The 112,113-nt window shown below is 51.3% G+C and overlaps 3 protein-coding genes across 4 annotated transcripts; all 3 read right to left on the bottom strand.

The window, feature by feature from the left end:
* Positions 1-3,275: 3,275 nt before the first annotated feature.
* On the bottom strand, positions 3,276-32,528 carry MX1 (MX dynamin like GTPase 1). Of its 2 annotated transcripts, none has more exons than XM_059686502.1 (15): positions 32,450-32,528; positions 30,966-31,048; positions 29,880-30,005; positions 23,714-23,906; positions 22,522-22,659; positions 21,633-21,787; positions 20,811-20,949; positions 19,915-20,113; positions 17,872-17,950; positions 15,504-15,626; positions 15,004-15,145; positions 12,014-12,172; positions 8,147-8,223; positions 7,006-7,251; positions 3,276-3,911 (listed from the first exon to the last, which is right to left on the bottom strand). In XM_059686502.1, the coding sequence occupies exons 3-15, from the start codon at positions 29,967-29,969 to the stop codon at positions 3,681-3,683; spliced, it is 1,971 nt and encodes a 656-aa protein (XP_059542485.1). In that variant the 5' UTR covers positions 29,970-30,005; positions 30,966-31,048; positions 32,450-32,528; the 3' UTR covers positions 3,276-3,680. The 2 variants fall into 2 exon arrangements, with proteins under 2 accessions (XP_059542485.1, XP_059542484.1); XM_059686501.1 differs by having other exon boundaries at positions 30,970-31,048; positions 32,450-32,527.
* A 7,585-nt stretch (positions 32,529-40,113) lies between these two features.
* On the bottom strand, positions 40,114-77,793 carry MX2 (MX dynamin like GTPase 2). The gene is made up of 14 exons (XM_059686500.1): positions 77,709-77,793; positions 74,778-75,081; positions 74,074-74,266; positions 67,038-67,178; positions 61,871-62,025; positions 60,329-60,467; positions 57,502-57,700; positions 51,575-51,653; positions 49,353-49,475; positions 48,948-49,089; positions 47,134-47,292; positions 46,652-46,728; positions 44,217-44,471; positions 40,114-42,297 (listed from the first exon to the last, which is right to left on the bottom strand). Exons 2-14 carry the CDS (start codon positions 75,036-75,038, stop codon positions 42,067-42,069), a joined length of 2,154 nt encoding a protein of 717 aa, XP_059542483.1. The 5' UTR covers positions 75,039-75,081; positions 77,709-77,793; the 3' UTR covers positions 40,114-42,066.
* A 7,218-nt stretch (positions 77,794-85,011) lies between these two features.
* FAM3B (FAM3 metabolism regulating signaling molecule B) lies at positions 85,012-100,915 on the bottom strand. Its single transcript, XM_059686499.1, has 8 exons — positions 100,773-100,915; positions 95,471-95,614; positions 94,245-94,368; positions 90,990-91,048; positions 90,099-90,149; positions 88,526-88,613; positions 88,167-88,299; positions 85,012-85,147 (listed from the first exon to the last, which is right to left on the bottom strand). The coding sequence occupies exons 1-8, from the start codon at positions 100,789-100,791 to the stop codon at positions 85,058-85,060; spliced, it is 708 nt and encodes a 235-aa protein (XP_059542482.1). The 5' UTR covers positions 100,792-100,915; the 3' UTR covers positions 85,012-85,057.
* Positions 100,916-112,113: the final 11,198 nt, after the last annotated feature.

Raw genomic sequence — 112,113 nt, 5'->3', positions numbered from 1 at the left:
CAAATAAATTATACTCTTTTTCCAAATACGTATTGAGTCTTGGGCGTCCTATTCCCCCTCGGCTGAGGGCTTCCTGCCACGTTCACAAAAGCGCTGCTAGTTCTGAGTCGGGGTCACCCCAGCTTTTAGCGAGTAGGCCACTTCACAACAAGGGGTCGGGTCTGATGACGGAGTCTACACCCAGAAGTGTCCACGTGGGCAGTGCCAACCTTTTCCGATACAGTTTTCATTTTGGATTCACTTTGTGAACGGTTTTCCTATGGGATGAGGCTGGCTCCACTTCAAGATGTAGCCGGAGTGCTGAGACTAGGGACTTACAGACATGCTTGTATTCATACTTTTATAAAGAGAAGGTAGGCCCTAGGCAGTATGCTCAGTGGTCAGAGCATCGGTCCCAGGTTTGATTCCGGTCAAGGGCATGTACCTCAGTTACAAGCTTGACCCCTGGCCCTGGTCGGGGCGCATGTGGGAGGCAACCAATCAATGTGTCTCTCTCACATCAATGTTTCTCTCTCTGTCTCTCCCTTTCTCTTCCACTCTCTCTTAAAAAACACACACAAAAAAACAGCCCTAACCGGTTTGGCTCAGTGGATAGAGCATTGGCTTGTGGACTGAAAGGTCCCAGGTTTGATTCCAGTCAAGGGCATGTATCTGGGTTGCAGGCACATTCCCAGTAGGAGGTGTGCAGGAGGCAGCTGATCGATGTTTCTCTCTCATCGATGTTTCTAACTCTATCCCTCTCCCTTCCTCTCTGTAAAAAATTAATAAAATATATTTTTAAAAATCAATGGGGAAAAATAGAAAAACAAAGAAGTTAATTTGCTTAATATAAAATGACCCAACATACTTATGAAAACGTAAGTATTAATGACAGTGCATAATTCGTGCCAATCATGTTGCTTCATGCAGCTGGGTCAGCAGGTGAGTTCCCTGCATGGGTTCCCCTCCCGCTGCGTGGCCACAAGGCCAGCCCCGCTTTATGCTTGGGTCTGGTCGGATCCCGGCTCTCTTTGTTTCATGGTCCCCTGGTCCTGCCCATTTCCCAAGGCTGCGTCGGGAGCCCGACTTCGTAAACAGCCACAGATCCCAGCCCCGCAGCCTCGGCTGCTTTGGATGCAGAGCGGGGGATGCGAGCCCTGAGCGCCCTCTCCCAGGCTCCCAGTGTGTTAAGGAGAGGCTGGAATTAATGCTGCTTCTAAAGGAACATGTACGAAACTCACCCACGTGCCAGCGATCTCACTGTAAACGAGTCAGCTCCATAACTAGTGGAGCTCGGGCCGTCGCGTTGCTGGGGCTGAGGAGCCTGATCTTATCCTTTTCCCTGGAAGGAAAAGTGAGGTGGGATCTGACCACTGGAGGCCAAGCCTTCCCCTGGCTTCCCCTTCGCTGCTCCCGCTGCTGCTGGTGGGGGACTTGCCGCTCGGATTGGGTCCTCGGTTCCCAAACGCACACAGACCCTGGGGGACTTGCCAGCCTGCCGGGTGCTTCTGGCTTGGCCTTGCCTGGGAAAGGTAGTGGTAAAGGCAGGTGCCCCGCATGGCATCTTAGAGGACAACCACACACCCAGGACGTCCTCTGGACAAGCGCCCGTGTCTCCCCCGCCGCCCGCCCTCCCACAGCATCATTGAGCATCTGCAGCGGGCCAGACCGTGCGTCCTGTCAGCTCAAGGCTTTTGGTCAGTTCCATTCTCTCCAGCCCTTCATCTTGCTCTGCTCCGAACTCAGCCCCATCCCACGGGACAACCGAGCCCGACGTGCCTGGAGTGAGGGCCCATGAGTGGGCACCATTGATATCTGAGCACATTGTGCACGGCCGATGGGCCTCCAGGCCGGTGCTACCGCGTGGGCAGCAGAATCTGGGGGTGTCCCTCAGGGGTGTGGGGCAGGGCTGGGGGACTTCTGGGCGGTTCAGCCCCTTGCCTGAGCCCTACTGCTCTCTGAAGGAAGCCCCCACATGGACTCCAGCTACTTCTTCCTGTGTTCTGACCACCTGGGAGGGACAGTGCACTCCTCCCCTGCTGAGATCCCTGGACACCTGCTCTTTTTGGCCAAAAGGAAAGAGACTGTGAGTCCTCTTCCGCTTTACCCTCCTCCCCCATCCCACTGGGTACTCTCCCCATCCGGAGCACAGACTATCGGCGTTCTTCCTCCGCCCTCTCTGGGGCTGCCAGAGAAATGATAACAGCAAAGAACCCTGGGCAACACTGCCACCTGTGCCCAGGTGTCTGCTCAGTGGCTGGGACTGGAGCAGTTACTTGTGCCGGCCACAAGGAGGCGCCAGCTCTCCAGCTCCGAGGTGAGAAGCTGGCCCAGTCTCCTAAAGGGACACTGCCTAGAACTGGACTGGGAATGTGTGCCCTGCCCGCTTACCCCCGTTCTTACAAAAGTCTGTGCGAACTGGTATAGTGGTCTCTAAAAAGAGTCACACTGGCTCCTGGGAGCGCTCCATCCTGCATCAGCCTGCAGGTGTTTGGTCCTGAGCGAGGCACGAAGGTGCTGCCCCATCGTCTTGGCATTCCCTCTGGTACATAAATTCCCAAATTGTCCCCAGGCATTGAGGAGCTTGGAGTGGCAGGAATGACGGGAGGAGACAGCGTAACTAGCCCTCTCTCCGGCCCTGACCAGCGGTTGCCCAGCTTGGCCGGAAGCCCCTCCTTTCTGGACACGTTGGGAGAAAGCGCTCCTGCCGCTCAGGCTGGTTGTGCGGAGTGGGTCTCCCTGAAGGGCATTCGCTCACGAGTCCTCCCCTCTGGCAGCTGGCTCACACCTCGTCGCTCTGCCTGTCCCCTGCCTTCCCTCCACCAGGCCTGCGAGGCTTCAGCTCCCTTCAGAGGACATGGTGCGTTCAGTGTCCTGCCCTGAGCTGCCGTGGCGGGGTGTCTGCGAGCGTCCACCCCTGGCGAGACCAGACAGCAGGACTGCGGTGCCCCTCCAGGCGATTCGTGGTCAGCTGTCCTGCCTCTGCTCCCCCGACCACGGCCAGCCAGCGCCTCCGCCTGCTGGGCCACCTCTCCCAACTCGGCCTTTATCTTCAGCTCCAAGCAGGTGCCCAGGGATTGGACAGTCGGACAGCTGACCAGGGCACAGGATAAACAACGAAGGCTGCTAGCTCCCCTGTTTCACTTCCCCGCCACTTCCCCTCAGCCTCTTATAAATAACCTGACCACGCGCTTTTACTCAACTTCCTCATTCCTACACCTGGCCCCGCTCCCCGGGTCCCTGCCTGCTGTCATTTCCAGGCCCTCCCCCCAAATGAAAAGGGTGCCAACGAAACGTCTGTTAGAAAAGAGTTTATTACAAACGGATGAGGTATGACTTCTACAGCATTCATGCAGCGGGCACTCAGGGTCCTAAAACATCGGGCACATGAACGGTCGTGGGAGAAACCGGGCAACAGCCCAGCTATGGTGCTGAGGGGCTTGGGTCCCTGAGGAAGACGGGGGAGAGCCGGGGAAGCAGGGACGACATGATGGGAAGATCAGTTTCCTCACCAGGAAGACGGTGCCAGCCGCCCAACCTAAACCACATCCTGCATGAGGGGGGGGCGGGGGGTCTCGAGTCTCACGCTGGAAACCACATCTGGAAACCACAGCGTCCTCCTGGTCCCTCCCCTCTACGGGGATGAGCAGGGGTGACTAATGAAGGGGACCCCGGGAGGTGAGGCGCAGGGGAGGCAGCCCTTAGCCCGGGAACTGGGCCAGCCGGCGCCGGGCCTTGGTGAGCCGCGCCAGCCGCTCCTTCAGGAACTTCCTCTTGTCGCTGGTGTCGCTGTGCTCCTTGAGGAGCCAGTCGTACCTCTCCTTGTCCTGCAGCAGCTGGAGCATGGCCTTCTGCAGCTGCTGCCCGTACGACCGGAGGATGAAGAACTGGATGACCAGAGGGATGTGGCTGGACAGGCGGTTGCTGGCCTCCTGCAAGGGACGGTTCACAGAGGGCTTGAGGGGACCCTGAAGGACAGTCCCCCCTCGTGACTTTCGCCACGTGAGCTCCCGGCGGGACCGGGCCCAGCAGGTCTCAAACCTCGGTGCCAGGGGCAGCGAGGGACCCCACACGTCCCTGCGGCGCAGAGGGCGCGGCTGGGGGCTGGGGACAGGGGCCAGCTGGGCTCCCACTGGCTTGTCCTGATGGTGAAAGGGTCACTTCTGACGGGAGACGGTCAGAGGTGCCCCAGAAAGGGAAATGGGGGACACATTCACACTATTTACAATTCTGCCCCGAAGATTTTATGCTGTTTTTTGTTTGTTTTTTTAAGTCAACACTAAGATGTGTAGCAGAACAGAGGCTGGGCTATCAAAAGCCACAGAAGGGCCCAGGGAGTTCCAGGCAGATGGACAGGTAGTTCCACCCCTGCTCCCCACCCCCACCCCCACCCCCGTCCCGCCTGTGAGGGAAGAGGGCCATCTCTCCGGCAGCTCAGAGAGACTCGCACTGAGCAAGGGCTGTGACCTCTCGGCGCCTCGGTTCCTTCTCTATAAAATACCAGCACCAGCCTCACGGGATGGTTAGAAGGTGACAGTTTGGAAAGATGCCAAGCGTGGAATGAGTCTAGGGCAGCGGTTCTCAACCCGTGGGTCGCGACCCCTTTGGCGGTCAAACGACCCTTTCACAGGGGTCGCCTAAGACCATCCTGCATATCAAATATTTACATGACGATTCATAACAGTAGCAACATGACAGTTATGAAGTAGCCACGAAAATAATTTTATGGTTGGGTCACAACATGAGGAACTGTATTTAAAGGGCCAGAAGGTTGAGAACCACTGGTCTGGAGTGTCAGTGACGTGGAGATGGCACACAGGCTACGTGTTCTAAGGGGGCGTGAGCCAGGAGGGCGGCCTGTCCCCAGACAGAGACGGAGGACAGAAGAGAAGGGACAGGCTGGCAGGAGGCATGCAGGCGGGATGCTGGGGGGGCCACCGGCACTGAGGTCTGATGCTGGAGAACGGACAGCAGCTGAGGGACGGCTAAGATCTGGAGCGACACAGTCAGGCACCCGAAGCAGCTTCCTGCAGGTAACACGGATCGATCTAAAGCAAGTGCTAGGCCTGCCCCCGGTCTGATGGTCACGCTCATGTGTCGGCTGGGCCAGGCAACAGTCCCCAGGTATTTGGCCAAACACGAATCGAGGTGTCCTGCAGATGTGGCTAGCTGCATCTACAACCAGCTGGCTTTAATGAGGGAGGCTGTCCTCCTCATGTGGGTGGGCCTGTCCAACCAGCTGAAGGCCTTACGAGAAAGACATCCTGCCTGTACACAGCAGTTTCTACTCCTGCCCAGGAACCTCCCACCCGCCTCGCCTGACGGCCTTCCTACGAACCCTGGACTTGCCCCGCCAGCCCCCACAGCCCATCAGCCAGCTCCTAGAGACACATTTCTTTTCCTTTTTTAACTTTTTAGATTCTTTGTTTGTTGTTGTTAATCCTCGCCCGAGGATACTTTTCCATTGATTTTCAGAGAGAGTGGAAGAGAGAGGGAGAGACAGAGAAAAACATCAATTTGAGAGAAACACATTGATTGGCTGCCTCCTGCAGGAGCCCTGACCAGGGCCTAGACTGGGGAGGAGCCTGCAACCAAGGTACATGCCCTTGACCGGAATTGAACCCGGGACTCTTTGGTCCACAGGCTGATGCTCTATCCACTGAGCCAAACCGGCCAGGGCTAGAAACATATTTCTTTACCTGCATCTATCCTATTGGTTCTGTTTCCCTGGTACAACCCTGACTGATACACCAGAAATCCCATTTATCCTCCAGATACATGATGCATGAATAATTCCAAGCACTGCAACATCCCTGTGGTAGCAAAAGACTGGAAACACACTGCACCTGCAGCAGCACACGCCCATAAAATGAGACTCCGCTGCCATGACAAAGAATAGGGCAGCACCCGTGAGCGGGAATGCAACAATCTCCAAGGTGCAGTGAAGGAAGCAAGATGCCAAGCAGCACACACGGCTAACCTTGGTGCAAAAACAATTTGCATATATACATACATCACGCGCGCACACGCACACACACAAACACACACGTGTATGCTGTCCCTTGGAGGACATCGAGAGCCTGGAGGACTGCGTCTGCTGCTGCTGGGGAGGGGATGGCATGGCTCTGGGCGGGGTGGGCGGGAGACCCACTCTCCACTGTCACTCGCTCTGTTTTGGATTTTGTGCGTGTGTGCGCATGGCCTGCTCTAACAGGTTCTGTGAGGCAGGTGAGCAGATACAGGGTAAGTGTCGCTGCAGGAGAGGCCAAGGCGCACAGGCGTCCTTCTGTCTTGCCCTTCACTGGCTTCGCTCACAGGTGTGCACCTCCAGTGTTAGGGGACACAGAGGTTAGAGCCCTGCGGCTGGGGGCGCGGCGCTCCCCCGGGAGCATTAGAAATGCGGCATCTGGGCCCAGCTCAGACCTGCGATCCGCCCCTGCATGTCAACAAGACCCCGGAGGTCAAGTTTGAGAAGCACGGCTTCAAGCACAGGAGCGGTGAAGGATGGAGACACCTGGGAAAGCGAGGGGTGATTATGTGCTCTACGTGTCCAGGTTTCTCGTGTCCCAGCGGTTCTAACTAAGGTGGCTCAGCTGCCGTGTGCAGCCTGCCCAGGATGCATCAGATGCCCCTTCGTGTCACGAAACACAGAGAAGCAATCAAAGCTCGCGTCTCCAGGAGCAGCTTCTGTGTGTGCAGCCGCCATTGCATCCCACGGCCGCGCTAAGGGAGTTACACCCACTCATCCCCCGGGATGGTCACTGGAAACCTACGAGGAGGTGCCATTTTACAGAGAAGAAAGCTGAGGCTCAGAGGGGTTAAGGAACTTGGCCGGGGCCACACAGCCAGTCAACACCGGGTGTGAGTGGCTCTAAGCCACAGCCTCTTCTCGTCATCAGAGGTCGAGTTGCTTCTATGGAGGCGAACGAAGGGCAGAACGATGGAGCTGGCTGGTGGGCAGCTCACGGAGACACTAAGTCAGGAAATGAGACAGAAAGCATCTTTCGGAGACACGCGCAGACTCACCAGGCGGTAGGCCATCAGGTGTTGGAGGATTTCAGCGAGGGAGCAAGTCAAAGGATCCGCCAGAGAGGACGTCTGCTCGAGAGAAATCCCCTTCTTCTCTTCTTTTGATTCCTTCTCTCGGATCTTCTGCAGCGCAGCCCGGTACGCTTGGTCTTGGCAGTAGACAATCTGCTCCATTTGGAAGTGCAGTCGGATGGACTTCTCCGCTTCCTTTTCTTGTTCTGACCTAATGTCTTCAATTTTGGACTAATGCGCAAGAGAAACACAACACCATTTCCCTCCAGAAATCAACCCCTGGGTCAGAGGAAACTGGGTTAGACACAAAGCCCCCAGCTAGAGGCTCTCCAACTGGAATTAAAACAGCACGCTGCTCGGGGCAGCCTTCCGCGCCCCGTCTTGGCTTATCTAAGATGGGGTTCCCGCCCTCCACAGAGGCTCAGAATTCCTGAAGAGCCTGAACCACACACGTGACCAGACCCCTCGTCCCCAGAGCCTGAGGACTCAGCCTCTTTGGTTTCTCTTTTCCTGGCCTTTCAAGTGGTGAGTGTATACCCATCAGAGAGCTCCCGGGGTAAGAGGGATGAATTGAAGTCAGTCAAATAGTCAAATTCATTCTCTCTCTCTCTCTCTCTCTCTGGTTTGTTCCTGGGACTTAGAGAAACTGGCTACCTGGGAGCCCGGGCTCTTCACACAGAAAGCACCGGGACCCCCACCTCACTGAGCGCCAGGAAGTGGGACGCGCCCTGCCAGTGCGGCCTCACGGTATCCTCCTGTGTTCACACCACCTTCTGAGGTGAGGACGCTGCTCTCAGCCGTGCGCTGTGGAGAAGGAGCTGCAGGCCAGGCAGGCTAAGCGGCCGCCGAGCCCTCAGCTCCTGCACAGAGAGCCGGCCTCCCCGTCTGTGCTGGGTGCTCGGGACTGAACGTCTGTGTCCCCCAGATTCACATGTTGACATTCTAACTCCAATGTGCTGGTTCTGGCGGGAGGGCCTTCAGGAGCTCTAGGTCAGGAGAGTGGAGTCCTCAGAATGGGACTGATTCTCCAAATATACAGTAAAGTTGCAACGGTCTTAAATCCAGGAAATCTATTTTCTAGCATCAGGGTTAATTATTTTCTTTTTAAACAAATGGTTGGTTTTACCTTGCAGGTTCTGAAAAGGTTGAAAAACTCCTCATAATTTTTCTTGGACACATCTGTGAAGGCAAGCCGGACCATATCTGATGAAAGAAAAACAAAAAAAGTGCCCAGTATTAGTAGGATCATTCATCATCTTAATAGATTGCAACAAAATAAGAGGATAAGATGACAAGAACAAAAGTGTCCTCCGTCCCACCCTCCTCCCCCATCTCCCTCTCTTCTTTGCACTAAAGGAAGAAGGTGTGCTTTTTGGCTGAAGAGCTCCCTAAAGGAATTTTAAATATTTTTTTTATTGATTTCAGAGAGGAAGGAAGAGAGAGAAACATCAATGATGAGAATCATTGATTGGCTGCCTCCTGCTGCCTCCTGCATGCATGTGCCCTAAGGGGAAATCAAACCCATAACCTCCTGGTTCATTGGTCAATACTCAACCACTGAGCAACACTGGCTGGGTCCTAGAAGATTTATAAACCTAATGTCCCCAGCATACTTATTTAACATTTAAAGTTTTCATCCCAAGTTTAAATAGTTGCAAAGAGTATGATTTCTAGTAAGATATATATATATATCAACATTTAATAGTCAAACCTCACATCATTCTTTTAAATACATCAATGAGATCTAAACATCCACATTATCTATTTGAAAAGAAATACACAAATAAGCTCTTAATCAGAAAATGTACATTATTTTCATTTCTGAAACCTGTATTTCCATTTGACTTCCTCACAGAATTTATCCTAACAGTATCTTTATGCTTGAAAATCTTTTGTTGACTCCACACTTTATCTTTCTAAAACAGAAGTTTATATATACACTAGAGACCCAATGCACGAAAATTCGTGCAAGAGTATGCCTCCCTTCCCCCGGCTGCCAGTACCGGCTTCTCTCTGGCACTCGGGACCCCGGCTGGCTTTGCCTTGGCTCCCAGCTTCCTCAGGAAGGATGTCTGGAATAACATCCAGAAGACGTCTGGTCTAATTAGCATATCACCCTTTTATTAGTATAGACTAGAGGCCCCGTGCATGCAGGAGGTGGGGGGGGGGTCCCCTCAGCCGGCCTGCACCCTCTCTAATCCGGGACTCCTCAGGGGATGTCCAACTGCTGGTTTAGGCCTGATCCCTGTGGAATAGGGGACTGCTGGCTTCTAACCACTCGCCTACCTGCCTGCCTGATTGCCCCTAAACCCTCTGCCTACTGGCCTGATTGCCCCCTACTGGTCCCCTGCCAGCCTAGTCGCCCCCTAACTGCCCCCCTGCCAGCCTGGCTGCCCCATAACTGCTCCCCTGCCAGCCTGGTTGCCCCCTGTCTGGAAGGAAGTTGGACATCCGGTTGACCCAGTCTAATTAGCATATTACCCTTTTATTAGTATAGATACTTCTATAAGTCTCTAAAAACAACGTATTTTCTTCAGGAGTGAATTAAAAGGGCACAACTGGTCAACACAACACAAGAACAGATTTTGACATATAATTATTAAGCCTCAAGTAAAATTTTATTAGAAATATACCCCTTAACGAGATAGTGGAGTAGCCACAGCAGTGGGCGGAGTGGAGGTGTTGGGTCATAAGAAACATGAATTTGGTCTTTGCCCCTGGTTTCTGACACACAGCTCTCCCATTCCTTAGGCCTTCCTGGGGGTAGGAGCATCTTCTGTCCTAATGAGGGGACTCTGGGTGGCCCTGGGTAGCCCAGGATGGAGGCTGGTTGCCAGGAAGCCCAAGGCTTGATTGGAAACCTGGAACTTTCAGCCCAACCTCCCCCAAATTTCCAGCATCAGGGGAGAAGGGCAGGGAAGAGGGATGGAGACTGAGTTAATAATTGTTTATGCCTATATGTACAATAATTGATTATACCTCCATAGAAACTCCTAAATGACAGGGTTCGAAGAGCTTCTAGGTTAGTGACACAAATACCTGCCAAGAGAGCAGTGGCTCCCAACTCTGTGGGACCTGCTCTTGGGGTACCCCCAGACCTGGCCCTATGTATCACTTTCATTTGTTTCCTTTGTAATAATCAGTCCTTTATGCTACATCAGTAAAGGTAAGTGTGTTCCTGAGTTCTGTGAGCTGTTCCAGCAAATTACCTAGCCCAGTGGTCAGCAAACTCATTAGACAACAGAGCCAAATATCAACAGTACGATTGAAATTTCTTTTGAGAGCCAAATTTTTTAAACTTAAACTATATAAGTAGGTACATTGTTATTAACTTAATTAGGGCACTCCTAAGCTGGCCTTTGCTAAAAACGTCCTCAATCTGATTGAGGTATGTTCGCTGAGGTCGACCCCTTTCAACTCTCCCATCCACACTCATCTTGTATGCTTGTTTCAGATAGATGAGTGTGGAAGGGAGAGTTGGAAGGGGTCAACCTCAGCGAACGTACCTCAAAACAATGTACCTCCCCCGCACTGCGCATCCCGTGGCCTGCCTGCACCATGTCTCCCATCGCCCAACCGACCGACACCCCCCACTTCTTCTAACGCCACTTCTTCAAAATAGACTCGCCCAGGCCGAAAACCGACTTCTGCGCATGGGCCACGAAGCTTCAATCACACTGTACGTGTGCGCCCGCACGTGGTATTTTGTGGAAGAGCCACACTCAAGGGGCCAAAGAGCTGCATGTGGCTCGTGAGCCACGGTTTGCCAACCACTGACGTAGCCTGAGGAGGGAGCTGTGGCAACTCTGATGTATAGATAGCTGGCGACTGCACCCGAAGCTGGCGTCTTGTGGCATGGAGCCCTTGAGCTGTGCCACCTAACTCTGGGTAGTTAGAATTGGAACTGAATTGAATTGCTGAACACCCAGTTGATGTCCCGAGAACTAGAGAACTGGTTGGGCTTGTTATAAAAAATGCGTATACACACACACACACACACACACACACACACACACACACTAGAGGCCTGGTGAACAAAATTCGTGCACTGGGGGAAGGGGTGGTGTCCTCAGCTCAGCCTGTGCCCTCTTGCAGTCTGGGACCCCTCAGGGCATGTCTGCTTGCCGGCTTAGGCCCGATCCCCCTGGGCCTAAGCCAGCACTCAGACATCCCTCTTGCAGTCTGGGGCTCTCACAGCCCAGGACCCCTTGCTCCTTACTGCCCACCAGCCGCAGATGTAGGAGAGGCTCCTGCCACAGCTGCTGCGCTCGCTAGCCACGAACCAGCTTCTGGCTGAGTAGGTGGGGGGAGGGAGTGCCGCTCAACCAGAAACTGGCTTGCTGCTACATAGCGCTGGCCCCACCCCCTGCCCACTGGGTGTTCAGGAAAGTCGTTCTTGCCTCAGCCCTTGCAGCCCTGGCTTCGTCCGGAAGGTCATCTGGAAGGATGTCTGGAAGAACATTCGGCTGTCTGGTCTAATTTGCATATTAGCTCTTTATTATACAGGGTAAACAGAGCCACTTTAAAATGGAGAAACTGCCTTGCTCGCCTTATGCCTCAAACTCTTGAGATGTTAGAACAGGCAAAATGGCCTTTGATCTGGGCCGAGGGTAACACTGTCCCACAAAGCACTGACTGTAAGGATCACAAGAAAGCAGATAGGATTTCAACTGGACTGGAAATTAAAAACTGTTTAGAATTAGCGTCGCTGTATCAGCTTATCAGCACCAACAGCAATGCCTTCCTTCTATGGAGGCAACTGTCCCCTGCCCTTTCTCATCGATCCCCCTGGCCTTTCCGTCCTCAGCGGAACACCATTTGGGCTTCTGCCTGAATCAGTGTTTCCTAAGTAGCTCTTCTTATTGATCTCAAAGAACTGCGCTGCCCTACTTTGGCCCTTTATTTCTGGGTGAGCGGGTGGCTGGTGCTGGGACACCCAGGGGAGAGCTCCGCGGCCTGGCACTGGCCTGAAGGCAGACCCGGGATGACTCACCGGTGATCTTATGCAGCATTTCCACCGCCGGCTCCTCCAGGGTCTTCACTTGCTTCTTTATGATGGTCTCAAACGTCTTGTAATTCACGAACCCTGGCAGCTCTCTGCCGCGATACTGATTTTCAAATTTCCTGATCTGTCTAAAAATATCGTCATAACCTACCGTGGGAAGGAAGAGCTCCGAATTATTTTACAAAAATAACACAGCGCCATCCTGGACTCTCTGAAAGCACAGAGTGGCACGAAAAAAAAAATCACATCTGATCTGCAAATCAAAAAACAATCAGGGGTTGCAATCGCGAAAGAGGTCTTAATGTACTTTCCCTTGGTCATCTTGAGAGGGCAAGGATAGAGCCAGGGATAGGATAGAGCCAGGGCACGATGCCAGCGAGCAGTGACTGCAGACCTATTCTTTAAAAGGTACCTGAGTATGAAAGATTGTCCATCACTTGGGTTTTTACCAAAGCAATTGCATCCTAATAGAACATTATGACTTGCAGGTCCTTAAGAAAGTGGGATTGACCATGAACACCACCTGGAATTCCCTAGGCATCCCTTCTTCATGTGCTGTTGCATGAGTAGGAGGACTGTGCAGATCAAGTAGGGTCATACAATACCGGCACATAGGATCGTATTAGTGTGGTATGTTTACTACATAAAAACCACTTGGCTTTTTCTTCATATGTTTGGAATTCTTTGTTAAAAAAAATAGATATATACTAGAGGCCCGGTGCACAAAAATTTGTGCACTCAGGGGGGAGGGGGTCCCTCAGCCCGGCCTGTGCCCTCTTGCAGTCTGGGACCCCTCGGGAGATAATGACCTGCTGGCTTAGGCCTGCTCCTGGGTGGCAGAGGGCAGGCCCAATCCCTAGGTGCAGCCCCTGGTCGGGCTCAGAGCAGGGCAGATTGGGGAGTTTGGGCACCGCCCCCTGTCATGCACAGAGCAGGGCGGATTGGGAGGTGGTGATGCCACCCTCAGTCACACTCAGGGTAGGGCCAATTGGGGGGTTGGGGCACCGCCCCCTGTCACACTCAAGGCAGGGTCGATGGGGAGGTTGCAGCGCCACCCCGTCACGCACAGAGCAGGGCCCATCAGGGGGGTTGGGGCTCCGTACCCTGTCACGCACAGAGCAGGGCCCATCAGGGGGTTGGGGAGCTCCCCCGTCACTCACAGAGCAGGGCCCGTGGGGGGGGGGGTTGGGGCGCCGCCCCCGTCACACACAGAGCAGAGCCTGTGGTGGGGGGGGTTGGGGTGCGGCACCCTGTCACACACAGAGCAAGGCTGATCAGGGGGTTGAGGCGCCTTCCCGTCACGAACAGAGCAGGGTGGATAGGGAGGTTGTGGCCCCGCCCCCTGTCACACAGAGCCGCAGGGCGATCAGAGGTTTTGGGCGCTGCCCCCTGTCACGCTGATCCCGGTGCCAGGAGGCCTCATGGCTCCGCTGATCCTGGTGCTGGGAGGCATATTACTCTTTTACTATATAGGATAGAGGCCTGGTGCATGGGTGGGGCCGTTTGGTTTGCCCTGAAGGGTGTCCTGGATCAGGGTGGGAGTCCCCACTGGGGTGCCTGGCCAGCCTGGGTGAGGGGATGATGGCTGTTTGCAGCTGGACACACACCCTTCAGGGTGGGGGTCCCCACTGGGGTGCCTGGCCAGTCTGGGTGAGGGGCTGAGGGCTGTTTTCAGGCTGGTGGTGACTGAAGCTCCCAACCGCTCCTTTTTTTCTTTTTCTTTTTTTATTCTGGGCCAGCTTTAGCTCTGACTCCAGCTCTGAGGCCTCTGCTGCTGAAAGCAGGTATCTGGTTTGTTTGTGTTCTATAATCGAAACACTGTATCAACTCCAGCTCTGAGATCCTGGCTCGCTGAAAGCAGGTTTCTGGGGTTTTGTTTAGCTTCTATATTTGTAACTATGTTTCAAACTGCAAGCTCAGAGGCTGGCAAGGCAGGCGGGGAACGTTGGTTTCCTCCGTCACTGAAGCAAGCAAGCCTCATGTTAGTTTCAAGCTGCCTGGCTACCGGCCGCCATCTTGGCTAGCAGTTAATTTGCATATTGCCCTGATTAGCCAATGGGAAGGGTAGCGGATGTACGCTAATTGCCATGTTTCTCTTTTATTAGATAGGATATTGATTGATTTCAGAGAGGAAGGGAGAGGTAGAGAGAGAGATAGAAACATCAATGATGAGAGAGAATCACTGATCAACTGCCTCCTACACGCCCCACACTGGGGTCCGAGCCTGCAACCTGGACATGTGCCCTGACCGAGAACTGAACCATGACCTTCAGGTTCACAGGTCAACACTCAACCACTGAGCCATGCTGGCCAGAATTCTTTTTATTCTCAACATACTAGCTGTGAAGGAAAACACGCCAGTGGGGGGCATTCAGCAGGACTCTGGGTCCTCTTTTGGGAGAACTAACCAGGGGTCGTAGCCTGGGTTCCCTTTCTTGGTCAGGAGATACTTTCTCATAGAAATGTTTTAAATGAAGATGCAAGCCGTGTATTGTAAAATTCACCTATTGGAGTGTACAATGTGGCGGTTTTGGGTATATTCACAAAGCTGTGTAGCCATCACTACTATATAACCCTCAAGCATTCCCATCGCCCCCAGGAACCCTGTGCCCATCGGGTCCCTCCCACCCTCCTTCCTCAGCCCCTGGAAACCACAGATCTACCTTCGGCCTCCGTGGATCTGCCCACTGTGGACATATCCTGTGGAAGGAATCACACGGCACGTGGCTTTTTGTGTCTCACTTCTTTCACCGAGCATGAGCCTTCACGCTTCAGCCACGCGGTACCCCATGCCAGCACTCCAGGCCTTGCGATGGCTGAGTAACATTCCATCACTTGATGCTACAGTCTGAATTCTGTCTCCCCCAAATTAACACGTCGAAGCCCTCACCACTAATGCCTCAGAACGTGGCTGTGTTTGGAGCGAGGGCGTTTAAAGAGGTAACGGAGCTGTGTGCATGGTGGTGCCTCAGGCTCACCTCTCTGGAAACTCTTTTCGATCTCAATGCTCCACTTGCCGAACTCCATCCGGATTCTGGTGAACAGCCGGCTGTCGTCGCCAAACACAGACTCCTCCCCCTCTACTAGAGCTTGGATGTCCTGATTAAATGCATTGACTTTCTGTGAAGAGGAAGCACGAGTGGAGCTATGTCAGATGCCAGCGTGGCGGGATCTGAGATGAGACGCTTGCTGAGAGGCAAGGCATTCTTGCTGCCTACGGGCCACTCTGGGGAATGGGCACCAGGCCCCCCCACTCTTCCCTTAAGGCCTTCGGGGTCTTGGGTGAGTCCCATGATGAGGAATCCAGGAGCAATGTGACCCCCCACCCTCCACACCCCACTCTCCCTGCTCCTCGTCCCTCAAACCCGGCCCCTATCTGGTGCTCAGTGGACAGAAAAGAAAGAAGCACATAAGGCACGCGGCCCCTTTCATATATTCAGGGTGTGACACTTCAGCGCGATGCCACGGCGCTACTCACGTCAATCAGAAAGAACATTTTCTCCGTTTCTTCTTCCGGGATGTCCATGCCATACTTCTGCAACTGCTCTGTTATGCTCTGCTGGTTCTCCTTTATTTGATTTTCTAACAGGGGCAGAGATTTCTGGGGAAAGCAGGAAGAAAGTCATGGAAATACAGCAATGTGAACCGGGAATGAAAAGGTGGCCCAGGCCTCCCTCTGCGAGGTGCGGGGCAGCTGAGCAGTGCATCTGACTTCCTGGCTTCCTCTAGAAGGACTCTCCTGCCTAGAGAGAGGGCACTGCTTCCCACCCGGGCCTGCCCACCCTCCCGCTCCCGTCTAAATAGCCTTGCCCATGCCAGGCGACCCTTTGGCATGGCTCCTGGGCCCTGGAAAAGCAACTTGTCTAGTGGGTTTGGAAAAAGTGCAGCTGCAACAATTTGAGATTTAGCTACTTTCATGCTGTTGTGCAAGACGGAAAGTGATTAGGCCCTTGTGTCTCTAATAACAACGATAAGGTGGAGTGCACATGCCGGCTCAGCCTTCCACCGCGAGCATCTAAAGACGCCGACTAACATGTCACACGCAGCCTTTAAACGTGTCAGTGAGCTGGCAGGTGTTCACAGACACCCAGCAGCCAAAGCCGGCTGACAGTGGGTGCCCACGTGCCGGGAGCTGGTCCATCCTTACTGTTTCAAGGGACCTGGCATATATGGCATACAGTTCTTAATATGTTTGCTCACCTTCTTGGCGCTGTTTTTTAACCAAGGTCACCTCTCCGAGAAAGGTTGAATCCCCAGGTAGGGATTTTCCCCTGAAGTTAGGGAGGGAATAAAACCCCTCAACTAAGTGCCAGGCGGGTAATTAATCCCTTTAACTACGAACAATCATGCTTAAACTACATAATCTTTTCTCCCTGGAATGGAGATAAGAAACGCCCTAACCTTTGTAATAGAGATTGATAGGATTGAATCAACTGGTATAAATACAGTTGTAACAAGACAGAAACACTCAGAACTTAGAACAGAATCAAGAAGACAAAACCTACATGGAGCCTAGAGACAGAGCCTAGCGGGAGAACATGGCAAGGGATCCTGGACTGAACCTGACTACAGAGATTGGCAGGAGAACCTGACTGGAACCTGGACACTGAACCTGGCTGGAGAACCTGGACAGAACCTGGCTGAAGAACCTAGCGAGGGAACATGGCTACAGAACCTCTCTGGAGATCGAGACCAGAACTTGGCTAGAGATCCTGGCTAGGCTGCTGATCAACTGAACGCTGTCTCCGTGTCATTCCTTCTTCGCCGACTCCGTCTATGCCTTTGGGAACCCCTGGACCTGCTGGGGTTGGACCCTGGCACCCACGGATGCCAGAGGAGAGCCGAAGTGAGGCTCCATTTGGCCTCAAGGGCATTTGTGAGAGAGAAAGCTTGAACTCGCCTGACGTGATGCTGAGGCGAAGGAGAAATCCCCGGGGACTTGCTCCAGGCTGGAACCTAAGGGACGAGCACCTTCTTTCTAGATAAACCCAGGGTCCTGACAAGATGCCCTCATCACAGCAGGAGGCACAGCCTGCCCGCCAGCCCATTCCTGGGGGACTGCGTGCCACGCCTGGACTCTGTGCCGAGTGGAGAAGAGAAAATCTCCATGGAGAGTCTGTACCCACTGCCAGCACTCAGACAGGTTTGTTCCCCAACTTCACACTTGCTGAGGGCTCCCCAAACCTCCAGCTAAGAAGCTAACATGGTTCAAGCTAGAAGCAAACGCTGCCGCTCCCCGAAGAGCCCCATTGAACTCAGGCTTCTGCAAATCCCCACAGACCAAGTTCCAGGAAACTCAGGCTCCCAGTCCAAATTCCCGCCCAAGGCCCTGTGGGAACGGCCCGCAGAACCCAGCACACCCGGCTTCTGATTCTGGAACCATCGAGTTCAAGGCACAACAGAAATACATGCAAAGGCATCTTTTAAAAGGATCGAAAATGGGAAAGAGCAAGAGACTGTGCGGACAGATTGGAAAAGAAGCAGAGAAATGTTAAGAAATAAAATACGATCATTACAATTACCAAGACAGGCTGACAGTGGCAGGCGGTGAGAAAGGAAGCGTTAGAACAGTGCTCAGAAGGTCTTGATTTTTAATTCGACCAAGTGGACACTGAGAGCATCCCTCTCACTGTGTGGTCCTCTGATAAGCACCATGCATGACCCGGGCCCTCTCTAGAAACGGGGGGTTTCGGGCCACACTCCAGACCCGCTGAGCCTGGTCCTGCGTCTTCACAGACGCCCAGGAGTTCCGTGTGCTCGCTGACAGTTCAGCGTCGCCATGCCACGGTCCAGCTTGCTGTTTGTAGGATTCTACCCAGAGGACATTCAGCCCTCCCTGTGCTTACACTGATGTGTGCGATGAGCTCATTGGTCAGTCTTTCTGCCAGGCAGGGGATTGTGGCCTTTCCCTCCTCCAGGAGATCCCTGCAAGAGAAGACGGCATGCACACCCATCTTAGTGTAGCCACAGGCGGCTTTGTGCGGCTGCCTGCGGAAGTCACGGCAAATCCAGTAACTTCCAACTGGAGGGAGTGCCCTGCTGTTGCTAGGTGCCCCGCCAATGTTCAGAATTGGATCGTATAGAAGGATGACTGCGTTTTAGTCAATTCAGATCATTCAAAAGTAGTATAGAATGACCCCTTCCAGTTGATGTGTGAAATGTGTCTTTACAAAAATACAGCCACCTACAGATACGTTTTCATCACACACACACACACACACACACACTTCTGTGTGTACCACGCATGTAAATATACATAGTGCATATCGGTAGAGGACTTCATAAAATTATATTGACCCGTATTTACATAGGTGTGAGGGTCACCATGGAACCAGGGGACATGGCTTCCCCGAGAGGAGGACTGAAACCATGGCTGCTCGGGCGAAGGAAGCCAAGCCCTCCTCGCAGTCAGTCCAACTCTGAGTTCCCAGGGTGAGCTATGACAGGGCTCTGGCATTGCACAAAGCTGGGCAGGATAAAAGGCAGGAAAGCATGAGTCGACATACCTATTAGTGAGATTACACACAAGCTCAAGTTCTCTTTCCACACCTGTCCATTTGTCTAATTGTCGTAAAATACACATCTCATAAAATTTACCGTTTTAACCATTGCTAAGTGCACAGCTCAGGGGTATTGAGCACATCGACGCTGTTGTGCAAACATCTCCACCATCCAGCTCCTGAACGTTCCATCTTCTCAAACTGAAACCCTGTCCCTGTTGAACACTAACTCCCCATCCCCCAGCTCCAGGCCCTGGCTCCCACCAGCCTACACTCTGTCTCCATGACTACGACCACTCTCGGGGCCTTAGGTAAATCATACAGTGACCAGCTTATTTCACTTAGTATACTGTTCTCAAGGTTCATCCATGTTGTAGGAGGAGTCAGAATGTCCTTCTTTCTTAAGGCTAATATTCCATCGTATGAATAGATCACATTTTGTTGACCCATTCATCCATCGATAGATACTTGAGTTGTTTCATCTTTCAGCCTTTGTGACCAGTGCTGCTGTGCTCAGAGGTGTGTGAATACCTGTTTACACACCTGTCAATTCTGAACAAGACTCTCCACGGGCTTCTGGGAGACTTGATCGTGATGATATCAACATGTGCGTGGGGCTCCACCTGCATACACAGGTGTGCACACAAGGGCCTCAACATCCCATAAGTGCCTTTTCATTGACATCTTTTTGGCCGGGTACCAAAGCGCCCTGCAGAGGCTGTGCCAGAAGGCTCCCTGCCCCGGGGACAGAGCCAGGCTCCTTCCTTCCCGCCACCTCTGCATCTTCTCAGTCTTTTAAATCTGACCAATTTATCTGTCTCTTCCTTTGAAAAAAATTCTTGTCTTTGGCCTTAGAGTTAGACAGATCTCTATCATGGGATTCTAAACCCTCCATCTATAAGCTTCAACCAGTATTTATTTCGGTGTAATGTGAATGTTCAGGGCACAAAGTTTAACTTTTTCCCCCAAACATTAAATGATTTTTTCAGTGCCACTGATTAATCATCAAAATGACATGGCCCATGGATTTGAAAGGCCACATTTATCATATATCCAATACATGTATCTGGGTCTATTTTGGATTTTCTACTTTTTCCCTATTTGTTGTATTTATGCTTTTATTCTGGTTCCAGCACCGTACTATTTAAATTATTGTAGCAAGTTCACTCCTTAATTTGATTTTTTTACAAGTTTGTGGGGGTTTTCTTTTGTTTTGTTTGCCTTGCATGTGAATTCCTCCATCTTTCTTCCAGGGAAATCCCACAGTCACTCTCAGGATCAAACACTCACACATTGGCCCCAATATCCGCTTTTGGAAGAGGTGGTTTTCCCCGGGGAGGACAGAGTCCTTGGTTAGGTTTGACCTTGGGAAAGCGGAGCCGGGTGTACCTGAAATACGGATGGTCCTCAAAGAAAGCCCTCTCCCTCTGCAGGGCCTTGGACAGGCTCATCTGGTACTGGATGTCCTGCTGGCCCCGGCACTTGACAATCATGTAGCCCTTCTTCAGGTGGTAGACGAGGTTTCGCACCACGTCAACGACCTTGTCTTCCGTGCCTCTGTCCACCAGGTCGGGCTTTGTCAGGATCCCTGTGAACCGGAGACTTTCAATTAGGGGACAGTCACAGCTCGGGGACACTCACAGCTCCGTTGGAGCGAGGAGTGGTCAGCTCACCACCTGGGGGAGGAGAGTCTCCTGGCCTCCCGCTTCCTCCCAACCTTGCTGGAGGGCAGACCATAGGGCTTGCAGAGCCCAGGTGCAATGCACGGAACTTTCCATCTTCCCCGTCTGACACTGTCCCCATTAAACACTCACTCCCCATTCCCCCCTCCCAGCCCCTGGCACCCTTCATTCTGCTTTCTATCTATGAGTCTGACTCCTCTAGGGACCCAATCTATGTGTTATTTGGCTTATTTCACCTGGCAAAATATTTTCAAGGTTCATCCCTGTTGTGGCATGTGTCACACGTCCTTCCTTTTTTCCCACCCTCAGATTCACTGTTAATTGACATAACTGCTTTCAGGTTTTGCCCCAATCCCTGAACTCACCAGGCCTTTTGTAAGCAGGCAGACAAGGGTTATGAGCCCACTTGTGGCCAACAAGAATCCACATGACCCGTGCCATCGGGACTCAGTGGGCACCAAACCTGACACCTTAGCAGTCTCATCTGCTGGGTGCAGCCCCCTCCCCACCCTGCATGTGTGCCAACAAACACCCATTAGGATTCAAGGGATGCTTACCCACTATCAGACCCCCTACCATTTGTCGGTTCGTCCCTCTTCTTACCTATGGTCCTGTCTCCATCGGGGTCCACCTCCTGAGCCATGCTCAGCGCCTCTGTGGTGGCGATGTCCACGTTACTGGGCACCACCACCAACATGATGGTCTGTTGCCTCAGGATGTACTTCTTGATGAGTGCTGTAATCTGTAAGAAAATGAGAGGATGTGAGAGTTAAGATATCTTAGGTCCTTGGAGTCCCAGGCGTATCCTCCCCTCAACACAAGCCTAGCAGCTCTTCCCGAGCCAGAGTTTGAGGAACTAAGTTCTCTGTGGCAGAAAGAGCTCTGGGGTCAGGGAAAACCGAGGTTTCTGCTCATTAATCATCTCCTAAAACTCAAATCTGATGGTCACAAAAAAACAAGATGCTACAAGAATTGCTCAAGTCTTGCCTAAGTCATTAATCCACAGGGTGAGAGTCATTGATAGGGAAATATCATTATATTGTTTCTAGTGCTCTCTCTTCCCACGTAAGATCCATCTCTAATACATGCCAGTTTAGATATGCCACAAAATGTGACTATACCTAAAAATGCATCACCATAAAAAACATAAAACATAGAAAACACATTTCCAGACGAGATCAGGCGCGTTCAGGGTGGTATGGCCGTAGACAGAAAACACATTTCCAATTTTGCCTGTTTGCCTCACTCTCTCCAGAGAAGCCTCTACCTGACTTGGTGGAGAAAACTGCAGCCATCATGCGCTCAGAATTCCCTACTCATACCTCCTAATATCCAACCCTCAGCCTCAGCCCTGAATTCTCTATTGCTCTAATGAAGCCTCCCTCCCCGGCAAGACCAAGGTCAAGATGAAGCCTGAAGTTTCACCTGACGTCCGATGTCAGCTGGCTGATTGCCCACAGCCACCCTGGTGATGCCAGGAAGGTCTATCAGGGTCAGATCTGGCACGTGAGGGGAGCTGACCTCCAGATTAATTAGCTCTTGACTGATTCCCACACCTTCCCCAGCAATGACATTCTGGGCTAGAGAAGAAGAAAAAAAGAAAAACCAAATAGCACTTAGGATGAAAGTTACCCATTACAGCGAATCCGCTGAAGGCAACACCTACCAGTCACTTTTGTACCTTCCCCAAATGACTGAAACTTATGTGACATGGTAGGAAGAAATTAAAGTCAATAAGGAAAAGTTATATATTCATCTCAATCACAGTTAGCAGAGACTAACTGTGTTACTCCTTTGTCTTTATCAACTTCAAGTCTGATTTCTCCCTTTGGATGTCTCAAATTGGTCAAATGGTCTCTGTGGTTTACATCTACCGAGACCTTCCATAAATTAGTCTAAACAAGGATTCTGTAAACACATCTATTCTGCTCCTGGAGAAAAAGGCCCACCCAGATTCCTCTTCCATCAGGTCTGCGGAGTGGGGAAGCCCTTAAATAAAAAAGACTCAATATTTGGAGACAAGCTTTCCATTTTAAAATTCACATCATCCTCAGATACTTAACGTGTATACTAAGCAATACATTACTGAGGTCAGAATCTGCTCAAAACACTGTCTTAATGAGGGAAAAGAAGATAAAATATGAGAGAGCTGGGGCCTGATGAGCAGGAGGGAGAGAGGGATGGATGGTTCCCAAAGGTGCCAGGCGGACCCAGAAAGGAGAGAGTGGGAACATGGACAGGCAGACCCCACCCACTTCACCTGGTTTGACCTGACATCCAAATAGGTGAGGATGAATGAATATGGGGTACTTACCTTTCCTGATTTCCTGTTCTACCTCCGAAGCAGTTGAAAGATCAATCTCCAGGTCCCGGTAAGTGACTTTGCCTTTCCACTCATCATCATGCCTAAGTTTTCTCAGTTTCAGCACCAGGGGACATCTTGTAACAATACCTAGGAAGCCAGGTGCATATCAGTTCCATACTCCGCTCTTAAAAGTCCTATATGGTGGCCTTGGATCAATGGCTCTCAAAGTTTCATATAATCTTGGAGACTGTTCACACTGCTAATGTTCTGGTCTCACCCTCTGATACTCTGATGCATGACGTCTGTGATAGCCTCAGAAATATGCACTTAGAATATACATCTGAGGTGGTTTTTGGCTCCATAATGCTTGAAAGCCTCTATTTTAAGTATCTTGCTTCATCCCAGTGTTTTGTCCCCAACTCAGGTGGGATATAACAAACTTATGCAAACATCCTCCATTATCCCCTAATATACACACTACTCCTGTCAGAAAGGCATCTATCCAGAAAGACCAAGACCAAAGATGGTCTATCCAGCTTCCATATCCAGAGCATGTCAAGACCCATTTCAGGTTTGTCTGTGTCCATGAGCCCTCACTGATATCCTTGGTCTTGTAGCTCAAACAGCACCAATGATCAGAGAACCAATCTTTGCCTCTCAGATGGAGGGTCAGCTCTGGGGAAGGAGCTCAGGAAAGACACCCACATGCACAGAATCCTGGGCTGGATATGCACTTACTCAAGACCTTCCACACAGGCAGGTAATGTATAAACCACACAGAATTGTGCAGTGAGTGGGTATTATGGACTAAATGGTGCCCCCCTCAAAATTTACATGTTGAAACCCCAACCTCCAATGTGACTGTATTCGAAGATAGGACCCTCCTTTAAAGAGGTGATTAAGGTTAAATAAGGTCCTAAGGGTGGGTCACTAACCAATATGGCTGGCATCCTTCTAAAAAGAGGAAGAGACACCACACGTGTGTACACACAGAGAAAAGGCCATGTGAGGATTCAAGGAGAAGATGGTCATTTGCACAAGGAGAGAAGCCTTGGGAGAAACCAAGCCTGTTCACACCTTGATTTTGAACTTCTAGAGCCACCAGAACTGTGAGAAACAAATTTCTATTGTTTAAGTCACTCAGCCTATGGTAGTTTGCTATGGCAGCTGCAGCTGACTGATAGAGAGGGTAAGTTCTTACCGCTGCCTCTGGGGAGGGAGACACCAGACAGCGCCTCCAGCACGGAGCTCTTGCCCGAGCTCTGGTCCCCGATGACGGCGATGGCAGGCAGGGCCAGGTCCTGCTCCACACCCAGGGCCCGCAGGGAGTCAATGAGGTCGATGCAGGGGCGCACCTTCTCCTCGTACTGGCTGCACAGGCTATTCTCCAACGTCTAGCAAAAGCAGAATCAGAGAATTTTGTCATGGCTTGCAGGTCATGCTCTATCAAAGATGGACAACTTCAACTTGCCTAATATATAGGTTATTCAAGTTACCAAAAGAGAGTAGGAGAGGAACAGGAAATAAGGAAAAAGAAATGATAGATTAACATTTTCCCAAGCTTGATGAAAACTATTAAACCAAAGATCCAAGAAATTCAATGAACCTCAAGCACAAGAAACTATTGTGAACTACATCAATCTAGTCCAATTGCTCAAACACAGCGATATTGAGAAAATGGTTAGAGCAGTCAGAGAATGACATGTTACGTACAGAGGAACACAAGTGAGATTTCAGCAGACTTCCATCAGAAATCATGCAAGTGAGAAGACAGTGGAACAGCACTTTTAAAATACTGAATATGCCTTTTAAAAATGAAAGTGAAATAAAGACTCTTTCAGATATACCACAGGTGAACAAATTCATCACAAGCAGACTTGCACCACAGGGAATGTTAAATTCCTTCCAGCAGAAGGAAAATGGCACTGGATGGGAATCTTAATCTACACAAAGGAATCTACACTAGAAATGGTAACTACTATACTTTTTTAATTATTGAAATACATTTAAAATAAATTTGACTGAACAAAAATAACAATGTATTGTGGGGTTTATGATATAGATAAAGTTAAAATTCATGGCAAAAATAGCATGAAGGCCAGGAGGGGAGACATGAGAGCATACTATCGTCAGGTTCTTATATTAGACATGAAATAGTATAATATTCCTTGAAGGTAAAGTTAATAACATTTAATAGAGACACTCAGGCAGTTCTATGTAATAAGCCAACAAAGAAGGTAAAATAGAATCATAAAAAAATACTTGATGAACTTAAAAGAAGGAAGAAAAAGAAGAAATGAAGAACCGATAGGGTAAATAGAAAATAAATAGCAAAATGATCTTCTCAAAACCATTAATACTAACAATCACAACAAATATAAATGGTCTAAATACTCATAGAACAGTCAAAATGACTTTGAAAATAAAGAACAAAATTGGAGGGCTAACATTACTATATTTCAATAATTGTTATAAAGTTTCAGTAACCCAAACAATGTAATCTATAATAATAAAATCATAATATGCAAATCAACTGAACCACCGAACAGCAGAACGACCATCTGGACAACCTTCCGGACAACCATGCTATGACACCCCTGGCACCACCAGCTAAGGCGGGTGTGATGCGATTGGGGGGCCAGCCATCACCCCATGATGGCTTTGCAGAGGGAGGCCCAGGCTACCTGGAAGCAGCGCTGTGGCGGGTGGGCAGGGCCTCCCTCTGTGGGGGTGATCTATCATGGAGCCCTGGCTGGGTGGGCAGGGCCTACCTCTTTGGGGTGATCAATCATGGGGTTCCTAGACTGTGAGAGGGCACAGGCCGGGCTGAGGGACTTCCACCTCCCCCCCAGTGCACAAATTTCATGCACTGGGCCTCTAGTACTGGTATAAAAATGGAGAAAGAAATTGATAGAACACATACATTTCCAGAAATAAACTGACATATATATGAATAACTGAGTTTTGACAATAGTGTAAGAACTATGCAGTGGAAAAAGGATAAGCTTTTCAACAAACGGTATTGAGATAATCTAATTACCAACATGCAAAAAAACAACACACACCACCTAATATCTATCACACCATATACAAGCATTAGCTCACAATGGGTCATAAACCTAAATGCAAAACTTAAAACTACAGAAGTTCTAGAAGAAAACATGGAAGAAAATCTCTGTGACTGTGGATTAGGCTATGGTTTCTTAGGTATGGTTCCAAAAGCAGAATCCATAAAGGAAACCAACTGACAAATTCAACTTCATCAAAATGAAAACATTGTATGTTTAAATGAGGCTGTTAAGAGAATGAAAAACAAGCTACAGTCTGGGAGAATATGTTTGCAAAGCATACATCTGACAAAGGACTTGTACCCAGAATTAAAAGAACTCTCAAAACTCAACAATGAGAAAACCACCCAATTAAGAAAAAGAGAAATTAATTTTATCTTTTCCTTTTTTTAAAAAAATATATTCTATTGATTTTTTACAGAGAGGAAGGGAGAGGGATAGAGAGTCAGAAACATCCATGAGAGAGAAACATCGATCAGCTGCCTCCTGCACACCCCCCAGTGGAGATGTGCCCGCAACCAAGGTACATGCTCTTGACCGGAATCGAATCCAGGACCCTTCAGTCTGCAGGCTGACGCTCTATCCACTGAGCCAAACTGGTCAGGGCTTATCTTTTCCTTTTTAATTCCCATTTTTGAGTGTCTTTTATAATATACATAAATTTTACTAGAATATTTCCTTTACATTGTGGTAAGAAGCTACTTATATTTTGGGCCAGACAAGTCTTTGTGGTGGGGGGCTATCCTGCATTCTAGTATTATAAGGAGATTTACCAGAATCCTGGGCCTCTATTCACTATTCTCCATGAGTTGTTTTGTTGTTGTTGTTGTTATTGTTTTTTAATGGTTCAAACATTTTTAAGTATATTTTACTAGAGGCCTGGTGCACGAAATTCATGCACTCATGGCGGGGGGGGGGGGGGGGAACCCTCAGCCCAGCCTGCGCCCTCTAGCAGTCCAGGACCCCTCACTCCTCACCACCCACCTGCTCGCTGCACTCGACTCTCTGCTTCTTAGCTTTGCTGCGGAAATGGGAGAGGCTCCCACCACGACTGCTGCGCTCGCCAGTCGTAAGCCTGGCTTCTGGCTGAGCGGCGCTCCCCCTGTGGGAGCACACTGACCACCAGGGGGCAGCTCCTGCATTGAGCATCTTCCCCCTGGTGGTCAATGTGCATCATAGCAACTGGTCATTCTGCCATAATGGTCTCTTAGGCTTTTATTATATAGACTAGAGGCCCAGTGCTTTTATTATATAGACTAGTGGCCCGGTGCACTAATTCATGCACCAGTGGGGTCCCTTGGCCTGGCCTGAGGGATTGGGCCAAAACCTGCTCTCCGACATCCCCCAAGAGGTCCCGGATTGTGAGAGGGCACGGGCCAGGCTGAGGGACCCTACTGGTACACAATAGGGGCTGGGGAGGGATCGCAGGAGGTTGGCCACCTGGGGAGGGATCGCAGGAGTGCTCCAGGGCATGTCCGGCCCATCTCGCTCAGTCCCGATTGGCCAGACCCCAGCAGCAAGCTAACCTGTCAACTGTCTCCCCCTGGTGGTCAGTGCACATCATAGTGAGCGGTTGAGCGGCCTTAGCATATCATTAGCATATTATGCTTTAATTGGTTAAATGGACAACTGGATGATTGGACACTTAGCATATTAGGCTTTTATTATATAGGATTGATTTTTACAGAAAGGGAGAGGGAGAGTTAGAAACATCAATGAGAAAGAAACATCGATCAGCTGCCTCCTGCATAAACCCCTACTGGGGATTGAGCCCACAACCAAGGTACATTCCCTTGACCAGAATTGAACCTGGGATCCTTTAGTCTGCAGGCCAACGCTCTATCCATAGAGTCAAACCGGTTAGGGCCTCCATGAGTTTTGACAACCAAAATGTCTCCAGACTTTGCAACATGTTCCAAGAGGCAAATTTGCCTCAGGTTGCAAACCACTGCCTTACAGAATATGCATGAGTTCAAAACTTCATATACGGGAATACTGACAAATTCAGTAGAAAAGGGGGTACACACTGGCAAGGACTCCCTCAACTAACCTTGAGTGGGGCTCTATTGAGTCCTCTCCTCAGCCTGCTGCTAAGCCAGTTCATCCAGAATCCCTCACCTTTGATAGCTCATCAAGTCCCTCCCCCTCCCCCACCCCTCAATCTTAGCATTTCTCCCTCCTCTCTCTCACCCTGCCCACTGGCTATAAACTCCAGTTGTACTTATATTCCACACTGAGCTCAATCTCTCTCCTCCGTTGCAATAGTCTTGAATAAAATCTTCTTTGCTATTTTTTTAAGTATCTAGTGCAATTTTTCTCCATAAGAACACTTAAGAAAGCAGAACACCCTGCCACAGGGAAAGCCCATGTGTCCATGAGTAGCCTCAGTATCCAACCCCCTTTTTGGTTTTCTTTTTTTTTTAATCATCCCTTCACAAGAGTGTATAGAAGATGAATCATTAGCAAATGCACATGTGCCAATCACCTGGGTTAAGAAAACACATATTCTCAGGATTTAAGACACTCCGTCCACCCCTCCCCAATCACCGGCCTCCTATTGCCCCTTCACCGCCCAGAAGGTCCTTCTACCCTGAGGTGTGTGATAACCATACTGGCTCTTCTTCATCGCTGTACCACCGAACCATCTTTCCCTGAACAACACACTGCTTACTGTTGCTTGTTTTGGAACTTTACATAAATGAGATCACACTGTTCATTTCTTCTATGACGTGATTCTTTGGCTCACCACTGTTTCTTAGACGCAGCTATCTGGATGCCTGGAAACCTAGCTCATTCATTTCACCGCTATATCCTAGTAGAACTCTGCTGCATATGCATACCACAAGCACACATGGGCACCTGTGTTGGTTCTGGGTTTTGCTATTTATAAACAATGCTGTTTATAAACAGCATTGCTCCCAGGGGGAATGGGCAAGCGTTTGCATAGTGGTTTTCAAACGTAAACCTGAAGCAGAATCATCTGGAGGGCTTGTTAAAGGCCCCCTCCTGGAGTTTTAGTTTTCTAGGTCCAGGGGAGGAGTGTGTGTGGGTGTGAACATGCGCATTTCAAGTATCATCTGCATAGTAGCATCCCAGGCGATGCTGATATCACTGCTTTGGGGGCCACACTTTGAGAACCAAGATCGACGCCTAGAAGTAGAATTGCCAGATCACCAGACACACTGTTCAACTTGCCTGGAAGAGGTTAGGCTACTTCCTAGCAGGTGGGTGTGAGCTGTGCGAATCCTTACTGCCCCCTACACCACCAGTTACAACCAGGCCCAAGACAGTTAGTTACACAGTTGGAGATCCGTTCCTACAGCACAGCCGTAAGTCGGAACCCACCTACGTAAGCACCTACGTCACTCACATGGAGCACATCCACAGCAGTGATGAAGTGAAACAGTAAAAAATTTAAAAAGATAACAATTCCTGACCTTTACTTGTGGTAAATAACAAAAAACATAAAGCACATATGTACATACGTCAACATGACAGAACTTTTTTTTAATAAATAAATGGGAGATGGTGACGTAACCACGAAACAATGTGCATCAAGTCTGACGTAACCCGAGGACTGTCTGTATTAGGGTGGGAAGATGGGCGGGCCTTTTTATTTTCCTATGTCCTTCAACATGGTTTTTAATATTAAGATACTGATAACACTGATCATGAAAATGGAGTCAGCTTGAAAGGAGCTGATCCGTGGCTTGAAAACACGTAATAGCAAGAAAAGGAGCTTTTTCTAAGTGCCCAAGCTTCCTGCATTCACTCCTCTCAACAGCCACCTGAAGTAACTACTATTCTTATGCCCTTTAAAGATGGAAAACCAGGCACATAAAGGGAGGAATAACCGAAGATCACGCAGCTGAAAGTGTCAGTGTTGGGATCAAATGTAGGCCGACTGACTCCAGAAGCTAAATTTGGTTCCCAACAAAACTATGTCTTGATTCTGGGAAAACAGACACCACAAGGCTGCCCTGTGAGGGAATGTCATGATGACACCTCAGAGGGTTGCAGTTTGAGACTGAATCATCACGTGAGCAACCGGAAACACGGGGTTCCTAGCGCCCAGGGCCCAGGCCAAAACTGCACCCTAACCAGCATCAGCTAAGGCAAAAAGTCTACATTCAGTTGCAAGAAGGGCTCAAGCTGTAGGATCCATATCCTTGTTCTGCTCTGAGAGAGACGTGAGGGAGCGAGCCTCTCCGGCCACTGTGGCATCGCCACGCACGGGGCAGCTCTGAAATGGACACGGCTCACATCCACAGGGAGAGTGATTTCCAGGCAGCAACTTACTGTCTCCAGATTTCCCTCCGGCTCAACAGCATCTCCATTTGGTAAGGGATGACTGGATGCAGGGGTGGAATCAGGAGTTGCTGTTTCCATGTTAGAATGAACTGTCTTCTCCCTTTACCGGTTCAGCTTAAAACCAAGCAGATCAGGATGAACAGTCAGAAGCTGGGCACATTCAATCATGCAGCCAAGCCCACCACTCTGCTGACTGAAAAAGAAATGGCAACAGGAGCCGGCGGAAGCAAAGGTCCGATGATGACAAAGGCTGCTTCCCACCCAGCTCAGGGGTCTACAGAATATGCTTCTAGACCCCAAAAGATTTTTTTAAACTAGGTATTTCCTGTCATAATTTTAGGTTGAACATCAAACGTTTTTTTCACCACGCCTGGCTGGTGTGGCTCACTGGTTGAGTGTTGACCTATGCACCAGAGGTCATAGGTTTGATTCCCAGTTAGGGCACATATCAGGGTTTTGGCTCAATCCCCAGCGGGGTGGGGGGTGGGGGGGAGTGCAGGAGTCAGCCTATCAATGATTCTCATCATTGATGGTTCTATCTCTCTCCCTCTCCTTTACTCCTCTCTCTAAAATTTAATAAAAACATATGAAAGATTTTTTTTCTCACCATAAATTTAGATAGTGGCAAAGAATGAAATTTATGATATATTTTTTAAGTTTACATTTAAAAATAAAATTATCGTAGAATTCATTCTAAAAAAAAATAGAACTCATTCTAATGCAGCTGAAGGAATCTAATTATGGTAATTTGATACCCAAACCTATCGTTTAAAAAAATATTAACTCCAAGTCATCTATTCTTGATCCCTGATTTCATATTTTCATTCCATTTCTTCCACATAAGTGTATCTCAATGTTATTCATTTTATTCTTGAAAGTATTTAACTGGCCACTTTATACTTGCCTGCACACTATAAATATATATGCATATATTTGAAATTCACTTGAAAAATTTTCTGAGACCACAAGTCTCCAAACATTAAATTTTACACAACCAATAATCTTGGATAAACGTAAATAAAAATATCCTCCTTTGGTTTAAAATAAATGTGATAAAAAATATAAAGCACCTACTTACGTCCAATGTAACTTCCTTTTCCTTGACGACGTAAAGTTGACGAGTTGGACAGGAAGGCAAAGCTGTTCTCCTACACCGCCTTCAAGTCATGGAAAACACACAAATTAGACCAAAACCCTGCACATAAGTGAGAGAACTCATCTAGGTCCTTTCCCATAGCTGCCCATGGTGCAAACACAGAGGGGACAGAGGGACCCACTTTGAGGCCCATTCGTGGTTCCCGGAATCCTTCTTGTAAATCCTGAATGTTTTAATTCTGAGACAGGTGGATAAGGTACAGAACCTTGCTGCCTGAATCAGTAAATTTATTTTCCTGAATCAAAATTTTTTTCTGATACTCTCTATGCTTCTTCTCTGATCTCCCAAGAGCTATGCAGTCTTTCTCAATATTAAAAGGCAAGATTAAAAAAAAACACACACAAAAGGGAGACTGGGATGAATTCCTTTTATGGAAAAGTGGGAGAAAGGTGACCAGGAAAGGCGATCAATTTTAGAGTACTGCGGGCTTTTGCAATGTGTAAGTGTACCCCTGACCCCATGCCTTTGGAAAGACTTCTGTGCTCAGGAAGCTCTCAGGAATTGTATTTATAAATACATTCCCTTCCTGTGTTTTTGTTTGTTTGTTTTTCTTGTCATGATTCTCTCTGGCTATGTATGTCTTGTCTGGGTGCTAAGGTCCTCTGCGGACAATTGTTCAGTTCAGGAACCACAACTACATTTATTTAGAGCGTTAGAGATGCCAGAAGGTAATACAATTAAAAAAAAAAAATTCGCCCTAGCTGGTTTGGCTCAGTGGATAGTGTCAGTGTCCCGGGTTCGATTCCAGCAAGGGCAGTAGGGGGCGTGCAGGAGGCAGCTGATCAGTAAGGTCTCCTTCATCATTGATGTTTCTCTCTCTCCCTCTCCCTTCCTCTCTGAAATCAATAAAAACATATATTAAAAAAAAATTCCCAGTAAAAGAGCCCCCGCCATTGGGGGTCAGAGCTCCATCCTGCCTCCTCCTCCGCATTTCCCTGCCGAATGCTTGCGGTGCTTTTTTGGCTTCCCTTCCCTCCAGGCTGTTGTTTCCTCTGAGGACCGGACAGCCCTGGACTCCAGAGACACCCTGAAGCCAAGTCCGCTGGGCGAGGCGTGTCTCATTGCCAGCCATGGCGACGCAGCGCAACATGCCAGGACGAGAAATGGAAACTATGTTGTGCAAAGTTTTTGCAGAAAAGCCGCCGGCTGGCGGGGCTGTTTTAGGTCGGTCTCCCGGGAGCCTGGGCAGCCTGAAGGCGACCCGAGTGTGCTCAGGCCCAGCGAACAACGTCATTCCCATCAGGACTGTTATTAGCAGCCCCGCAGCGCCCACACCCAGGACGTCCGCCGCCCGCCGCCCGCCGCCCGCCGCCCGCCGCCCGCCGCCCGCCGCCCAGACGCCCCGCTCCGAGCCCGGCGGGCGGGAGGGCCGCGCACCCGCACCGGGCAGCGCTCCACTCACCTGCCTCCTCGCCGCGATGTGCCTGCGCCCCGGAGGCTCCTCCGCTTTATGAAGCCGGTGCTCCGCCCCTCCCCCCCCCCCCCCCCCCCGCCTCCTCCGTTCCCCCGGGTCTCGCGGAGAAATGAAACTCCAGGCGCTGGAAGGGCCGGCGAGCCCAGAGCCCAGAAACGAAACCGATGCGCCTCCTCTGCGCCCCGCGCTCCGCCGCAGTCCCCGAGGCTCTCCGAGTGCGCACACGCCGGCTGGGCCCAGAAACCGGAGGGGTTTTTGTTGGTTTGTTTTAAGTAAGTTTGTATTGATTTTTTATTTTTTTTAGAGGGGAAGGGAGAAGGAGGAGGAGAGAGAAACAAGGATGGTCTGCACGCATGTACGCACGCACCCCCACTGGGGATGGAACCCTCAACTTGGGTATGTGCCCTGACTGGGAGTCCAACCGGCGACCTTTGGGTGCACGGGAGGATGCTCAGCTCACGGAGCAGCAGGGGCCACGGCACCTCCTGAGTTTCATCAGGCAGCGCAGAGGTTTCTGGGGCGCTGTTTGAGAACTGCTGCTCTAAAAGCCTTGAGAGATAGATAGATAGATAGATAGATAGATAGATAGATAGATAGATAGATAGATGATAGATAGATAATAGATAGATAGATGATAGATAGATAGATAGATAGATAGATAGATAGATAGATAGATAGATAGATAGATAGATGATAGGTGATAGATAGATAGATAGGCCTTGAGTCCTGCAAAGCTGAACTAGCCTTGAACCTAGAGCAGCGGTTCTCAACCTTGGCTGCACATTAGAATCACCTGGGAATGTTTTTAAAATCCTGATTTCTGGACCTCATCCTCCGGAAATTCTGTTTCTTTGTTACTAATGTTGTGGCCCCGCCCCATAACAAAGAAACAGACTTTCCGGAGGATGAGGCCCAGAAATCAGGATTTTAAAAACATTCCCAGGTGATTCTAATGTGCAGCCAAGGTTGAGAACCACTGACCTAGAGGGTCCCTTAAGCCCTGGTCTCAGAACAGAGGCACTGACAATAATTGGGGTCTTCCTGCTGGAGGATCTCGGGGATCCTTCCAGCATCCCCAGGGCTTCTTAAGCATTTTTACCGCAGTGCCAACTTCCCCATCGCCCCCTACCCCTGCAGACCCACATCAGCTTCCTCCTCCCCCACTTCTCCAGGTCCACCTCAAGCCTCCCTGGCAGTCTGATTTCTCTGGGGCAGAAATGGGTGGAAAGTAGGGACTGAGGTCAAGCCAACCCAAGAGTGTCCGGGTCCCCCGTCTCCCCACCCCCCCCCCCACCCCCCATCCCCTGGGACTCTGGGAGTGAGGAGAAACATTCTGTTTGCAAAGGGCATCCACTACCTCCATTCTCCTTAGTTCAGCTCAGAGTCCTGGACAACAACACACACACCCCCAAACACATATACACCCAAATACTCCTGTGACTAGGAGGGGCCCCCACCTCATTCAAAGGCACAAAACCAGGCCTAGTTCCAAGTGTTGGGGTCAGGAAAAGCCTGGATGGAACCACATTCAATATGGCCAGAGAGACTGGGAACAGGCCACAGTGCAGCCTGAGGCCTGCCTTGTTCCGCAGGGGACATTGCTGGTCTGGGCAGTGCCACCCAGGGCAGCTTGTTGGGAGAACACTTGCCCTCCCAGTAATTAACAAGAAAACTTTGTGGGACCACTCACCTGTGGGGGCCACCTTTTATGTTCTAGTTTGGCTAAGACGGATTAACAAGAGAAAAATCGAATCCTAATACATGGGCATGCTGAATTCACATAAGCATGAAAATTCCAGGCAGCCAGGCAAAATTGGGTAATATATGACATTTTGGAAAAAGGAGAAAAGGGGTGGAATAGCGTCTTAGATCTCAGAAGTGAAAATGGGGGATTTACGGGTAGTTGAGGGAGAGCAGGACATGTATGGCCGACAAATTCTTCCTGGGAAACCCAGAAACAACGGGACAGAGTGCCGAGCTAATTCACACCAGAGGTGAACAGAACATCCTAAGATTTCCTTCCGGGAGGTGCCTTCCAGCTGAATCGATTAGGTAGGAAGGGGGAAGGTCAAAGGTTCTTTCTGAGCTTTTTGGTTTTTAATAGCCAGCGTACAGGCAATATCCCCAAAGCCAGCAGCACCAGGGTGGCAACGCATTGGCCCCCTTCACCCCTTCACTTGCTTCCTAGTGACAAAGAAGAGTGACAGCATTTCCTGGCGGGCTGCGAGCAGGAGGCCCTGGGGCTGCTGAAGGGGTGACAGTGCTGCTGAAGTGCAAGGTCAGGAGGGAGCAAGGCAGACGTGGACTGAGGCTTCACTCTGACGAATGACACTGCGTCTTCAAACTACAGGAGGCTCTCCCCAATGCCTCCCGTAAGGGCAGCGGTTCTCAACCTATGGGCCACGACCCCTTTGGGGGTCGAACGACCCTTTCACAGGGGTCGCCTAAGACCATCGGAAAACACATATATAATTACATATTGTGTTTGTGATTAATCACTCTGCTTTATGTTCAATTTGTAACAATGAAAATACATCCTGCATATCAGAGATTTACATGACGATTCATAACAGTAGCAACATTACAGTTATGAAGTAGCCACGAAAATAATTTTGTGGTTGGGGGTCACCACAACATGAGGAACTGTATGAAAGGGTCGCGGCATTAGGAAGGTTGAGAACCACTGCGTTAGGGGGTGAGTTCAGAAGGAGCCACAGCCAGCCCAGAGTCAGGGCTAGGAGAAGGGAGTGAGGTGCCCGTGGCACCACATTTAAGAAGCCACTCACTCTCCGCAGGTGCAAACACCTCCTAAAATCTGGTGCCTCTGCCCCTCCCCAGAGCCGCCCAGGCCTTTGGTACCTCATTGTTTCTGACATGCCCATTACATGGTGTGGGGTGTGATTCAGTAATAATACAGGAATAGGTGTCAGCCAATGGTTGGTGCCCATTCAATGCCAACAGGAAGTTCCCAGTTCCTGTGGTGAAGAAGGAAACTTGGTTCCCTGCAAGCAGAACAGCGGTGCAGCGGCTCCCCGTGGTTTCAGCCCGCCTGTGAAGCTGCCCTGCTGTGGTACAGCGGGCCTGTGAGGAGGCCTGGGTGACATGGCCCGGCGCTAGGCCCCTCTCCGGCCAGACAGCTCTGCCCGGCTCTGCTGTGGCCAGGTCTGCTCCTCAGCCTGCACACTGGCCCCTTCGCAGAACGCAGCCGCTCTCCGCCCTTCTCCACGGGAGCCCATGCTCCCTCCGCATCCCCAACCCAGGAAGCAAGGCCACATCACACAGCCTTGGCCTCTGTGACTCTGAACGTCCATCCTGCCACCAGGCTGTGGCACTTGGGATCCAGTGTAGTTCCTGGCATAGGGATTGCGTCAATGTCTAGAATGAATGAATGAGAGGACTGCCTCTGGTCCTGCAGAAGAGGTTTCCCTAAGCCTCTTGGTTTCCTTCATAGTCTCCGCCCCCCCCTCCCGCCCCTCCTCCACCCCCTGGCGTTTCCTAATTATCTCAGATTCTGTTTCAGTTTCCTCTCTCTTCCTTGGATTCCCAAATCCTGGCGCGGGGAAGCGGGGGAGGGTTGGTGCCTGGGAGGGGGTGGTTTGGAGGAGGGGCGGGGCCCGGGGGAAGCGGTCTGCTCCCGCTGTGGCTCAGGCTTCAGGAGGAGCCTGGACACGGTTCTGCCCAACCGGTGGTGCCGCGCGGAGAAGGGGTGCGGGACTTCGGGGCAGCCCTTAAGCGCCGGAGTAACGCGCCCACGTCGGAGGCCTCGGGCTACCGGCAGAGCAGCGCGCCGCGCCCAGAGCCCCCTCTGTCCCGCCCGGAGCACCAGTCTGGGGTCGGTTGTCATTTGCCCCGTTTCGTTTTTCTCCTCCGTGTTTGCGACCTAGCCCAGAGCTTCTCGAACCAGCAGTATTGGCTTCAGGACCTGCCCCCCCCCCCGCGCCCCCCAACATAGAATCGATCCTCATTTTAAGGGGATCCTCCGGTGTTTCGTTTGCAATTCAAGTGCGAGAAGGCTGGCGCCTGCAAGGCTGCTGCTATTGATCTGGTCCAATTGCAGACTCGGCTTTGCAGCCAGGAGTCAGGGCCAGCTGCTCCTCTGGCTTTCACCTGGCGCTTCGCAGGGGTTTCTGTTTATTGATCTTCACAGTCCTTTTCACACGTCCATGCGGGCCTGTTCCCCCTGTTACCTGCCAGCCATCGCGCATTGCTCCAAAAAAGATCCCTACCGTGTCTGCTGTGTGCCCGGTACCATCATAGAGCCCACTTCTTTTGCACTGAAGAGCCATTGCCGCACCTGCCAGTCATCACGATCACTTGGGCAGCTTTAAGGAAAATTAAATAAAATTCATTTACAAAATGCCATCCGGGTAATTCTATAGGCCTTTCATTTCGGCTGCAGCGTTGTGGCCAAGTCCCAGTCCGCAGCCTGATGATAAGGAACTGATGTCTGCCCCCCAGCCATGAGGGCCTGAGCCCCTCAATAGCCAGGGGAGTGAGCCTGGAGGCCGCGGAGGCGTTAGCCTCCTGTGGCTGCTGTAACAAATGACCACAAACTCAGAGGCTTAAAACAGGTGAAATTTATTCTCTTGAGGTTCTGGAGGCCAGAAGGCCAAGATTGGTTTCTCTGGGCTCAAGACCTGGTGTTGACAGGGCTCACCCCCTCTGGGGCTCTATGCCTTTTCCGGCTTCTGGAGCTGCTTTTCCTGCATCTCTTGGCTTGTGGCCTCTTTTCCCGCCTTCACAGCCAGCAGCTTAGCATCTTCACATCTCCCTCTCTGTTCCATCTTTATGTTTACTTCTCCTCTGTGGCTAGAGTTCCCTCTGCCTCTCTCTTATGAGAACATGTGCTTCCATGGAGGACCCGACCCATCTGGATAATCCAGGATCATCTCCCCACGTCAGGATTTTTAACTTGATCAGATCTGCAAAGACTGGCTCTCCATATAACGTGACATTCACAGGTTCCAGGGAAAAGGACTTGGCTGTGAAAGGCCAGAACGGGCCTGATAGCTGTGTCCCTAACTCCTCTTCCAAGAAAAAGCTGCTGAATGTATCAGTTACTCAGCCTGCCCTCATCTCAGCCAATGGGAAAGCAAGGGAAACTAGCCCAAGGCCAAAAGTATGCTAGCCACCCCCTCCCCCTGTATTTGTGTAACCAGACCCTATCAGGGGTGGGCAAACTTTTTGACTCGAGGGCCACAATGGGTTCTTAAATTGGACTGGAGGGCCGGAACAAAAGTATGGATGGAGTGTTTGTGTGAACTAATATAAATTCAAAGTAAACATCATTACATAAAAGGGCATGGTCTTTTTTTTTTTTTTTTTTTTTTTAGTTTTATTCATTTCAAATGGGCCGCATCCGTAGTTTGCCCAAGGCTGCCTAGCTGCGCCCTGCCCTTAAGTCACTAGCCCCGGGCCCTCACTCAACCAACCGGAATCGGCCAAATCAGGGGTCTGAGTGAGCCCTCACCGCCCCTCCCCCCCCCACCCCCCCGAAGCCCTATAAATTCTTTGTTCTCTTGGTACTCCGGGCTCTCTTGCATCCTACCACTGCGCCGGTAGAAGCAGAAGGACCAAGCTCAGCTTGAATAAAGACTCTATGCTTTTGCATCGGACTCAGCACTCCCTGGTGGTGTCCTTTGGGGGATCTTGAAATCTGGGCTTAACAGCTGTAAGTTACCGCCCCCGCCCCCACCCCCCACCCCCAAATAAGAAATTCCAGGGGCAAGGTTCAGGATCTGAAGGAGGGGCTGATGCACAAATGAAAATGCTATACAAGAAATATGAATTTAGAAGGCTTTGGGGGGCCAGGTGGAACCTCTTTCCTGAAAAGGCACACTGAGACCTGGCCTAGTCCGCTTTTTATTCAGTTTTAGATACACAGCTTGCCCTCAGTCAAACACAGCAAACAAGTAGCAGGCAGACAGTCTCAAAGGTCAGTAAAGATCAGTAAAATCCAGTAAACATTTACTTGGAGGCCATCAGGTCAGGAAATTGCTTCGAGCCACCGCTATCTCAACACAAACAATGGGTGCTTATTGTCAGCCCCGCTAACCCGCTCAAGGTGCATGGCCTCCCATGTTCCTCGATGTACGCTCATGACAGTCTTGGCAAGCAGTGGCTTCCCACAGGAAGCATAGGAAATTCAAACTTGTTTACCCCATCTGTTGATACCTTTTCATGGATACTCTGCGGTTGTATCGCTACACCATTGATTAAAGAAAACACACCTTCCCCCCAAACCCCCACCCCAAAATAGCAACTTCCAGCCCTGTGGGGAATCTCAGGGTGGCCTAATGAGGGGAGTGGAGGGGGGTGTGGGGACACGGATCATGTGCATAGGCAGACTGCCAGATATTGATCCAAGCAGATATTCCTGCAGGAGCAGGTCTGCCGTGTCCCGGGCAGAGGTGAGAGGAAGGTCCCACAGGGTAAGGTCAGCTGTGAGAGCCTGAATATACACACGGACAATGGCCAAACCATATATAAAAACAGAACTCCGAGCCTGCAGCAACCTGCCCAAGAAACCAACCCGTTCTCTGCAGTAACCAGCCCAGGGAGCCAACTGCTGTGAGTCAGACATGTAGGAAGTCAGACTGCTCTCTCTAGTAACCAGTTCAGAAGCCAAATGCTAACCCCCGTAACAACTGGCCCAAAGAATATAGGACTTGATTCATAACGGATAGCTTCTCTAATTTGTGTCCCCACTTTGAACTTAGGACCAACCAGAGAAAGGTAAATATGCACCCTAGCCAATCACACAGGGCACACGTGATGGGGGCTGACTCCTTGCTAGTCAGCTGTGAATAAATAACTTTGTATGTTCACATCCGGGTGGTTTTCCTTTTATTTCCGCACTTGTTAGATACAAAACCCCAGTTCCACAGTAACATTGGAGGAGGAATCAGCTGTGTGTGGGGGGGTGGAGGGGGGGTTGGGGGGGAGCGAGCAAGCCTAGGATGAGAAGGAAGAGCAGGAAACACATCTGTGTTAGAGGGACAGGTGTGGCAATGTGCAAATCCCGTTCCCTCTTTCTCCCATCTGGCTAGCTGGACCACATTTCCCAGCCTGCCTTGCAGTTAGGTGTGGCCACAGGCCCAAGTTCTGCCCAAAGAATGTGAAAGTAATGTATTCAGCTCCCAGGGCTGGCTCCTGGAAACCTCCCTTGCAATTCTCTACTCTCTTGCCTGATACAGAGAGTCTGGTGGAGGCTCCAAGGCCCCCACGACGGTGGGGCCACTAGATGGAGGGAGGCTGGTGCCCTGAGGGCCTGAGTGGCTCAGGACCCTGCCAACCCACCTGCCACTGCATGATGTGAGTGGGGAACACACTGTGTTATGCTGTGGAGATCTTTTTTTTTTTTTAGGAAAGGAGAGAGAGAGAAACATCACAATGATGAGAGAATCATTGATTGGCAGCCTCCTGCACGCCCCCTACTGGGGGTGGAGCCCACAACCCAGGCATGTGCCCTGACCCGGAATTGAACTGTGACCTCCTGGTTCATAGGTTGATGCTCAACCACCGAGTCACGCTGACCAGGCAAGCCACAGAGATCTTAAAGTGTTCCTTGCAGCAGTTAGCTTGTGTGTGTGTGAGTGAGTATACATATGTGTGAACCATATTGAATATATAGGGAAAGATTGAATATACAATTTATGGAGCAAATATTAAGCAGCAGACTTTATTTTCTCAGGCTGTTTTCACAACAGTATTTATAATTTGAGGGGATTTGATTCTTCTCTTCAGCTCTGCCACTGACTCTCGGTACTTGACTAACTCATACAATAAGGGGGAGAAGCCAAATTTTTTTAAAAAGCAAAGAATACCTAAACTAATGTTTTGTCTTTTAAATTCTCTTCATCTTTAGCTTCAATATGACAAAAGTTCTTTAGAACCAGAATAGCTTTACAAGACAAGAATCCCCACTTTTGGCACTTTCATTCCACATAGTGTTGAAAGTTCTAGCCTGAGCAATTAAGCAAAGTAAAGAGATAAAATTCAGATGATATGAACTTGTAGGTAGAAAGCCATAAAGATTACACACACACGCACACACACACACACACGCACACACACACACACACACACAAATAAAACACCAAAAAACTGTTTTAACTAATAAATGAATTTAACAAAGTGGCAAGGTACAAATTGGACACATAAAAATCAGTTGAATTTTTGTAGATTAATAATGAATAATTAGAAAAGAAAATTAAGAAAACAGTTACATTTACAATACCATCAAAAGGAATAAAAAACATAGGAACTAACTTAACCAAGGAAGTGAAAGACTTGTACAATGAAAACTACAAAACATTGCTTCAAGAAATTGAAATAGATATAAATGAGTGGAAAGACATCCTGTGTTTATGGAATGGAAGACTTAATATTTTTAAAATGCAAATACTAACCTAAGTGATCTGCGGGTTTAATGCAATGCCTATAAAATCCCAATAACATTTTCTGCAGAGATAAAAAATAACCCATCCTAAAATTCATATGGAACCCTAAGGGACTACAAATAACCAAAGTAATGCTGAGAACGACGAACAAAGCTGAAAGGCTCACACTCCTTCATTTCGAAACATACTGCAAAGCTACAGTTATCACAGCTGTGGTGCTGGCATGCAGACAGACATACAGACCGACGGAATGGAACAGAGAGCCCAGAAATAAGCCATCGTACATATGGTCAGATTCTTTTTGACGAGGTGCCAGGACAGTGAGGGAAAGGACAGTTTTTTTTCAACCACTGGGGCTGGGAAAACTGAACATCCACATGCGCAAGAATGAAACTGGACTGTTATCTACAGCAATTGGCTCAGAAAGTATCAGAGAACTAACATAAGAGCAGGCGGAAGAGCTTCAGTAGTGAGGGCTGCTCTGTGAACATAGAAATAAGGAAAAAAAGAGGTCTTTGCTGGAGGGAAGAATTGCTGGCATTTCTTAACCCAAGCTCCTGGGACAGGTAGTTTGTAGAAATGGTTTCAGGGAGCTTGTTGTAACTAGGGAAACAATATAATTAATAATAGTATCTGTCGTTCAGGTCCTTCTCTCCCAGGGGGAGCTGGGAAATGTGATCACAGCAGGTGGCATGACCCAATTCATCTGAAAATGACCGGCTAAGGGACATCATCCCCAATAAGCAAAGTCTAATTCCAGCCATGGCCTCAGGTAATCTCCATCATTCCTTTGTGCAATGAGATAGCATTTATTGAGCGGCTACTGTGTGCCAGGTGCCATGCAAGATTCTGGAAATATGGAAGAAGACTATAATGCTGACTTTTCCTCTCGGGGGTGTCCTAATCAGATGGGTGGGGAGAGACAAATGCACAAGGAGTGACAGCAGTAGTTAAGAAAGCTGTAACTGGAGGCAATGGGGTCAGGGACTGGAGAGACATCTGTTCACGCAGGTGCAGGTGACAGCTCTCAGCAAGTGTAGACTTCAGATCTAAACTCTGGGGCAGTTCAGCGAAGATGGACAGACAGCAACGGGAAAGGCGGGCCCCGAACCAGAAGCCACTCCCTGCACCACATCCCCTTCCAATGAATGCACAGAACATAAAACTCCCAAGTATTATTGCCCTCCCATCTATCTGCCCCCTTTAAGAGGAGAATTTATAGAGAGTGCGCCGCGCCTGGGTGAGCCGGTAAATCTTCTCCTTAAGGAATTTCCTCTTGAGGGCGGTCTCGCTCTGCTCCTGGAGCAGCCAGGAATACTGATCCTTTTCCTGCAGCATCTGCATCATGGCTTTCTGCAAGTAATCGCCATTCTCTTGGAGCATAAAATACTGGATTATGAATGGGATCTGGTTGGCGAGCCGCTTGCTGGTCTCCTGGAAGAGGGAAGAGGAAGGGTCAGTTGGAGGGGTCTGGCCCCAAGGCCTGTGGTTGCAGACAGAAGCCTCGGGGTTCAGGATGCACGCATGGTCGCCTTGCTAAGTCCTGGTGATCCCGCCCACCCCATCCAGTGTCCAGTATCAAACCGTGAGGAGCTTCTGTCTGGGATGCCCAGTTTTCCCACCTCGGCATTCCCTTGGCACTAAGAACCCACCGGGCAGGCCAGCAAACCCCAAGCACCTGGTGGGCATCCCAGCCTTCCCAGGAGCCCCTCCCCGCCCCGCTCCACCTCTCAGCAGAGACCTCCTGGCCCCAGTCCTCGCCTCGCGCCCTCTCTCCACAGGCATGGCCAGCTTGTCTGGCAGCTGGACTCCACATCTGGGTAACTCAGCTTCTCATTCTGACTATGAAAAGGCTTCAGTAGTTGGGTTTCTTTGCAGTTTAAAAGCTACCTTCCATTCTGTATGCCCTCATACTTTAGTCCGGTGATTTCAACCTTTCTCATCGCATGGCACACATAAACTAATTACTAAAATTCTGCAGGCCGAAACCGGTTTGGCTCAGTGGATAGAGCGTCGGCTTGCGGACTGAAAGGTCCCAGGTTCGATTCCGGTCAAGGGCATGTACCTGGGTTGCGGGCACATCCCCAGTAGGAGATGTGCAGGAGGCAGCTGATCGATGTTTCTCTCTCATCGATGTTTCTAACTCTCTATCTCTCTCCCTTCCTCTCTGTAAAAAATCAATAATATATATATAAGAGTATTATAAAAAAATAAAATAAATAAAATAAAATTCTGCAGCACACCAAAAAATACATTATATTTTCTGCCGATCTGACCAAAATATAGGTATAATTTTGATTCATTCAACACAACAGCTATGCTGTGTTGGCTGTTGTCACTTTTTTTTAATTGACTACCTAAGGGAAAAGAGGTCAGTGCTCCTGACTAAACGTCAGGTATTGCATGTTTCAAACATTCTTGTGCCACACCAGGCCAGCATGACTCAGTGGTTGAGCATTGACCTATGAACCAGGAGGTCGAAGTCTGATTCCTGGTCAGGGCACATGCCCGAGTTGTGGGCTCGATCCCCAGTGCAGGAGGCACTGGTCAATGATTCTCTCTCATCACTGATGTGTATATATATATATATATATATATAAATATAATATCTATTTCAGAGAGGAAGGGAGAGGGAGAGAGAGAGCAACATCAATGATGAATTGGCTGCCTCCTGCACGCCCCCCACTGGGGATCGAGCCTGCAACCTGGGCATGTGCCCTTGACCGAAATTGAACCCGGGACGCTTCAGTCCGCAGGCCGATGCTCTATCCACTGAGCCAACCTGGCTAGGGCCTCACTGATGTTTCTATCTCTCTCTCTCCCTTCCTCTCTCTGAAATCAATAAAAATACATTTTAAAATATTTTTGTGGCACACCAGTTGAAAATTGCCACTTTAGTCCATGAGTGGGGTTGGGTGGTGGGGGTGGGGGGCCTGCGGTTAGAAACCATGAAGCTGATTGGGCCCCACAATCTCGGGAAAGAAATCTCATTCCTGTTTTGTGAACCTGGTGGGTGTCAAGCACGTCAAGAGCTGAACGCCTTCTAAACATCAAGGAGAGCTAAGCATGACCAGCAAGGCGAGTTGTACTTTGCTGTCCTCTGGGAAACGTATTTCCTGCGCAGCACAGACTATAAAGAACTTCGGGGTTGGAGTTACTTTTGAGTACATGCTGTGCCACATGAAGAACCTGATTTGGGGCAAATTCATTGGAAGTGTCTGATAGGGTTCCCGTAAGATGATAGAGAATAGATGAGTCGTTTATCAGAGCAGAGAGGGCCCCTCCCTTCTTCGCCCAGGTAAGCACCTCGCAATCAGCGTGCCCCCGCACGGGCCACGTGCACCCACGCTCACCAAGAAGTATGCGTTCAGGTGCATCCCGATCTCAGTGATGGAGGAAACAGAAGACGGGTTATTGGAAGCAGACAGTTTCAGGGAAGGAGCCTGCGACATGCTTCCGTCCGTGTTAAAAACCTGCTCCCGAATTCTTTGCAGAATCTCGCTGTAAATCTGGTCTTGGCAGTAAACGAGCTGCTCCATCCTGAACTGCAGGTGGATCATGTTGGCGGCTGCCTCTGCCTGCTTTGTTTTTATGTCTTCAATCTTGCTCTGGTTGGAGAAGAAAGAGAGCCACGTCACTGCTGTTTGGGTCCCGCTCGCTGTTCAAACAACTCAGGGAGCACTGTGACGTTGAACACAGAATTAGAAATGACTTAAGGTTATTCAGTGGTTGAGCGTTGACCCAAGAACCAGGGCTCAGGCTCTTCGATTCCCTGTCACCCAGGTTGAGAGCTTGATCCCCAGTAGGGAGCGTGCGGGAGGCAGCCGATCAATGACTCTCTCTCATCATTGGTGTTTCTATCGCTCTCTCCCTCTCCCTTCCTCTCTCTGAATCAATAAAAACATATTTAAAAAATAAGTTAAGGTCAAAGGAGGCCTGATGCTTTAAATGGTGACTTTCCGAAGGTCCCTCCTCTGTCTTTTGCTGCTGTCCTCACTGATCCCGGTGTGTTCCTCCCCCGCTTGCCCGAGCCAGTCCCACCTATCTCTACCCACTCTTTCTCTGCGCCCGGACCTTCATTTTCCCGCATCACCCCCTTTCTGCTTCCTTGACCGTGGCTCGGTTTACACTTTCATGTCCATCACTCTTGTATCTCTAGTTGGCTTGAATCCAAGCTTTCAAGGATGACCCCAGTGCTGATGAGCACAGTGGGGTAAGCGCTTGATATCTTTGTTTGCCAGAAACCCTGTGACTCCTGCCTCACCCACACAGTCAAAGGCATCCTGGGAAAGGAATGGATGACAGTGGAGAAAAGTCAGTTCTTGGCTTTTGAGTTTGAGACTGTTGTGCACTGAAGGCAGAGGTTAACCTCAGAGGAGAGAAAGAGAGAGAGAGAGAGAGAGAGAGAGAGAGAGAGAGAGAGAGCGCAGGTGGGTTTCACAGGGACTTGGTTCTTCTTTCTATGGGGTGTATGTGGCAAACAAGAATATATGCTTTATACCCCCGTGCAGATTTGGGGCCTGAACATGGAAATGGCCCGTGTATCACTCCCAAGAGGCGTGACCTGGGAGGTGACAAGGCCCCTGGCTCTGAGGAGGCTCCGGGGGAGCGGAAACAGTGGTGGAGGGTGTGTCTGGGATTGTGGCCAGGACAGCCCTGCACGGCACAGACAGCTACAGTGAGACTTCTGAGCTCTCAGAGGACGGCGCTGGAGGTCCCTGGGCCCCAGGGTGGCCTGGGGGTGCAGCAGAGCTCCGGTGCCCAGGCCGGCCTGGAAGAGCTTGGGAGAACCAGCCCTGTACCTGGGAGCACAGGGGACCCGGGGCCAAGCGCCGAGGCCTGGGAAGCGGGGCGCACATCCGGGAAGCCGCCGGCAGGGAGCCGTGACTGCCACAGATCGGGCATGTCAGGGCCCTGGTGAGGCGCCCGGGGCTCGGACAGCCCCTGGGGACGTTGGAGGGCTCAGAAGTGAGGTTTAATTTTCACCGACCGGGTGAAGAGGGGAAAGAGAAATTAAGTTGCACCCCGGGAGAAGGACAGAATCCTTGCCTTGCCCACCTGAATGAGAGTGAGGAACGAGATTCTGGCCACAGCCGAGGCCGGTGCCGGGGCAGAGTTTTATCTAGAGCAGCCGTGGGCAAACTACGGCCTGCGGGCCGGATACGGCCCGTTTGAAATGACTAAAACTAAAAAAAAAGACTGTACCCTTTAATGTAATGATGTTTACTTTGAATTTATATTAGTTCACACAAACACTCCATCCATGCTTTTGTTCCGGCCCTCCGGTCCAGTTTAAGAACCCATTGTGGCCCTCGAGTCAGAAAGTTTGCCCACCCCTGATCTAGAGCCACTCTCTTCCCTGTACTGTGACTGGGATTCAGGCAGAGTGGCTAAGTTGCTAAGTGGAAACCCACCCAGCAGTGGCAATATTTTAAGTCAAACTAATAAAAATGCTGGACAAGGACTAGTAGACCATGCTGTCCTTCTGGTAGGAAAAAGGCCCAAAATACCCGCCAGTCACCAGGGCCAGTCATACATTCGGTTACACCCTGCCAGGCCACAGGGGACCGAGAGAACAAAGTCAGTGCTGTTTCACTTCTCCCAGAAAGGGCCCCCCAGCTCCCGGCAGAAGCAAAACAGCGCTGCTGCTCGCGTCGCCCGCCCAGCACGCCCACAATGCTATCCCCAGCCTCGCACGTCTAACGGGCAGTACACACCCGCCTTCTTTCGAAGGCTGGACCCTAATAAATCCGCACAGGTGCCCAGCAGGCGAACTGGGGGTACTCACCCGGGCTGTTTGGTTAAGGTTGGAAAATTCGCCAAAATGTGTTTTGGCCGTGTCAATGAACGTTTGCCGGACGGTTTCTGACCAAAGGAAAAACCAAACATCAGTGAAGTGCAAGCAGGAATCAAATGGCTCACTGGCACAGGGCGGAGAAATCATGGCACATGCCCCTATTCAGATCTACGGACCGTGAGAGAAGGAAGGGATGGTACCTAGTCCCGGGGAGACACAAAATCCATGGTCACCACCCCCCGTGAGCAGGCGCCCTCAATTTCTTGTCCTTTCTTGGCGTGTGTGATCCTCCCGGGTGAGCATTCCACTCTTCCTCACACAGCTGCGTGGAGGGGTAGGTCTGACTAGGTGTAGCCCACTGCACTGGTGCCCTTCTCCCCAAAATGGGCAAAGGAGATCCGTGACTGATCATTCCATCCCAGTCTCTCCCTCAAGGCGAGGCGACCATGGGCGGTGCTGGGAGCGGTCCTCACCCACAGTCTTCTGGAGCATGCTCAGGGCGGGCTCCACCAGCTGCTGGATGTACTGCTGCACGATGGTCTCGAATGTCTTGTAGTTGACAAACCCAAGAAGTTCTTTGCCCCGGTACTGGTTTTCATATTTTGAGACTTCTTCATGGATAATATTTTTAACTGAAATGTGAAACAAACCACGGGCACTTTAAAGATAAAAGCAGTTTTAAAAGGCTTGCTCATCTACTGTACGTACCCTAAGGCAATGCTTCTAAATGGAGTCCTTTTCATAATGAAAAAAAAAATACAAGATCTGACAGTGATTTTTCAGGAACAAAATCTGACTCTAAAAGAAATGTATTTCAACTGAGAGTCATCAGTCTGAGAGAGACGCTGAGTGTGTATAGTTGATAGAAAGGAAGCGGATGAGTTCAATGAAAATAAAAAGTTAGATGTTGTTTCACTTACAAGTTTCTCAAAAATTCAGCTAAACTAGGGTTGGAGGAGTTCTACCATGGAAATGAGTAGTGCTGTTTCTTGTTTGTAGGGTGAGGCTATGGGGTTAAGCCTGGGACTGACCTGTTGGCAAAGCCACAAACAAGTCCTAGCTCAGAGGGCACAGTCCTCTTAGCATAATTAGCCTTGACCTTATGACACTCCCTAAATCTTATCTGGGAAGCTAATGGGCTGGGGGAGGTGCAGCAAGTGCTGCCAAAACAAGTGAAACTCCCAAGCACACTAGGACTATGGTGACCACTACCTTGTTTACCTCTGGCTATAAAATAAAGGCTCAGCTTGCCTCTGGATCTCTCTCTGTGGCCTCAGCCAGGCACAGGAAGATCCACCTAGACCCAGCTTATTCTCTCTGTCTGTCATTTCTTCATCCTTTCACCACCCTCACTCAGGCTTTCAAACCCTTGGCTGAGCTGGCTCGGCACATTTGTTATTGCTAATTTTTGTTTTTATTTTTTTGAAAGAGGCAGACATTTAAAAAAATTATTTTTATTGCTTTCAGAGAGGAAGGGAGAAGGATATAGGAACATCAACGATGAGAGACAATCATTGATGGCTGCCTCCTGCATGCCACCCACTGGGAATTGAGCCCACATCCCGGGCATGTGCCCTGACCAGGAATTGAACCATGACCTCCTGGTTCATAGGTCGACACTCAACCACTTAGCCACACCGGCTAGGCAATAGTGCTGTTTTTATCAAGTGCCAAAATGGACAAAGACGCAACACACACACACACACACACACACACACACACACACACGCAGCCTACTTCCATCCTGGCTGGAGCAGAATGGAAGTTGGAAGCATGCCAGATAGAGCCAGGAGACTCTTATCAAAGCCTTCACCTCTGGTTTCGGCTTAGGGGTTACTGGCAGGGAGAAATGGGGGAAGTGGGATTGTCTAGCCCAGTGGTGGGCAAACTCATTAGTCGACAGAGCCAAATATCAACAGTACAACGATTGAAATTTCTTTTGAGAGCCAAATTTTTTAACCTTAAACTATATAGGTAGGTTCATTGTTATTAACTTAATTAGGGTACTTCTAAGGCTTAGGAAGAGCCACACTCAAGGGGCCAAAGAGCCGCATGTGGCTCGAGAGCCGCAGTTTGCCGACCACGGGTCTAGCCTCACAACAAAGATGCAAGAGAGAAGAAAGTCCATGATGTGGAGCTACTTTCTGCAGAGTGGGTGAGAGCAGGCTCCCGGGTGGTCATGCATGACCGCACCCCGCAGGCCAGGGTCTCCGGTGTGGGGAGTCAGCTCCGCACACTTTCTGTAAATAAGACACTGCTGGTGGGGAAGCCCTGTCCCAAGACTCACCTTTTTGGGAATTGGCTGCAAGTACGAGGACCCAGTTTTTAAACTCCTCCCTGAGTTTGTTGTATAAGCGGGTCTCTTTTTCCTTCACGACTTCTTCTCCATCTACTAACCTTTCAATGTTCCGATTAAACACTTTAATTTTCTGAAAAAGAGGTAACGTCATTCAACCGTGCTGTGGTTGAGAAGCCGGGCCGGGGCACAGGGTGGCATGGGGGCTGGCAGTACATCACCCCCCCACCCCTCCCCTCCCAGGTGACACCGGAGGGAGGACAGGGCTCCCGCAGGCCCCAGGCAGAGAGGCACAGAGGCCGCCTGGAGAGGCGCTGGGCCACCTGGAAGGGTGTGGCCACCGCAGGGAGCGGCCAGATTCTGGGCCTGTGTCACGTGGAGCCCCCAAGTCCTCACCTCGACCAGAAAGAACATTTTGTCGGCGTCGGTGTTGGGGATGTGCTCCCCGCACTGGCGCAGCTCCTCCGTGGCGCTCAGGTGGCTCTCCCTGATCTGATTTTCCAACAGCGGGAGTGATTTCTGGACAAAATAAGAGCAAACAGTGAACCACCACAGCTTGACGTGAGCTGACAGGTCTCTGGGCAGCAGAATCCCGCTGGGAGGCCAAGGGGGGAGTGTCTGTCCCTGTGTGAGGCGCTAAGGCCCGCTAAGGGGCCCGAGGAGGCTCTGCAGGCAGCCAGGGCGCCACCCAAGGCCTGTAGAATGCGTGGTTCTGTTATCCAGGGAGGAGCACTGTTTGGTGTTTGTTTGGTTTAGATAAGTGTCTTGTATCTCCAGATCAATTACACCTGAACACAGCGTCAGCTTTCACTTGAAGGCCATAAACTGATAAAGGGCACTTTGCTGGAAGGTATGTCATGGGGGTTGGTGTCAGGCTGGGTACAGTCCTAACCAATCACGATGCAGATGATGAGAACCAGGTGAGGAGAACAGAGGCCCTAGAGCGCACCGTGAGGGCTGCTTTGGCCCACGCACTGTCTCAGTGACGTCCCCCCCCCCCCCCCACACTCGGTGCAGGAAAGCACCGGCTTCGTTGCCTTTTACAGGACAGGAACCTGAGGCCCAGAGAGGCCAACAGCTTGAGGTCATGCTGAGCTCGTAAGTGGCAGAGTTCCAGTCTGCACCCTGCTCACCACCCCCAAAGCGCACGCAGGCGGACACTGCAGGTAAAGACGCCTGAGTGAGCCGCTGCCACAGTTCTGCTTCGGTGCCTGAGGTCACTGCAGCCAGCCCGGCAGGAGGCGTTCATTGGGACTGAGAGGCAGTTTGTCACGGCTACACAAAATGGCGATAAAGGTGGGGGACACCAAGAAGTTAATAGGTCTCATGGGCTCTTTAAAACAAAACAAAACCAACAAACAAATATATATATTTCAAAGTATAATTACCATAATTGAATCTTGATATACATTTAAAAATTAATTTAAAGTATTACAAATTTTAAATTCAAATTCTAACAAAAATTTAAATGCTGAGAAATGTGTCAGCAAAATGCAACATCTTTTTGCAAAAACATGTGTTTGTTTGCTTTTTCGATTAGACAGGGTAATATCTTTTGGTGCCTCCTTCTGCAAACTGAGGGGATTCCACTAGAATCAGTCCTTCTCAAAGTGTGTTCCCTAGGTCACCTGGGAACTTACAAGTGCCAATTCGGGGGCCCCAACCTAGACCTGCTAACTCAGAAACTCTGGGTCTGGGGCCCAGCGCTATGAGCTTTAACCAGATTTCAAGGTGATTTTTGTGCGCACTACAATTTCAGGTCCACTGCCTCCTTCTCACCAAATATGTCTTTTTTTACTTAGTTGATTTTTTAGAGAGAGAGGAAGGAGGAAGAGAGAGAAACATTGATGTTGAAACATTGATTAGTTGCTTCTTGTACACGCTCTGACCGGGGATCGAACCCCAAACCTTTTGGTGTATGGGATGACTCGCCAACAAACTGCGCCACCCAGCCAGGGCCCACCAAATATGTTTTGAGTGTGTGTTTTCTGGCTCAAAAGTATTCATTGTCTTGGCCTGACTCCCGGTTGAGCAGTTTAGCATGGACGACACCCAGGCCCGGGGTCATCTCTGCTCTGAGTTAACCTGCAGTCCTGCCCTGTGGTTCAGCCTCATGTGCAAAGGTTCAGGCAAGCTCCATGAGTATGTCTCAAGAAGCACTAAGCCACGCTTGTACCGTCTTGAACAACATCATGAAAAGTTTGTCTGCAGTTGCCCATTTTTGAGAATCCATGGAAACCAAACACGTATTCCTGACAAGCTTGAGGCTGGGAAAATGTTTTATATACTGTGAAGTGTTGAGAGACCATTGAAAAAAGAAAAATCTGCCACCTTGGCGCTCATTGCTTTTGACTGCGCTGAGCTGGTACTGCGGGTTTTCTTTCTGCTTCCCGCACGCTGACCGATTCCCCTTTTTATTTCCAGGTTATGCCCTGTTCCTCCTGTTTTAGACGCTCTCCTGGGAGCCTCTGGCCGGGAGCCATTTAGTTTATTTGGTTTTCAGAATGTGCTTGTTTGCTTATTTGGAGAGTTCAGTGCAGTGTCTTAGCCCTTTCGTGACCGAGAGAGTGACTTACGCAGGCTGCAATTTTTATAACTTGCAGCCACCCCTTACTCACGTTGATGTGCCAGATGAGCTCGGTGGTGAGTCTTTCCGCCAGACGGGGCACCGTGGCCTTGCCTTCCTCCAGGAGGACTCTGAAACAAGACAGCGCACGTGAGTTCGGGAAGGCCACGCGGTCCTTTCCAAGGCCTGGGCTTTGTGAGCGGGTGGGTGAGCTCACTCAGCTCCCGGGGGACACATGGCGTCAGAGAAGCCTGGGGGCGGGTGAGAAAAACAAGTGCTCGTTATGGGGTGAGCCTAACTGAGGCAAGCACGGCGCTTGGAAGGTTACATCCACCTTCTCTTTTTATCATCCCAACAAACCCATGAAGTAGGTGATCTTTTTATCCACAGGAAAACAAAGCCAACCTCACTTCGTAGCAGTGTAGTGACTTGTCCAAACTCGTATTTTATTTCTTGTAACAAATATTCATCCCTGAGTAGCCAAATCAATCTTGAGAAAAAAAGAATAAAGTGGGAGGTACCAGCCCCAGCTGGTTTGGCTCAGTGGACAGAGCGTCGGCCTGCGGAATGAAGGGTCCCAGGTTCCATTCTTGTCAAGGGCACATGCCCGGGTTGCGGGCTCGATCCCCAATAGGGGGCGTGCAGGAGGCAGCTGATAAATGAGTCTCTCTCATCCTTGATGTTTCTATCTCTCTTCCCCTCCCCCTTCTTCTCTGAAATCAATATAAATATGTTAAAAATAAAAAGTGGGAGGCACCACATTTTCTGATTTCAAAATATATTACAAAGCTACAGTTTATTATTACGGAAGAGTACAGTGCTAGCACAAAGACAGACATGTATAGACTAGAGCACCCAGAAATAAATCTGTGCATATACAGCCAACTCAATTTTAATAACGGTGCCAAGATGCACAATGCGGAAAGGATAGTCTCTTCAACAAAGGATGTCGGGAACTGCCGGGAGCCGGTCCATCCTTGCTGTTTCAAGGGACCTGGCATATATGGCATACTGTTCTTAATATGTTTGCTCACCTTCTTGGCGCTGTGTTTTAACCAAAGTCACCTCTCCGAGAAAGGTTGAATCCCCAGGTAGTGATTTTCCCCTGAAGTTAGGGAGGGAATAAAACCCCTCAACTAAGTGCCAGGCGGGTAATTAATCCCTTTAACTACGAACAATCATGCTTAAACTACATAATCTTTTCTCCCTGGAATGGAGATAAGAAATGCCCTAACCTTTGTAATAGAGATTGATAGGATTGAATCAACTGGTATAAATACAGTTGTAACAAGACAGAAACACTCAGAACTTAGAACAGAATCAAGAAGACAGAGCCTACACGGAGCCTAGAGACAGAAGAACTTCGCTGGAGAGAGCATGCCGGAGGATCCTGGAGAGGGACTGGCCTCGGAGCCTAGAGACAGAGCCTAGCGGGAGAACATGGCAAGGGATCCTGGACTGAACCTGACTACAGAGATTGGCAGGAGAACCTGACTGGAACCTGGACACTGAACCTGACTGGAGAGCCTGGACAGAACCTGGCTGGAGAACCTAGCGAGGGAACATGGCTACAGAACCTCGCTGGAGATCCGAAGCAGAACCTCTCTGGAGATCCGGGCTAGAGATCCTGGCTAGGTTGCTGATCAACTGAACACTGTCTCCGTGTCATTCCTTCTTCGCCGACTCCGTCCACACCTTTGGGGACCCCTGGACCTGCTGGGGCTGGACCCCGGCAGGGAACACTCTATGTCTGCATGCAGAAAAATGAAGTTGGATCCTTATCTCATACCATACACAAAAGTCAACCAAAAATTTATTGAAGGCTTAAACGTAAGACATGAACTGTAAAGCTCCTAGAAAAAACAAACAAACAAACAAACACAGGGGAGCCCAGCCAGCATGGCTCAGTGGTTAAGCATCCATCTATGAACCAGGAGGTCACGGTTCAATTCCTGGTCAGGGCACATGCCCGGGCTGTGGGCTCGATCCCCCGTGGGTGGCGCAGGAGGCAGCTGATCGATGAGTCTCTCTCATTATTGATGTTTCTATCTCTCTCTCTTCCTCTCTCTTCTTCTCTGAAATCAATCAAAATATATTTTAAAAAGAAAAGGAAAAAAACACACAGAGGGAAATGATTTCCCCAAAAGCAGAGAGAAGAAAACCAAAAATAGACTAAGGTGGGACTACATCTAACTGAAAGGCTTCTACAGAGCAAAGAAACAATCAACAGAGAACCTACAAAATGGGAGAAAATCTTGCAAACAATATATCTGATAAGGGGTTAATTTTTAAAAAATGTAAGTAACTCCTACAATCAATAGCACCCCCCAGCCCCGCAAACACACACAAAAACCTAGTAACCCAAGTGAAAAATGGGCTAAACAGTTGGATCGTGATTTCTTCAAAGATGACATGCAAATGGTCAACAGGTACGTGGAAAAGATGCTCAACATCACGAATCATCAGGGAAATGCAAATCAAAACCAGAATGGGATCTCAGTCTGTTAGGATGCATGTTACGTATATAAAAAACAAAAACAAAAAAACCCAAGGCAGGTGGTGGCTAGGATGTGGCGCAATTGAAACCCTTGTACAACGTTGGTGTGAATGCAAAATGGTGCAGCCACTAAGAAAAGTAGTATGGAAGCTTCTCGAGAAATTAAAAATAGAACCACCATGTGATCCAGCTCTCCCACTTACACATATCTACCCAAAAGCATTAAAATCAGCATCTCAGAGATAGTAGCCCTCCTCTGCTCACAGCAGCACCAGTCACGCTCATCATTGATGTTTCTAGCTCTCTTTCCCTCTCCCTTCCTCTCTGAAATCAATTACAAATATATTAAAAATAAAAAGTGGGAGGCACCACACTTCCTGATTTCAAAATATATTACAAAGCTACAGTTTATTATTACAAAAGAATAGAGTGCTAGTACATGGACAGACATGGACGGAATAGAGCACAGGATGTGGTAATAAAGACAGATATGTACAGAATATAGCCAGGATGTGGTAATAACCGACATGTCCATGGCAGACGAGTAGGTGGAGAAAATATGGTATGTACATGCTGTCAGACGTTCAGAAAAAAACAGAAGCACAACCAGCAGCTCACCGAGTAGTAACCGGTAAGAGCGTATTGTGCGCACAGCAGCAAGGCAGCTTGCCACCCAGGGGCACTCGGACCCAAACATGGAGTGAGGCTCAGGGACACGTCGCCAAGCAGCGTGGAGTGAGAAAGCAGTGGCAGCTTCTTCTTCATGGTGATTGGTTCTAATATTAGAGTATCCTTAAAGCTAAGGAAATTGGTTAGTGGTTACCTCATGTCAATTTGGGGGAACAACTTAAGTTTCGTTTATGATTTTCAGAAGCAAGAAGAGCACGCCTGTGGGCACTGGCTTGTCTTGTAAACTAAGCTAGGTGAAGCATTGCCTGTGTGACTGATCCGCTTCTGTCTGCTCAGGGGATTCCCACGTCTGGCCCCCATTTGCGTTTGTTTGAACAATGCAATGGGATCTGAGCCAGCCTTTAAAAAGAAGACTATTCTGTCATATGTGACCACAAGCATGAACCTTGAGGACATTATGCTGAGGTGACAGAAGCCAGTCACAGAACAGACACTGCCTGATTCCACCTATGTAAGAAATGGAAAATAGCCAAACTCACACCACCCGAGAGTGGAATGGTGGGTGCCAGGATTGGGGGAGGGGGAACTGGGGAGCTGATAAAGGACATCACATTTCAGGGATGCAGGGGAGTGAGTTCCAGAGACCGCAGAACAACCTGGGGCCCACAGTTGACCTCACTTTTCCCAAACCCGTGAGCAGTGGTTTGCAAAGTGTGGCCCCTGGACCAGCACTATCAGCCTCAACTGGAAACTTGATAGAAACACAAATTCTTGGGTGCCACCCCAGACTCTGAAACCCTGGAGCAGGACACAACCAGGAGGCTTTGCTGCTCAGGACTGAGAACCGTGGGTTCGATTATCACAGAATCTTCTTCCCATTTAGCGAGCAGTTCCCTCTCCCTGCGGGCCCCCAATGCTATCGAAAACAGTCTGTTTCTGGAGTGGCTCAGTGGTTGAGCCTCAACCTATAGACCAGGAGTTTATGGTTCTATTCCAAGTCAGGGCACATGCCTGGGTTAGGGGCTTAATCCCCAATGTGGGGTGAGCAGGGGGCAGCCGATCAATGAATCTCTCTTATCATTGACTAGAGGCCCGGTGCACAAAAATTTGTGCACTCAGGGGGTCCCTCAGCTCGGCCTGTGCCCTCTCGCAGTCTGGGACCCCTTGGGGGATATCCACCTGCTGGCTTAGGCCTGCTCCTCAGGGGATCAGGCCTAAGCTGGCAGTCAGACATCCCTCTGGCAGCCTGGGAGCCCTCAAGGGATGTCCACTTGCCAGCGGGAAGCAGGCATAAACTGCAGTCGGACATCCTTAGCACTGCTGAGGAGGCAGGAGAGGGTCCCGCCACCACTGCTGTGCTGGCAGCCATCAGACTGGCTTGTGGCTGAGCAGAGCTCCCCCTGTGGGAGGACACTAACCACCAGAGGGCAGCTCCTGCATTGAGCGTCTGCCCCCTGGTGGTCAGTGTGTGACATAGTGACCCGTCATTCCCAGTCATTCTGCTGTTAGGGTCAGTTTGCATATTACCCTTTTATTATATAGGATGTTTCTATCTCTCTCTCCCTCTCCCTTCTTCTCTGAAATCAATAAAAATATATTTAAAAGCAACAACAACAAAAAAAAACAAACAACAACAATAACAAAAACGGTCTGTTTCTCCCTCCAAGGCGGGGCAGAGGGGAGGAAAGAAGGAGCCGCGTGGTGTTCAGGGAGTGCTAGCTCTCGGCGCACCGGGACCTTGGCGTGGGTCCTATCATTTAACCCGGAACGCGATCCTGTGGAGCAGCTGTGGAGCGCGCCCCGAGCTGAGGAGAAAGGCCGAGCCGCTGCCCACGGGCACATGGCGAGTAGCAGACCTGGTCTGCGCCCGCATCTCTCCTTCAAGCAGGAGTGGCCGCTGGGGGAGGGGCTCACTGTGCTGCTCCCACCCCGCTCAGGACCAGCAAGGTCCTGCAGAGCACGAAAGGGCAAAGGGCCCAGCTCAGCGGGAAAAGCCTCAGCGTCCTGCAGGGTCATTTGTATTTAATAAAACTGTTAGGGTCGCCGAAGGAAGAAGGCACGAGGCCAAAAGAGGTGAAGAATTAGGAACTGATTAGGTCCTCTGGCAAACCAGATGGGCTGAGCCCCAAAAAGGCGCCAGCCCCCAGGGACAGGGAGTCGGAGGTTAAAAGGACTGTGGCGGGCTTTTTCTGGGCGGAGAACCCTCTGGGTGGTCTGGATCCTGGGAAGGTCCAGAAGGGAGAGATAATGGTCTTAGCAAGCGGAATGTGGTCTAAGCGAAAGGGACTGTCCACTGTGCAGTGGCCTAAAGGTCCGTTCCCAGGGGAGGGGGTATCCATTCAATTATGTGATCAGACCTAACAAAAACCAGTTCCTTTGCAGGCTCTAACGCAGTGGAAGGAGTTCTAAAGCAGGTTTTAATGTGTGCCATTTACGATGATCAACATCGGTTTCTGGAGGCTCGGAGATCTGTTTCCGGTCCTGTCCCCTCCACTATTGCTTTGACCTCATCATCCTGGTCTATAGAAGTGGGAAGACCCTCACTTGCCATGTGCATCTCCTAAGATTTGATGGGATGCTAATGGGAAGGCGGGTGAAAACACGTTGGAAAACCCAAGTGCCCTACGCCCTTGGAACACCAAATTACAATCTTTAATCAGCACCATCATTACAGCCCATGAAAAAATGATTTGTTTCAATAAGCCAATGAATTTCACACTAAAAATAAAGTCGAGAGGTTCCACTACACTCTATAATTTATATGCAATTTGGTTATCATGTTGGCCAGTCGTGGTGGGGGTGGGGGGGCCGGCTCCCATGGAGTCCAGCTCCAGGGTCCTGCAGGCGCTCACCTGAAATACGGGTGCGTCTGGAAGAACATTGTTTCTTTCTTGGTGGCCTCCGCCAGGCTCAGCTTGTCGGTGATCTCCTGCTGGCCCCGGCACTTGACTATCATGTAGCCCTTCTTGAGGCGGTAGGTGAGGTTCTGCGCCACGTTCACCACATTTTTTTCGGCGCCCTTGTCCACCAGGTCCGGTTTGGTCAGGATCCCTGTGAGATGATAAGAAGGGCATGGAAAGGTCAGTTCTCTTCTCAAATACACTTGACCCCTGCGGGGCTATGGGATCCTCTCTTGGCGAAGACCGACAGAGCCTTCTGCAGCCTTGATTGCCCAGTGCCTGCCAGTCATTCATTCATTTCATCATCACCCCTCAGATTTGCTCCCCCACTCACTCAGTTCACCAACTGCCTTGCATAATTGACTTAAACGTTCACTGGGTGCCTGCTGGGTGCCAGCACTGGGCAGCAGCGTCGTCACAGGTGGCCGGCTCCATCACCATGTTCCTAAGAAGCTGCCCTGGTGCTTAAGCAGCTTAATTTCTCTTCTGTTCTATTACCAGAAGGTGTTATGTGGACTCACTACAAGGTTTGTGTGAGCACAGACCTTCAGGTGACTAACAGAGCCAAGTCTTGTCTGAATCTGTGTTTGCACCTTCCATTGGTAAAGGAGAGGGCCTTCCCCTGGGAGGGGAGATAGCAGCCGGGAATGCCCTTCCCTGGAACCAGAACTCATTCATGGAAGCCTGGGTCACTGTACTCTATTCTGAGAAAAGGGTGTAAGATCATGAAAATGGAAGCTTGCAATTCGAACCCCCCTGGCCGGGGAGACAGGGCCTTCTCCTGCGCCTCAGTTTGAAGCGCATGCCTCCAGCTACAGAATCAGCTCCTAGGCATCATGTAAGGACCACACTGTTGGGCCACAGAGAAGGCCACTCTCAGCAATGATTAGATGCTTGAATTTTTCCCCTTTTAAGTGTGCTTATTCCTGAATGCGTTATGCATACATATTAAATTAACAAATGCTTATTAAGCACACTGCTGCGGGTGTTGAGGAATGAGTAATACTGCATAGTTCCTGATTTCATGAATATCCCTCCACCTTCTAGTGGGAAAAAGCCAGATAAATTATCCTAGTAATATATAAGAAATAAACAAAAGTACCTAATATTGATAAGCGTCATGCAGAGAATGAAAAGAAAGGCAAAGAAATGACTACAGGCTGGGCGGCTGGACAAGTGTAGGCTGGCTGGACAACGAGGGCGTCTGAGCAGGCAACGTTTGGGCTGTGACCTGAATGAGAGGAAGGAGCCAGCCCTGTGGGTGGAGAGGGAGCTGGCTGACTGAGCTGCACTGGACAGTGGTGGACGAGGTGGGGAGTGATGGGAGCCGTGGTCCCAGGGGCATGCAGAAGCCAGGTCCCAGATGCGCTGTGGTCCAGGCACAGTGGTCTGGGTTTGACTATGTGAGACCGAAGCATTGGAGAGTAAAAGCAGAGGAGGGCATGGCCTGCTTTACAGGTCTAAGGCCAGGGGAGGGTGGACTGTTGTGGGCAAGGTGAATGCCAGGAGACCTGAGCATGTCAGCGTAGCCCAGGCAGGCGACGATGAAGGCTGGGTCTAGGTAGTGACTGTGGGGATGGAGAGGGGCAGACAGATTTGGTATTAGTTCTAGAAGCAGGGTCGCCAGGACTTCAGAGGAATTAGACACAGAAGCAAGGAGAAGGAGGAATCAAGAGTGACTCTGATTTGGCTTTAGACCCGGGCGGGTGGATGTGGGGCCGTGAAGGGGTGGGGAAGCCTTGGGGAGGAGGAGAATTGGGTTGGGGGAGGGTGATACCAAAATTAGTGCTATGGTCACAGTACCTCGGAGACACTTAATGGACATCCAAGTGGAGACATCAAGTCTAGGGAAAGGTAAGTTACAGATATAGACTTGGGAGTCACTGGCATGTAGAATGAATTCAAAAGCACGGACAGATAAGGTCACTTCAAGAGAGTGTGTTGATAGAGGGAGAGCTCAGAACCAAGTTCTGGTTTCCAATATTTAGAGGTCAGAGAAATGAAGAAGCAGCCAGCCAAGGTGACTAGGAATGTGACTTGCAGGTGGCCAGCGAAGGAGAGGAGAACCCAGGGAGAAACTGTGCGCACGATAATTCTTCATGTAACCCTCCCAACAACCCTAGCAAGTGGTTGTGACTTAGCACCATTTACAGATGAGGACCAGAGGCGAGGAGAGGTTAAATGCATTGCCCAAGGGTATGGAGCCGGTAAGTGGTAGAATGAGGATCCAAACCCAGGCAGTCTGTGCTCTTAAACCAAGTCCCTATAACGCCATGGAGGGTGACATTGAAGAAAGGACATTTAGGAGAACACAGTTTCCCACAGAGTTCTGCTTGAATTTAAATCCTGCAGATGCTGACGCTCCAACATTAGCCTGGAAGTGTGTTCACTGGGGTCTGGGACGGTCTTTTCCCTGTACCCAGGGGTCCTAGACCTGCGCTGTGTTATGGCAGAACTGATGGGCCGGTCACTTCTCCTTTCTGGGCCATTGTGGGTAAAGTAAAGCAGGTCTTGTCCCCATCCAGAATGGCTCATGAATGCAATGGGCGATGAGAAGGAGGGTGAAGAAGCACATTCTGGTGGCTCATCTAACCCTGATTGTGAGTGAAGATGACCAGCAGGGATGGACCCTGAGCCCATGGAGCTTGGGCTGGAACAGCGCTTGGACCTAGCGCAGGATGTGGGCATCTCTAATGGTGGACCTAACTCCAGGCCTTCCACACGGGCGAGGATCTCCCCTCCCTTCCCATCTCCTGGAAGCCTGATTCTTCCTTCTTACCTATGGTCCTGTCTCCTTCGGGGTCCACCTCGTGAGCCATGCTCAGCGCCTCTGTGGTGGCGATGTCCACGTTACAGGGCACCACCACCAAGTTGATGGTCTGCTGCCTCTGGATGTACTTCTTGATGAGTGCCTTGATCTGGGGCCACAGAACCACACAAAGGAAGAGCAGGTCTCTGATGACTCAGCAGCACATCATCATCGTGAAAACCAAAGTCATCCCAGCGCGTGACCCCGTTTTCACACTTCCGAGCCCTAGCTTGGCCTGTCCCCTTCCTTTGGAATGCCCACCCCACCTGCCCTTACAGAGTTCTCTGTTGATTTTTTCTTATTCCTCAGAGCCCATCACTGGTATAGCTTCTCTCCTGAAGACTCAATTCTTATGGCCCGATGCAACCTCTCCTTCCTCTCCAGATCTCTCCTGGAAGCCTTCCGAGATTATCATCCCTCTATTAGCATGATTTTCTATGTGCTGTACGTTCCCCAGAAGCCCAGAGGTACTAGGGAAGTCCACCCATGGCATGGATGAATGAGAACCCTCCTGGCGGGTGAGAAGTGTGGAATCAGTCACTGACTCCATAAGGAAAATGAGCGAATGACACTGCTCCTGGAGACACAGAACGGTGATGTGGATGTTGAGGAAGAAACCAACACTTCACTGCCCAAGATTTTTCCCAGAGCCTGCAGAGACCCCCTCAGGAGGTTCCTGCCACACCCCGAGTTTGGGTTCCTGCCACACCCCGAGTTTGGCTATGGTTGGCTTCCCCACCCTGGCAGTAATCCCCATAAAAGGGGAAAAGGGCAGGCAAGTGACCCTAGTTCCTAGGATAGAAGGGTCTCATCTTCTCCCCCTCACAAACTCTATCCCACCATACCCTGGACCCTACCCTTGCACCTGAGACCATCCTATCTCCCCGGCTCCCATGTGAGCTGGCTTAGCAAAGCTTGACAGAGCTAGTTTGGGGACAGGCCTTGCCCAAAGATCAAGTGTGACTCAAGCATCCCAGTAAGACTTTGCGCTCAGGCAGCCTTAAGTGGGAAGGTCTTTAGGAAAGAAGCATCAGGCTCAGTGGCTCTTGGTTTGTACTGGTCATTGCTGTCCTTGGCTGTCATCCCTCCCATTGTGCTGCCTTCTTGCTCCTGCCCAGAGATCACAGACCATGTTCTGATTACTTTACGTAGCGTTATTTTTTAATTGTTGCTAAAATTGGCAGATTTCATGTGAAAATTTGAATTTCTGGCATCTGTTGACTATCTCAAGACAGCCAACACTGGGCCCACAGTCTTTATTTTAGGTTGGATGGGAGCTGTCCCATGCACCCCCAGTCCCACCAAGTCAATTTCTCTTGTTTCCATGACCTGTCAGGCTCTACTCAGATCCTCAGTATAGGCCCCATTCCCAGGAGGTCTTATTCCAGTCTCCTTCCAGTCACTCAGAGTGAGGGCTGGGGAGGCACACCACAGCCCTTGGGGTGACTGGCAGAGGCCTCAAAGTCTTCCCAACTTCAACTTGGCCCATTCCCAAGTTCCAGAAAGGCTCACCTGCAGTCCGATGTCCTGGGGCTGGTTTCCCACAGCCACCCTGGCGATGCCAGGAAGATCAATGAGGGTCAGATCCGGAACCTCGGGGGAGGTGATCTCCAGATTGATGAGCTCATGGCTGATGCCAACTCCATTCCCGGCTATGGTGTTCTGGGCTATGGAGGCCAAGAGAAGAGAAACCCAGAGTCCAAGTTAATGACCCACCTGAGAAAAAGCAGTTGTTCTTGAAGGTGACTGTTGGTATTCAGAGTATACGAGCTTCAGAGAGTCCCAGGTGCTTGGACACATTTCACAGAAACCTGCGGATTGATCTCAGGCCACTGAGGTGGCCGTCCGTGTATTCAGGGGTAGCATGTACATACACTCAGAAATCCTAGAGGAAAACATCTGATTTATTCCCATTGGCATTGTGGATGGGTTCTGTTCTCTTTATGTTTTTAAATATTTTTCATTGGGTATTCACTGAGTGTGGTGATGGTTATGTCCACAAATCCTTCAACATCCCTCTCACCAAAAGATGGAGCCTTGAGTGGGGTCAGACAGAGGGACTTATGTCTCAAGAATAGATAAGGTGGAAGCGACAGTGTGATGAGGTCATTAAAGGCATCATGGCTTGCTCCTACTTTCTCTTGGATGGTTCACTCTGGGGAAGGCTAGCTGCCCCATCAGAAGGCCACCAGGCAGCAATGGAGAGGTCCACAACAGGGCGGGACCAAGGCACCTTTGCCAGCAGCCAGCAAGAAAGTGTGGCCTCCTGTAATGGCCATGTGAGGGAGAGTTCACCAGCCCCAGTCGAGTCTTCAGATATAATTCAGCCCCAGCCAACATCTGGCTGCGGCCTCACTGAAAACCCTGAGTCAAAACTATCACTGCTGTGTCCAATTCCTGACCTCACACACTGTGTGAGAGAATATCTGTTTGTGTTTTAATCTGCTAAATTTTGGAGTAATTTGTTATGTGGTAATAGAGAACTAATAGAGCTATGTATTACTTCTATAACCAGAAAAAATATATATAAATACAAATCTATACTAATAAAAGGGTAATATGCTAATTAGATGGGACGTCCTTCCGGACAAAGCCACAGTGGCGGGGGCCGAGGCAGAGGCGGTTAGGGGTGATCAGGCCAGCAGGGGAGAGCAGTTAGGGGCAATCAGGCCAGCAGGGGAGAGCAGTTATGGGCGATCAGGCCAGCAGGGGAGAGCAGTTATGGGCGATCAGGCCAGCAGGGGAGAGCAGTTAGGGGTGATCAGGCCAGCAGGGGAGAGCAGTTAGGGGCGATCAGGCCGGCAGGGGAGAGCAGTTAGGGGCGATCAGGCAGGCAGGCAGAGTGGTTAGGTGCGATCAGGCAGGCAGGCAGGTGAGTGGTTAGGAGCCAGCGGTCCCGATTGCAAGAGGGATGTCCGACTGCCTGTTTAGGCCCAACCCCTGAGATCAGGCCTAAACCAGCAGTCAGACATCCCCAGAGGGGTTCTGGATTGGAGAGGGTGCAGGCTGGGCTGAGGGTACCCTTCTCCCCCACATGAATTTTGTGCACCGGGCCTCTAGTACAAATGTAAGTGTGTGTGTTCCAGGGCAATATTACAGTGTCTTCTGTCACTTTATATCTATCTGATTCTTTAACACACACATACATATACATAAACATACACTAACACGTATAAATGCACACACTAACACATAAACATGTGACAAATACCACAATGAAATTCCACTGCTAGGTGTGTTCATGGCAGGGTAGACACATATCCCTCCAATCCAGGACACCTGACACAAAGCCCCTCCGCCTCCTTCTGTCCGTTGGAAACCAGGGCTAATCTGAAGGCCTGTGGTCAATCTGGAGCTAAGCAGACCCCCGAGAAGGGGGATCCTCAACTGCCAGCCACCCAGGCCCCATTGCAGGGACCACAGAGAAGCCCCCGGGGGCAGGACCCCTTGGCTAAACAAGATCATGTAAGCAAATGCGGCACATCAATAATATGTGTTGTTTATCTTTGGTCATAGACTATTTTGCAGCCACCCTATGGTGCTGTCCCTTGCGGGTAAGAGGTATTGTGGGAAGGGAGGAGGAAAAGAAGGAAGTGTTCCTGGGAAGTAGAAGGGAGAAAACATGATTTCTTCTCTTATATTCTATCTGAAAATGGATTATTTCCTATATAATCTCTATAGAACACTTAAAAGATCTCTTTTTGAGAACTATATACAACTTATCATATACTAACACATACCCCAAACTATGCATGTATAATGCACAGTGACTTACGACTATTTTACTCTGATCCCTTTAAATCATGTAGCTGGTCCTGCTCTGGTCAGGGTTTCTCCAAATGTAAGTGCATGTGACCCGTCAGGGGCCTGGTGAGCACCCAGATTCTGACTCAGCAGGTCTGGCTGTGGCCGGAGATTCTGCAGTTTCCAAAAGCCCCAGGTGGCGGCGCTGCTGCAGACCAGGAACCACCCTGAGAAGCCAGCATGTAGCAGACCTGTAAGCATCTTGAAATGAGTCGAAGCCTAGGGTGGCCTAGGTGAGGGGAAGGCACGTAGAATCCCCGCACTCAGGACACAGAGGTCATTGGTCACCAGTTCAGGGGAAGCATGAGGCCTAAGGGGATGCTGCCAGTCCCTCACCTTCTCCGGGAGGGTACCTGTGTTCTCCACACCTCCACCTCCCTTCCCCTCTCAGAACGTGCCTTTGCATCCTCCCTGGGACAGAACCTGAGTCCCGGGACACCATTCTCCCTCCAGCAGCCTCGCCTGGCGGTCACCGCGTCCACACTGGCAACAGGAAACTCACCGGACCAGGCGATTCTTTTGTGGCCAATTCTGCCTGACAACGGCTTTGGGCCTGGGGAGAAGGTCCCTTTTGATGGACCCCAAAGTTTTAGGTAAAGGCCTCCTTGGAAGGTTGGGTGGTTGTGACCTCCAGGGGCACTGGTGCTGTAAGTTAGGACAGAGCCGCCCCAGGGGCACTGCAGGGGTTCTCCAGGAGTGGAGATGAGGAGAGAAACGCTGGCCCCTTTCTGGGGCAGCACCGCAATGAAATCTGTGGGCAATCAGACATTCCACCTGCATCAGGGACAGCCCTCATCTGAGCAACAGGGAAGCAGGGGAGCCACAGCCCCAATTCATTGCCTGATCCCTTAGGGATAGAACCAGGAGCGTGTGAAAAACCAGGGCTGCGCTTCCAGAAATGCTTCCTGCTTTAGTTATCCTTTCACGGAGGATATAAGTCAGTGTAACATCTGTACAGAAAATCACTCCTTATCTAAGTGTGCGGCTTGGTGGGTATCCCGGCTGAAAACACAGGTGTGACCCACACCCGGAGAACACACAGGCCTGGCCAACACCCGGAGAACACACAGGCCTGGCCAACACCCGGAGAACACACAGGCCTGGCCAACACCCGGAGAACACACAGGCCTGGCCAACACCCGGAGAACACACAGGCCTGGCCAACACCCGGAGAACACACAGGCCTGGCCAACACCTGGTGGAGGACAGAGCCTGGCAGCCCCCTGAAGCCCCTCCTGCTCTGGCTGGTCCTTAGCCCCCACCAAGAGTGACTACTATCCTGGCCACAACCTGCATCCATTCCTTTTGCCCATGTTCAAACTCCATATGTGGTTGAGCCACTGAATTTGCTGATAATACGGCATTTTCGATACAAGAACTACAGTTTCACGCGGCCCCGCCCGATTATAAATGGAATCCTAAGTGCCCCCTCGCGTCTGGCTGTTTCACTCAGGTTACGTTGGTGAGTCACCCACATCGGTGCCTGTGGCTGAGGGACCTCGCACTTGGGTCAGGCCCCCGCTGAGGGACATCTGGGCGTCCTCGGTGAGCGGCTCCACAGCAGCGCTGCCATGCACATCCTAGAACCTGTCACTCGGGGCCGTCTGGCAGGGGGGTGCCCAGGGGCGAGCGTCCTGGGTGCACACCTCCAGCCTTGGTGGATATTGCCAGTCTTCAAAGTGGCTGCACCAATGACCCCCACCAGCAGCAGAGGGGAGGCCAGGGGCTCTTCTGCAGATGCCTGGCCTCGAGAGCTGGCTTCTCACACCCTTACCCAGGGCCTTTCCCCAGCGCGCACCCACGGAGCTCAGGACAGTGGCAGCGAGCACTGCGGGGCAGGAGGGCGCCAGGCAGCCCCAGGGCTGGTGCAATTTCAAGCTAGGAAACTTGCCAGTGGAAGGACTCGAGCAGTTTCTGTATTGGGGCGAGCACTAGAATTGGGGCCCGGACCTCTCCATTTTGGAAGGGATCCCTCCGGTGAACCTCCAGGTGCGGGGTTCTCGGGAGCTGAGCCCAGGACGTCCTGTGAGGGCCTCCCCCTCGGATGCCGAGTTCTTCGTTTGCTAATACGAAGAGCCTCTCCTCCTGGACTGAGGTAGTCACTGCAGAGATTCTTACTATCATCAGGGTCACCGTTTCTGCCTGACTGACACCAGAGTGAGAGCAGGCAGGGGAGAAGCCACCGGGGGGGGGGGGGGGGGGGCAGGGCTGGTGTCATGGGCAGCAATGACTGCCAGGGCCCCTCTCAGGGTGTGGAGTGGGCTCAGGAGCCTTGGAGTCTTTTTATCGTTCTGTCATTACCTAACATGAATCGCGGGCTTTGGTAAACGGTGGTCAAAGGCCTGGTAATGGCTGTGCCTCCAGAAATGATGGGGGGCTGGGATCTGTTGGGGAGGCTGCGTGGAGATGTGGCCACCAAGTGGCTGCTGGGGTGAGTTTAGAGCAGCGACCCAAGACAGCGGTGACCAGGACAGCCAGGGGGTAGGGTGGAGTCCTGTGGGGACACTTCCCAGGGTGGGGGAGTTAACTGAGAAGCAAAGAAAGAATAGGAAGGGGGTAGAAGGGACAGTGTGAGAGGCAGGGGCATCAGCAGGAGGAAGCACATGGGAAGAAGAGAGGGCGATCCCTGGGAGGAGGAGAGGGTGCTCCCTGGGAGGAGAGGGCGCTGCCTGGGGGGAGAGGGCGCTCCCTGGATGGAGGAGAGGGTGCTCCCTGAGAGGAGAGGGTGCTCCCTGAGAGGTGGAGAGGGTGCTCCCTGGGAGGAGGAGAGAGCACTCCCTTGAGGAGCTTAAGAAGCCCCAAGCCCAGGAGGAGCTGGAGGAGGCAGGACAGTGAGGGGAGCAGCCCCAGCAGCAACCACAGCCCCAGGCCTCACCTTTGTATATTTCCCTCTCCACCTGGGAGGGGTCCTGGAGCTGGAGCTCTGTGCTCCGGTAGCTGATCTTCCCCGTCCACAGGGACTGTCCCGCCACCTGCTTCTTCAGCTTCAGCACCAGCGGACATCTGGTCACGATTCCTGAAAGACAGGTTCCCGAACCCGGGTTTCCTCTAAAAGAAGTGTCACAAATCCACCTTGGGAGACCGGTCTTGGAGGTGGTGTGTGTGCCCGGAGCCCACCCTGCCCCCGGGCCTGAACCGTGAGCAAGCCTGGGCCTGGGCCATGGACAACGTCCCTGCGCTGAGCCGCCCCACCTGCGACCCCCGCCTCTGGCTCCCGGAGCCTGGCCCCTGGGACTCGGAGGGTCCCAGAGCTGAGACGGGCCAGGAACGTGACCGGGACCGGGCCTCCAGGACCCACAGTCCCCTCGAGGGGAAGCCCAGGGTGCCAGGCTGCACAGCCCTGCAGTTCCTGAACCAGCCAGGAGGCGCCAGCCCCAGAGGGGACGGAGGGACGCGGGCTCCTGGTGCTGCGCTGAGCCCCAGCCGCCCGCACCAGCGCCCAGCACGCAGGCCGCACCCCAGGAAGTGGACAGAAGGCAGCCAACAGCTCGAGGAGCCGCACCCCTGGGGACCCCAAGACTGCCCTGTAGGCAGCCCTGCTGCTCCTTTCCCTCCTGCGGAACGCACAGACTTTCCTGGGACAGATTCCTCCTGAGGGCGGTCCATAACGTGCTAAGCACTGTTTACATGAGCTATCTACGTGCCCAGCAGTAGACAATGGGATAAAGAAGTTGTCGGGCACATTGAATGTTTTTTATAGAAGACTAGAAGCCCGGTGCACAATAATATGTGCACTGGTGGGGGAGGAGGTCCCTCAGCCCAACCTGTGCCCTCTCACAGTCTGGGACCCCTCGGGAGATAACCACCTGCTGGCTTAGGCCCACTCCCCTGGTGGCAGAGGGCAGGCCCAATCCCGCAGTGTCTGCCCCGTCTCCCCCGGTCACAGATGGCAGGTCCGGATCCAGGGCTGGGGTGGGCAGAGGCTCGGGATTACTCTATCGCCCTCCCCACCCCGCACACGGCAGGCCAGGATCTCCCGCTGGGGTGGCCAGCGGCTGGGGATCACGCCCCAGGCGGGGCGGCGCAGCGGGATCTGCCTGCAGTATGCAAATTAGTGGCCATCTTTGTTGGCGGTTAATTTGCATATCATGCTGATTAGCCAATGGGAGGTGTAGCGAAGGTATGGTCAATCACCATGTTTGTCTATTATTAGATAGGATAGGATAACCTTCCAAAGAGCATATCTGACTAATTGTGGTTTGTTTTAAACAAAGAAACAAACTTTAAGGCTCTCAAGCAAGACACCTTAATCCTATCTAGCCCCACCCAGGGTGATCAGATCCCCCTCAATCTCATTATGTACCACCTTCCGCAGCAATTGGCACCACCCAGCTGGACTCACTTCCCATTGGACCCCTAGGAGCCCAGGGGGGTATAAATGTGCAGGGCAGGAGTCACTGGGAACCTTCCTCTCAGCAGTTGAACCATGGAACCCAGCCTTCCTCACTGTGTGCGCTGTGTGCCTGAGGCCTGGGATTCCCTGGAAGAGCCGCAGGAACCATGCCAGACCTTCCAGCACCACGGGCCCTGGGCACTCCCTCTCTACCCAGGGCTGGGCCGCCTCACTTGGGACCAGCAAGACTTCAACCAGGAACTGAATTCTGGTCCCTGTGGGCTTCTGCGCCAGCATGGCCTGCTGCACAGGCCCAGCGCACAGAACACGTGCAGTCTGGGCACAGAACTGCCTACACCACATGGGATGCCCAAATCCCAGGAGCTAGAGATGCCCCCAGCAGTGGAGAACCCCACACCCAGGAGCCAGAGACGCCCCCAGCAATGGAGGACCCGACGCCCAGGAGCCAGGAGCCAGAGACGCCTCCTGGGGTGGTGGCTGTGGCCCAGAAGCCCAGCTGATGCTCGCCCTGCAGACTCCTTCCGCCACAGGCCTCTCAGCGCGAGGGACCTCAGGAACAGACTTCTGAGGGACCCTCCAGCTAGGCTCTCAGGTGCCCCCAGTTCCTCGGGAGGCAGCGACAGCAGATAGGAGGTACAGGGCCCAGGACTCCCAGGGGCTGCCTCCACTGAGACCCGTTAGTGAACCATCCTCTGCCACAAATGTTCCCGCAGTAACACTTCTGAGTGTAAAAGTCCTGTAGGAAATGGGCCTTTGCGTGGGAGGCTGCCCATTGTCTTCACTAGCAAGAAGTGCAAACAAGGATCCCCCTGACTTGGACTTGCCCGCCTGGCCCCCCAATATTTCCAAATTATCTCTTGTCTCTTCTCTTTCATTTGTGTGCGGTTCCTCTTCCAGATCCTGAACCCTAAACCACGCGGGACGTGGGGGTGCACACATACAACATCTGGCGCCTCAACGGGAAATCTGGAAGAGAAGACTTCGCCTAGAGCGAAAAAACGAAGATTCACCGGAAAGCTGGGAAAGAATTCACCGTATAGGTGGGGAGATAGTTCACCGCACACAAAAGCCCACGATCAGCTGCAGAAGTCGCGATCTGTAAGTAGGGTGGGAACGTTTCCTTAGCCAGGCTAATGGGGCAGAATTTGGCTTAAAAAGTAAGAAACTTTATTGTAGATTTTTTATTTGCATGCTTAAGGAATTAAAGTTTCAGAAGGTAATACAGTTTTTGCATGTTATTATAGAACATAACCCTTGGTTTCCTGAAGAAGGTACATCAATCAGGTCTTGAATGTTGGTAAAGAGTGGGTCAAAATTTGAAAAAAAAGCTTAGCAGCAGGGGAAAAACTTGCCTCCAAACTGTTTCTCCTTGTGGAACACGGTATTTCATTTGCCAGAGACTTTTAAAGAGACTAAGGAGGATAAACCTGGCTGAATGCTCAAATAACTTAAGAAATGTTAGCAAGACTGGGACAGTATAATGATGTGCAAAATCAGCTAAAGTATGTGCAGAAAGCTTATGAAGCAAATTAGACTTTGTGGTCAAGCTTTTCAGTGATAATGTGTGGATGATAAAGGGCCAGTCGCTCTTCTCCCTGTAGAAGCGGAGAAGCCAGAGAAGCCTGCGGCGGCAACAGAAACCTTACCTGTTATCGCTAGAGAAAAAAAAAGTGGCGTTTTTAAATCCCCTCCCTTTGCCTTCTCGCCAAAAACATGGTTTTCCAAAGCCTTTGGTAACTTAAGACTTTAGAACATTGCTGAATTAAATAATAAAAAAAATTATTAGATAGCTAGGTATTTTAAAGTGACAAAATTACTGAAATATTAACCTGAGTTTACAAAAAAAATATATCTAGAGGATAGAATTTAATCTATTAATTGAATATGCCTTGTATTTTATTTAAAATATATCCTTAAAAATGTAAAAATATTATTAATTTGAGAAATGCTGAGTATTTAACTGGCCACCTGAAATTTGAAGCTTCTAAGAATTCAAATTAAGTTGGAAGAAATTATATAGTTGTGGTAACTAAATGCCTAAAGTAGAGAAATTTATTTTTGAGAAAATAATTTTTGTGTTTTCTCTGAAATAATTAGAAATTCAAAATATGTTACTTATTGGTCTAATTTTTTTTTTAAAAAAAAGAAGATTAATTCTGTAATCCCAACTGAATTTCTTAATACAAAAACCAGTTTAAATTTAATTGATGTTCTTTAAGATAATTATAAAAAGTATATAATCTTTAAATATATATTCGATGGTCTTTCCATGTTAAATTTCAAAGCTATAACCGAGGGATGATTCTTGGAGAACTCCAAGGGCCCGTAGTGATTCAAAAAAGAATTTGTTCTCTCTTCTTAAAGGAAATATTTAAAATTTAGTCAACCTAATATACTTGAAATCACATGGAAAGCTTTTATCAAATAAAAATGAATAACTATATTTTACTTATATACATGTATTTTATATGTTATGACGGTTTTGGCCTCTAGGAAGGGCAAAATAGAGTGACGGTATATTTCTTAGATACAGCCAGATTTTTCAGCAGCGGAAATTTAAAAGACAAAAAACTCCTAGCCGCCTGCCTTTTAAATAGGCTGGAGGTGGGGGAGCATTTGTGCCTCATGGATCAAACGTATAAATTTACTTGCTTTGCTTTTTAAAGATATCTACTTTAATTACTTTATAAATTAGCTTTTTAAATTATAATCAAGTTTCATATAATTTCAGCTAAATGAAAAGCCAAAATTTTTATAAACAATTAAATTCTAATAAAGCCCTCTGAAAGTTACTGGGACTACCCATGATCCCTCTGTATATACAAATAAGCCTAAGGGAATACTCTTTAAAAATATAATTCTAATATTAATAAAAAGGAGAAATTTAAAATTTTGAAATCTCTTTCGCTAATATTTACAGGGTAAATTAAAGATTATTATTAAAATATTAAATCTGATCCTTACTAGTAGTCGACATAATGTAATGAGAGTCATTGAAATATAGCTATTTGGCTGCATGGCCCATTATTCAAGCAGTAGCTCTCTAAGTTGCTTGGTGTAAAAAAGAAAGAAAATTGTCTTTAAAAAAAAAAAAAAAGGAGAAACCAAGATGGTGGCATAGGTAAACACCGGAGATTGCTGCCTCTCACAACCACTTCAAAAATACAACTAAAAGACGGAATGGACATCATCCAGAACCACAGGAAGGCTGGCTGAATGGAAATTCTACAACCAGAAGGAAAGAGAAAAGCATACCGAGACTCAGAGGAGCTGTGGTGAGGAAGTAAAATACAAAGGTGTGGAGGTGCATGCGGAGAGGGCTGGTGGCTGAGGACACAGTTGTCTTTTTCAATTGGGAGGGAGTCTCAGGCTCTGAGCTCCAGTTCTGGGTGAGTCTCTGGGAACCCAGACTCATACAGGAGAAACGGGGCTGTATGGCATCGGTCAGAACTCGAGGGCAGCTTTCTCTCGGAGGTGCTTGCAGCGATTGCCAGGACACTGAGAAGCGGGGCCTCTGAGGGCAGGACTGAGAGCAGCCATAACTGCTTGCTCCGCCCTGTTGATCCCCTGGGACCCTGCCCCGCCCAAGCCCTGCACGGAGGCTTTTGCATATGAAAGGCCCAGCCCTTTGCAATCTGAAAATTACTTAACAAACTGCAGCTGGCCCAAGGCCCCATGGCAACTTGCATTGCTACACAGCTGGCTTCTGCTGGATAGCCTCAGGCAGAGGCTAGATTAGCACCTCCTGAGAGATCCAGGAGCCAGTGTGCCTGGTGATCAGAGTGGGACCATCCAGATTGCAGCTCTTCCGATCCATAAAGGACACACTCAGGGGGCAGACTCAGTGAGCACCAAAGCCCCACTGAAGCAAGTCTTGTCCTGGAGGGGTGTCTCTAGCACAGAAGTTCTCCCACTGCAGAAAAAGCTGATTCTCACAGACAATTGGCCTGGAGGTCAATCCCTCCCAGTGTTACCTACAACAATCAAGGCTTAACTACAACAAGACTGTGCACAAAGCCCACAGGGGGTGCACCAAGAGTGTCCACCTCAGGTAATTGAGGAGGCTGAGCCACTGGGCCCCATAGGACACCTAGCACGGAAAGCCACTCTATCAACACAGGGAAGCACAAAAAATGTGGAGACAAAGAAACAGGACACAAATGACAGAAATGGAGGAAAGCAAACTACTGGATATAGAGTTCAAAACCACACTTTTAAGGTTTTTCAAGAACTTTCTAGAAACCGCCAATAAATTTAGTAAGGCGCTCACAAAGTCTGGTGAGACTGCCGATAAATGTAGTGAGACCCTCAAGAAATCTAGTGAGACCCTCGAGGTTATGAAAAAGGACCAACTAGAAATTAAGCATACACTGACTGAAATAAAGGATATTATGCAGAGTTCCAACAGCAGACTAGAGGATCACAAGAATCAAGTCAAAGATTTGAAATACGAAGAAGCAAAAAACACCCAACCAGAAAAGCAAATTGAAAAAAGAATCCAAAAATACGAAGATAGTGTAAGGAGCCTCTGGGACAGCTTCAAGCGTACCAACATCTGAATTATAGGGGTGCCAGAAGAAGAGAGAGAGCAAGATATTGAAAACCTATTTGAAGAAATCATGACAGAAAACTTCCCCTACCTGGTGAAAGAAATAGACTTACAAGTCCAGGAAGCGCAGAGAACCCCAAACAAAAGGAATCCAAAGAGGACCACACCAAGACACATCATAATTAAAATGCCAAGAGCAAAAGGCTCCCACCCTGGCACCCCTCTCCCCAGAACGCTGAACCCAGGGCAGACGCATGTGTCCCAGACTCTTGCTCTCAGGCATCAGGTGCCGGCTAATGGGGACCTCAGAGGACCCCCAGGCGCCTAGTGTATAGACTACCGTTGGGGGCTGTGCCGCCCTCTGGTGTCCCTACACCCTCCCCTATGCCGGGGTGGGGGGGGTGTCGGGCAGCCCCAGTGGGGTGCCACTGGTGCCTCCTAGCCCCTGGGTCTGCTGGGGTCTAGCTATGGCAGTGCTGGTGGGAGCCAGGAGCCAGGGAGAGGCCAGGAGGGGCCTCTGTCTACCCACTTTGAGGAGACTGTCTCTTTCCTGCTTTCCCCCTTTGCGATTATTTTATTAAACTGCACAACAGCTTCTTTTTATCTTTTTAAAGGAAAACACATGATCCTGGCTAATAGCTTCTCTAAACATTGAGCAAATTCTTCAAGAGGACTTCGCATGTCACCCGAAACGTACAAATTTACACGATCTAAGAAGAAATGCTCTGCAATCCCTCGACCACAGGAGAGAAACAGCAGGGGCCCGGGACCTGGACTGACAGGGCCAGCGATAGCCATCGCCACGTGACAGTGGACCTGGAAACTAGGGGCAGCTTGGGTGGTCCCTGCCCGCCCCCCTTCCCTCCCGCTCCCCCATCACCCCCAGGCTGTGCACTCCAGACGTAAGTCATCCAGGGCCTGCAGGCGCTGCCCTCCCCGCGGGCCTTCCCAGTGGCCTGTCTGACACCATTGGTACCCAGAGATGCTCTGTGGCCCCTCTGTGCTTACCGCTGCCCCTGGGAAGGGCGACGCCCGACAGCGCCTCCAGCACGGAACTCTTGCCCGAGCTCTGGTCCCCGATGACGGCGATGGCGGGCAGGGCCAGGTCCTGCTCCACGCCCAGGGCCCGCAGGGAGTCAATGAGGTCGATGCAGGGGCGCACCTTCTCCTCGTACTGGTTGTACAGGTTGTTCTCGAGCCCCTGGGAGAGGCAGAGCAGAGTTCACACCCCTGGCCTCTGAGAAGGCTCCCACGGCCGCGGCGAATTTGCTGCGGAATCTGGGCGTCCGCTCATGTTGGCTGCAGACAGGAGGCGAGGCCCCTGCGTTCTGTTGCTATTGAGGCTTTGCTTCTGCAGAAGCGGGGATATTTAGCTGAGGGTGGAGGGGCCTGGCTGAGCAGAGAGAAGGGACCCAGAAGGGCAGGAGGGGAGCTGGGCCCTGGGCCCTGGGGGAGGGTCCCCAATCGTGATGGTGGCAGGAGGAGCTGGAGGAAAAGCTCCCGGAAGGAGACCCCGACACGTGGAACAGCATGGAACAGAAGCCCAGACGCAGGCCAAGGAAGGTCACCGCCGCCCCTGGTGATTGCGGGATGTGTCTGGAGAGCTGGGGACACAGCTGTGACGTTGGTGGCGGCGGTCTCCCCTACAGCCCCATCCTTCCTCCGCTGGTGGCTATAACGCGCCCTTCCAGAACGTTCTCCCTCCCACTCACCTTTGTCCTCTCAGGGCCCCTGGTTTCTCCTGGCATCTGAGGGTTCAATGTCATCAAGTTGAAGTTCTTGGTGAGGAAGCCTTGGTTCTTCTCTCCCAGGTGGGGAGAACCCATCATGTTGGGGGGAAACCTCATTTGTCCTCCTGGGGCGCCGAATGGCGGTGGCTGCTGCGGGAAGAAACTCATTTCTGCCTTTGGAGAGGGCGGGGAGGGAAGCAGGTTGTGCCTCGGCTGCTGCCCAAACTTGTGGCTTTTCGGCATTAGCTGATGGCCAGGGGAGCCGGCAGGTGCTTCTGGGAGAGCTCTGCAAAGACACAGACGGGGTGGCCCCAAGTTGCCCAGGCTGCACCTCACCAGCCCCAGCACAGCCCCTCACTTCCCTCTACACACAGACTCGGGGAGACCAGGACCCCAGTATAGACAGTGGGGTCTCCATGGGCCCTAGGGCTTGGGGATGAGAGGCAGGGGGCTCCACGTTATCCTGGAGTGAATGTCCCCTGCCACTTGGAGACGCCTGTGGCTCAGGAGCAAACAGGGGACCGTTAGGTGTGGGGAGACACGAGGCAGCATCCCCCAGGCCCCTGGAAGCCAGCGCCTGCCCTCCGGCCACTGTTTATCACCCAGGCCTGGTCAGACCGCTGGGGAGCCCGGGAGGGGTGCTGCAGGAGGGGTGCTGAGGCCTGCAGCCAGGTCCAGGCAGCCCTGTTATAGAAACAGCTGGTGCCTGAGGGCCACTCTGAGATGCTCCTTTTGTTTGGACAACAGCTCCTGTGGCGGCTGCTTTTCTGCACTTTCCAAGTCAAGAAACTGAAGTGCAGGAAGGGCCTGAACTGGGTAAGTCAGTGTTACAGAAAAACCAGACCAGTTTGGCTCAGTGGATAGAGCGCCGGCCTGCGGACTCAAGGGTCCCAGGTTCGATTCCGGTCAAGGGCATGTACCTTGGTTGCAGACACATCCCCAGTAGGGGGTGTGCAGGAGGCAGCTGATCGATGTTTCTAACTCTCTATCCCTCTCCCTTCCTCTCTGTAAAAAAATCAATAACATGTATTTTTTTAAAAAATCTGAAGGCATAATCATTTAACACAGAAATCAGTGCCCTTTCCTCAGGAGAGCGAGTTTTCCAGCCCATCTCTGAGGTGGCCCTGCCTCCAGCACCACAGCAGAGGGCGCCTGAACCCCGAGACTGAACCCAGAGACCAGGCTACAGGGCTCCGATCTGACACCAACACCCACATGTGTTCTCCACCCTCCCCCCCCACCCCCATGGCACCAATGCTCTCACGAGACTGCTCCGGCCTGCCCATGCCCCCTCCCATCCACAGGTTGTCACTTGTGTTTCTGACCAACCGGCTCTAGATCAGAGGTGCCGAGGACCCCCTCCTTGGTTCTGAATAATTTGCTACAGCGGCTCACAGAACTCAGAGAGAGAGACGGTGTTTACAGGTCACCGGCTTATCATAAGAGGATGTAACGCAGAAACAGCGCAGGGAAAAGCCACACGGCCCTGCGAGGGGGTGGGGGCACGGGCCTGCCACACCCTCTCCAGATTCGCTGCCCTCCCCAGACCTCCACCAGTTCACCAGCCAGGAGCTCTCCGCTCCTCGAACCCTGTCCTTTGGGGTTTGCACGGAGGCTTCAGCACAGAGGCATGATTGGTGCAATCAGCGACCGCCAGCCAGTGAGCTCCCTGCCCTGGAGGTTGGGGGCGGAGCTGAAAGTTCCGACTCGGTCACAGGGCTTGTTCCAGGCACCAGCCCCACCAGGCGCAGCGTAAACATCACCCATTAACCCCGCGCTCTCAGCTCTTAGGGCAGTGACCGCGAACCTTTTGGGCTCGGCGTGTCAGCATTTTGAAAAACCCTAACTTAACTCTGCTGCCGTGTCACATACAGAAATTTTCTGATATTTGCAACCATAGTAAAACAAAGACTTATGTTTTTGATATTTATTTATGTATTTAAATGCCACTTAACAAAGAAAAATCAACCAAAAAAAATGAGTTCGCGTGTCGCCTCTGACACGCGTGTCATAGGTTCGCCATCACTGTCTTAGGAAGTTCTGTGACAGGAACAGAGACACAGACCATAACATAGACGACTGTATTTCTCCCCCCCCCCCAATATTTCTATCTATTGTGAAATGATCACTAGTAAGTCTAGTTAACATCCATCCCCGTACACAGCTACAACCTTTTCTTTTTTTCTTGTGATGAGGACTTTTAAGATCGTCTCTCTTAGCAACTCTCAAGTCCTCAGTCCAGGATTGTTCAGGGTGGGGATGAAACCTACAGTAAAAATCTGTGACTGCATGGTGACTGCACTCAGACTATTTCTTGTCTATTTCTTATCCTAAATCACAGGATCGCACCGCACAAAGCCCCACCCCAACCCCGGAGTGTGCACTTTACCGAGGCTGAGCCGAGGTGTCCCAAAAGCCACGCCTTCCTGCCCACTGCGCCTTGAGCCGGATTCTGGAAGAGGGGGCCCCCTGGGCTCCCCCAGCAGCCACTCCTTTCCAGCGCCAACTCGGGTCTTAGTGAGTGGCACAAAGGGCAGCAGCAGAAACTTACCTCTATGGCTCCTGCCTAGGACACCGGCCGGTTTACCAGGAAATCCTCCCCCGCCGGCCCTCACCCGCGAGCCTGCAGGACTTCGGGATGGAGACTCCGCAGATCACCCCTCTCTCCTCCACCGCTCCCTTTATTTGCTGTGTGAGTCACGCCTCTCCACGGCTTTCCCCTCAGCAACAGCCAGAGAAACGAAACCACAGAAATGACGCTGAAGGCCACAGAAACGAAACAGAATGGATGGGTTCCGGGAAGGGGGGGCTGCGGGGGCTCTGATGATCCCCCGGGAGCCCGGAGCCTGTGAACTGAGAGGGCCCGGCCCACCCCCACCGGCCGGATGCGGGGCTCCCGGGCGGGTCCATCACCTGCGTGGCTAACAGGTTTTCGGAGACTTAGAGCGGGGCGTCCTGAGACACTCGCTGCGAGGATGGACAGCCCTGCTCTGGGCTGCCCGACTCGCCCTGTGAGGTCAGGAGCACCTGCCCTGCGGCGGGGCGCCGCGGAATGTGTGTGGCTCTGATTTCTTCTAGTGAATTGAGAAGCCACCGGGTGCGGGCTCCGCTCTGGACCTCGCGGGCCGGGACGTTCACTCAAGCACCTGCTTTGACACTTCGGAGCCGTCCTGCTGGCGTCAGGCCGGAACCCCCCCCCCCCCCCCCAGACCAATGTCCCCCGCGGCCGCCTTCTCCCGGCGGTGGGCGGTGCGGGCTCAGTGCCCACACAGGGGGAGCGCGCAGATCGGAACAGCCTCGCGCACTGCGTGGGCTTCAGGCTCCCGGGGTTGGACCGGGAAGGGGCGGGGCCCAGGCTGACCCGGCTGCAGGCCAGGAGCTCCAGCCCGAACCTGATCCTGCTTCTGCCCACAGCCTGCCTGGCCGTCCGGTCTCCAGTTACTTCATCTGCCAGAAGGCAGGGGGTCCCGCCCCCTCGTCCCAAACGCTTCCCTCCGAGCGCGGAATGGGGGGGCCCGGGCTCTCCCTCTGTGCGGGGAGTGAGGGGACCCCGGCTCTCCCTCTGTGCGGGGAGTGAGGGACCCCGGCTCTCCCTCTGTGCGGGGAGTGAGGGGACCCCGGCTCTCCCTCTGTGCGGGGAGTGAGGGGACCCCGGCTCTCCCTCTGTGCGGGGGTGGGGGTGGGAAGACCAGGGCCCTCCCCTCTGTGCGGGGGTGGGGGTGGGAAGACCAGGGCACTCCCCTCTGTGCGGGGGGGGGGTGGGGGGGGGGGAAGACCAGGGCACTCCCCTCTGTGCGGGGGTGGGGGGGGTGGGGGTGGGAAGACCAGGGCACTCCCCTCTGTGCTTGGGGTGGGGGTGGGAAGACCAGGGCCCTCCCCTCTGTGCGGGGGTGGGGGTGGGAAGACCAGGGCACTCCCCTCTGTGCGGGGTGGGGGTTTAGGGGGGTGCGGGGTGGGGGGACCCGGGCCCTCCCCCACTGGAGCCCTTGGTGCAGGAGGGAGGAAGCGGGGCCTCGTCTGGTGTCCACTCCCAGCATTCTTCAGGAAACATTATGAACTAAGAAAAGGTCGCCTTGAGCACCTCTTTGCTCAGGCGTTTACTTCCTTTAGAGAAGAAGGCATTCTGGGACGTAACCCTTGGAGTGCCAACCAGTGTCCCAGGAACTGTGCTAACATTGCCAAGGCATTTTTGCTGATTTTACAGCAGTTTCGGGAAAAAAATTATGAATCGCAAGTAAATGAAGTTACATATTCAAAAACTTAAGGAAACCTTTACTACATTGACACATTTAGCAATATCATCATCACTAATAAAGGCAGACTGAGAACTGGACGCCTTTCGAAGCTTTGATAGCGCTCCCGGCACTTTAGGCAAAAGACAGGAGGAGCGCGATCCCATCGTGCTCCCCAGCACTCTAGGGGTTAACAAAGGTTAAAGCCCAGGCTCTGGGAGGCCACGGGGACTCGCCCATGGTCTGTCCTGCAGGGTCCAGTATGTCCTGGCCTCTCCCGGAGGGACCAGCGTCCCAGGGGCAGCACAGGACGCTCCAGGAAAGAGTGTCACAACCCCCAAACCAGCTGAGGAAATGGGAACATCAAGTTGGCTGGATCTAAGGACTCATGAGTGGGCAGCGCCGGCCTCGCAGGCAGAAAGGAGCCCTCAGTGGCTGCCCAGGATGGAGGGCTCCACAGACAGAAGCGGCGGGGGAAGGGCATGGGGAATCCCCGCGTCTGTCTTTGGGGGACTGCAGGGGTCTGTCAGGCAGATGACCTCACCACTGCTGCCCAGGAACCCCCCTGCCCCCCCCCCCCGCCACTGCAGTTAGGTTAGGGGTGAAGGCTCCATTTGGTGGCCTGGGCTGAGCACTGGTGACCGCTTGGGGCCTGTTGTTTGTTTTCCTAACAGAAGGCACCTTCGAAGCTGGACAGAGTGATGCCAGGGACACCAGAACACCTGGGGACCCTCCCTTCCCCACCCAACAGCCTCCCCTGGGCACCTCCCTCATCCAGCGGCCTCTCCAGGAGGGACGAGTCCCTGGCACGGTCACACTGCACGCGGGGCCCTTGCTGAGGGAGGGTGACAAGTCCGGGGAAGGAACACCACACCACAGGCAGCATCAGCCAGCAGGGCGGGCCTGCCCCGTGTGTTCACAAGCCCCAGCGTCTGAGCCACAGCGCACCCACCTCAAACGGCCTCTCCTTCCCCGTTTGCCTGCTCAGTGCACAAAGGTGACAGGCCAACGCTTGCTGGATGATGAGGCGGAGGGGACCTGGAGTCCTGAGGGCCGGGCGAGAGGTCTTAGCGGTGGGTGTTTGCTCCGGCTGGGCACAGAGCAGAGAGCGCACGTTGGGGTCCAAGCTCACTGAGCCCTCGCTCTCTGTGCCCACCTGCTCCAGTGGGGGTGACCATGGCCATCACAGGCTGGCAAGGTCTTGTCAGCCTTCCTGAATGGTGCCCACCAGAGACTGGCTTGGGGGCTGGCAGTGCCCAGGCCTTTGGCTACAGTGAGACAAGGGCCTGCTCAGGGGTGAGGGTGTCTCAGCTGGTGACACCCTTCCCTCAGTTAAGAACATGCTGTTATCAATGTTGTGGTGTCCAACGTCCAGGAATCTTGGTAACAAAAGCACCGAGAGGGGCCCGGAGATGCCTGTCTTCCCAGCCTTTCCCGAGGGCAGAGAGCCGAGGCCCTGGCTGCTCTCTCTGTGGAAGCGGGTGCTCCCAGCCCCGCCCCGTGCTCTCCCTTGAACCCACCACGGGGAGGGAGGTCTGCAGCCTTCTGCGGGGTGAAGTGGGGGAGCTTCACCAGCTCTGCCTGCCCTGGGGTGGGGGACCCTCCGGGCTTGCTGCCTATCTAAGTCTTGTTCTCCTGGCAGCACTTTTTCTCTTACTAGTAACAGACTTTATTTTTTAGGTCAGTTTAGGTTCACTGCAAAATTGAGCAGAAGGCACAGAGCTTTCCCTGTACAGCCCCTGTCCTCACACAGGCACAGCCTCCCTCTGTCAGCAGCCCTGGGGCAGGGCGCCTGTCACATTCCATGACCCTCAGTGACTCATCACCATTGCCCAGAGTCCCCTGTTTGTGGTGTGAGCATTCTGTGGCTTGGGAGACATGTATAAGAACATGTGGCCACTGCCTGGCTGGTGTGACTCCGTGGTTGAGTGTCGACCCATGCACCAAGAGGTGACTGCTCGGTTCTCCTCAGGGCAATTGCTGGGGTTGCAGGCTCAATTCCCAGTAGGGGGCGTGCGGGAGGCAGCCGATCCATGTTTCTCATCATTGTGCTATCTCTCTATCCCTCTCCTTTTCTCCCTCTCTAAAAACATGTGGCCACCATCACAACATCATCCCTCTCTGAAAACATGTGGCCACCATCACAGCATCATCCGGAGTAGTTTCACTGCCCTGAAGGTCGCTATGGCTTCCTGTCCCCTTCGACCAGCCCCCGCACTGCCGGACGCCAGTCCACCCTTGCTGCTTGACACAGTCGCTGCAGAGAAGAAACATCTGCACAGCTTATGTTTCAAGGGACCTGGCATATATGGCGTACTGTTCTTAATATGTTTGCTCTCCTTCTTAAGGCTATGTGTTTTAACCAAGGTCACCTCTCCGAGAAAGGTTGTTTCCCCAGGTGAGGATTCTTATCAGTAAAACCCCTGAACTAAGTGCCAGGCTACCCGGGTACGAACAATCTTTACTTAGAATAATCTCCTTCAGTTACTTGCTTGTAGCTTAATAGAACAATAGAGCAGTGACCTTGGAATGAAGATAAGAAACGCCCTAACCTTTGGAATAGAATGGATAGGATTAAGATCAAATAGTATAAATACAGACTTAAGAGGACAATAAAAGGAGGAACCTGGCTATGACGATCACCTGAATGATGCCTCCCTGTCATTCCTTCTTCGCGGACTCCGTCCACACCTTGGGGAACCCCCGGACCTGCTGGGGCTGGACCCCAACACCGCACCTGCTCTGTGCAGCTCCAGCCTGTTGCTGGTCCAGGGACGGCCTCAGGCTGTCCAACCAGCTGGGCTCAGGGGGCCGGAGCCCAGAAAGGAGATAGCTTCCCACCCCTGGCTCCTGCCCAACAGGCCCCCCAGGAAGGGGCGCCCCGAGTGGAGCTGGGGGAACACCCTCACCCCACAGTGGTCTCCAGGCTCTGAAGGCAGAGGCCCCAGCAGGGGTGATGCGATGGCCCATGGCTGTGCTCAGGAATGTCAGAGGCAGCTGCTAACAGAAGTAGCGGGAACAGCGTCTAAACCACACGCCAGCAACGCAGCCGGGAACTCTCAAAACCGGTCATGGTGTGGAGCCATCCTCCTGATCACGTGTGTTTAGTGGAACACAGCGAACATTTAGGTAGAAAGCGCAAACCTGGAAAAGGAGGGTCGCCAGGGCCACGACTGAGGGAGGGAGCCGGTTTTGAAAGGGTCTCTGTGGTTCGATGTGTTCCAGGCTGCCCTGAGCAGGTGGCCTGGTGCAGAGCTCCCCCCAGTGCCGGGCCCAGGAATGACAGTCCCAGCGCCCAGGTAGGTGGGAAGCAGGGCCGGGCAACTCGGAGTCCCGTGCCCACACCGGGTCGGGGTCCTAAGGGTCGCACCAGGGAGAGTGGCAGCGGAGGCACAGGAGCCCAGGGCAGTCGCAGGATGGGGCCGGGGTGTCACAGGAGGGCCCAGCGCGGGCAGGAACCTGGGCAGGCTGGCTGGGAGTGCTCCCGCGGCTTCACAGTGAATTAAGACAACATCGCCATGAACGTGTGGTCATTCCAGCCGGAGTAAATAAAAAGATCCAATCCAGCCCCCCCCCCCCTTTTTTTTAAATACAGGAATCCTTTGTGCACGAGAGAGTTTACAACGTAAAGAAAACGATCTTAGTGTCCTGGCTGCTGAGACAGCCAGGGGATATTTATCCTCTTGCTGTTCTAAGGGCAGAGGTCTAAGACACAGGCGTGCGCAGGGCCCTGCTCCCTCTGAAGGCTCCAGGGAGACTCCGGTCCGCCCTCCCCCAGCACCTGCTGGCTGCTGGCCATCTCGGGGTTCCCTGGCTGTCGAAGCATCACCCCATCTCTGCCTTCATCTTCACGGGGCCTTCTCCCGGTATGTGTGTCCAAACTTCCCCTTTTATTAAGGAGGACACTAATTATATTGCCCAGGGCCCACCCTACTCTCACTCATTACAATGCAAGGACCTTATTTCTGAATAAGGTCACATTTGGAGGTGCTGGGGGTTAGAATTTTGGGGCGACAAAATGGGATTCACCTGGAGCCTGAGCCAAGGTCTCAGGCGTTCTTCTGCAGACTGCTCTGCGGGGAGGGACCCCAGCGCCTGAGGGCCCACTGCCCAGGCCGGGCGGCCAGCAGCCCCTTCCTCAGGGCCCCCAGCCCTGTGCTGGGTTCACAGGCCTTGTGTTCCTGCTCTTCCCGAACGGCCAGAGGAGACCTCTACAGGTGGCTCACTCTTCGCTTGACCCAGAAAACCCCACAAACCCCTGCAGATCCGGAGGTTCAAATCTTCATGTTCATTGTGAGGACCCTCGTGAAACTGGCCAGGCCCTCAGGGTAGGCATCTCCGAGAGCCACCAAGTCTCTGAAGGATGTCCCTTTTCAGAAGCAATGGGTGCCATTCTGTTGTGACGATGGTGGAGCTGGTAGGTGTGCCCAGGCCTAACAGCGGGGCCGGACAGGGTCGGTGGCCCAAAAAGGGTGCTGAATTTTTGCTGCACGTGCTTCACAATGCGGAGAGCAATGCTGGACTCGAGGGTTGAGATGTAGATTCTCTGGTCACTGAGAACATCCAGGTGGACAAAGCTCCCAACTTACAGAGCTCATGGGCGGATGCACCCACACAAGCTCCCCCGCCAGCCCCCCCCCCCCCGCCCCCGAGAGGATCCCACTGGAAAGAGCAGGTGGTTCCTGGACTAAGGGTGGTGGCAGAGAAGAAAAAGATGCCCTGGGAGAAATTGAGGAAATAAAAACTATGGCGCGGGAGTAAATTCAGAATCAAATGCATGCTAATATAAGTAAAAAAACACACACCCCACAGTCATTGTAGTCCTGTATCGCGGATATTTACCGCACCCACTGCCACACTGTGGACACGCCCCAGGCTGGGCCTGGCGACAGGTGTGAGGGGATGGGGCTCACAGGGAGCCCTGGGCATGTGCATTCTGCTCTCTGGCTTCTGTGCCTGACAGGGACCCTCCTCTGGCCTGGCTGCGTGCTCAGGGCCCAGTCGCAGCTGCCCGGTGGCCCAGGTGTAACTACTGAGGGAGAAATCAGTGCTGTTGTAAGCCACTGAGGTTGGGTGGTTTGATATGGCCAGGATGCTGAAATCCAGGGTGCCATGTGCTACCATGTTTTTCAAAGGATTCCTGCTGATAAAAATGCTTGGACTCATTCTTCTACCCTAATTCTCCCATCTTACACATGAGGAACTAGAGGCTCAGAGAAGCGATATTACCCTGGCACCAAAGTCCCCTCGCTTTCCTGGTAGCCGGGCTTGGAAAGACGGTTAGAATGAGCGCTTGGCCATGACCCGGTGGTCTTAATCCCAAATCAGATGCATCATGGGACACGCTTCTAAGAGCGTGCGTATCTCCCATATGTGGCTCTCGATGCGCCTTCTGGAAAGCCCGGCGTACACTGTACAGTTGTCCTCCTGAGGCCAGACCCTCCATGCCCTCGGAGCTCTGGCAGTGACACCCCTGCAAGAAGGCAGAGGCTGTGTTCCTGCACCCCCAGCGGCCAAAGGCAAGAGGTGCCCAGGTTTGTCCATGAAAAGGGTAAGCTCACGCACCCACGGGAAGAGTTCAAGGGCTCAACTGGCGCTGACCAGGGCAGTTTTGCCACGCCCTCTGACCATTGCTCCTTCTCCTGGGAGATGACTGTCCCGTAAGAGGGTGTGCTCGATGATCATGGAATCAAGGCTTTCTCTCTTGACTACAGGGTCAAGCTTAGATCTGATCTAAAATAACTCCACACTCACAAGCAGGGGTTACTTTCCCCCATCGCTCTCCGTTCCAGGTTAAACCCCCTCATTGAACAATTTCCATTCATTTTAGTCTTCCTGCTCATTAATATCTTCACTGTATGAATATTGGCATAAAAATACTGTGTGCCAAGATTTCATGCATGTAGCAAATATTGGTTGGTTGACGACAAAACCCATAAAATCAAATATTGACTGTTTGATAAGATTCGTGGGCCATTCCATGATTCATCTGTCTATAAAAATAAACACATTTATTAAGTCTGCACAATGTTAGCTTAGCTCTTTCGGTACACAGCCGTCTATCTGTATTTCTGCAGGCCAGCCCGGGTATCTGTTCTTTGCAGCATCAGAGTGGTTGATCTGTGCAGAGGAAAGAAAAGAATTGTATTTATTTGCTAATCCACAAATATTGAATGTGTCATTTATGAGCAAAGTCCTATAGCTGACAAATTCCCTTCTAGGATTAGTCACTTCCTAGAATGGATTTTGCCCCAACCCACTCTGGGTACTTGATTTTCTCTCAACGTGCTTCCTAATACAATTTGACCCAGGTGTTAACGAAGCTCCGGAACTTTCTGCAATGATGTAAGTGTTCTGTGATCAACACTGTCCAATAGAGTATCCACTAGGCATGCTTGGCTATCAAGTACTTGATATGTGTCCAGTGTGAGTGAGGAACTGAATTTTAAGTTCTATTTAACTTTAATAAATGTAATGCAAATTCAATAAATGTAGTAAGTTTAATAAATGTAAATGCAAATTTGGTTCGTAGCTGCTGTATTGAACAGCATAGCTCTAACATTTAGTTTTCATTCTTTGGGAGTAGGACTACTCGAATATGTTACTGCAGAATTCCTAGCTCAGCAATGTGTGTCCGTATTGATGCGTGGTCAGTCCTTTATATCTTCAGTTCTTTCGCAGATAATGGAGTGCCTTAACTTAATGCTTAGAAGGAATAATATGCATTCCAAATGTTGGAATTCTAGTTGTCTATCTTTTTTATTTAACATCTTTGAGATAGAACTTACATACTATAAAATACACCCAAAGTGTTCACTTCAATGGCTTTTAGTATATTCACAGATATGCAACCATCGCGGTCCATTTTGGAGTATTTTCCTCACCTGGAAAAGAAACCACGGACCCATACGCAGTCAGTCCCCGTCCCCACAGCCCTAGGCGCTCACTAGTCCACTTTCTGTCTCTCCGGGCTTCATCTGTTCCAGAAATTTCATATACTGGGAAATGAAATGAGCAGTATGTGGTCTTTTGTGTTTGGTTTCCTTGGCTTAGCATGTTTTCAAGGTCCATCCATGTTGTAGCATGTATCAGGACTTCATTTCTTTACATGGCTGAATAATATTCCAGGCTATACCCCACTTTAAAAAATATATTTTTATATATTAATAAGACATGTGGGCTGTTCCTACTTTTGTTTTTTATGAATAAGGCTGCTATGCACATTCATGTATAAGATTTTGTGTGAACATGTTTTTGCCCTCTTGGGTATACAGTATATCTAGGAGTGGGATTGTTAGGTCACATGGTAAGTACATGCTTAATTTTTTGAGGAACAGCCAGAATATTTCCCAAAGCAGCAGTATTTTTAGATTTTTTCTCGAAAGTGTCTGAAGGTTCTACATTCGCCACATCCTTGTAAACACTTCTTACGATTTTTAAAAAAATTACAGCCCTCCGCATGAGGCTCTGTTTCTTTAAAAAATGTTTTCATTGATTTCAGAGAGGATGGGAGAGGCAGAGGGGGAGACAGACGGAAGCATCATCAGTTGGCTGCCTCCTGCACGCCCCCTACTGGGGATGGAGCCCGCAACCAGGGCATGTGCCCTGACCGGGAATTGAACCCTGACCTCCTGGTTCATAGGTCAATGCTCAACCACTGAGCCACACCAGCTGGCTTCTATTTGTCTTCTTCCCAGACTCGTCACCATGCAGACAGCGCAAGCAGGGGACTGGGACCAAACGTAAGTGAGAAGCAACCCGTGGACACGCAAATCTCTGCCTCTTTGAATTCCTAGCTCGAGGAAAGGAGCCCCTTTGCCCAGGAAGGGTCAGAGGGCTCACCCCTTGGCAGGCAGCCGGCTCCCACTTCCGAAGCCCCGGTGTTTTGGCCCCGGATCCGGAGAGCAGCACCCTCTGAAACAGGCTGTGCCATCGTCCCCAGAGGCGTCAGCTCATAAACCCCATGACATGTCCCCAACCCTCCGCTGCGATTTTCACAGGCCGTGGAGCTAATGCATGAGAATGCCATTCCTTTGCTATTTACTTTTCTTCGATAAACGACAGGCCTTCAAGTCAAACATGAACAAGTTACAATGAAAGCCTTTATCCGGTGTTTGGTGCCTGCCCTCCCATCTTATTTTGTTAATCCATTGATTTGTTAGAGCGTGAAAGGGAGGGGGCGCGGAGAGAAACATTGATGTGACAGAGACACATCGATTGGTTGCCGCCAGCATAAGCCCCAACCAGGCTGGGGGTGGAGCCTGAAACCAAGGTACTCGAATCGAACCCAGGACCTTTCAGTCCACGGGCGAACGCTCTACCCAGTGAGCCAAACCGGCTAGAGCTGGTGCACAACTATTTTAAATGCTTCGGGCGCACAGGCCAGTGGTCTCTGAGCTGCATTAGCAGTAAGCACTGTTCCCTTCCCCACACAGAGCCAAAGCAGAGAGAGGCCTGTGTTGGCCCCAGCGTGATGCAATCAGTCTCAACAGCCCACTGAGAATTTTCTACTTTTTTGTTTTGTTAATCCTCACCCGGAGGATATTTTTCCATTGACTTTTAGGGAGAGTGGAAGAGAGAGGGAACGAGAGAGAAACATCAATGTGAGAGAAACACATCCATCGGTTGTCTCCCGCCCGAGTCCTGACCAGGGGAGGAGCCTGCAACCAAGGAATCAAACCCGAGGTTCAATGCTGATCTAAGGGGAAGGGTTCCGTTCTCAGCACGGACGGTTTCACCCATGACACACCCAGCACCTACCGAGTGGAAGGTGGGATTTTCCCAGATGTAGGAACGAGGAGCCCTGAGCGGAGGGGCGAGCACTCAGACCAGGTGCCCCACCCCCCACATGGCCCTGGCGGCACACACTCTACGCAGGGACGTAGTTAGAGACGGGGAGTTGTAACCGACTGGCCACCTTTCAAATGACAGCCCCTGCTACCCTAACCACCTGTGGGAAGGGACATTTAAAAACCACTCACCCTGTGTACGTTGGCATGGTGACAGATGGTTACTAGACTGCGTGTGGTGAGCACGTTGTTCGGTGTACAAATGCTGCACCCCTATATTGTACACCTGACACTAATGTAATATCGTATACCAACTATACTTTTAAAAAACAGTGACGGCAACCACTCACCTTCTCTCTCTCGATTCCTGCAGGAAGTTCAAAGCCCTTCGCTGTGAGAAATACCCAGCTGGACCTGAACTGCATGTTCCTGATTTCTTTGCTTCCAAGCGCTTCTATGGTCTTCTTGGCGTCCTCCTGCAGTCTGGGGGACAGAGGAGAGCGACTGAATGTCTCCCGTGAGGACTCCTGTGTGTCCCACTGTGTTTGTCCCAGCACAGAGGTCTCCAAAGCCACTCATTTCCTGGGGCGGGGGGGGGGGGGGTGGTGGTGGTGGTGTAGGAGGCGGGGTGAACAGGAGGACAGGGCGCCCAAACTGGCTGCGTGGGTCAGATTTCTAGTCACTGCTGGGCACAGCCACGCACACTCACCGGCTGCTGCCATCATCATGGGTCACCATGAAGAGCAGGGACTTCGCAGGCGCGCCCTGAATGAACTTGGTCATGGGTCCGGAGTAATCTGTCGGGTCAATGCAAACCAGTTTTAGGAGCGCCGTTGGCTGAGGCTCTTGCCCTACGTGCTGCACCTCCCTGCCCTCAGCGTCCCTAGCCACTGCGATCCTGATTCCTGGAGCTCCTCCCTGGACCAGGCATACGGCCCGCAGCTGCTGGGCTTCCGCGTGGGACCGTCCGAGGTCAGAGCACGATCGGATCCGGAAGATGCTACTGATCAACTCGACACCAGCAGCCACTTTGGTGGCACAGGCAGCGCGCTCTGCAATGACTCAGGCAGCCCCCACCCACGTGTGTGCATCCCAGATCGGAGTGGCTCAGGCACGGATGTGCAGGACAGAGACAGGAATGCAGGCCCGGCCTTGCCTGGGGAAGTCTTGGCTAAGGGCCTGCCTACGTCCTACAGGATAAAAGAAAGGAGACCTCTGACCCTACTCTACCCCTGGGGCTGGGTGCTGATCGTTGTTGCCTGAAGCCAATTCCAGCATGACAGCAGGGCTGCATCTGGGAATGGCTGATGGCTTTCCCCAAACCTGAAAAGGGATGATTGCTTGCTGCCAGACAGCTCAGGGCATCTTAATCTACATGTTATTGCCTCCTACTGGCCAAACACCTGAACAGCCGTAGGCTAATTCTCCCCCATTCTGACAATGGACTCTGTACCAAACCCTGACCCTTTGAAGTGTATCTCCACCTCGCCTCAGAACAATCTGTGTTAATAAAAAGCATGGGGTCCTGAGACTAAGGAGATCTTAGTTTCTTAAGCGAGGCTCCTCTGACTCCTAAATGCCTTTCAAAATTATATTGCGTCTCTGGACTCTTTAAGTTACTCACAGCCCCTTTTCCAGGTGGCTGAACCCTTCTAGATGCTGGAACGAGAACCCCGGCAAGTTGTGCTGAAGTTACTGCCAAGTAAACATGCACCATTCCCACCGAGAGGCACGGCATTTCTCGTGACTCTCCTTCGTCTTACAGAGGCTTGTTAACAACTCTCAGGGCTGGTATATCCTGACAGGCAACATGTCCCAGACCCAGTGCCCAGAATGGAGTGACGCTGAAGGAGAGCGGGGGTCGCGGGGGTCGCAGGGGTCGCGGGGCCTGGGAAGGAGCACACAGGTCCAGCGGGCACCAGGCCCAGGACGGGAATCCCGATGATATTCAGGCCGGATGCTGATTGCGTTATTTTACAGAGATTTGATTTGAAACTGTCTCTTCCCATTATCCAAGGAGGGGAGGGAAGGAGAAGGTTCAGGACAAGTGTGGCCAGAGGAAAGGAATTTTCTAGCGAATGCCTTCAAACGGAATGACATGAACCCAGAGACCAAGAGGACTGATGGAGGGACGACCGTTCTAGAATACGCAACACGAACTTCTGGCAGTTTTCTTAGCAGACAGCTTAGTAAGAACGTTTGGCAATTTTGCTTGTGTTTTTTAAAATCTTGATTTATGTTTAGAACTCATTTAAATGTTAACAGGAAAAGAGTTTTCTTACCTCCTTCATACATATCAAAATACCGCGCTTCTATCACTTTCCCAGTCACATCTGAAAAGAAAAGGAACAGCTTTTAACCGAAAGTGCGTGGGGACTCGGTGTGCATCCGTGGCGCCAGAGTTCTCAGCGTGGCCTGTTCTGTCCCCGTCTCTTTCCTGGGAGCCTAAGATGCGCTGCCTGCCCTGGTGCTGCCGATGTGGATGTGGGGGGTCAGAGAGACGCTCCTCCGCTGCCCTGGCTGCCTTCCGGCTGCTTCCCGCCAGATTCCATCCTACGCTTTCCTGTTGCACCTTCCTCTTCCCACACAGACCCCAGAGTTCCCGCCCCAGGGCTCTCTGCTGTGTGCTGCAGGCTCCCCTCCAGATCACCAGGATGGGCACCTTCTGCCTTGGGTTCCTGCAGCCGCCCTGTCACTGGCCCACGTGCTCAGCTTGCTTTCAGAGACACCCCAAACCTGCGATCGTCAGGGTCCCCAGTGGCGGTCATCTTTCCCAGGCCTAAGGGGAGGCCGAGCTTGGCTTCCCTGGAGGCCCTCGTCCCTTCTATCACACAGAGGCAGCAACTGGCAGATGTGTCGCCTTCTGCTGGGCCACCAGGAATCTGAGAGCCAAAGTGGGGCCCAGGTCTGCTCCTCTGGTCTCACCCGCCTCTGCCAGTCCTCCTTGTTTTGTCTTAAAAATCTATATTTGGTTTCACTGTGTGTTCTTTGGAACTACAAATAATCTGTAAAGTGAGGCATTGTAAAAGTAGTTAAATATATAATTTTAAAAACGCATCAAAATATAAACCTAGACTAGACTGAGTGCAAAAACCATCAAAAACCCAAGGTATCTGGGAAAAATCCCATCAGAGTCTTTAGAAAAGTTTTAAAGAAAATATTTAATAACTTACAATTGACAATGGCAATATTTATTCCTCTCCCAACATTTCCAATCTTTTCTCCTATGAGCCTGAAATGTAAATAAACATTAGTCAAAGGACTCCTTTCTTACCAAGCCCAGGGGAAGCTCCCCCCCCCCCCCCCAAGATCTTCTCCTGGCAGTCGCTACCACTACCATAGTCACTGACAGACAGTTGCTGCCAATACCATTGTCACCTACTGCACACCCTCCCTCGCTGACATGCCCTGACAGTCACCCCGACACACATCTTCCCCAAGTCCCTCAGGGAACCTGGAAGCTGCACTGAATCTTATAATTTAGACAAATGTCCAGGGAGAAGACAATCTCAGATTTGTTTAGCACAGGCTTTTTACAAACTTTTTTTTTCCCACCGAGTCCTCAACCACCTCATGAGCGTTCATTGTTCAGCTTTATTAATCTGAAGGGAAGGGGTGGGCCATGAGAGATGTTTTTTTGTTGCTTTTTAAAATTTTGCTTTTACTCTATGGCTATAGTTTCTTTGTTTTGTTACAGGTCATACATTAACTAAGGTACAGGCATGTTTAAAAATGCCCTTTTAATAAATGTAAAGACAAAATATAGAGAAAATCTTTACAACACCAATATATAAAGGATCTTATAAATCAATAAAAATGGCCAAGAGATATGAAAAGATAGTTCATAAAAAAATAAACACAAGGACTCAGCATAAAGAGATCCTCAATTCACTCATGGCAAGAGCAATAACAAAGTAAAAATCTGACCCGAAACCCGAGCTTCGTCTCACACAATGGCAACTGTCAAAGTATTTGCCCACATGTTGTGTTTGGACAGACGGCGGGGAAACAGCCATGCTCGTCAAGGCTACTCTGAGTCCTCTGAGAAGCAGAGAGCAGAGCAGGACTGAACGCACAAGAGCCTTCATTAGGGGAAAGGCCTCCGAGGGAAGAAGGGGCGGGGCCGGGAACTGGGGAGAGCCGGTCAGACCACATTGCAAGTCCAAGCGGAAGTGAAGACAAGAGAGAAGCAGCTAGGGTGGACCAGGCCGCCCTGCAGTCTCCCGAGAGCTCAGCAAGGCCAGGGCCCCCCTGGAGCTTGTCTCCCAGGAATGGGCCTGCCTGGGACCACCGGTGCCGGCAGACTCTCTCCTTCACCAAACCCTACCCAGGCTCCCCAGAGCTCTTTTTCAACGAGGCCCAACTTTTGGACTCCCGCGTTTATCTCTGCATTGTCCAGCTTTAGCAAGAATTCTGCTAAGTCGGGTTAACTAGAACCCCCCGCCTTTGATATCTGATCACCTTCCTTATTGATTGGGCTCCTCATCCTCCACTCCCCACCCTGGTGATTTCTGACCTCCTGAGCCCACCTTCAGCAAGGAACCTGCTAGATTAGTTTAGCCAGAATTCCCTCCACCCAGGTGCTTCGTTCCTCTTAGTAATTTCCTGTTCACTGACCGCACCCCGCTCCTTAGCTATGATTCCCACTTACTGTGTTCAGAGTTAAGTCCAATCTCTCCCTCCCACTACAAGACCCCGCCGCAGAGGTCCCTGTAGTGGGTGCCATGGCCCACCTTGAATAAAGTCTGCCCTACCATCATCAACAAGTGTCATAAATACTTTTTATATTATGTTTTATTTAAATACTAGAGGCCCGGTGCGTGGTGGAGGGCGTGACCTGTGGGGATCGGCTGCTGTGGGAGTGCCGCTCATCCTGGTCAGCTGAGCGGCACTCCCACTGTGGGAGCGCACTGACCACCAGGGGGAAGCTCCTGCATTGAGCATCTGTCCCCTGGTGGTCAGTGTGCGTCATAGCGACTGGTTGACCGGTCGTTCTGGTCGTTCCGCCGTTGGGTCACTGGGCTTTTACTATATACAATATTTTTATTGATTTCAGAGAGAAGAAGGGAGAGGGAGAGAGAGGTAGAAACATCAATGATGAGAGAGAATCACCGACTGCCTGCCTCCTGCACACCACCCACTGGGGACCGAGCCAGCAACCTGGGCATGTGCGCTGACTGGGAATTGAACCGCAATGCTTAATCACCGGAGCAGCTATGGAAGCATGGCCTCAAGCACGTGCTATAAATTTCAGAATGCAGCTATGGGGCCTCTGGGTCTGGAGACCTGAGAAGCGCATTCCCACGGTTGGTTACCACACTCGAACATTGCCGGTCGGAGGCTAACTATGGTTCCAGGCAATGACCTCAAAATTTGAAGTAGAGATCGTTTCTAATTTAGAAATGTATACTCAGAAAACTATCCCTTCATTGTGAGGGGAATTGACTATATTTTAAACATGAAGAATCTTTAAAAACTTTACCTCTCCTTCTACCCTCTTCTTGGGATGTTAATAGAGGATGTACTCCAGCAAAACACGGGAGGAAACAGAAAGTGAGATGTGTATCCTGGAAATGGGGGCTGCAACTCCAGAGAGGGAGGCAAAGGTCACCCGAGGCTGATGGTGGAGAGGGATGCCCGGTGCCCGGTGCCAGCTGCGCCAGCCTCAAGAGCAGCCTGGCCCCCTGCAGTGCAATAGAGATCGCCCCATATCAGGGACCAGTACGAACAGAGTCCTTTTTAAATGGGGAAATTTGGACCCGGATACACAGAGGGACATGATGCAGACACGGGAAAAGACCACCACCTACAGCCCAGTGCAGGGGCCTGGAGCAGGTACTCCCTCCACCCTCACAAGGAGCCAGTCCTGCCCACTCCTCCATCTTGGATGCCAGCCTGCTGACTGGGGAGAGACACATTCCTGTTGTTTGGGCACCAGCCTGTGCTCTTTGTGTGGCAGCCCCACCGCAGTGAGCGAGTTCACCTGAGGCTAGGACAGCTCCAAGCTCAGGGTTTACTTAGGCTCTCTCGTGGGCAAGGTAGTCACACAGACCTGCAACCAGGAGGTGTGGGCTGAGAAGGGAAGCCACACCTGCCTTAATCCATGAGGATCATATAACAAAATGGAAGAAAACCTGCGTTCTGTTCCCATGACTTGGAAGGGCCATGACACGTGTTCAGAGAAGGCCACGGAGTATGAGCTAAGGCTTGTCTGACCTGCTGCCAGATGAGAGTTCAACACTGGGACACAGCCTCAGTCCACATCCTCCCAGGGAGCACAGCTGGCACTCTCAGTGCCCAGATGCTCCCAGCCTTTGCCCAGGGTCAAGGACGGGCCCTTCTCTGCTGGGGGCAGACTGGCTGCTTGGTCAGCCTGAGAAGGGAAGGGATCAGGAGGCTCTGTTTTCCTTCCTCTCGTTGCTACTTACAGCTCATCCTCAAAGCAGATTTTGGCGTACTTGTCCCTGCCCCCGCCGCTGAGCAACCTGTAAGCGTAGGTGTTCGGGGGGCATGGGGACCAGTGGTCACATTTTTGCCTCTTGGGGGCCGGGGCTGTAATGAACAAGAACATAACAGGTCGTGCGATGATTTATCGGAGGGGCCCGCTGTTCGGCCAAGAACAATGGTGCTCTGCCCTGGGACTCACACCTGCATGGCCCAAGGTCGTGGCCAGAAACAGGAGTGGGGAAGGGGTCACCAATAGGAATGGTGGCCGCCAATAGGAGCTTCAGAGAGTCCCCTAAAGTCACGAAGTTAATTTAATCTGCTTTTGTCTTAAAATAACAAATATACAAAAGGGAGGGGATGTTTTGCAGGTGGAACAAGTTTAAGAGTTGGGAATCACTGCCTATGGCTGGCTATTCAACTGACATCCTTGGCATACGACGGAGGGAGACAGAAACCATGGCAACGAGCCCTTCGAAACGCCCGGCGTCAGAGGCAGCTCCTAGGGGAAGCTGTGTCCAGGAGAGACTTCTGGTTTTGTGGGGAAATAGGGAAAATGAGAGAGCGAGCCCTCTGAGGGTGGCTCCTGTGCTCTGCTCAAGCCGCGGCTCCCGTGGAGCTGGGCCCCACCTCAGGCTGCACGCAGTTAGTCTACTGATTCCGGGCAAGTTCTCTGTGAAAACCTTATCAAATACAGACAACCCTGTCACAGTCGATTCCTAGAAAGTGGTTTTTTTGCTTGTTTGGTTGGTTTTGCCATAAAAGGTAATTCAATCTGAGAAGGAATGGCTTTTATAAAAATAGTTTATCATTACTCCGTTCTCTATATTTGTGCAAATTGATTTTTAATAATTTACTCCTGTGTTGAAAATATACCAGCATATCTGTTCACAAGATCTTGAAAAGGAGTACAGATTATTCTTCGTGTCCGCACATTACCAAATGTCATTTTTCATGGCTGTTTGGTCATTTCACCTCATTCCCAATTTGAGTTGTATTCCAAACAAACACATTTTTATTTAACACAGCCTGCACGTGAAGTTTTTCTGTTTGTTTCCCTAACATGGGGTGAGTGGGGGGTTGGAAAGGAAGGAAACGGAAGATGTTATCTCCTCCCCCTCGTCATCGTCACCAACGTAAAATGGCCAGAACCCACTGCCAACCCGGAGCCCGGCCGCAGCTACTAGCGGGCTGTGACCCGGACACTGACCTTTGAGGACGGGCCTCTCCCGGATGCTCCGGATGCTGTAGATGGCACTGGACAGGGGCACGTCCGGGACGAGCTGTGCCAGCAGGTACCCGGAGTACCAGGCGCACACGGAGGCGAAGATGAAGAGCACGGCTCTCAGGGCGCCTGCGGACAGACATGCGGGTGTGGATGCTCAGGACAGTGGCCACCAGGCAGCCCTGCCCCCCCACTCTCCTAGCGCCCCCCCCAACCATGGGTGTCAGTAGGGTGCTCCTGGGAGGTGGGGGCAGACGAGGGCCCAGGGCTGCTTTAATGAGCCAACACGCGTGACGACTTAGTAGACTTTGCTGGGGGCAGGCATTTGAGGTAGACAGACGCAGACACCACGAACAAGATATGAGTGTTTTCCAGGCCGTGCTTTTATGCTCACTGCTGGTTTGGGTCTCAGAACTTCCCCAGAGGCTAACGTCATCGATTCCTCAAGTGGCCTTGGGAGCCACCACACCTGACGTGGGGCCCGTCTTGCCCGGCTCAGTGGACGGGTGGGGGCAGGCGTCAGCTCTCTGGGGCTGGCCCTCCATTCCACATGTACTGTCCCACCTGCACTGCACCGGCCAGCTCTGCCAGGTGTTCTAGCGAACGATGGAGCCTAGAGGAGTTGTTGGAACTCCCCAGGTCATAGCTGGTCAGCGGCACATGCGGGCGGCCTCCAGGCTTGTGGCTGGCGGCTGAAGAGAGGGCGGCCGGTAGGGGGCGGCCGGTAGGGGCTGCCCTCCTGAGCTGCAGGGTCTGCACTAACTGCTGGGGGTCAGAGCTGCACTGAATTGTGGGACACCTGGATGCTGTCAGGGGCTTGGTGTCTCCCCACCCAGCACCCTGAGCAGGGACAGGTGGGCAGTTCTCCCAGCCCCCCTTTTCCAAGTTCACAGGCATTGACAGAAGCAGGCCTCCAACCCGCCAGCACCCCCCCGCCCCCCAGGCTTCCTCCTCTCCAGGCGGTGGCGACACGCAAACCTGCGTCTGTCACTGTCCGAGCTCAGCCCTGACCTCAGCTCTGCCGTTGCCTGCACCTGCAGGTCTCCCCTCCCCTGAGCGCGGCGGTGGTCCCCCCCCGCTGCTGTGTCTGATGGAGTCTGTATGCGCTCGTGGGCTCACTAGCTCAGGCAGCGGTGCCCATGGAGCTGGACGCTTCCATTTCCCCTCGACGGTTCGGTCTTTTTCCGAGTGCGTATTTCAGCATCAATGCTTTTTTCTATTTTCCAAACCACGCACCCCCCAAGATTGTTAGAACGTTACACAGGAGGGCTTCCTCATGCGAACTCCCTGGACCATGTGGCCACTGCCGTTTCTCGGACTTGGGGGGCGTCTCACAGCTGGAAAAAGCAGCCACAGAAAGCAGAGGAGAGCCCTGGGTCTGGAGGTCGCTTTCCTGGAATCCTGTTGGCGCTGTGGCAGGCGCGGTGACCCGCTGCAGCTGTGTGTGGCCTCTTCTGCTGTACGGCTTTGTCGGCGTCTGTCCTCTGCTTCAGGACGCGCTCCTGCACGGATCCCAACCCATCGACCCACCCCCTCCTCCTCTTCCAGGCTCTCCCAGCCTGCCAGGACCCCACTCTGGTGCAGCCCCGTGGCCTGCACGGGCGCCCTCATGGCAGCCATTCGCACACCTTGTTGGTGTGGCACACCAAGGGCCCCCTCCCTCCAGGACTGCCCTCACACCCAGGATGGTGCATGGCCCACAGAATGTTCTGGAAAGTGCTGTTGGTGGGTGACCACTGGAGTCCCAGAGCCAGCCTCAATGGTGAGGTTCAGCGGAAACAACAGCCGCTGCGTAAGTCACAGCTGGACCCCTTCATCCAAGTGTCATATTTGAAGAAGGCCATTGGCCAGCCATTGGCCAGCCAGAGGCCAGTCAGAGGCCAGTCAGAGGTCAGAGGACCTGCCGGTCGCACGAGGTCTTCGAGCAAAGACTTGCTGTTTGGCTTGGAGAAGCTGAAAGGGAACGTGACGCTACTCTCAGATGCGTGAAGAGCAGCCGCACGGAAGGAAGACACAGCCCTGTCACCGCTGAACAGGGACAGTAGACGGAAGTGACAAGGAGCGAAACGAAGCATGAAGGAGAAGCCCGCAGTCCTCACCAGTGGAACTAAAATCCAGGGCTGGCCGCCTGCAAGGTGGTGAGCTCCCCTCCCTGCGCACTTCCCAGGGCTCCTAGGAAGGCTGTGGGTGTCTGCGGGCTGGGAAAGGGGAGCCAGGATGGCCTCAGGGCTGGGACAGCCTGGCTTCCTGTGGTGGCTGGGGAAGCCAAGACCTAGGCCAGAGCCACCCCATGTGGGAGGGCAGGTCCCGCAGCGAGGATGGGGCACTGGCTGGTGCTGAGCCATCCGTAACCCAGGCACAGGTCTAACACAGTCACGGGAGCATCCGGGACACCAAACAGAGGCAGGCGTAGGAGCCAGGAGGTGAGGGACAGAGGCACCTGGAGAACCATGGCCAAGCCTGCCCGAGGCCCAGCCTGCCCGAGGCCCAGCCTGCCCCTGGCCCAGCCTGCCCGAGGCCCAGCCCGCCCGTGGCCCAGCCTGCCCGTGACCCAGCCTGCCCGAGGCCCAGCCTGCCCGTGACCCAGCCTGCCCGTGGCCCAGCCTGCCCGAGGCCCAGCCCGCCCGTGGCCCAGCCTGCCCGAGGCCCAGCCTGCCCCTGGCCCAGCCTGCCCGAGGCCCAGCCCGCCCGTGGCCCAGCCTGCCCGTGACCCAGCCTGCCCGAGGCCCAGCCTGCCCGTGACCCAGCCTGCCCGTGGCCCAGCCTGCCCGTGGCCCAGCCTGCCCCTAGCCTAGCCTGCCTGTGACCCAGCCTGCCCGAGGCCCAGCCTGCCCGAGGCCCAGCCAGCCCGTGGCCCAGCCTGCCCCTAGCCCAGCCTGCCTGTGGCCCAGCCTGCCCCTAGCCCAGCCTGCCTGTGGCCCAGCCTGTTCATGGGCCAACAGCTGCACCAGGAGCTCAGTCCCTGCAGGTGAACGCAGAGCAGGCGGGACACTGGGCAGCAGTAGCCCCTGGGCCGGCACAGGTCAGGGTCGGTCTTGGGAAAGGTGGAAGTCCAGGGACTCAGCGAAGGGGGGTCCTGGTCCCAGTGGGCCTGCCCTGGTGGGAGTGGTCCAGCAGCTTCAGAGGCGGGGCAGGGGGAGGAAGTACACAAAGTCCAGGAACCTTGGGTGATTCCGTAACTAGGATCCAACCTTTTCCCGAAGGTAATAAAGTCATCACCGGCTATCAGACACGGCCTCTCACGTGCTTCTACCTCAGAGCAAAGGCCAGTCCGGAGCGCAGGCAGGAAGTCGGGGAACTTCCTCCTGGAGACCCTCGATTAGTATGTGTGCCTGTGTGCATGCCTGCGTGTGCATACGCGTGTGTGCCTGTGCCTGTGTGCGTGTCCCACCCTCACCCACCTGCAGGCTCCCAGGGGTCTCAGGCTGGCCCTGGGGAAGAAGGCGATCCTCAAACTGACTCCAGGCCGGGGGACCTCAGGCCGCCGCACCCCTCCAGTCCCAGGGCCCAGTGAGAGCACCTCTGAACGCACCGCCAATGTGGGATTCCTTCAACCGACACAAACCACATGCCCTCACCCTGGAGGTGGCCCCACCTCTACCTCTTGTCCCTGAGGGGCCAGGAGGGCTGAGGGGTGGATGGACCGTACTTGGGACTTGGCTGCTTTGTGGCTCCGCGCTCTGCTGTCACCACTGTCCTAAGGGCTGGGGAACGCCACACCAGAATGCCACAGCAGATGTGCCAGGCAACCCACCTGCAAAGGCTGACATGCTGACCCTAATCCTGAGGAGGCGGGAGGGTGTGTATCACAGTTGGAAGGGGCTGGCGCGGATGCCATCCACTGACCCTGCCCGTCCTGCCCGTGAGCTGTCTCCCGGGCCAGAACTGGCGCTGGATGGATCCACCGAAACACCGCTTCCAGGAACTTTGCCAAACATTAGCTCACAAACTCAGCGGCGACACGGCTCTGAGTTTCTGCAGGTGACTTTTCTCCCACCATCCCCCACCCCAGACAAACACACCCTGGTAGCTGCAGCAAAGCTTGCCCTGCAAGGACCTCACAGCTCAGGAGTGAGTCAGGAGGCGGGGGGGGGGGGGGGAGGGGGGGCATGGGACCATATTCAGCATTTTCTACTAACTAAGCAGCAAGATGATGTTCTAAGTATGTAACAGAGAAAGAATGAAGAATTCTCCCAAGATCGCGCTGCTGAAATTCAGTGCCTGAGGGAAGTGTTTTCTTCCCCCGAAAAGATACGTATCTCCACCTGTTTATCCTACGGTCCCACACGTTACCTGCAACAGTTCTTAAATACATGGCTTTGTAGGAAACAGGACTGTTTTACACTGTCAATTAAAAAAAACCCTAACACTTGGCTTTCCGGCACTTTGGGAACAGAGCAGAAAGGTGGTGTTTAGAGCTTCCTGGACGTGACCACACTGGATGGAAGTGCTGGTCTGACACACACCGAATGGCCGGCGAGACGGGGGGTGCCCTCACAGAGGCCGAGAACTTTCCATTCCTGCACAGATACGCTGCCTTGCTCCAGGCAGAACCCAGGCTCCTTGGCGACAGAAGGAAAACAGCACCAGCAGGAGGAAGGCCGTGTGCAAGGGGCGGGCGGTTCCCGCTGACCCCAGGCCGGCTCACGGCAGAGGGCAGAGGCCACGTCAGAAAGACAGGCTTTCAGAGAGAACATGACCGAGGAAATAATTGCCTTTTCCTTTCTTCTTTCCTATTTTTCCCCAAACATCCCACCATCTCAAGTAGCTTGATAAATGGAAAAAATAAAACCAGCCTCTAAAAGCTGCTGCCGGACGGTTAGAACCCGGGACAGTGGGGCGTCCCCTGCGAACCAGACCCCACTTCTCACTCACCTCACTGCCCCCTCATTGGACCTGTGGCTGAAGACTCCTGGCTCAGCAGGGGAGTCCAAGGGGAAGTCCCCGAGTGCCTCTGACCTGCAGCTGGCAGCCCCTGCTGGCCCAGGGGGTGGGGCGGCACCCCTCAGGCACCGGCTCTCCCCTGGAAGGACCCCCACCCCAGCTCCTTGAGTCCCACTCTGTCTGCGCTCTCCCAAACCTACTTTCCAGTCCAAACATCATCCGCACTGGTCCCCCTGCCAGGAATCCCAGGGGGCCAGTGGGGACAGGCAGGGGGGAGCCCAGGGCTGCCTGCTCCGCACCCCAGCCTATTCCCTCTGGCGGCGGGGGTGGCACTTACCGGCAGCCTTCAGGTTCATGGGACAGTGGCCCCTTTTCCTCCTCTGGCGGCGGAGGTGGCACTTACCTGCAGCCTTCAGGTTCATCTTCCAGGTGCTGCTCCCTGCCCTCCTGGCCTCAGGCGGCAGCTGCCAGGTGACTGGGGACTTCCCACACGCCAGGGCCAGGGCGGAGGACCAGGCAGCACGTCCTGGGCCAGGTGGCAGGGGAGGGCGGGCAAAAGGCAGACACCAGGCCAGGCAGGTGCGGCCCAGGGAAGTGCCCGGCTGCCTGGCAGGTGCGCTGGGTAGAGCCCAACCAGCTCCCATGCAGCAGCCCCTGAGGACTCTGCTCTCTGCCCAGCACCCGGGGGCCAGAGAGAATGAGCCAGGTTTGTTCTGGAGGGGGACTCTGCTCCCCTAATGGATCATGGACCCAGCCCCCAATTGAATGTCTCACAGGGGAATTGGCTGCAAAGGTAAGATGGTGTGAGCCTTACAAACTTCCAAACGGAGCTCCCAGTGGTCCTGGGCCTCAGTGGGGCTCTTTGCTTCTCCCAGACCAGTCTCTGCCCACTGCTTTGCCAGAACCCAGCGGGTACACCACCTCCTGCTTTCTTCTTTACAGTGTGAGTGTGTGGAGGGCGGGGGCGAGTGAGGAGGGGGTGATTAGAAAATATGGGAAAGGACAATGCCCCAGGCCCCATGGTCAGTGTCAGGTCTGCAGGTCCTCTTGTTCATACAGAGGCCAGGGGGTGCCAGGGTGGGGGTCAGGCAGGTGTTTGAAGAAAGCATTCCTTTTCTTCAATGTTTCGGAATAGTTTGAGAAGGGTGGGTATTAATTCTTCTTTGAATTTTTGGTGAAAGTCACCTGTGAAGCCATCTGGTCCAGGGCTTTGTTTGTTAGTAGATTTTGCTGTTGTTACTCCTCACCCAAGGATATTTCTCCACTGGTTTTTAGTGAGAGTGGGAGAGAGAGAGAAACATCAGTTTGGCTGCCCTGACCAGGACCGGGAATTGAGTTTGTGACTGAGGTACATGCCCTTTGACCGGAATCAAACCTGCGACCTTTCAGTCTGCAGGCCAATGCTCTATCCACTGAGCCAAACCAGCTAGGGCTGTTGGTAGATTTTTTTATTACTGCCTTAATTTCATTTGCTAGTAATCAGTCTGATAAGATTTTCTGTTTCTTCCTGGTTCAGTCTTAGAAGGTTGTATGTCTCTAGGAATTTATCCACTTCTTCCAGGTTGTCCAATTTGTTGGCATATAATTATCCATAGTATTCTTTAATGATCATTTGTATTACTGTGTTGAAATCTCTCCTCTTTCTGACTTTATTTATTTGTGCTCTCTTTTTATTGTGATGAGTCTGGCTAGAGATTTGTCAATATTATTTATTCTTCCAAAGAACTAGCTCTTAGTTTCATTGATCTTTTCTACTGCTTTTTAATTCTCTGTTTCATTTATTTCCACTCTGACCTTTGTTATTTCTTTCCCTCCACTTATTTTAGGTTTGGTTTGCTCTATTTCTAGTTCCTTTAGGTGTAAAGTTAGGCAGTTTATTTGAAATTATTTTCTTGTTTCTGAAGGTAGGCGTGTAAAACTATGAACTTCCCTCTTAGAACTGCTTTTGCCGCATCTCATAGATTTTGGAAAGTTGTATTTTCATTTTCATTTGTCTCAAGGGACTTTTGATCTCTTGTTTGATTTCTTCTTTGATCCATTGATTGTTTAGTAGCATGTTGTTTAGTCTCCATGTAGATGAAGTTCAAGAACCAACAAAACTGATCTATGGCAACAGAGGACAGAACAGTAGTTTACTCTGAGCGTAGGGGTGGAAAGCTATTCAGTGGGAAGGAGCATGGGAAAACTCAGTGGTGAGGTGAAAAGCTCCTTGTCTTTACCTGGGCAGCGAGGACACAAGAATCCTATGCAAAACGGCACCGAGCAATATTCCTTTAGGAATTGTGTACTTTACTGCATATAAATTATACTTCATTAAAGTCTGTTATCAAAAAACAACAGCAATAAATCCATTACAATGGTAGAGCGGAGCAGGTGTGTGAAGCTTTGAAAGTCTCTGGGCCCTGGGAGCACATCTAGCCAATGCGGCACAGGAAAGCTGCCCGCCCGGTGGCATTCCTGCCAGAGGCCTGCTGGGAGCCCTGACGGAGCCATTCTACCAGCTGTCTCAGCATCCTTCAGCGGCACTGGGGGGACAACCTGTGTCCCATCTCAACCTGGAGGAGCTTCCCCAATAGCTCTAGCCTGCCCTTCCTTTCAAGGTCCCCCCACCAAGCCTCCCCTCCTCTTGGCCACCCTCTCCCCCGGGCCCCCACAGGCCTCTGGTCATCCCAAACTCCCCAGCAACCTGGCAGCGCTGGGAGGGTGGTCTCCAGAGCCATGGCAGGGGTGCGATTTGGGGTCATAGCTGCCTGGGTCCGTCAAAGATAGACCCCACGCACACACTCTGAGACCTAGAGCGTGTGTGTGTGTGTGTGTGTGTGTGTATGTGTGCGAGTGTGTGTGTCTGTGTGTGTGTGTATGTGTGAGTGTGTGTGTGTGTGAGTGTGTGTGTGAGTGTGTGTGAGTGTGTGTGAGTGTGTGTGAGTGTGTGTGAGTGTGTGTATGTGAGTGTGTGTGTGAGAGTGTATGAGTGTGTGTGTGTGAGTGTGTGTGTGTGTGTGTGTGTGCGAGTGTGTGAGTGAGTGTGTGTGTGTGTTTGCTGTTCTGTAGCTTCGGTGCACTCATGTCTCCATTTGTCCTTCCTTAGTTTCACACACTGAACTGAATGAACATACTTATGTTCTCATTTTAATGTCAAGATTATCCGGCTTGATTTTTTATTTCTTTCATAACTTCCCCCAGGACTTGGCATTCAGTGACCATTCAATTTACACCACAGACCGCAGTTCTCACCGTGTGGTCTGGGGACCCTGGGAGTCCAGAGACCCTTCAGGGAGGTGGCCAGTCCCTTCCAACCCCGGGGCCTCCGCCTGCGGGGCGGCCCTGCGTCCCAACGCACCCCGCCCGGCCCCACGTAGACTCTGACCCGACCCAGACCCTGACCCTGACCCGCCCCAGACCTCCACCGCCCCGCACACAGCCGTCTCACCCAGTCTCCGCCGGTCTCTGCGCGCCAGGAGCCGGCTGCGCCCCCGCGCCCGCGCCATCCCTGCCCAGGCTTGCGCGCGTGGCTGGGTCTATACCGCCTCCTGCGGTTCCGGGCGGCACGTGGGATCTGCGTGGGATCTGCGCGCCCGTGGCCTCTGGTGGATCCCGTGACGCCGCCTTACAGGCCTCTCCGACATCGCAGACCCCACTGTGGCGGTGGGGTCTTTGCCCCCACCCATGTGTCCAGTGGGGGGTCCACCACCACCCTCCTGTCACTCCCCATACCCTGCAGGTCCCTTTGGGTGCATCGCCGCCTTTCCTGCTGGGGAGACCCCACGGAGGCACCCTCCCAAGGCGCCTGCCCAGAGCCCTCAGAGTGCCCCCCATTGTGCCCCCCTGCCCCTCCTCCCGCCGCCGCCGCTTTCCTGGGGTTCTGGCTGCTGAAACTGCACAACCCAACGGACACTCCATGAGAGCCCCCCAGCGAAGCTCCCGAGGCCGGGAAGTACATGTAAAAAGGCCCACGTCGGGGCTGGCTGTAGTGTGAGCTGTCCCCCAGGAGGCCCCATTGGTGCCCTGGCTGACCACTGGCTCCGCCCCCCACCTCCCCCTCTCCAGCAGCTTCCCTTCCTTCAAGTCCGGGCTTAGCTCCCCTGTGCCATCCTCAGCCCTTTCATGATCATGTCTCATTGAAAATAAATACAGGGAATGTTTGAGGAGCCTCAGTTCAAGTGCCTTCCAGTTAGTTTCCAGATTAAAATGTTTCTGAGAAAATGCTGCCCCAGTTACTTCTGATCCATGCCCCCACACCCAGGATCTTCGTGTGTTTGTTGTAAGTGGGGTTCATGACTTCTTGGCATGTCGGGGGCACCTGGGCCTGTGGGTTTCTGGAAGGCAGGGCTGTGGGGGTAGGGCTGCAACACATAACTCTGGGGTGTGGCGCTCAAGCACTCGGGCTATAAGGGCAGTGCTGATCGAAACTGAGGGTCACGACCTTCCGAGAGTTAGAAGGAGGCTTCTTACGGGGAGTCTGCTCTCCACACTCTCAACCTGCCGATGAGGAAGCCGAGAATCCCAGGTTGAGTGACTTGTGTTATGTATAAATCTTATCTCTTTGGAGGCCTGATCTTCAAAGGCCTCCAACCGTATTCAACTGAGAGTAATAATAAACTGGTATTTTGGGAACACTTGCTACATAAAACAATGCTCGTGGCTCCTATCAGTAATTGTAATTCAAGTTCAGGCAACCAGGGTCAGGAAAAGGGGGTTGATGCTCTGAAAATTAATAAAGGAAACCTCAATTAAAGCTGGAGCGCTTGTAGGGGGAGCTCTCATGCTCTACCACTCATCCTCAATTACCTCAAAGAGGAAAAGACAAACCTTGCATCTCCAATAGGAAGAGGTTTTCTATTTGACTACCCTAGCAGGAGGAAGGAAGATTTTCTCCTTGCCTGGCAACAGCCCAGCCAATGAGAGATTGTCACAACTCAGCCAATGAAAAGCTGAAACTCCCAATTTCCTCCAATGGACTCTGTAACAGGCCCTCCCAACTCCCACTTCCCTCTATAAAAAGAAGGATCCTCTTCTTGGTTCTCCAGACTTGCCTATGGTTTTGCCATTAGACCTAATATTCGGAATTACAATTCTTTGCTGGTAAAATAACGATTTTTCTAGGTCAACAATGCCATACCGCCACTGATCCTGGTCATCAAGGCTGACCGCTAAGGGGTGCTTGATCAGCACAGGCTTTGGCTGGAACAAGTGGAAAAGTGGTTTCCTGAGAGAAATAAAAACGCTAAACTCATGTTCATAGCTTTGATCTCATCATGCAGAACAGAAGTCAGGATACCTGATGAGGAAGACAAACCAAAGCTCCTTGGTCGCACTGCCTGACAACGCCCATGCCAACAAACCTGACTTATTTTGCTCCGTTATAAAGCCAAACAGTGCTGAGTGGAGTGGAAAATAGTTAAACACACATCTTTTTAGAGATGATAAGAAAAATGGAAAAATCTGTTTAATAAAAATGTCTGCCTTCTTTCTAAAGAGAGAAACAAGAAGTTTTCACTGACTCAAGTCCGTCTGTTTATCCAGTTTCTTAATGAAGCAGGTGAATGAATGAACAAACATTTACTTCGGACCTGTTACTTCCACGGCTTCACTGTATAATCACAATCCAGGGAGAAGAGAATTTACACCCATTTCACAGATGAGGCAGCTGAGGACCTGAGAAGTATAGTGAGTCCCCCCAGCTGGTAGGACTCTTTTCTAGGGGCATTTGCAACACTGTATTATAATGACCTGTACCTGTTCTGTCCCACACATGAGCCTGGGCATTACTGGTAGGCAAGAACTCTCGAAGACTTGTTTATCCAGCAACTAAAATGACACTTGGCACACAGCAAATGGTCAATGCATGTTGAATGAATGAATGAAGAAACAAATAAACTCGATGGAAAGCCGCAGAAGAAAGTGACGACATTATTTGAATTTACAAATTCTAGGTTCTAATCCCAGCTCTGCCATTTTCCTAGCTAGTCCACTAATCCTTCTGGCCCTTAGTTTTCTCACCTGTAACATCACACGATGGTGATGGTTGTTATTAACCTCCACAGTTTCCATAAAGATGAAATAAAAGCTCCCTTGCAGTCGCTGAGGTGTTGGAAGCCAATAATGACCAAAGTCATGTGGAATGGGGCTCCTGGAAGGGGAGAAAGAGAGAACCCCAGCTAGCAATTCTTTGCAACAGGGCGGAGGCAGGACTCCCCGCGCTGCCCCCCATCCCACACAAAACACCATACACACACACACACACACACAACACCACACACACAGAGGGGTCCTCAGATCCCCAGGTCCTGACAGAGCAGAACCACAGAAAGTAAGGGGTGTCTCTTCTGGCTACTCCACACACACCTGTCGGCCAGTGTGAGCAAAAATGTGTGCTGTGCAATTATGGGCAACGTAACAGGTCCTTAAATACGAACCCTCTTCCTCTGCCCACAGTTTTCACATTTTCAGACGATGCTGGTGGGGGCCGCTGGCTCTCAGCGGGAGTCCACATTCGAACCCCAGTTTGCGTCTGAAAGTACAGAATCAAGGCCTCACCCCAACATTCCAATGTCATGGTCTAGGAGGGACCCGTGAAACTGATCTTTTAAGAGGAACTCCAGGTAACTCTGATGTACAGACAGAATTGGATGCTACCGAGTTAGGATGTAGGGTTGTTAACCTGGGCACGTGGTAGGATGCTTAGCATTGTTCCTGTTCTCTGTCCCCTACACGGCCAACGACAACTCCCCTGGCTTATTGTGTTCCTTTATAAAGCAAACAAAATTGTGACACCAAAAACTGTCTCTGGGAGGCACAGCTGCTCCCAGCTGAGAACCACTGGATCTGATCATGAGGATGGGAGGAGGGAGGCCATGGCGGCATTTGGTCCTCAACGGGTAGTCACAGGACCTGCAGCCCCCGGGAGCCTGTTAGAACTGCAGTGGATGCTCGTGTTCACAGGATGCCTGTCATTCACGTGCCAGTTTGAGAGCACTGCCCGGCCGCCAGTGTTTCCTTTCCCTGGAAACACTTATCAACCAAGTTAGGTGATTAAATTGCCCTTTACTGTCAGCTCCAAGACAACATGAGATCAGAGCCACCAGGTGTCGAGGCAGGAAGCACCTGGAAGTCATCCGTGGCGGGCTGGTCCCTTGCAGGACAGCTCATGAGGGCAAGTGGCAGGGCGGGCAGGTGAGAGGTACCTGAGGTGGGGACACCGAATGAGGGGACCTGAATGACTGTCCTGACCAGGAAACTGGGCGAGGGAGCCGTTGCTGTCCCAGAGACCAGCTGTTCCCCCTGCCCCTGCCTCGTGGACACCTTGAAATGACAGTCATGCTGAGCCACAGCTTCCTGGTGCCTGAGCAAGGCCTGTCCCCGACGGGGCAAGGGCGAGTGGGAGGCCTGGGCGGGACGGAAGTGGCCTGGCCGAGCCACCAGGGCAGCGTGTGTGGGCACACCCTCTGCAGGGTTGGTAGGGAACTGAGAGCAGACCTGCCATCGGCACCCCACTGTCTCCCGGGAGAACCAGGCCTGGGGTTGCCTCTGACCTCGCCGGGACATCTGTGCTGGTGAGGGCTGGCTGGACCAGATGTCAAGGTCAACTCTGAAGGGGAGGGGAGGCCACAGGGCAGCCTGTGTGTGTGTGTGTGGGGGGGGGGGGACTATTATAGAAATGGGCCACAGTGATGGGAGGGAGCCCTGTGATATTTATCAAAACTAGCACCCCCCTCTCATCACCCTCTCCTTATCCCTGCCTGTTGCCCTCCTCCCTAGCACTGAGCCGCGCCTGGCATTAATTTAGACATCTTCTTGTTCACTAGTGTCTAGAGTATAGCCCTGTTGGGGGCCAGATGTAAGCTGGCAAGGTCCTTGCACCTGAAGGGGCTAGCAAGGCTGGGACCCTTACCCACACAGTTTTCCCAGACTTGTTTGGATGGCGATTATCAGTAGAATGGGAGTAACATTTGTAGAATGAGAACAGCCTTTCATAACTTGCCAAGAAGTCTATAACTATTTACTGAGATATGCTGTACTGAGAACTTGTCCTTCTGCTGTGTCCCTCCCTTAGAGATTAAGAGGAACAAAGAATACATTCCTCTTGACAGACCTCCGATTCAGTGTGTTGTGTATAAATAGGATTGTGTAGCTAATAAACTGGCTTCAGTTCATCAAGAGAACTGGGGTCCTCCCGACCCCGCTTTCCTGTCTTTCTTTCTTTTCTCAATTCCCACCTCCCTGCCTCAGCCCGGCTCAACCCTGTCAGGCTGCTCTCCGCTGCCTTGTGCGGCACCAGTTCCAAGGAAAAGTCAAACACACAAGTGTTACACTTGTGGAGGAACAGGACACATGGCAAAACAGTGTCCTTCTAATAAAGGGGTTAATAAAGGAAATGGCAGAGGTCCCAAACAACCTGGACTATGCCCAAAATGTAAAAAAGGAAAACATTGGGCAAATGAGTGTAAATCTAAGACAGATATCCAGGGAAATTCTTTGCCTCAACACCAGTCGGGGAAACTATCAAAAGGGGCCAGCCCAGCCCCAACAAATAATAGGGGCATTGTCTGTTTACCCTCCTGTCCCTGTGCCGTCTCAAGGTCAGCTGGCTGCACAGCAGCAGCAGCAGCAGCAGCAGCAGCTGCTGCTAGACTGCCCCAGGGAGCAAAACGTATACAAGAGCTATTCAGAGCAACCCCCGGAAGTGCCGGGCTGGACCTTGTATCCATAGGAATAAGACATTCTGTCTGCCCTGGGTGCTGCCCTTGCCTACTGAAATAAACAAAATATCATTAAATTTAAAACCTCCCACATAGAGAAGAAATGATGATTTCCTTGCATTTCCGATACAGCTACAGCAAATGCCACCGGATCTGAAATTTAAAAATACGTCTGGGATTTCTGTACACGTGTAAAGAGAAAACTGGCTTGGAACTAAGGCGCACATTGTCCGATTTTGGACATTTAGATAGAGTTTCAAGCTAAAATCTCTTTACAAATATACAAAATAAAACCCAAGACTGATTATTTCCTAAGAAAGATGGCAAAATTTAACCCAAAGGAAAAAAGATGCTGGCTAGATTCTAGCAGCAGGGTTGGCATTTCCATAATAAAGAACAGTTTTTAAATACTAATAAAGAATATTAAGAAGTTAATTTCAAGGCTGAAAAGGAAATTCAGTAAAATTGTCTCTGTTACAAAAATTTACTAAAGAATATGCCTTAAAATAATAAATTGAATTTAAATCTCAAGAGTTATTAAAATATATTAATTATAAAAATCTAAGTAGCCCAGGTAAAAGACGGCTACTCCCTCTATTTAAGGCTGGCTTCCAAAAGCAATTTCTAATAGAGGAAGGGCTAGCCTCCCTTCCCCCAACAGAGCAGCTAGGCCAAAAATTTCCTGCCAGTGACAACTTTTAAAGAGAGGCTTGCTTCCCAGTTTCCCATCCTAGGTAGAAAGAATGTAACTAATTTGCATTTTAATGGTTACCTGTTTTCAGTGAATGGCACCCCAAGGCTTAGGAGTTTACTAAATTAAATTAGATATTCTGAAATAACAAAATGCTGAAATATTAATCTAAATGTCCCTCACGAAAAATCTAGAGGACAGAATTAAGTCTATTTGATTATGTCATGTATTTTTGAAGTTTATTCTTAAAAATGTTACTGATTAAGAAATACTAAATATTTAACTTGACAGCTAAGAGTTTAAAGTTCTGGTTACATAAATTGGGAGAAATCACATAATTATAATAAAATTACAATATTTATCTAATTGAAAAAAGAGGATAAATTCTATAATCCCAACCAAAATTTTTAAATACAAAGATCAGTTTTAATTTAATTGATATCTCTTAATAATTATAAAAGGTATGTAATCTTTAAATTATATATACACATATATATTTAATAGTTTTTTAAGTTAGATTTCAAAACTATAATCAAGGAATGACTTTAGGACATTTCATGGGCCCTGAAATGTTTTCAAAAGTTTATTTCTTTTCTTGAAGGATTTTTTAATAAAGCCAATTTAATATACTTGAAACCACATAGAAAGCTTTATCAGATAAATATTAATAAATATATATTTTAAGTTTTTGCCTCTAAGAAAGGGCAAAACAAGTTATCTTATTTTATATTTCTTAAAATACAGCAGTAGAATTTTAAGATATAATTTAAAATAACAAAAGCTCATTAATAATTTTTAATATTTTACAACAGCATATTAACATTTATTCCAAACAAGCTTACAAACTAATTGTTTGGCAGCAATTTAATAAGAACATGAAAGGATTTTATCCCTTCCACTGTGTGGAGGGCCCCCTAGGAAGGCACTTGAGCATTCTATATTGACCTCTCTTGACCTTTTTACCAAAGGGGTCCCTCTTCCAATTGCCCATAGCTGTTACCTAAGCTCTCTGTCCATACTGAAGTTGAAGCCTCATGGTGGCTGGTACCATGGATCTGTCTCTTGCCCAATGGCGTAAGCTGGGCCCTCTCTAGAGAAGAAATCTGGGTTCCCCATGATCAATGCCTAGGCCCCGCCAGCAGGCGAGGGGATCACAAGGCAGTTGCTGGGCATGGAGGCCACAGGGGCATACGCTACCAAGGAGACAAAACTAAACCTCACATCACCCTGCTTGGCCCTGGAGGATGGCTGGTTAGTCAACGACGGGTAAGACCCCTCTGGGAGGGGCAACCTAAGACAGGCACAGTCGCAGGGGGCCTCAGGGGAGAACTTGGGGGTCAACAGAGGTGGGGCAGAGATCCTCACCCCCCCAACTATGCAGGGGCTTAAACACTCGCCCCTTCTGAGGGAGGTCTCCTGCCCCCATGGCTGCTGCGCTTCCCATGCCCAGCTCATATCAGAACCCAGATAACAGAAAGAGACTTAGGCCAGCCGAAATCAGTACCCAGATAACAGAGACTTGGCTAACAGCAACTACCCTATATCTAAATCTAGCTTAACACCAGGAATGCTTGGGGCCTTCTCAAGGATGCAAAATAATCCTTTCCATTAATATTTACAGTGTAAACTAAGATTGTTATTCGATTATTAAATTTAACAGTAAAATAGTAGTCAAGTTTTCAGATTAATTAAATTTTACTAATTAATATAAGTAATTATTCAAAAAGTATTAACCAAAATTTTCATTTCATGGATAAATTGCTTAACATACTATAAACCTAAAACAGTCATATTTTTATACAAAAAATTAAAATTAAAAGTTATCTAGACTGCATTATATAATTTCCAAAAACCTCCTAATATTAAAAAATAAAAAAGGGGGGATAGTGGAATAATAACCTGTTAAGTAAATGATAACCTGTTAAGTAAATGCCTTAATTGCTTTAATATTTTTACTTGAAAATTAATTTTTTCATTTATAATACTAATAGCAAGACACCCATGAAAATATACGTGGTTTCAAAACAAGCCAAAGGAAAATTGTTTGGACAAAAATTAAAAGAATCCCAAGTCTAAATTATAGATATGATTCCTTTATTAACCTTTGGTCGAGAATACATTTGTATATTTTCAGAAAACAACTCCAAGACCATGTGGATTCCTGCAACAGAGAGGAATTATCAGGACTGCTCCAGCCACAAAATAGCAGTGGCCCCATGAGACAACGAGAAGAGAAGCAGTCCAGAAATAAAGATGATGAAGACGCCTTATCATGCTAGCAGTCAGCAGCTGTGCGTCGCTGCAGGTTGCCCAGGACCAAACCAGAGAGGGTCGGACCTACACTGCCACCATTT

This window comes from Myotis daubentonii, chromosome 3, assembly GCF_963259705.1.
Source record: "Myotis daubentonii chromosome 3, mMyoDau2.1, whole genome shotgun sequence".
Taxonomy (NCBI): Eukaryota; Metazoa; Chordata; class Mammalia; order Chiroptera; family Vespertilionidae; genus Myotis; species Myotis daubentonii.
The sequence above is the reverse complement of the archived record's forward strand: the minus strand, read 5'-3'. Positions and strand labels throughout refer to the sequence as shown.

Excerpts from the sequence above, each read along its gene's own strand:
- FAM3B (XM_059686499.1), bottom strand. Across the intron at positions 94,369-95,470 it reads GGAGAGGCCCGTCCTCAAAG|CCCCGGCCCCCAAGAGGCAA; the intron begins GTCAGTGTCCGG and ends TGTTCATTACAG. Across the intron at positions 88,300-88,525 it reads CATGATGATGGCAGCAGCCG|ACTGCAGGAGGACGCCAAGA; the intron begins GTGAGTGTGCGT and ends TCTGTCCCCCAG.
- MX1 (XM_059686502.1), bottom strand. The coding sequence starts at position 29,969 with ATGGAAACAGCAACTCCTGATTCCACCCCTGCATCCAGTCATCCCTTA. Across the intron at positions 20,114-20,810 it reads CGATGGAGACAGGACCATAG|GGATCCTGACAAAGCCCGAC; the intron begins GTAAGAAGAGGG and ends TCCGGTTCACAG. Across the intron at positions 15,146-15,503 it reads AAATGTTCTTTCTGATTGAC|AAAGTCAATGCATTTAATCA; the intron begins GTGAGTAGCGCC and ends TCCTCTTCACAG.
- MX2 (XM_059686500.1), bottom strand. The coding sequence starts at position 75,038 with ATGCCGAAAAGCCACAAGTTTGGGCAGCAGCCGAGGCACAACCTGCTT. Across the intron at positions 74,267-74,777 it reads GGGGCCCTGAGAGGACAAAG|GGGCTCGAGAACAACCTGTA; the intron begins GTGAGTGGGAGG and ends TGCCTCTCCCAG. Across the intron at positions 44,472-46,651 it reads ACCTTAACCAAACAGCCCGG|AGCAAGATTGAAGACATAAA; the intron begins GTGAGTACCCCC and ends TTCTCCAACCAG.